This window comes from Chamaea fasciata, unplaced genomic scaffold (assembly GCF_029207755.1).
Source record: "Chamaea fasciata isolate MVZ Bird 193981 ecotype frontalis unplaced genomic scaffold, bChaFas1.0.hap1 SCAF_14, whole genome shotgun sequence".
NCBI classification, from domain to species: domain Eukaryota; kingdom Metazoa; phylum Chordata; class Aves; order Passeriformes; family Sylviidae; genus Chamaea; species Chamaea fasciata.
In genome coordinates this window covers 11696092-11840270 of record NW_027094099.1, presented here as the reverse complement: position 1 = coordinate 11840270, position 144179 = coordinate 11696092, and the positions used below count along the sequence as shown (strand labels likewise).

General features: G+C 39.2%; 4 protein-coding genes and 2 long non-coding RNA genes across 13 annotated transcripts; 2 read left to right on the top strand and 4 right to left on the bottom strand.

The window, feature by feature from the left end:
- Positions 1-25786: 25786 nt before the first annotated feature.
- CFAP161 (cilia and flagella associated protein 161) lies at positions 25787-32260 on the top strand. The gene is made up of 7 exons (XM_066196218.1): positions 25787-25849; positions 25956-26045; positions 26239-26492; positions 27128-27212; positions 28074-28232; positions 28848-28921; positions 29859-32260. Exons 1-7 carry the CDS (start codon positions 25787-25789, stop codon positions 30025-30027), a joined length of 894 nt encoding a protein of 297 aa, XP_066052315.1. The 3' UTR covers positions 30028-32260.
- A 9421-nt stretch (positions 32261-41681) lies between these two features.
- On the bottom strand, positions 41682-72930 carry LOC136296717 (uncharacterized). Of its 3 annotated transcripts, none has more exons than XR_010722993.1 (5): positions 72824-72930; positions 70175-70245; positions 53750-53846; positions 43029-43155; positions 41682-42149 (listed from the first exon to the last, which is right to left on the bottom strand). It is a non-coding gene; the product is annotated as an uncharacterized lncRNA (long non-coding RNA). The 3 variants fall into 3 exon arrangements; XR_010722992.1 differs by having other exon boundaries at positions 53755-53846; XR_010722994.1 differs by lacking the exons at positions 70175-70245; positions 72824-72930 and adding an exon at positions 60556-60681 and having other exon boundaries at positions 53755-53846.
- Positions 55960-82103, top strand: IL16 (interleukin 16). 5 transcript variants are annotated; one of them, XM_066196076.1, is made up of 20 exons: positions 55960-56326; positions 64009-64145; positions 64819-64951; positions 65941-66034; positions 66591-66733; positions 68551-68661; positions 68944-69058; positions 69260-69333; positions 69427-69640; positions 70701-70818; positions 71985-72117; positions 72857-72944; positions 73666-74141; positions 75639-75780; positions 77051-78137; positions 78637-78820; positions 79038-79139; positions 79835-80087; positions 80986-81111; positions 81360-82103. In XM_066196076.1, exons 1-20 carry the CDS (start codon positions 55964-55966, stop codon positions 81551-81553), a joined length of 4287 nt encoding a protein of 1428 aa, XP_066052173.1. In that variant the 5' UTR covers positions 55960-55963; the 3' UTR covers positions 81554-82103. The 5 variants fall into 5 exon arrangements, with proteins under 5 accessions (XP_066052173.1, XP_066052169.1, XP_066052170.1 ...); XM_066196072.1 differs by lacking the exons at positions 55960-56326; positions 64009-64145; positions 66591-66733 and having other exon boundaries at positions 64871-64951; positions 81360-82074; XM_066196073.1 differs by lacking the exons at positions 55960-56326; positions 64009-64145; positions 64819-64951; positions 66591-66733 and having other exon boundaries at positions 65817-66034; positions 81360-82074.
- A 1624-nt stretch (positions 82104-83727) lies between these two features.
- STARD5 (StAR related lipid transfer domain containing 5) lies at positions 83728-88910 on the bottom strand. The gene is made up of 6 exons (XM_066196550.1): positions 88821-88910; positions 88659-88708; positions 88416-88548; positions 86854-86971; positions 85721-85814; positions 83728-85193 (listed from the first exon to the last, which is right to left on the bottom strand). Exons 1-6 carry the CDS (start codon positions 88908-88910, stop codon positions 85046-85048), a joined length of 633 nt encoding a protein of 210 aa, XP_066052647.1. The 3' UTR covers positions 83728-85045.
- Positions 88911-89594: 684 nt separating this feature from the next.
- TMC3 (transmembrane channel like 3) lies at positions 89595-110565 on the bottom strand. The gene is made up of 22 exons (XM_066196625.1): positions 110456-110565; positions 109015-109158; positions 107722-107797; positions 105104-105185; positions 104605-104711; positions 103601-103699; positions 103366-103508; positions 101779-101926; positions 100458-100501; positions 100153-100300; positions 99286-99395; positions 99054-99132; positions 98312-98545; positions 96601-96729; positions 95901-95968; positions 95526-95654; positions 94598-94708; positions 94100-94225; positions 92683-92761; positions 92443-92485; positions 91540-91837; positions 89595-90810 (listed from the first exon to the last, which is right to left on the bottom strand). The coding sequence occupies exons 1-22, from the start codon at positions 110563-110565 to the stop codon at positions 89973-89975; spliced, it is 3345 nt and encodes a 1114-aa protein (XP_066052722.1). The 3' UTR covers positions 89595-89972.
- A 25514-nt stretch (positions 110566-136079) lies between these two features.
- On the bottom strand, positions 136080-141954 carry LOC136296887 (uncharacterized). 2 transcript variants are annotated; one of them, XR_010723027.1, is made up of 5 exons: positions 141540-141954; positions 141139-141296; positions 137675-137850; positions 137419-137565; positions 136080-137327 (listed from the first exon to the last, which is right to left on the bottom strand). It is a non-coding gene; the product is annotated as an uncharacterized lncRNA (long non-coding RNA). The 2 variants fall into 2 exon arrangements; XR_010723026.1 differs by having other exon boundaries at positions 136080-137565.
- Positions 141955-144179: the final 2225 nt, after the last annotated feature.

Here is a 144179-nt window from a genome sequence, read left to right as displayed (position 1 = left end):
TTATTTGGTAGAGTCTTCTGAAATAGCAGAGCACATTAGCTGTGATTCTATAGAGCAGTCATATTTTTTTCTTCATTTCTAACTCCTCTTGAATCAGAACTAAATGAATAAATCCCAATAAAAGGAGAATTCAAAAAATCAAGCGCTTGTTCCAGGTGACCTCATATGTTGGAGAGCAAGTTCTGGGTGACTGTGGGTTACTGGAAGTCTACTCTGGCTGGAAATATATGTGATTTTTTTTCTCTCCAGGGCTAGGATGAAGCTAGCTAAGCTTCTACTAAGCTGATTTCAGGTAAATACATACTATTTAAGACTTAAATTTTGAGTTTACAGAAAGTTCAGATTGTTGACTCTTAAATTAAAAACAAACAAAACCAAAACACAAATACACAACAAAAGCCCCAACACTCCCCTCAAACAACAACAACACACACATAAAAGAACATCCCAAAACCAAATGAATTAAAAGTCCAAGTTATTCCAGGGAGGATTATCCATGTGTAAAATGTGCAATTTTTTTTCTGTCTTTGACCTTCCCACATTCCTGTGAATTTCATTGACTATTAAACCACTGTCAAATAGGAACAACAGCATTTTCTGTAACTTGCAGCCAGTAAGTCTCAGTTTAAACCCTGAAAATATCACAGTGACCAGCTTAAGGACAGCAAATTGAGCATGAAGAAGAAACTTTTTGGATAAGCTTTACGTGCAGAGTGTCACTGTGTCCTTGGGGGCAAAACCAGTATTTTAAAGAAATATTTTTTTAAAGAGCCAAGAATTCTTGAGTTTTCATTCACAGCTTCTAAAATATAAGTACATTAACACTCATAAAACTGCTTATTCCATGGCTACAGTCCACATACTAGAAAGACTGTTTATTCACAGCAATTACTGAAAGCACCACCCATTCTCACTGTATCTCTCAGGCCACAATCACTGGTGTCAGATGTGTTTTTACTAACGAGACTGTGGAACTGGTGAGCAGGGAGCTTTCCCACCCTTCCCTTCTCCCAAGCATTCGACAAGCTGCAGTTTCAGGGTGGCCACACCCTGCTTGTTATTGTTAAATTGAAATATTAAAGGTGGGTTCTTTTATATTTTCCTTAGCCTTTCACCTCTGTTTAAAATAGAGTGCATTCAAGGGACATCTGTGTTACTGGCAACACCATCACATGAAGGACCTTTCTATAAATAGCATCACTACTAAATAAATGGCTGGAGCACAGCACTCACCAGCACCATGAAGTCAGTATTATATTATTTATTCTTAGTAGATCTGATGGCTATGGAGTAAAGTATGCATGTGTTTTCATTTTGAAATAATATGGTGAAGGTGCAAATAAAACTAAAAAGTAAGAGTCACATGATGCATTGCTAAAATTGCTAAATTTCTTAGGACACATTGGCAAAATGACTGATACCAGCATTCAAAAGGAGCTCCTGAATTTTTACACTTATGGTTTTTAGAGGCCATTTTTGAAAGCTTTGTTTCTCATCTCTCTTATCTCTGTGTTTTTCAGCTGTAAAATGGGGTTAATTACAGTTAACTAGTTCACAAAAGTCTTATGATGGTGAAAATATTCAAGTGAGTAAAATGCATTAAGTTTCTCTGACTGAATGAGTCACCACAATACAGAAATGATTTCGATTTGAGATGTTTGGCATGTGTGAGTAAGGTAAATACCAAATCATTTTCTCCTTTTCTCACAGCTGAAAAAAATCACAAACTTCATAAAACAGAGGCCAGACTTTCAAAGGGCTATGGAAAAATCTATCCAAGTATACATTTACAGCTTTGTGTAGATATACTTCACACCAGTTCTAAATTTTTCTGCTAAGGATTGTTCAAGGACTTGTCAAATCTGTGATTTGTTGGTGAAATTCAGTAAATTACTCATTCTCTAAATTACTACTTTTAAATACACTAACTAGGTAAACCTAGTTTGACTGTTTATGCTCTGAAGATATGATTGCAGTGAAGACAATTTAATTTAAGCAAACAACATGGTAAAAATTAAGTTTGTCTGAGAGAAACAGGGACAAGAAAAAATCATAAAAAGACAGAACATGGTAGCACACGTGATTTCACCAAGTGGACTCAGTAACAGCAAACCAATTACAGAAGAAAATCTATAGAATTGATTACATTAGTACATAATTTTTCTATTCCTAAAACATTCTGTGCAATGTAATGAACATGCTAAAAGAAAAAATGCATTTTTCTTTCTCCTATTACATGAAGGATTTAATAGCGCTTCATAAGCCACGAGTAAGACAATATTAAGCACACAGACTTTCCAAGCATAAAGTCTACAGTCTGTATTGCATTTCTATTTTATGCTAGAGGTTTCAATTGTATATGGCATTTCTTTAAGGAAGAAACCCATTCAGTTGAAAGGGATGAGCATTTTGTTAAAAGATTTGTATGTATCAATGCACAGTCCTTGGAAATACACATGACTTGAAGCAGAGATGCCTGTCTGAAAACTGGACCCACCATTCCAAATTATATAGTCCAAAATGAAATCTATGTGGTTTCTGAAGAATACATGAATAGTGAGGGTATCTAAGGCTTACTGTGCTCCAAGGTTTTCAAAGTAGACCCAAAATACTGACCAGTTTTCTTAACTTTTTTCTTTCCAAATCACTGAACATCTCTTAGAATAAATTCACACAGAAAAGTTTAAGAAAGAATAATCAGGAATGAATAGAGAACAAAACAAGAAATATATTTTGCCACCATGTAAATTACTTACCTATACCCTATGTGCAGCTCTGTTTGCTCTTCTTCTGAATCAATCATTGGGAATAATGCCATGTATCATTAAATGGAAGTGATATTTGTATTATTTTTCAGGACTGATCGACTAAGATCTTAGGTATTTTTTATTGAGATACATCATTAAAATATTGAATGCTAAAATCAGTAAGGTTGGAGGAATACAATTGCCAAGAAAAACAAATCAGAATTAAATGTACATTTCCACTGCAGAGCTCCCAGGAGTTGGTATATGAGCCCTAGGAGAGGAGTAGGCAGGTTAGGTCTCACAGAGACTTGTTTTCTTTGGCAGGCAAACAGCTGATCATTTTCTTACTTGGATCTTGTGTTATATATCACATTCTATATGACTGCCCTTATGTTCCCCTCTTTTAAGTACTCTGAGTTTCTTTCACATAGACATGGTCGTCTAATTCAATATCAGTTTTTTGCTTAGAATAAGAAGGCAATCTGCTGTGCAGTATATTAAAAGGAAACCAAATATTTTTGGTGACAACTCAACACCTAAGGGTTCAAGCTGACCTTACACTAATGATTGTTATCCTATCCTGTATTCCCCAAGCCACATGGATTTTTGATTACAGTGCAACCACAGACTTGCATAATAAACCAGTCACTGCAGTAAAACACCAGTAATGACACAATCAGAGGTGTAACTTGTGCTGCTCAGCCATCAGTTAGAATCTATAGGGAGCTGCAGTACCCCAGGGAAGAGGGGTGAAGCAGACACTGTTTCTTCCAGAACAGCCTCACAGGGCTGAGGACAGTGAAGCTGGCACTCTCTCTTCTAAATTAAGCTGACTGACTGTCAGCTTGTTTTCTGGCGTGACTGAAAAAACTGAGGCACTCAGCAAAATGACTGTTCAGTAGCAAAATTTCATCGGTTACCTGAGGCTGGGAGTACAAGCTCCAGCGGTGATTGACTTCTGCAAACTTCTCTGAGGTGCTGGACTGTGGTGAGGAGCTGGTTCTCCTTACCTTCTCCCAGAACTGCACATTTTCCAGCATGCTGGTCTTCTGAGGAACTTCAGTGGGGTAAATCTGCAGTGCCAGCTATGAAAAGAAGGTGCCAAAAATGTTGCAATTCGCTTTTCCAATTACAACTACCCTCTGATTCTTCTGAGCCCCGGTTTGCTGGCCCTGGGCACCTGTACCCATTCAGGCTGAGGACAGATCACTGTCCTAAGAAGAGCACTGCTCACTTGGGAGGTTATTTGTTCAGACCCATGGCAGTATTTTCTAAATTTCACTCCTAATAGCCACCCACCCAACAAAAATCTACCCCAAAAATTCCCCATTTGTTTGAGTAATACCTTTACCACTCCATCCAGGTTTCATATGGTATTTCAGTGCTGATCTGGATTTGCAGGCCATGTCTTAATAGCTTTGCACCTACCACACCTATGAAAAACAGTAAAATGGCTGTAACTAAACATGTCATGTAAGCAGACTGATTAGATAAGATAAAGCACTGTGGATGTCTAAAATGCAACCCACACACCATATTTCGATTACAGCTCTGTGTATGTTCAAAGGCAGATGCTGAAATACCTCAGATACATCCTGGCTAAATAAGCTAACTCTACTGGACTGCTGTGTAATAGGTCAAGATATTCCACAACATTTCTTGAGATTCATTATTAAGTGTAAGGCTTTAGTCAATGATATCACATGAGAACAAGGAGGAATATGGACAACACTTGGAAAAAAATCAGCATTTCAGTTTTAGGAGAAATTCACTAAGTTACACATTTCATAAATGGAGAACTGTCGTGACTTACAAGTATACAGTAGAAACCAAGATATTTAAAAGAGCAATTCAAACTTCTCAAACTATATTTAGTGTTAATAAAGATTGCTACAGTTTATGGACCTGTTTCTTCCATCAGTTAAATTCATATTACTTTCAAATAATGGCTCCCTTTTTTTAGTTTTAATAATCCTGGGTTTCTACTAACTGAACTTCCATTGAAACAGAGCAGTCTCTAAAAATTAGACTGGCACAGATACTTATTTGCATTAAAATTTTCATTTTCCCACTTTGCTTCTTTACACAGAGACTTCTCTTGATTCATTTTTTATTTCCCTCTTACCTGGCTCTGCCTGCATTTTCATTGATTTTATTTTGCTTCATTTTTTTTCTTTTAATTTCTCTGAAACTTAATAAAAACATGCTGCATTAGAAGGATACTTGGAAATATCATAACAGGATTGTTCCTCTCATACATAAACACATTCTTTTTTCTACAGTCTTTTGATACCTCCCTCTTTTCTAAAATAAAAAATCCTTAAAAAAAACAATCATACTCATAGAGTACCTAAGAGTGGCTGTGTCTGTTGGCCAGTAGCTTTATTTTAAATTGCAGCGTCTGAAAACCTGACAACAGAATTACCTGGTTGTGTATATACAGAATGGTCATTCATGAGTTTATTTATTTAATCATACACACACAAAAACACATGGGTTTTTTAGAAGCTACTTGTTAACTGAATATAACTGCTGCCACAGTGTCATGCCAACCAAAATTAATGTTAAAAAATTCAGTTGACAAGCTTAGAATCTTCACACAGCTTTCTTCAGCACAACATACAAGTGTTGCAGCAAGTTCTTCAGGCCAAGTGCATCTTGATGGTGAGAATAACATTTTCAGTGCAATGTTCTGGAGGTTGACTGCACAACTTGCATTCATAAAGAACAGCAGTAGTGCCTTTTCATAGCATTTTGGGGTTTATAAGTTAAAGTAATGAAATTCAGCTTTTGTTGTAGAGCAAGAACAGAATATTGTACTCTGCATATATTTATATTTCTTGATCAAAGATAACAAAGTCAGATCAACATTCAACTACTGTCCTTCTACAACGGTCAGAAATTTATGTCTGACTTTAAGAGAGGTTGCCTGGACTCTTACAGATCTGATTCCAAACAGGAAACACAAAAGTTGCAAGAGGAGTCAAATGATTGCTTGACAGGGCAGTCAGGTCACAAAACAAAAACGCAACAGAAGTTTGTCTCCAACAGCAGTCCCAGCTCAGCCAGGCTGCAATCACCCTTAGCAACAGAGGAAAAGTACACCGATGACAATATTATGCTCAGGGCAACTTATTTGGCCTACCTATACAAGTCTGTATTTGACACTCTGCTCTAGCAGATGGCACATTAATCATGTGTATCTGACACCATTCATGAAGATTCTCAGTTGACATCTATTACCAGTGCATTACATTTACTTTATGGCTTACTACAACTTGGAAAGGAGCGAACTGCCTTTGCTGATGTTATACAGCTATTTCTGCAGTTTAACTTTTGGATTGACCCCAAAACTTTCACAGCAGTGAATCCCAAAATACTTACAAACAAGTACTAGCTCATCTGGGAACTACTGAAAAACATTATTGCAAATAAAATCACCCAGAGCTCAGCTAACGTTTGTCTGTCCATCAAAATCAAACCAGAAAGAGCTCTCTGAAGAATGACCTAACATTAACAGTAGTTTCAATATTAAACATCACAGCAACATCTGGTTTTGTTACACCTTTTGCTTCTAATACAAGAAAAGGCAAACCCGCAGTACCATACCTGCAAAGCCTGTTTTCTCTCCCATCTAAATCCAACAGAAGGTGAACGGGGTTTTTGGATTGTTGTCTTTAATTACCTCCAAACCAGAGGTAAAAAACCCCAAATTATTTTCAATTTGAACTCAAAAGCAAAATTATACTCAAATTCACATCGATTATTAAAAATGTGGGATGGAAAATGAGGAAAATGAGAGTAGGAGGATACATCTCAAGTTCCTTTCTATTTTTAAGTAGTGTTTGCTTTATTTGCTACTGTCAGAATGGCAAGAACTTAAACAGAATATTCACATCGAGGTCACAGTTCACCACTCCAACTACTGATTTGTGTGAGGGAATGCAAAGAATTTAATACAAGCTGCAAATTGTTCCATTTCCCTTAATTATTTTCCCCATGTCGGATACAGTTCTTTGGTGGGTGTTTGTTTTTGCAACCATAGTGATGAGATATATTTGCTGGCTGCAGTCAAAATAATTCCAAACATTTATCTACTGGCATATTTTTTTATTCCAAAAATCCAGACATTTGTCTGCTTTACACCCAAAGGGTAGGAATTTGGAGGCTATACCCCCAAAAGAGCTCTTACATTATTTTTCAAAATCAGAGCAAGAGTTTTGAGGTTTTTTCATATATTCCCACAAAAAATCATGGATGCTGCTCACACCAACACAGAGCTGCATCCATTTAAATTTTTCTTATTCCTTTCTTGAGAAAAATCCCCAGATGATCTCATTTAAATCATAAATATAAATATTCTTCAGAGCAACTTCCCTCATAACATGTGTGCAATAAATCACTTTTCCCACAGTGCTGCTCTGCTACTACTCCTCTTGGTGGGAAAAACTCACAGTATATGATTTGACAAACTGCTGACAAAAACAGCGTCATTTTAGAACCATAGGGGAATCAAACACTCACCAGGAGATCGTCACTAACAGGCAGAAGTGTATTTAAAAGCATGTGTGTGCATGCATGTAAATACACATCGGCTAGTTGACTTCACTGACCTTGGACACAAGCAATGCTTTTGACTGATGAAAGCTCTGAAGAACAGGGTTTAACCCCCTGTGATTAGTTTGGAGGCTCTGATTACAATTTTTGCTGTAGACAGTGACCTTTTCAGCTGCTGAAGTCAAAATCCATAAAGGACTGTGAACTGGAACCTTCAGCAACTGCTGCTCACAAGACAGTAGAAACTGAACTTCATGGCTGCTTGTTCTGCTACCCCAGACTGGTATCTCAGGGCAGGAACACTGCCCAGCTGCCACCCCTCCCACTGGCTTGAAGCATCTAGGAGAACAGGCAGAGAGCTGGAGGCAGGAATCTCTTCAGTTATGCCAGCATGAATTGGCAGAGCTTGGGATTCCAAGCACGTAGTCGCATGAGCAGGCGTTATTCTCAGAGCTGGAATAGCCCCATTGATTCAGTGTATCCAAAGTAATTGGATTATGAAACAAAAGTAAATTCTGTCCTCCTGTTTTCTCTACATCACTTCCTCTTCGCATGTGCTGCTTTCAATTCTATTTTCAAAAAAAGACTATGGCTGCAATATAACTATGCTTAGAGTGTAACCAGCCAGTTAATAGTGCTGAGAAGCTGTGGGCTGTGGAGAGCTGAATATACTGGTAGGAAAGGAAGGAGATACTTGATTTGGGAAAACATCAGTGGTTAATACTGTTCCAAGTAATTCTGGTCAAGTACTCATCTATTTGAACTCAAAAATTGTCGCAGAGTAGTGGTGATTTTGCCAACATTTTCCAGGAGGTGCTCTAAGACATTATTGGAAGTAGCAGAGGGCTAAAGATTCAAATTTTTTGTCAAATTACAATATAAGATTGATTGTTGAAAGGAAACTAAGGCATAATCTTGCTTGCATAAACTGGAATCAGCAAAACAGCCTTTGTCTCTGGCACACAGTTTGAATCCAAACCAAGGGCAGAGATGATTTCAGGGCTTCAGCCGCTTCCCTGACTGACAGCTTTCCAACATACTCACTTTCTCTCAAGAAGAACGTGCTGTCACAATGACTCTGAAGAAGCCTTTGTGCAGGACTGAGTGTAACACTACAGCATTATGGAAGTAATTTGTTTCCTTCTCATTAATGAAGATGTATAAGACATGAAGTACTGGTCACTGACTTTTCATAGTTTCTGTTAGAGATGGCCTCTGCTGTTCCCAATTTAAGCAGGAGCTGAGAGGACAGTCAGAGCAGTTGATGTCCTCTAGGATGGGTGTTGCTAGAGAGTATTATTGTTTAAAAATAGTTTCTAAACAAAATGTTGTAGGAGGATAAAAGTTCAGTTGAAGTTGGGCAGTGGCCAGCCGGGGTTTCACGGTGTAATTGCTAATTGTGTAAGCTCTGCCCAGTGCTCTGTTTACCAAGGATGTTTTGCCCATTTTAGCAGAGGTGGGGCTCATTTCCTTAACAGACACAGAACAGAGCTGCAGTCTGCTCTGTATCCTGCTTGACAGAGCATGCTCAGATCCTTAGGCATTCATAAAATGTAAAAGTAACTTCTCCCTCTCCCTACTAAATAGTGAGCTTGCATAAAAGGATCAGGATGTCCCTCACTTTCAATATTTACTTTTTCCTACTTGTATATTTCAGAAACATTCATGGTCAAGTTCAAATCAGTGCTTGTCCCAGTTAATCCTTGCTGTCAGACTTAGTTTAAATGCAGCATTCCCAGTATTCCATTTTGGTCATCAGGGCATGAGAGCAGTATAAGAAACTGTGCCTGCCTTGAGTTTGTTCAGTAACTCCTCACAATTACCAGCAGTACAGCAACACATGTAGTTGCTGATACGAGCAAACCTCAGTTCTGACTGCAGTCAGAGGAAAGCTGAAATTTATTTAGTACCAAAACTTGCTGTGGGTTACAAAGTGAATGGTGGATATTAGTGCATTCATATAAGTGATTTACCTCAAATAACAACCACTAGCTTCAAAACCACAGAGTATAAAAGCATCAGGTTTTTGTTGAGAAGCTCTTGTCTCCATTATAAAGTTAGCCCAAGGCTGAATCAAATAAAGTTTTTTAAAATAACCTAAAACTTAAAGCATTGAAGGAATGGTTTTAGAATGCTCAAAATTCTCTGCCAAGCATTCAGAAACTACAGCCTCAACACTTCTGTAAATCAGTGCCAGGTCAGAGGATTATAATGATAATTTACTATGATTTTTTCTCTCATGCCACATTACACTGGTAATTGCTGCTACAGTTGCAGTTAGGGCACCCACTTGTACTTTCTTATCTTGTAAATGCCACATTCTTAGAAATTTTTCACGTGTTGTGAGATATTTATATTGTCTCATGCTAAATCAGACGCACTTGAACAGTTAAATTACTTGAACATTAAATCAGATACTTGAACAAGTATTGTGAGCCTGTTACATGGAACTGGGTAGGCACTGGATGGCCCACATGGAGCTGCATAGCTGCATTACACGTAATGGTGCTGGAGTTAATTACGTCTGCAACAACAGCCTGAAAGCTGGATTCCTCAGCCTTAGCCAAGTTACATCCAGAACATGGAAAACCTTGTATGCCTCTGTTTGTTTAACAGGAGTATGATCCACATACCTCACCCTTATAAACAAGGAGAAAAGAGTTGGGTGAGTGAGTCTTTCACTTTTAACAATGACACGGAGCTGGAGGAGGCAACAGATACCAAATAAAGCAATTCCTCGCACCCTGTCCCAAATCTGAGTCATAGCCCTTGGGACCTCAAGACCTCTGAATAGTATTTCCTTTGCCTGTTGTCTTTAGCTTATTAGCACACCCATCTGACTGAAGGAGACTGCTACTGATTGTGTACCACCTCCAACAGTAAGTCAGGGTGGGTCCTGGGGGGAAGGATGTTTGAAGTGCCTTGGAACAGAAATCCTGCAGCCAAAACTTTGAGCAATATTGTTCCCCAGGGTCTAAACTCACTGAACTGCATGTCAGTGCTTGAGAATGCAGCACACCTGCTGAACAGAGAGGACATCCAATGGGGCAAAATTTGTAGAAAATCAGAAAAAAAAAATCCTACCCTCCAGGAAAAGCTGCATTCTCTGAACTGATGTTCACAGCCTTCCGCATAGCCCTGGCAAATTGTATTTACAAAAGGTGGCACGTTTTGTGTTTCAGCCAGGGTCACTGCACATACTGACATTACACTTTTGTTTCCACTCTTTTCTATTCCTGCATGTTACAGTCCCACAGTTCCCTACAGCAGGGCTTGGCTGCCATACTTTGCAAGATTTCATGGACAGTGAAAACTACATGCTTATTATAAAATACTTCAGTGCCTCTGGTTCATGTTGGAATTATGGAGAATACTCATATTGGCTCCACAGGAGGCTTCTGTGCTACTGCCCAAAAAACATCTGACTTACTGCAAATGCACTCTGTGTCTGTTCTGAAAATGTAACATGAACATATCTGGAATCTGCAAATGGCACAGTGTCTCTGCCTAAGCTACTGAACATCCATAAATCCTGGACAAATGTAGAAACAGCTCCAATTCCTCCAACAAACAAATTTCCAGATGGAAAAAAGAAGACATGCACAAGGAACTCAGACCAATCAGACCTGAATTCAGAGATGCCTTGCAATGTCAGTGCTACTCTTTGTCAAGAAGGATGTGTGCACAATCTCCTCTTTTTCTATTCCTGTCTTCTGATCCTTCAGTGCAGAAGTCAGAGTTTCAAAGGTATCATGTGATGCACAAAAATGCCATTTAGATGAAGAAAAGAGCTTGCCTAATTAACTTGGCACGTATTTTAAAAGAATGTTTGCTATAAACAGGGCAAACAAGAAGCACACATACCAACACAAAGCATCTCTCCACGCTCTTCCACTACCTATTGCTTTGCCTTTAACAAGAAAGTATTTTTCAGTTACCTGAATAAACGCTTCAATTTACCTTCTCAGATAAATTAGGGCTGTATCTCATGGTATAGTTTCACAAGAATCTGAAAAAAACAAAAAAAACCAACAAAGGGTAAGATTCTGTTTTCTCTTTTATGCCATTCCTCCCTTCTAGCTGTGGTCCCACCCTTGCTACTTGCCCAAACCATGGCACTAATCACCTATTCTCATGGATCAATTCAGTTTATTTGTTCAAGAAAATCCTGCCCTTTTCCTGAAGGGTGAACGGGTTAAAGTGGACTCTCTCAAGGGCTAGATAACACACAAAGAAAGTGCAGGGTGTGTTAGCTGGGAGCAGGAGAACAGGATTATCCTTTCAGCAGTGGTAAACTACTAGATCAGCTCACCTTGCCTCATGAAACCACAGGCTCAGAGGTGAGCCATGCAGATAATCCACTTAACCCAATGTCTTTGCAGGGACGCTGGGGATCCACCCAACAGGATCGTGCTGCTCTCTGGACCCAGAGAACTCACCAGCAGCCCAGAGCTCCGTGTCCTGCCACTGAAGGAGGAGAACTCTTTCTCCATAGCACCTCTTGTCCAGAGCTCCAGACATGGCTGCATTTACATCACAAACATCAGTGGGGAATGCTCCTTTGGTAGATATATAAAGGGAAAAGAAAGAGAAAGAGAGAAAGAACTGAATAAGAAACCAAGTGCATTTACTATTCTCTGTTTGCTTTCTTTTTCGTTCACACACTTTGTCAGACCAAAGACCATTCTGTTTACATGCTAACAAGATTTTTTTTTTTTTTAACATGGACTCACATTTGCTAAGGGTAAGTCCTTTCAGATATCAGAATCTCATCTATTTTAGTTAAATGGAAAGTGAAACTGCCTCCCAAAACTTTGTTGAATTAAAATATATGGAAATAGAGGATTATTTTTCAGCAGAATTTATGGGGAAAATCTGCTTTTGGCCGTAGCCATGTAATATATTGGTACAAAGTAAGATCTAGTTTATTACAAAATGTTGAAGCAAGTTTTAATACCTCTAATGTCGGTTTAGAAGTATCAAAGTATAAACTTGTGGTTCGTGCAGAATAAGATCAGTTATAGACTAGGACACATTGCTGACTGCCTTAATTCTAAAGCTTATAATTTCTAAAATTATGTTCCATAATTAAACCAAACAATACTATAATATAAGAGCATTAGTTTAATGAAAACCAGTTATGTATCAGTCTTCAGCTTAATTTGCTCTTCACAGACTCCAGAAATAAAGGGATTAACCATTGCAAATCCTTCTGGTACCTTACATTTGATCACAAGCAGTTTATGATAATTTATTCCATATGTCTGATGCAACAGAAAAAAATTTGCAAATAAAGCTTCCTGATGCCTCCAGGAAGTGAGCTTTCATTCTGTTCTAATATTAGCAGCAGCCTGCACCAGTGTAACACGGAACACTCACTCCATACCCCCAGTGCTGTCAGCCATCATTTTATGCATGTACAAAACCAATGAGTGTTTGACAGTGATTGGGCTGAGGAACATCTGCCACTGGAGCACTGAAAGACTATTAAGAATTGAAAAAGAAACTTTAATGATGCTTCAATCCAGTGGTAGAAGAGTGTCAGAATCAATTTGCTGCTTTTCTCATAATTGAAATAAGGTCTCAAACTGAGAAAATAATTTTACCTATGGCATATGTTTTCCTGTCTTGATATTGCACATCCCCAAAGTGATGGTTTGTTTCCCCATTTTATTTAAATCTGCTAGATTCTTGAAAATCATAACTTTCTTCCTATACTAGGATGCTGCAATAGAGGAGTTGCTTTCTAGGGTACTGTCACTGAAGACTGGCCAAAAGACCCCTTGTATGGCAACCAGGGGCTCCCAGCTGCTGCTGAATTTCACAGCAGTGAGATCCCCTGGACTCACTGGTTAGCTCTATCCTGACTCTGGATGAGGCCAGGGTACCTGGCTCTCCTTCAATTTACAGTTCAGAATTAACCAGGAAACCTACTATTGGCACACACAACTTCTAATTTGGGAAAAGAAAATACTATCTGGCAAGCTTGCAAGGCCGCTGACCCTGGGCTGCTGGAACAAGGCAAACCACGCTGCTCTGTGCTGCGTCCTGAGCTAATCAGCCTTTCTTTGGCTTGCACAAATCCATTGAAACTGGTCTGTGTGAAGAGGAATCTGTGCAAAAGATCCACCACTTTTTTCATCATTTTATATCCACCTTTGGGTGTATAAATTTGGCATTTGATGTGATTTTTCTTTTTCTGAGCTTTTTAACTCCCATAGAAGCAGACTTTTTTTGGACCTTTAGGGTTCTGTCAGGTAACTAACACTCCCTAGCAAACAGTGGCCTGACTAGAAGCTGCCTCCATGGCCTCCAGCTCCTATTTGCAGAAAAAATGCAGTAAAATGAGTATTTAGACTGTAGAGAGAGGTCCAGTTGGCATTTAGATTTAGATATCGATTCAGCTGACATATTAATAACTATTTTTCATTTGTCCATGTTTTGGAATGAGTTTCAAGGCTGGCTTTTCCCCCCCTCCCCCTTTCCTTCTAGAAACATTTGTTCTCTATCTTCCTAACCATAGCTCTTCCCTAAAGGCTGTGAACCTAATTATGAGAGGACTAAAGAAATTGATTAATTTCCCAGTAGCACCATGTCATCAGTCACCCTGTGTATGTCATTAAGCAATAGTTTTGTTTCTTAGCTTGCTGTCTTTTTAAAGCCACTTCCTGGCCTGCAGAGACCAGCAGAGCCAAGTAACAATAGCCATCTTAGCACAAAAAGTACCACTGACCTTGAAATTCAGATTATTAATTCACTTAAAGCACTCGTTGCAAAGCATTATTTCTTCATATTATATAACATCTTGCTATATGAGGTTGTAGGATCCAAGGTAGAAAAAGTCATCGAAATCCTACATTATGAAAGGTCTTCAATCATTAATAAATAAATCACTTTCTTGAAGGTAATTTAGAAGCACAAAGCAGGTTTAAAAAGCTAGAAGTGCTTGTGTCACTGGGTAACAAAACATCAGTTCAGAGAAATTTAAAACATCAGGTCAATTTTCTTTTTACAAATATGGCAAGCAGAAAACCAGGGAATTAATAGTTAACAATCAGAACTTTGCTCAGAACACTAGTTTTGTAATCTGACAGATTACACACCCAGAAAATCTGGAAATAATGTTAAAATAATTATTAATTTTCATTAGAAGTAAGAAAGAATAAGACCTGGTTGGTGTGGCATCTCTATGATTAATCTGGCTTTGAAAACGAGAGGCATTGTTACATATCTGATTGGGAAATTACAGTTTAACAGCTCTGAATGCAGTGAGTAGAATGAGAAGCTTCTGTGCCTCCTGCAATCAGATTAGGTAGGATTTTATTTAGGTTTTAAAAATAAAATCCCTGCTATTTTTGTCACTAGGGAAAGTTTTCAGACATGTAAATCACTAAAACTGGCCCACATGTTTCAGCAGAGTTCATGCCATGTTTACAAGCAAATATAAAACAAGGAAATCCTTCCCAGATACAAAGGCTCTTACTGCCTATTGTTTTCCCCAGATTTAAGCCCGGCTTCCTGTTGTATGCCAGAGTTTTTAATGTTAATCCACTACTGACGTGTCAGTTTTTATGGGCATTTTTAGGAGTTCAAATGGTAGCATGTTTATCATTTTAGCAATTCTTTCTTTGCTCTCAAGCAGCTCCAGTTTTCTCTGAAATCCAAAGTATCCAACAAAAATTGCATGAGCAAACACACAATTCTGTCATATGAATGATGATCTTTGAACACATTTCAGGAAAAAGTGTGTGCTATTCTTAATAGCATGAAAAATAGCTTCTGTGCAGACATTGATTTCTGCCTAGTGGTATTTGTTCTGTCTGTGTAAATGAATCACCTTTACAGCATAAAATGTGAGGGAAAATGATGAGTAGGGGAATGAGTGATGTGTGTGGGAATCTCAAGGATGACACTGTTCCATTGTGTCTTTGCAGTGTAAATCTTTCCAGCTGTAAGATTACAAAATAATTCACTTCAGGGTTTTAAGGCAGGTTTGGTATGTCCTTCCCTGAATCTATGGTTGGACAAGGATTCAGAAATCCTTCTAGAGGAGACTTTCTGCTAAAGAATAAATCCAATTTGCAAAAACAAAAGTTGCTGTTTCTTTTCTACTACTAAAGCACAGGTTTGGACTAATTCTCAGAATAAAAGATAAAAATAGAGTTGAGTGATTGTCAGTTTGTCAGCATATGTTAGGTCTGCATTAGTAATTTGGGCACAATAGGAATGTATCAGTACAACAAAGGCCTTTATGCTGACACAATGTACTTTTCTAGGGTTTCTCTTCCGACTAGATTTAGTCCTGCCCCAGATTAAATGTCTCCCACATGCACAGTTTTACATCAGCCAAAGGATCAGCCACTGGTACAGACTGCAGTAGTATTGAAGAGAGAGGTATAGTTAATACAATTTAACCACTGTCCTCAGTTAAAAAATGAGTCTAATTAGGGTGAAATGGTATTTTATTCACTAAGAAAACTGGCCTCCATCCTAAATTCCTTTCAGACTAAGGCATGATGACACATTTGGCATTAATTACATTGTGGTGCCATAACACTTATTTGCAGGATTGACTGCCATTGAAAAACATTTTCCTGTTCCTGCCTCAGCAAATTTCTAGAAATAATCATTGTAACAAGCAGAACAAATCAATTTCCAAGGGTCAGAGTACTTTGGAATATCTATTGCTAAAAACAAAAATCACTGAGGTATTATTTGCTCTTGACCACACTGAGAAAAATCATTCTGTCTCACTGCCTCCTCTTCCTTCCTGAAGTTCCAGCCTTGTTCTCCATTGTATCCACAAGGTTGCTGGAATTATCATTTACTTTGCCTGACACTCATCATGTTTCATTCCCTCCTTGAATCTCATTTGCGGGTTTCAATTTCCCCCTCCAAACTTCTGGTCTTTACCCTTCACATCTACACATCACCACCTCCAGTGCCTGCTCTGACTCTGAATCCTTGTGCTGCCCAGACAGCCAAGGTAAAAACTGCACCTCAATACTTTTTTTTAAAAAATATATATATACAAATACATTATTCAGGATACTACTGTGGCAAAGCCTGAGAATTAGGACAACACAGAAATACATGAGAATAACTTGCTGCTGAAAAGAATGGTAAGGCCACCAGAAGATTCCATCTGCTACCAACAAGCTGCTTCTAGCAACAAGCACGGAAACACTACAGATAAGAGTCTGGACAACAAGTACTATCATAAGGATGATTTTAATTTCAGTGCTTTGAATTGCCTTTTTTCCTTTTTGCACTAATGACTGGTCATAAGCATACATGCAATCTTACTCCAGTTACACAGAAAATATCTGGACAGCTCTGGATATCACCTATCCATACTGCACTGAAATGCCTGTCTTAAATCATTCACTGATGATAAATTTTACTTGAAGAAAACTGTCCTTAAAATCTATTTTTTCCTCAGAAGTTCATTTCTCTTTCCAAGCCTCCAAGTAATCCTAGTGCTGAAAATGGTAACACAGAAGAAATTAATTTATTATACCTGGCAGAAAAATGAAAAATTTACCGGCCCATCTCAACAATCATTGTAATAATTGCCAACAAAAATCAGTAAAGTGAATCTTTTCAAATTTCTCCCAGGGATATCATGTGCTATCCAGTGTATCCATCACCCTGGTTTTGTTTACGATGTAAGGAACTCTGAAGCATGAGCTGGAAGTTTTTACAGCTCTAAGAGCTGACATTATAATGTACAGATGACAATCCAGAATTGGTTCTCTATGCTGCTCAACCTCAGTTTGAAAACACCAAAATCACAGAGTTTTTGTGGGAAAGGGGACTGTGAAAGGCTTCTCTTTTCCAGGCTGAACAATCTTAATTCTCTCAGCCTTTCCTCATAGGACAGGTGCTCCATCCTCTCCTGGATGAAAGCTATGAAAACACTCATGGGAATTTGGTAGAGATGCATCCTGCACCACAGAAATAACTATAAGGATGATATTTTCTAATTTCAGTTCTTTGAAGTAAACACAGCTATGCACTATGAGCAGATTATTGTTGCATTTATTCACCATTACAGTGAGAAGCGTATCATAGCCAAATATCTCCTTTAGTACTTCCTGAAAAAAAATCTAGTTCAATTTTTGTTACATTTGATAACCTTTGCTAGGATTAGCAGTTCACCAGCTGGACACAGGCTAACAAAGGAATAAATTAAATGAGTTCATGCCAGGATATGTAAAACAATGAGAACAGTGAACCTTAGTAGCAAATTAAGCATGCTAAATTGGCATGCAAATAAAAACCTCTTACAGGAGCAGCAGAAGTTATTAAAGCAGCAAAGCTCTCCTCCAGCTTTCCAAATTTAACTAGAATCGTGCAGGATTCATAACAGCACAAAAGATGTCATACAATAAAAATTAAGAAGCACCAGGCTTCCAGCATATTTTCTTGCTGTAGGGAACAGAATCATCCCTCATGATTTTACAGACTGAAGCTCATTTCTTTGATCATCTTAGGCTATGAGTTTGCAATAGCCAGGATATTTCTAACAATTTGTTTTGCAGGACTTGGTTTGGCATTTCCTAGGAATACACAAAAGAATCAGCCATTCTCAGTTGCAATCATTTCTTCTTTCAGTTACATGTTTATTCAGTTTGTTTGCTTTCTCCTTTTTTTTTTTTTTTAATCCCTTGTCAAGACTTCACAAATATTCCTGAAGAAGAAAAACAGATTTAAAAATCATTACAATAAGTCAATGCAGACTGTATAATAGAAAGAACTTTTACTGAAAGTAGGAAAGTGTATAATCTTCTTATGAATAAAACTAGCCAAACTTCACACAATCATGACACGTACCTGCAACTTGGGAAAGGCCACATCTAATTTCCACAAATCATTGTTGCTTTTAGTCTCTTTCATCCTCCATAATATGGAAGAGGCAACCAACAGAAGATGCTTGCTACAGAAATAGTAGCATAAAAGCACTCCCAAATAGAATAGAGTTATAAAAATTAGGTAAGAAGCCATAGGATTTTCAATATAACTTTCAGAACAGATCAAGGTGCTGCCCTTCAATTATATTGTGGTGTACATGTCACTCAGGATTTAACAAACAAGCACAGGAGAAGAAAAGAGAAAGGTGGTTACAAAAAATAATGGATAAATTAACACATAATATCTGATACTCAGAACGTACCTACAGGAATTTCATATCAGCAAAAAAACCTGTAACAGTAGAGCCTCATCAGAAATGCCTACAAATTCCCAAAGGACCAAACAGCCCTGGTAGATTCTATGAACTAGAGGACTGGGAAAAGAAAACCCCAAAATGAATGAAAAAACAACTTGAGAGGTAGCAAAAGTACATGGAATTTGAGAGGTGCAGGACCATGAAAGATAAGAGAGCAGGAGAAGGAAAGAATTATGTTCATACAAAAGCTTCCTTTAGAATGCAGCTGTCTACAGCTTCCTCACAAGGGGCAGAGGAGGGGCAGGCACTGTTCTCCTCTCTCTGGTGACAGTGACAGGACCTGAGGGAACAGCGTGAGGCTGAGTCAGGGGAGGCTCAGGGAATACAGGGGAGAAGGTGGTTGGACACGGGAACAGCCTACCCAGGGGAGTGGTCACAGCACCAAGCCTGACAGAGCTCAGGAAGCGCTTGGACAACACCCTTGGGCACACGGTGTGATTTTGGAGTGGTCCTGTGCAGGGCCAGGAGCTGGACTCAGTGATCTCAGTGGAACTCTTCCAACTCAGGATATTCTGATTTTATGATTCCTTCTCTGCCATGATGTCACTATTGCATTCCTTATCAACCAGAACCCGATGGTCACTTTGATTCTTTCTTCATGCTCCAAGTCTGAAGAATCAGAGGAATGCCGCTTATTCCTCCATCCAGCCACTAAGAGGCAAAGTTTTCTCTCTCCTTACAGCTAGTATTCAGGTCTAGCTGCTCTCCCAAGGTCAATTGACCTTTCTCCTTCCTGAATTTATTCTCTGTTTTCCTAAATCATACAATATCCAAGTGGCCAAAATTTCCACATGAAACTTCTTTGCTAATGTAACCAGTTTCCTGATGTTTCTTATTTTGCATTTTCACTAATATTTTGACATAAAAGTCTGCATTGTATCACTAATTGCACATTTGTACTCTTAAGCCTTGGAACTTGCATCCCTGCATGACCATCTCCATTCAGAATTTTTTTCATCTCAAAGTTGACTCTACTGAATTATTTACATACCCTGTTACATCATGGGAAATCAAGCAAGTCTTCCGTAAGACAGCATTGCTGCTTTAAGTTTTGCCAAAGACTCCTGCCAGGATCAACAGAAATTAAAAAGTTCTCTGTGGATTTAGTGATTGTTCTCCACAGAGAACTCTATCACCCCATGAATTTTTTAAGAGAGAGAACAGTTTTTGATGCCAAAAAGACTACATAAAATGGAGACATAAATGCAAATGTATTTCCTCTTTGATAATCATCTTATGCAAATATCAGTCCACTTACATCAGTGGTGTACCCTGCAACAAGAAGAAAATCTATCAGCTTTTCTCTTATTGAATAGAATTCATTAGTTTTTCTATCACTAATTTTTGCTTTGATTTCTTGTTTGCCATAGCTGCTGCTTCTTAAGACTGCTCAAATGTATTTGGGGTTTCTCTTTCTCTGTGAAAGGCCTAGTTAAAAAGCTAAATAGCCTTGACATTTATTTGAAATTTCTTGCTCCTCAGTAACTCCTATCAAGATGAAACAAACTTTCTTAGGGAGTAAGATATGAACAAATCTTCGTCTATCTGCTTCCTCCCTCCAAGATGGATTATCAAAAGTTTAAATAATGGCAATGCCTATGGTCTGGTGATCTTCATAATTAGTTCTGATATATTACTGAAAATACTTTCTGCTGCCAGAAGCAGGGAGAAGGGAAAGCTGCTCTTTGACGACCTCAATGAACATGAAGAACACATTTTAAACACATTTTATTCTGAACTTTAACCAAGAGTTCCCCATACCTATGAGAAGCCAGTGCAACTCCGAGCTACTTCCAGGAGCTCCCTGAGAAGAGGAGCACAGACCCCTCAGTGCTCTCTGTGATCATAGAGATACCACGGGAGCAGCACAAAAATACTGTTTCTGCAGACAGACCAGATACTCTGCCTCCTTTGTAAAGAGCTCAGCCCTTGCTTCCACACTAATCCATTTTAATTGTTTGGTTTTAGGAGGCTTCAGTTAAAACTCAGATTAAAAATGGCCTATTCTGTATCATTCCAGTCCACTGAAAAGTACATATAGGAAGACTCTTTCCAATACTTAAAAGCTATTTCAGCAAGAAAATTATTGCTCTGCAGAACAGGTGTTCATAGAATGCATGGTCTAGCTTTTCAGTTTGGACTAGAAAATACTCTTTGTATATTGTACATTGCAATGAAATTTTAGCAATTTTCTTATTTATTACATTATTTGTACTCCATCCATTCGTTGCATCCTCAGCATTACATTTCAACGTCATTGCTCTCCCACAGCTCAAAGAAAAGCCACCAACTAAGTGGTGCTAACTTACAAACCCATTGTGACATAGAAATGCCTAAATGTTCTGAGCCTCAAAATAGAACAGTTGCCAGGGTCTTCAGACATATAAAATATTTTCTGTAGGCCGTGATGTCTGACACAAATACACTGCCAGAGCAGGGTCAGCCAATTCAAAACCATAAATAGCAGAATGGTGGCAGAAAATGTTAAAAACAATTACAATACACATGTTCTTTCCTCCTTAGGACAAAAGATTCTCATCACGTTCCTTTTTGCTCTGCCAGAAATATTTAACTGATTTCTGTTTTGTGGTATAAATACATAAATCAGTTTCTGTTCCTGTTTCTAGACAGTTCATTTTATGTAATACATTCATGTGAATCAAAGTACTCTGATCTCTATAATTTCCTTATCTCTAAACCTTAACTACCACAAATAAGTTTCTAATGGAGGCTAGTGGGATACAGTTTCTAACACACGAATTTAGGAAAGGTTTGAAGATAGACTGCCCAGTATCTCCAGTGTTATTTGTATACATCATTACTTTGATTCAAGACTGGAGCACATATTTGCCCCATGGAAAATGAAGGGAACAGGATGGTTTCTATCTTAACACTATCCTCACAGGGAAGTAAAATCCAAAAGGAGGAAAGTGACATCACAGGGCAATGATTGATCCAATAGGCAGTTCACAATAAAGGAGAGGAATCATGCTGCAGGCAAGGCTAAAAAGGGAAGCAAAGACAACCCTGAGCACTATCTATAGATAGCCCTAAAGTGGGAACAAACAGAATGATCTGGGTCACAAGAGGTCATGCAGAAATGTTGCCTTCCAGTTTCAGTAGCAGTATGTTCACATTGGCAGGACTTTATGCCTGAACAACCCACGCAGTCAAAATCGGCTTAAGTCATGGAGCTAGTTTTTCTTACAGACAATCATGCTCTTGCTTTTTACATACAAAAATTGTTAACAAAAAGCAAATTTCAAAATCTCAAGGATGAATATTCATGGAAACTAAAGTTTAAAGAGATCAGAAACCATCAGTTTCCCTTCCATACCTTGGAAGTGGGTGAACATCACATTTCTCTTCATGTAGGTTCCCAGCAAGCAGTTCTTAAAAGAAGTCAACAGAGACTTTTTCCTTAGTCAATGCCATGGCCAGTCTCATTGTTCTGGTCAGACACCTTGCAGAAATACTCCACAGCTTGGAAAATAAGCATTTTTAAATTGCCTAAGGGTAGACATACATACTGCACAGTCCTGTAAAGAGATAAATGTAAGAAGCAATAGAGCTTTGTTAATGGTGCATCTGCTCACACTAAACTATTTATTGCTGATGAAAGCATTTTAGCTTATTCAGAATTAATACAGATCTCTGAAAAATACAGTGTTATTTCTTGGAGACATCATTTAAAATTTCTATATTCTTTTCATAAATTACTGCTTCTGGAATGACAATATTTTTCTGAGAGTATAGAACTCTAGTGGTTTTTCAAGTCCATCTACTGAATGAAATTCAGCCAGGCAAACGAGAAAATCTTCCAATAGCTGGCACATTCAGTCATGATGGAACAGCTCAATTTGAAGAGAAAATATTCATAATACAACTTCTCTAAAGGGAATGCTCTGTACAAATCTAAATTAGAATCCAGTAGAAAACACCATGGAGATGTGGATATCTGAATCCAAATTAACTGGCAAGTATTTGGTGGTCTTGGACACATTGCAAGTTATTCCCTTCCCTCCTTCTCCATCAGAATTTTTTGGTTACAAAACACCAAAAGAACAATAATATCTATTTGGATGTCTTTAACCAGATCCCAAACAGGTTAAATTTCCACTCATGTACCTGTATGAGCAAACTTACTGCCAATATGGCACACAAGAATCCTGCTCCTCTTTCTTGTAAAAGGTTGATTGAAAGGTCTGTTTAATGGATTGCTACATTTCAGAAAATAATATACCATGAAAAGGTTCACTGCTTGCCAGCAAAAAGCATTACAGGAGAATTCCACACTGAATTCACAGCCAAAATGGGAGGCATCCCTACAAGTGGCAAAGCAACAATCCTTAAATCGTATCACATAAACTACTTCATTTCTTTTGTTCTGTGAACAGAGGAGTGTTTGGGGCATAGGTTAGAATAAGAAACTGTAGTTATATTATTAACAAGTAGATTAATCACTTTAATTGCCAGAAACCTAATAACAGCAAAGAAAACTGATTCATAGCATATGTCAGAGTAATGCTAGTGTAAAATAATAACATGAAAGAAGACAAATTGTCCCAGAAAACATTTTACTCCCTTGCAGGATTATTTAGCCTGCATTGTTAATCAAATTTGGCATACTCACAATTTTGAAAAGGAAAAAGAAAACAGGAAAAAAACCCCACAAACATAGACACACTCCCAAGGCAGAAAAGGAAGGTATTAAAAACATTCTCATTCAATCTGTGTGTGATTTGATGTCTTAGTTTAAGTATTTTTTGCTCTGCCACTTTCTCTAAGATCAAATTTATCTTTCATGGGCTTAATATATATTCACACCCATTCAGACCTTGTCCTTTTAGCCAGACTGGACCACACAAAATAATTTGTAATATACCAATGTGTTTATAATTTGAAGTATTTGAAACATGTTCTAGCTCACATATTTATGACAAGCCTAAGGCAATTAAAATCGAACCAGCCCAGCCTCTTATGTAAACTAATGGCTTAGACAGGTCTATGTGCTCTTTGGAGTCTGCTCAACCATCTAGTTATCTTTCACTAAGAAAAAAAAAAAAACCACAACAAAAAACAAACAAACAACAACAAAAAAAACCAACTAAAAAAAAACACAAAACAACAAAAAGAGAAGATAAAAAGGGTAAAAGATCTGTAACTCCAGACAGTAGGAGAAGAATGTCTGAAAGTAGCTGGCTATAATTTTACTTAACAATGACACAAAAACAAACAAACAAACAAACAAAAAAGGTAATACTATTGTTTTCAGTAAATATCACAGACCTTTAGTTCCGATCAATTTGTATTCTGGCGTAACTTGACACACAAAACATAGATCAATTCTTTCACAAGCACAGCTTTTCTTCACATCATTTAATAAAGCAAACAACAGTTAGGAGTAAACACAGATTTTACCTGCACAAAAGGAAACTGAGCTGAGTTCAATAGGCTTGTAACCTTTCCTGCAGGGAAGATGCTCCATTTTCAAACATCTTTATAGGGAGCTTTTTTTTCTTGCTTACAGGAAATACTGTGTAATCAGGAATAAAATCCTTCCAGGTGACAAGGATACTCACAGCATAACCCTGCTAAGAGATGCTTGGAGGTATTTCTGTGCACAGTTACATTTTAGTACAAATACTTCTCTCCGCATCAGAATGAATAAGTAACTAATTATAGACACCGTATAAGGCTAGAAAACTATGGAAGTTTGCTGTGAATTCTACATATTACCTACATGCTCCAGCAAGACAGTGCACCTGCTCTTACTGACACAGCTAAGTATAACAGATGATTTTATAACAATGATTTGTTACTGAATATTGATTTAAGTGGCTTAATTCTGAAACAAGAAAGAGGTGTTTGGGTTTTGACTTTCCGTCAAGATGAAAAAATTTCTTTCTTATTACACAGTTTCAGCACTGCTGAGAACAGAGCTAGGTGTAGGGAAGTGTCATTTACCACAACTGAACACTGAGTGGTGCTATTTGAACAAAAATGGATTGTATTTGGTCCTTAAAAGTTTTGGGATGTGCTAAATAACTTTTTGAGTAATAACGTTTGGCCTAAAAAAGAAACAGAAAAGAGACAAGTTTCATGAATTACTGTCCAAATTGCCTGATGATAACATGTAGCCCAGCTGTCCATGCAGAAAAACATTTTCTTTTAATTGTAAGTTGTCCAGCATTCAAACCTTACGAGAGCAAGCCATCAAGAAAACGGTGACAGTTGTAAATGGATTAAATGTGTTGTGCAAGGATCTCCACCATCTCTGAAGATCATTAGCTTAGCCTATCTGGAAAATAAACACATGGCATAGACACTTAGCTTGCCATGTAGACTTCAAACCAAGATAATAACAAAGCAAAACATTTACAATCAAAACATTCACCTGATGCATTCACTACACTAAACATTAGGAAGTTTTTCACAGTGAGGGTGGTAAAACACTGGCACAGGTTGCTTAGGGAGGTTGGGGCTGCCCTGTCCCCAGAAATGTTCAAGGCCAGGTTGGATGGGGCTTGGAGCAACCTGGTCGGGTGAAGGTGTCCCTGTCCATGGCAGGGGAGGGCTGAAACGAGATGATTTTAAGGGGTTTTTTTAAGGATTTCAACCCAAACTACTCTGTGATTGACAGTATTCACCAATACTGCAGTGATAATGGAGTGAAGTCATTTATTGTGTTAAACTGATGCACCTCTCTGTGTAATATGGAGGGTAAAAGGTAAGTGCCCTAGGAGGAACACTCGATTGACCTGAACTGTTCTTACTGCCCTGGAGAAGAGACCGAAGTGTTAAGTGACGGAACAAGAGCAAACAGGCTCAGGTTGCTCTGGTGAAATTCAGACAGGATCCACCGAAAGGATTGTCAAGCACTGGAACAAGCAGCCCAGGGCAGTGGAGTCCCCACCCCGGAGATGTTTAAAAGATGTGTGCACATGGGAACACGGTTTCGCGTGGACGTGGCAGTGTTGGATTAAGGGCGGGCCGCGCCTTTCCTCCCACAGCCACCCCGCTACTCCCGGCCCCTCACAGCCCCGCTCCGCCCTCAGGGCCACTCAGGCCGCGCCCCCGGCCCCTCCCACCCCGCCCCCGGCTGGCCAATCGCGGCCCCGCCCTCCACAGTCTGGCCAATACCGGCCCCGCCCTCCACGGGCTGGCCAATCGTGGCCCCGCCCTCCACGGGCTGGCCAATCGCGGCGCGGCGCGGTCGCTATGGCGACGCAGGACGCGGTCCGGCCCGGCCATGGCCTCCTACAGACTGGGAGTGCGCATCGGGAACTGGCTGGAGGAGGAGTGCGCGCAGCAGGTACCGCCATCCCCGCTCCGGGCTGTGCCCGGCTCCCTAAAGCCACTGTAAACGCGAGATTGTGGGTGCTGGATAACACATTTGCTCCTCTCTCCTTTACCAACAGGAGCTCCTGAGGGATTTTATCCGGAAGAGAGAGCAAGGACAACTTTTAGTACAGAGATTAGCCAGACTTCAAGAGAATATTTTCAAGAGGGTAATTTTTAAAGAGATCTCCAAGATCCCACACAGAATGGCGTAACTCTTATTATTGTTCTTCATGCATTAATGAGAATGATACGGAACTAAAATAAATATATAGCGTATATATATATATATACTATATACTAAAATACTTCTGATGTTAGGTTCAGATAATTCTGTAAAATACCGTGTAAATTCTAACTTAGGTAGAGCTGTCAATATCTTCTGATGGATTTGTTCACTTTGGAGACACCGTGTTGCTTATGAACCCAGACAACAAATCCTCGGATTTGGAAGGGACCTCGGAGCAGAGGGACCCCGAATTGTGTGGGGATGTGACCCTGGCTGTTGACATGGAAGAAGTGTCCCTGTATTCCGACGAACCCCTGCAGATCTCACATGGACTTAGTGCAGTCAAGAACGTGGACCCCATTGGTCGGAATGCTTTCTGTATTGTAAGGTCTGCTACTTTATCCTGAGTTGGTTTTCAATTATTATTTTAGTTTTAGGTGTCTTGTTTGGAGAAATATGCAATGAAGTTTGCTAATATACATAGGAATATGAGTAAATTTAATTTATTTAAGAGTCTTCAGTCAGACATCAAGCATGGTTCTATGCTCCATATTTATTTTGATTAATTCCAAGGACCTCTAAATGAGCTTAGGTGTGAACACAGATTCAAGTTCACTGTATCATTTGGTAAATTCTGCTCTTGTTTTTATTCCAGTTGTAGACAAACATGTCCAAATATCACTGCTATTAATATTCACTCTCCTGCAAGCAGAAATATGTGTCATTGCATTTGCTTTCCATGAAGTGAACATGGTTCTGTTCTAAAAAACCCAGCATAATCTCTCTCCCAAATATATATTTAATTGTTGCTGTTTGTTGGAGAAAAACCAGAAGAACGGGGTCCTGCTCAATAATCAAAGGCTCTGCCTTAGGTTAAGATATTTTACCCATTTAAAAAGGTAAACAATACAAAATGTTGCCACAAAGCAACATCTAACTGTAGACCAAAACAGACAAAAAACCTAAGCAATACTAAAACTGATGATTTGAATGTACCTTTTTTCCTTTTTGCAATTTTAACAGTGTTGATGGAAGTGCAGTGGGTGAACCACTTCGATACGGGCAAAACTTTGTTCTTGGGACGAAAGGAGGGGTTTCTGATGAGCTGGTAAGGCAATAAAATTGCAAATGGCAGTGGTAGCATATACTGGTAATGTGCATTGAATCCCTCTTCAAGAATAAATATATGAAGCTGTACACTGGTGCAACATCTTAGTTTTGCAGAACAGGCTCCGAATCATGCAAAGATCAAGATAAATAATGCGTAATTAGAAAGTTTATGCTACTGGCCTGAGGTCAGGTGTGCAGACCAAGGGGGCTGTTAGCCAGAATGACTGAATAAAGGAAATCTAAAAAAGGAAAGAAAAATAAATCACAATTAGATTGTGAATCATGAAAGAATTCTTCAAGGAGATTTTAGGGTGTTTTCACTTTGAACAACTCAAGAGTTGGACTTCATGATTCTCTTGGGTCCCTTCCAACTCAGAATATTCTGTGAAACTCCAAAATGAGAAGATTTCCTTTCTTATGAAGATAATCTATAGTAGGAATATAAATTCAAGCACTATTCTATCATTCTGAGGAAGCAGATTTCTATTAAATAGTAACATTATTTCCCTCTGCAAATTAAAAGCAAATAAGGCATTTACACATACGTATGCACTCAAAATAAATCACCACGACTTTGAAAAAGTTTTCCTTCTGAACATTCACTTTGGTGAGATAAAAATATTTGGAATGTAAATCCAGTTTTAAATCAGTATTCACAAATACTGACTAATAACTACTTAATGAGTTTATCAACAGTATAGAATCTATCCTATGGGTTTTGCCTGCATAGTTTTAGCTGGGAAGACTGGTCTGTCAGGAGCCAAGAGCAAAGGTTTTTTTGTTCAAAAACATGTTTTAAAATTACGTATCTTGTTTCTTTTACATTAATACTGTCCCTAATATATATTTTCATTTACAGTTTTATCTGGCAAGTGACCACAAAACATTTAAAGATTTTGCTAAAAAATCTCGCCTTCAGAAAGTATTTTTGACAGCTGAGCTTTCCTATTTGACCTTCTGGCAAGCTAAGTCCTTGGATCCACAACTGCGTCTTGAACATGAAGGATTTCCAGTTCCTGTAAGAAATTAAAACTGTAGGAAATGTTATGAAAAATTAATTGAAACAGGTGGACTACTGAGAAAAAAATGTTATGTCGATTTTATTCACATATTTCCCTTATGCCAGTTCTGACCTCTACTTTTAGGAAGAGGAGGAGGGAAGGAGCAATCTCCTTAATTAGGGAATCTGCTTATACAAGTATTTGTTCAGTTTTTTTATCAGAAATTTTCAAAGGTTGACATTATCATGTTGTGAGGGTGCATTACTTGCCTGTTTTTCAGGCCTTTGGAGACAGTAAATTGCATTTCCAATATTTGGAGATGTTATTAAATAATAGGTCCTGTACATTAAATGTCTAGTAAAATTCTCAAGGCATCTGAATAAGTGGATGATTTTCCAAATGTTTTCAACGTTTTGTAAATACAGTATTTTCCTGTACCAGATAACTCTAGACTTCCTGAAGTGCTGGTGTACAACAGAGTATCCCAAATACAACTGTTCCTTTGAAGCCTTGAACTAAGACCCATTTACATGAATAACACAGTCAAAATTAAATTGTTAAAGACAGTCTTTATTCACAGTATTGGTTTTAAAATGTTTGTCAAATGTCTTCCCTTGTTCTTTTTTTTCCAGTCAGGAACTAAAATTATTATTACTCATTGCTACACCAATCGCAACTTAGCCGTTCCAAGGACCTTCTGTGTGTGGTAAGAAAAACTTACAACTGGCAGGGGTGTGCAAAGTGATGTGCCAACATCAAGAGTTACTGTGAGGAGCAAGAGAGGTGCTTTAGGAACACACTGAGGAAATGGAAAATAATGCAGAATGGGATTATTTCTCTTTTCCCTTATTTTACTTCTTGGTTGTAATGTGTGCTACTGTAGACAGTTGGATCAGTCTTAATTGTTTGGATTTTTTTTTTTAATTTTTCATTATCATATCATTCTTTTACTTTTCTCTAATTTCTTGGTGGTTCTCCCTTTGATTATCTTCAGCAATGTCAGTTGTTTGGGTTACTTTTGAAGGAAAAAAATTATATACTAAGAAGTGTAAGGAAAAAGAAAATAAAAACACACTGTATAAAACTCTATGCTTATGTCCACCTGAATCAATGTCTCAATAAATTGAAGTTAATCCTCAATTCGGTTAATATACAAGCATGAAATTAATATTGATTAGGCCCTGCTAAGGAGTATACCAATGTTTGCCATTAGCTTCTTAGCAAGACCCGTCTGAGTGTTTGTGTAAGGTTTTTGAGGATGAAAGATCTGAAAGTTTGAGGCTGAAGAAGTCCTTGAGTAGCCAGAGTCCTCCTCAGTCAGAGAGGAGTGGGAGTGAGGGCCTAACCAGCATTTGCAAGTCAGGTTGGTGTATCAGGGCCTTATTCTGCCGGAGCTGCTTTTAGCTCTGAGGCTAGAAAGATGGCATTTATTTTGGATTTCAAATTCCTAAATTATTCATAGGAAACAATGTGAATCATTGTGTTTCTTGTAAAGGTCTGGTATTTGAAAGTGCATGGTGATATTTCTGAGTAAACCAAGAGAAAAATGAGGAAATCTCGTACAATTCACAAGAAATGAAGATGTGCTGAATTTGTATTTATGTTAATTCTCCCTTCCTATCCCATCTCTTTTGACTTTGCAGGACTCATTTTGGAAGAGAATTTGAAGTCATCTGTCACAATTATCTGAACTCCCACAGAGTTGAAGAAGATAAGAATTACTGGGAGATAATTACAAGGAATCCTGGTCCTGAAGATGGTACAATGCTTGAAAGACACGAAGGTTTCCCAGAAGGGTATAAGAATGAATGAGTTTCATGAAAAGACAGGGAATATAAAAGCCCAAGACTCCAACCAGAAGAGGTTGACGAGACACTGATTCTTCTTTCTTTCTGTTTAGATTTTAGAGATGTTTATTTTAAAAATGGAAATGAAAGTCTGCCAATAGTAATATTGCATAATCTCATTAACTCGTCAAGGTTATAATGGGCAAAAAACTCTTAAAATTTGATGAACAACACACCAAAAATTGTAAATCAGGAAAGGCTCCTTTTTCCATTTTCACCTTCACTGGTGACAAAAGTTGTCACAACCCAGGAAACATAATAGATTTTCATTAAATTACTGGCTCTTGGAGCATATTTAACCAATTCTTCCAAAGCCAAACCAGTGTCACAATTTTTAAAAGGGTGAGTGGACAGTTTCCAAAACACTGAAAACCAAACACACGCGAAGTTATCATGGGACGCTTTGACATTTAAAGTTCATCTGAAAGAAAGTTGGTTGTTGAGCTTGTTCCACCCTCCATCTAGCACAACATTGCCAATTATTAAATCACAAGTGAGTTTTTTATCTTGAAATTATTTTCTAATTCATGGATATAAATTGAGGTTTTTATGTTTGTACATGTATTCTAAACACTTTAATATCAAGTAATCAAGAACTTGAGCTCAATGCTACAGACTAGAGACTTACAACAGCCTTTTCCATGCATCACCATGTTCCATTTATCTCTCACCCACAGCATTTTCCTATCCTTAGTAGTTTCTAAAAAGTTTGAGGTAGAGCTTAAATTGTCAAAGAAAATTGGGCACCTACAAGTTTCATGAAAGTAAATGCCAAAGCATAAAACAATTATGACATGCTTTAAGTTTATCCAGTAAGAAAAAGATTGTAGTCTATGTTCCTACCTAATTAGACAACTGAGTATCCACATGAAAAAAATAAGGCCTTTGAGGGTAGAAATTTCAGCTGAAACTCACATTTTCTTTAAAAAAATTCAATGACGTATAAAATGCAAAGACTTGGAAAACAGGTATCATTACTGCATACATTTATCTGTTTTATATAGAAGCTGAAAAAGCATCACAGAGAATCTTCTACTGTATGGCATTCCATTATATCCATTTTGTTAAATATATATTTATTTCATCTCCTACTGTACCACCACAAGAACAGGTTCTTTCTGCAGAAAGTAAGTGACTACTGAGTAAAATACCACACTGACCTTGATTCATAAGATCTTCAGTGATTATAAAGGTCAATTAAAACTTTCTAAGTTCTCCAGAACAAACCCACTGAACTTTCACAAAAGAAGGGATTGGTCCTAACATATCTTTAAGCTCTATTCTCAAATAATCTATTTGAAGCCCACAGGCAAGGCTTGCAAAGTTTTGCCTTTATTCAATATAAATTAAGTCAGCAGACTGCAGCTCCAGCTAACTGGCATTTGGCATACAGGATCTCAGAGCAGCAGGCAGATCATGCTGCTGTGACATGCAGGTTTGCTTGGAGGGACTGTACTGCAGAGGACGGCTTTAGAATCACACTCCTTATATGCAAACCTTTACAGACCTATTATAGATGGGCTATTATAGAGGAAATTATTTTTAGGGACTTCTTTCATGTTTTCCTTTCATTTTCCATGTAATGATAATTAACATGATGTTTGATGTTTTTCTAGAGGGTCTGTTAATAGTCCAACATTCAGAGGTTAAAATTTGCACATTTTCACAATGGATTGGCATAAATCTCCTCATATTTTGTAGATATTAAAATTTAGTAGACAAAGTTTTGTAGATATTTTAGTATGACAAACTGCATGAATGCACTGTAGTGTTTCTAACTTGGCCACTGTAGACTTTTGCTGGTATTAGATGCAGCTATTTCAACTCTTAAGTCTCCTAACTCTGGGTCAAATGTAGGAAACAAGAAAAGGCTTTAAATCAAAACCATTTCTGAAACAAAGCTTCGTGTGAACTCCTGCAGGAATGAGGACTGTGTGGGCAGGGTGCCTGGGCTGGCCGAGGTTTTGGGTAGGAGTGTTTGTGTGTGCATTTGAGGGGAAGGAAAACAATGCAAGCTGTACAAAAACAAGCTTTGCAAAGACTTAGAAAAAAACAAAGAGAGAAACAGATACAGAAATGAGTACAAAACCAGGTAATATTGGTGCTGATTAAAAGTAGCTTGCAGACTTGTGTGTTTTGATCACTCTGTGCTCATTGGAAAGGATTTCTTGAGCTGAAAATAAACAGGATTGAATCAATATTCCTGATTCCATTAGCAGTGTTAAACCCACAGATTTGTGCAGAGCTCCTATATCATCATATCATATCATATCATATCATATCATATCATATCATATCATATCATATCATACATATTTATAATTAATTCATGATAACAAATACGGATACTTAACTGTATTTGCGAATTTTTAAGCTGTTTTTTTGCACTTCTCAATATTGTCCACACGATGGAAGCACATGTTTCTAAACGGCACAATTCCTGCCATGTCTGTAAAACAGCCTGAGATCTTTCACTCCTGATGAGTCCTTGACACAATGCCACAGAAGGAAACCAAGTTAAAACAGACTTGAATTCTAGGCTAGGATACGTCATTAATGTTATGTCATGGTTTTGGAAAATAAAGTTAAGCACAAAGGTAGACAGAGCAACACAGGACGTTGTGCATTGCATACAATGAACTTCTTTATATTAATTAGAACATTAAGTAACTGGTAACCAAAGCATCATTAGAGGAATTAGGAACTTTTTCTTTCACTTTCTATGCAAATATGTGAAACGTGATGTGTGACAAGCAACGCTTATTTTTATAGGGGTACTGTTCTTGCTTTCGACAATTTACGGAAATTAAAATTATGCCCATTTTCACAACAGATTGACATAATTCTGCTTTGATTCTGTAGGTATCAAACTAGAAAAAAATCAGGCTATGTAGAGTGCACTGTAGGGTTTGTAATTTATCCTTTTGTTGATAAACACAGGATTTAATATAAAGAATTATGGGATTGAATATTAGTGGAGAATATTAACAATTCTGCTATTTCCAGTTAGAGTCACAACATTTCTGGTGGATAAGGCAATGGAGACCTGAACCATACCCCAGACCTGACCATTGTGTTGCTTTTTCTTGTCCTAATCATGAAATATGGACAGTGATGCTTCCCTCCATTGCAATGCACTTTGCTTTTTGTTAGTGTGTGGCACAGTCATGTATTAAAAAAGCTTTCAATGCTTCTTCCAAATTACACCCAATATGGATAGCTCCACAAAGTACATTGTGGGAAGATAAAACTCACTTTGCCTCCATTCCAGACAGCTCAAAAGCTGTTAGCATGAAGCGGATCCTGAGCTATTAGTCCTTGCAGAGGGGCAGGGTGCATTAGTCCAAATTTAGTGCTGTGTTACAATACCTTTTCACAGGCCTGAGGTACAGAGAGTGCTCATATCAGCACGTTTTGCTGTGCAGTTGTGTATTAGCAGCACGATATTGAAGTAAGGAAGAGAATTCAGAGTCAGCAAAGAAAAGCTGACTGTTTAACACACACTTTGGTAACACTGAAAAATGAAAATACAGTTTAAATATGCCTTTTCACTTCCCTCTCTTTTACATTCTTCCCCAACTCATATTTCACATCACATGACTTCTCCTCTGCCATGTTGTCTAGCCCGAACTTACTGATTTACTGTGGTTATAAAGTGCTCTTCTAGCACTCAGCACAAGTTCTTGGCCTCACACCTAATCACATCAGTGTCTTCAGAGCTGCTTTTCTGTTCAGTGATTGTCATGAAGTATTGTTTAAGCTCAGAGAGCTGATGGAGGAAGCCGTATGGAGGTTTAGTTACTGAATAAAACATCTGAGGGGGAAAAAAGGCAAAGAGAACACTACAACAAAATTCCACACATCACTGGAAGAAAATATCCAAGCACTGGAAAATTCGGTGGAGTTGGCAGGTAAGAGGGTGATTTTGATAACATCTGTGCCCACTCACCCTAAATAAACATTGCGCATCTGTTGTAATTTGAGTGGGGTAGGTATGGAATGATCTTCTAAAACCATAGCTGTTGTTTCAGAAGCACTTAGGTCTTCAATGTATGAAAACTAAACTAAGAAGGCAACAAAATAAAAAAAAATTTAAAAAAATACAGATGTGATATGCAAAATACATTAAATACAGGTGGAAATTATGGAATCTCTGTTCCATTTTGTCAGCTGTGCTTCCCTTCTAATTCCATTCTGTTTTAGGCTTTGTCCCAGGTCTTATTTCCATTCTCTGCCTGACCTGCCTCGTTTCCTTGCCCATACACAGCCGAGAGGGGCAAGCCTTGCTTTGTCATCTCTCTGCTTCATGCTGGTTTGACTTAGCCCTCAAAGATGTGGAAGGGATTCTAATCCTCAACAGTCAATTCTCCTGGCAAAGAGGAGGAGTGGGAAAATCTGTCACCTTGCTGGATGTGTGCTGTTTCAGCAGGGACGTGAGCAGCCATAAGAATATCAGCTACAGGATTTGAATAATAAATTAGCAGTACTTATAATAAGAGGGATATCTTGGCATAAAGACACAGGGAGATCCCTCCACTCTGGGTTTTTTTGGGATTTTTTTGGTCAAAACTGTGTGTAGAGGGTCTGTAATGAAACAATTGACACTTTTCTTCCCTTTTTTTTCCCCGCTGCTGGGCTTTTACAAGGCAACATCTTTCACTCAACAGAAGAGAATCATCAGTATTGTGCTAGAAAGTATTGCTACAGCTGAGGTACTTTCTCTTGAGAAGTTTCGATGTTTTCTGCCAAGGAGGACTCAAAGTACAGCAGAATAGGCACAAACATTTAAAAATGCCTGATGACACTAATACCCACATTCAGTGATGAAATTAGTTCATACACATGAATTTCTGCTCTAAGTTTATATGAGAAGCACAAAGAGCTAATTTCCCAACATCTGTTAAACGCTGCTTCATAAAATACGTCAAAACAAAACTAAACAGACCATCCAGTTAGAGGCCGTCTAGAATATATGTTTCTATAAGTGTGGTCTTGTTTTAATTATAGCCTCCTTGGGGCAGGGACCATATCTTCATCTTCATAGTTTTTTTTCCCAAATACAAAGAACTACAGCAGAGAAGCTCAGTAAGTAATACCATAAAGCTGCTATTAAAAGGGTTGGTAAGATGACAAGAAACTGAATGAAATCTGGTGAAAATAACCAGAGATATGGACATATGAAATCTGCACATAAAGCAATGTCAAGTAGCAAACTCTTAGTGTGGGGTATGAAGATTCAACAAGTAATTCTGATGTTAGCAGGAGTTGCTAGGAGAAGATTCCACAAACCACAGTGCTGTCCCTGTCGGTCTGACAAACCCACAGAGGGGAATAAGAATTATCCATGGTAGTTTTTATTTTTATGCATATATTTAGATTTTAATTATATGGCATACTAGTTAAAAATACCTAACCAACTCTTAGCACAAGTCCCATTCGGAAAAGAGACACCAGTCCTGAGAAACTGTAGAGCTGTTTCTTCAGTTTGTTCATGTTAAAATTGTCAGTAATTATATCGTACATATCTTTGGAGATCTTAGTCTAAGAAAATAATTTCCAAAAATCGTGTTTAGATGTTCCTGAAAATATTACAGGTACAATTTATAAAGATTAAATTCCTCAGCAAAATGAAAGCAAGAAACTAGTGAATAAGCAGGGCACTCAACTGAAGTTTGAACTACCTTTCCTTTATGTTCAAATCTCTTACAACTCCTAAAATGCTAATAACTGTGGATAATTGTTTTAGGGTCTCTAAAAGATCAAACACAGAGGTTTGTGAAATCCATATAAGACAGAAATTTCTATCTTTCCTCCCTGGTTTCCTCCCGCTTCTCTTGCTTGGATTTTCTGCCTCTTCCATATTCTGAAGAAACAAGTGAGCAGTTGTTTGGGGAAAAGTTTGAGGTTCATCAGCTTTTCCGGTCTTTTTGCTGACAATTTTGGCAGCATCAGTTTAGCCAGAACACCCAAGATGTATTATAGTCTCAAAAATAACCAGTGAATGTAACTGTGCCATGAAAATAAACACATATAGAGAAATATAAATGAATTGCTGCTATATACACATACACACTCTGGGAGCAGCAGTTAACTTAGTCTTTTGTTTTTACGGCAACTCAGTTTTTTTACTGGAACTCAGTTATGGCAGAGGTAAAAAACAGAGACCAACCAAGCCAAAAATGCCCTCTGCTTTAGCTTTGGATCTCCACTCACTGTTTCAAAGGAAGACAAACCTCTTTCCATTTCCCTTTCTATCACAGGTAATGGTGTTCTGCTCTGCATTTCCTCATGTGTGTATCATGTGCCCTCTCTTCCCTCATTAACTATATCTGTGCATCACTACCCCTACTAGGCATAGCTCTTTCATGAAGGCTGTAAGAAGTAGATTGTAGATGTTTATTAGGTGCTAATAAGAAAAACAAAGAAATATTACAAAGAAAAATTTTTAATTGTATGTTGGCGTTCCAAGGTTTTCCATAAAATACGTCTGCATATACTTGCTCTCAAATGGCACCAAATTCCACAGGTTGAATTAATCAAATTGATAATTTTGATTAAGTTATCAATTTATCCAGACACAGGTTCCCTGGATCTTGTACATTTTCTCCACATTCCTTCTCCAGAAATAAATTACAATTTGTTAAAAGGAATGCATGTAGCTATCTCAATAATTACATGAGCCCTGTATAGCATCACATGCATGACCTTTGATACAGCATAGCTCATTGTTCTCATTGCTTGTTGAAAATTTTGGTGCTTCCAGAAGTACTTGAAATTCAACATTTTTATCTGTCCCTTGCTAATTAATATCTAACCATATATTGACTGATGGTGCCATGTTGGGCAGTTATGGAATTTTGTCTGTAAGTGCTAACTGATTTTAAACAGTGCCACACTTTGGGACTACTGAATGGTTCCTTCTGAACACTGGGCTTTATACAACATTCAGAAACACCAACACAAATTCCTGCTTCCTGTGAAATTAGCTTAACAAGGATTTAGGGAGTAACCATTTACACTCAACGGTTGATGTGTGCGACCTTTTCATCCAAGCAATTATTTCTGAGAACAGAATGTTCATTCATCACGGAAAGAATTGAGGCAAAGTCGATTTGTACCACACATTTGGCCTGTTACATGACACAACCATTTACTGTTTGGTTTTAGAAGTTAAGCACTATGTATAATCCAACATGTGGTGAAGGTTTTTTGGTCAGGCCATGTAACCTATATCAATCTTCGGTTTTCTGCAATAATATCAGGTTATTTTTATAACAAAATATGTCACAATTGGTATAAATGTCCAATTATAATTTTTCAAATATATTTGAAGGTATTCTACAAAGGAGAACTTTTTATCATGCCAGGGTAGGTCAGCAGTTTTTGCAAATGAGCAGCGTAATTGAGAAGGATCCTCCTGTGTAACTGTCGTGAAGAGAGTATTCATCACCTGGAATTCTGTGTGCTTCAACATAACAGCATGCTTGGCTATGATCAGTTTCCTGAGGCTGGGACAATGAAGTTGAAACTGAAATGATAAACAATAAAGAAGTTCTTAAAGTGTTCAGAAAACACATCCATGAAAACAAATTTACAGAGAAAGAGAAGAACACCAACTAAAGCTCTTCAAAATACATTTAAAATTACAGAACTGCCTCTCCCTGTGGAGAATCAAATATGATATTAAGCTTCTGCAGGTGAACTTAGGTTACTTTCCCAACAGAAATAAAAAAATGATCATTGCAATTTAGCAGACAAATGTAGCCACAGTTATGTTCTTCAATAACAGTCTGCAAAGTTTTGTGCTGATTCTTTTCTGCCTTGTTCATTGAAGCTAAAAGTTTGCTTGAAAGAGCATTTTAGAGATCAAAGAGTTTTCACTTTTGCCACAGTTAAAAACAGTTTGTCTCATACAGTTTGTGTTACTGCAAAAAATATACTAGTATGATAAAGCCACTGGTTATGGAATAAAAGTGTATTGGGTTTAAGTCTCACATTTCATTAAGCTACATAATATTTGCATGTTGAGTACAATCAGGACAACACATAGTAAATTACAATTATTAGATTTACTTAACTAAAGAAAACAAACCATTAGTAGGTGAATTAATTTCACCTGATCTTTCCAATTACTACATTGCATTCTTCCAGTCCAGAACATTAATGCAAAAAATATGAATGACCAAGCACGCTTTTGAAAAAAGATCTAAACAGAAATATAGCTCCCAAAATTGATTACGAAGGTATGAAATGTTGAGATGAGATCAGCCACTTTGCCAAAACCAGTATATCACTGCTGTGATAAATTGCATATAGCAGAATAAACATTCCAGGAAGTTTTAATTACCTTAATGATGAACTTTTAGGTAACCATATTCCTGATTCAAATGATCTGCCTTCACATTCCAGTGCTGTGAATTTTACCTCATGACAGTATGTACACAGAGTGCAAAGAAATCACATTGCAACAATCTGCTGGAAGAAAATGAAACAAATTCATTAGTCTCTTACTGCAAAACACACTCCTCGGACCTCTTCCCACCTCGTTGCCATCTGTGCTGAAATGAGTGGATGCCAGAATTGGACACGGAGTGCTCATTTAATGCTTTATTCAGTAGTAAGGATCCTGTTCTTCCTTGATGCTTTTTGGCACATGTATCCATTTTCAGGGCTGCATCCAAGACCTCAGTGCGGGTGGGTGGGTGGCCTGGGGATAGCTGGAGAAATGAGTTACATCCTCAAACCCCACTCCTGTTCTATTTCTCTTTGCTTGAGCCGAACAAGCTGTTCCATGAGGCCAAGGAGGCAGGGAGGGGAAGATGGAGAAGTGACATTTGGTGCACAGAAGGACAGGCTTGGGCTCAGTACTTAGACTAAGAACGCCTGGGAGCTGCTTTTCTGAATTCAGCTGTGAGACCATTATTCCACACTGCTCTGGAGAGATTGAAAGAGCTTCTTCTTGCAAACTGAGATTTTGATTTCCTCTGTCCTGACATTCTGCTCCTCTATGTAAACTCCAGCTTTGACTTTAGCTACTCTGGCCGTACTTGGCCCTATAGAGTTTTAACAGCCAATTGCCATTAAATTCTTTAATAAAGACATTAGAATAATGGATAAAAGTATAATTTTAGGGGTATAATCTAGGTGTTTATTTTAAATGTCATAAAATGTCAAAGGGTAAAGAATTAGCAGAGGACTAAAAATATATATTTTGAGTCAGAAAGTTGTGAAAACTAAATAAAAAAACACAAACCAATGGTTATTTTGAGCTGGGAAGGATATTAACAAGAGGAGATCATAAGGCTTACACCAAAACTGGGGTTAATTTAATCTATTTGCTACTCATCTGGAAAGCAAGCATGCACTAGCAGAGACAACATAATTGGGAATTATGTGATCTTTTAGAAAACCCACTACTTTAAAAAAAACCCAACAGGAAACAAAACAAAGGCCTAAAAGAAGGGACCAAAAAAGATGGTAGCTGAAATTTAACGTAGGCAAGCATGAGGTAATGTGTAATAAAAGGAACAATTTGAACTACTCATATACACTTCATGGTTTGCAAACTCACTCAAGAAAAAGATCTAGGCGTTACTGCAGACAGCTTAATGGAAACTTCTACTCAGGGTACAGTAATGGTCAGAAAAAGCAAACAAAATGTCAGGCTATATTAAAGATGGATTGAAGAATAATACTGGAAAGAACAACGCCACCAAATACATCAACAAAGTATCCTTCATCTTAAGATCAAGGTATTTTGCTTCCTTTATATGAAAATAAATGGGAATCACCTGAAAAAAGAAATTAAATAACATTTAGGGCCATTGATACACTATAAAGTGAAAGGTATTTAAAGGGTATCAGAATGATGACATCCTTCAAACTAAGGTTTTTTTCCCTGAAACAACTTCTCTGTTTCTCAGTTCTTGAGCTTGCACACAAGGTTAGCAGGAGAGTATCCATCCCTTGGTCATATCTACTGAGATAAGTGACATACAGACTGTAGATGAGCTTCTTTTGAGCATGAGGCCTGATTGTAATTTCCGTGCTGCTCTAGAGAAAAATGGAAAGGGTCAGTTCCTCACAGAACCTCTCTGCTCTTCTGTGCCCAGTCTGCAGAGTCCAGTCCAGTGCTGGGTTTTATCCATCTTCAGCTCAGCTGATGCCTATACCCAGCACCTTGTGTTCAGTCTACCCACTTACTCAAATCCAGCCTAGCACCCTAATCTGAATTCTTTTCTCCTTTAATCCCTTCCTTCCCCTCGGTCCCTGCATTTACATCCCCAAATTACCCTCTGCTGCTTCCACAGTCTCACACGAGTTACCCCCTGCTCCCCTTGTGACTTTTCAGCCCGCTTTCCACTTCTGCAGGCACATTCCTTAGTTCCCTCAGTGTGTGCTGTCAGGATTATCAGCACTGTCCGACCCCCAGGAATTCTCTCTCCTGCAGGACCAACAGGAACTTCCCAAGCTTTGCAGATGCCCAACAGAAGCCCGTGGTGCTGTTAACGTTATCAAATTGCTATTCACAGTGAACATGAAAAACTAAAATCAGAGGTTAATTCACAGCAGATCAAGACCCCCTTCCACCCCCATGTACACCACCCACCTTGGGACTTTATCATGCCTCAGTGCATAAATTGCTCAGATATTAATTAAGACAGGAAATTTCTCTCCTAATTGTGTGACATACCAGGTTGAAAGCTGGCCTGTGGATTAAGGACAATGATATATGCCAGCCTCTCTGGTTCTTAGGTTAGAGTGCCTGCTATAAATAGATGTCAGAACTGTAAATTTAACATTGTTTAGTCTGAGGATAAGTGAGGAAAATGGGAAAGTCATTTGCTCAGCAGTAGCAGGGTGTGGAGTGTTGTTTTCTGCCGAGGATTATTTTTATTTTTATTACTAAACTCTAGAGAGCCTAGAGATGTCACAAGGTCCTTTTGCTCTTCTGGGCTGTGAAACCAGGAGAGGAAAATATGAACTTATGCAGTTTTATATAACTTACAAATGTGTTTAGCATTTTCTGTGACAGTCAAGGCAGTCAGAAAATTTAACTGTTTCCTTTGTGAACTTTATTCTGTTTGTCTGGAAGGCTGATCTATTTCAGGACAGAGCAGGGGCAGGACATTTTTCTACGTAAGCAAAATAATGTCTAATTACAATAAAAAGGGGAGGAAGAAAGAAAAACTGAAGTTATGCTGTGAATTGGCATTATTGTCTCTCTAACAGGAAGCATATGGAATAGTAGCATGCACACAGGTCCGAGAGCCAGGAATAAATCACTGCTAGTCTAGTCATGCTGATTCCAGCTGTGGTCCTGAAACAGGCTGTTAGGGCTAGAACCTGATTAAGTCTAATGTCCATCTGGAGAAGTTGATCAATGAAGGCAGAATAACTGTTCCATCAGAGTTGTTGGGAGAGCAAGGGTTACCCAGTGTAATCCCTTCTGAGATAGTGACTGGATCCACAGGCAGCACCAGAAATCAGGGTGGTACATCCTATGGAGTGGGATAAGGGTGCCTTATCACATAGCCCCATTCTCTGCACTATAGAAAAAGAAGCAGAGAAAATGTCTTCATTTAATCCTGTTTTCCACTTCTTAGTATGGCCCTCATTTATTGTTCTGTGTGTGTTTTCCCCATTGTAGTTATTAATGTGATTAACTAATATTTATAGGCACCCAGAAGATGGAAAGCCTATGTATTGTCTATTTAGGATAATTACCTCACTAAATAAATATTGATACAATTCCAGAGAGCACGGCACTACCCTCACAAAAAATATCTCCTCTCTCTTCCTGCCTCCACTCAAGTGACCCTGTCTCAATTGATCACATATGAATAAATAACATTTGCACCTCCTTTACTGTTATCTTATTTTTTCACAGCAAAAGGATCCTGGTTTGTCTGTTTGCTGTAGCCTGAATTCTGCCATCCTCACACAAAACTCTTCCCTCCACTACACAGACTTTATTCACCAAAGAAAAACCTCCCAAAGCCCTTACAGACCTTATGAAAGACGTTTTCACTCACTTGGGTTAAATGAGCACTGTGTGTTTTCTTTCTTCTTTCTTTTTTTTTTTTCCTGGGGGTGGTGTAAAAAGTAATAAATGAATCATTTGAACTTTGGGCAAGAAGTTTAGGTGTTGTATTTGTACCATGCAACTACATAAACACAGAAGGAGCCAGTTAACCAATGAATTGCAGGAATGAGAAGCAATGAGATGATCTAAAACGTTTTAACGCATTTTCCATATATTAGCGCTCGGAGTAGTCGTGTTTTGCTTTCTTACAACAGACACAAGTCAGTAAAAGTCCAAAAGGAAAGTCTGAGGTTTTATATTTCTGTTTGTGGTACAGGAAAAGGGTTACGATCTCAGTGGTTGATTCAGTGAAATAACATCTCTTTTATACACATCTGCCTAGCAAGTAGGGCGGTAGTTGGAAATACCCAATCTAAAGCATTAAAGATTTGCTGGCAAATAGCAAGGCATTTTCTGCAGAGGAAAAGTTGTTACACTGAGTAGTCACTTTGAATGCTTAGGAGTTACAGTCAAATATCCAAACACTGTGGACTTACACTGCATTTATTATTTTCTCAAGTATTTACACACTGGGAATGGACTCTGCTGCATATTTCATATCCGAGAAGGCATGATAATAGCAGATTTAAATAAGAAGATGCTTGGCAATGTCAATGGTAAGTGATATTTTTATAGCAAATTATTTAGGCATCATGCAGTCAGCTCTTTTTACATGTCAGTATGTATTATTTAAAACTGTTTCGATTTCAGAATTTGAAAGAGAAGAGAAAGCAGATAAGAGCTATGTCACAAATTACATTTTTTCTCTGTCTATTCACTATCATCACTGCTTTGCCTTTAAATTGAGAAATTTGAAGTAAATTATTATTGTTCAATGATCAGGATTATGAATTAAACAGAGATCCTATTCATGGAAATACCTTAATTTAGGACACTGTTTTGCTGTAAAATATTTCTCCTCTTTGTCTTGATGTGTATAAAATCCTGCAGAGTGGACCAGAGACTTCTGTGAGTTCACAGCTTCCTTCAGTTCTGTCCTTTATATACCTGCAATATTATAAGATGCAGAAAAAAACCAAAATGACAGATCAAATGATTCATTACCCAGAAATATTTTAAAACTATAAAATGGGCAATTAAATTTCATAAATAAGATCAATTAATTTCAATACCAGACAGAAAAGAGAGGATATGGGGTTTTAATTTTTTTTTAGTTTCTGCTAAGTCCATTTTTTCCCAGCATTTTCTCTAACCTTTCTACTCATTTCCACCGTGCTGTGTAACTGAAGGCTATATTCTTGGAATATTTTATTTTTCTTTAAAGAAGCAATACAGAAAAAATGTATTCCTCCATGAGAACTAGATAGGGCCAGAATCAAATAATCTGAAAACAAATTTTCAAACTATTTCAAAATTAAACACTAATGTGATTGTCTACTACAGTTCCAGAGCATAGATCCAAGCAAGACATTCAAATGCAGTATTTACTCAAATCTCTGTATGAACTAGCCTATACAGGAAATCAGTAAATTGCTCCTGAGTCTGAGTCTCAAAGGGGATACGTATTTGTTTAGTCATGTGTTATAAATAACATCTGTAGACTTGAAACCTTGCCAGCATTATTAATGCAGGGTTCACTTAATAGTATCCTTTATTTTGTGCCTCATTAGTAACGGATTCAAACAGTGTGAGCCCACAGAAGGAGGTGCAGGCTGCTGTAGCACACAGGTATTGGTGCTGTGCTGTCCATGCTGCCAGTGCAGCCCAGCTTGCTGGAGCTGGCGTGTCCTGGTTTGGGCACTCAGCTCCTGGCCAGCAGAGCCTTGGGACATGCAGCGACTGCCCCTGCTGCTGCTCTGCAGGCGGATTGCTCCCGGGGTGGAGGTGGGGACAAAACACTCTCCTCTCCCCCCACTGCCCCTGGGAACAGATGACATAAAACTGTGGGGCTGTCAAATTGCCTTGAGTTATGCTGAAGGACTGATTTGACAGGAGGCGGTCTCTTCGTCCTTTTTACAGCTCTTCGCCCTTAGAGAGCACCAGAGATGTGATCTGCTGCTTTATTTGCCTCCTGCTGTTACAATATTTCTGCTCTCTGTGTTACAGTGTGGCACATACTGCACCCTGTGAGACAGCTTGCCTGGCTTATCGTATGGAACAAGCTTTGTATGCAATAGATTCTGCTTAATGGGAGATGGGTTGCAAGGATATCATTACTCGACAATAGCAAATTCTTGTTGTTTTCTAAGAGTGGTTATTAATTATTTTGTCCGTTGTCCCATTAAAAAAAAACAAAACCAAAACCAACCAAACAAACAACAAACATTTCATTGTCTTCCAGTACTTTTCATCAGAGAAATTCTCACCCCACACACCCAGGAGAGAAGGTGACCACAAGGCCATAACCCTCTTTCTTTGATGAGGACAAGGATTCAGAAGTGAGGGAAAGCAAACCTTGGGTCAAACCAGCAGGTCACCATCAGAGCTGGAAGGAGATCTCCAGACTCACTTAGAGTGTTCAGTCAAAAATGAGCTGGGGCAGATTTTTATAGTGCTTTTAGTGCATTAGATGTGGTTGGTAAGATTCAGTTATGGGTAGTTTACTTCTTTGCCCAAGATTAATGCTGAGCCTAAACTGGTATTGTCAAAGTCTTAACATTTTTCTGATACCAATTTTATGTATTTAGGGTCCTTTCTTTAAGCCAGAAATAAGTAAAAAACCCTTCAACTTATGCAACCCTGAAAGGTCTGAGTATTCTTGAGTGTTCGAGTCGAGTCTTTAAAAATTCAGTTGATGAATAAAAAGACAAAATTTATGATCAGTTTAAAAGATGTTGAAATGAGAAAGAAAGAACAAGAGAAAGAAAATCCTGGGTAATATTGCTGATCATATTTTTGTCTTGGAACACGATTTTGGACAATTACTTGGGAGCTAAATCCCAGAAGAGGCTGCTTCTTTTGGGAAAACCCACTGAGACAAAGAATATAGCATCAGTTCTTATAGAAATCATTATTAGGTATTCTCTGGATCAAAAATGAGCATACATAAGAAAAGGACACTGGAAAATTTGACTTCCCTAAGCACATCTCTGCTGCAGGGTAAGGGCATTCAGTGGCCAGGTACACCAAGCCTGCTCTAGTAGATGGATGGCACTGTGAGGCAGAAAGTCTGTCCCACAGTCCAGTTTATAGCTGCTCCCCCATGACACCTCTCACTCCATGGTCCTCCTACTGATGTTCATAAAAAATTCTGGGGAAGTGATCATAGGTATTTACTGTGCCATAACTGCAGTAGTCAAGCTCTTTTAGGCCAGCGCAAAGTAAAGGCAAATGAGGACACACTGGTGTTTAAAAGAAATGGTAACTAAGCACCATAACAATCTGTCTGAGTGTATAGCAAGTTCTCAAGACTGGTGTAATAATGTCTTTACATTCAGATTTGCTGCTTATTTTAAAAGATAAGCTTTAGCTGGAGTAGGAATTCTTTTCATAAGTACAGGAATTACAGGTTAACATTTTCTCTTCAACAGGTTAATCATTCTAGCTAAGCAGAACAACTTCTGGGCTTGAAAACTGATTCTGTAGAAAAATCAAAACCCAAGATCAGGAATCCTCAACTGAGACCTCTCAGCCAGTAGCTCTAAACTACTTAACATCAGATACTGCTCTGGAGGTGTAGACTGATTTCAAAATGTGGAAGAAAAGTAATCTCCCACAAACACTAAATCCTAGACTGGTTGGGATGCTGCAGCTGATCCCAGCACCATTTATCACACCTAAGACCAAAGGTATCATCAGATCTCATGAAGGACCAGAAGCATTATGTTTTGTGCCTTACTAGGGACCTATTTCTATGTCAGATTATACTGTTTCCCTCATGGGAAACCTGTAAAATAACCTCATTTTTCTGTCAACAGTAATGCTGGTGAGTGACATATGTGGTGTGCACTGTGACTAAAGCCAGTGTTAAAATCTACAGTATTGCCAAAAAACGAGAGAGCCGCTGTTGAAACTTTATGCTTTTATCTTCAACACCACAAACAAAACCTGTCTGCTCAGCTTCATTCTGATTGTCACAGCCTTAGAGATAAGGTGCAGCAGCAGCAATGTGAAGGTTCCTCAAGACTTTTCTAATGCAGACTTAAGAAGCAGCCTGTGTTAAGTAGCTTTGCCTCTTCCAAGCTCCAGGGATGACAAATACTCAGAAATAGCTACTGCTTAAACCTTGTGCTTGAAATGACAACTCTACAAATGTGGTAAAGTCATTTTATTCAGACACAAATATCCAAGAGAAGAGGTTGAGTAATTCATCACCAATCCCTGACAAAGTTAACAGAAAAACAAAGAAACAAACAAACTAAAAAGCCCAAACCATAACAACACCCTCAAACACTCTGCAATACCTTCTCCCCCTCAAAACCCCCCCACAAGCAACCCAACCCAACAAACCCAGCCACCCAGAGAGGACCATGCATGTTATCTGTGAAATATCATAGGATAGCAATCCCCTGACTCTGGTGAGCCTGAGATCAGGGTACTGGAGCAAGTGGGGCCTGGACCAGAGTGTGGAATATGGAGCAAATTCTGCCACTGGTTCTCAGGTGAACTAAACATATTCACCTTTTCATTACTTTCATTCATCCACATCTGGCTGTCCAAGGAGTAAAGAAGGCAGCAGCAACAAATATGACAACATCCAATATGGATTCACAATAACAGGTTAAAATAAAAGGGCATGTCTAAATACACCTTTTAGCTGAATTCATGAAAAATATAGAGAAAATTTTAGTATCATTTTTGTAGTTCGAGTCAACTCAGTTTTCTTTTGACATTTGTGGTTTTTTCCTTATAAATCATAGTTTGGCTATTGATAATTCTCTTTTCATTCAGCCTAAAGGGCCCTTTATGTCTGCCTACAGTTTAGGGAACTATAAATTAAAGGAAATACTAAGTCAGATGAAAAAGGAGCATTACGTGGAAAGAAGAGGTAAAGTCATAACCTCTAAAAATATTTGTTTAAATTTGAATGACACCATACAAGAGAGCTCACATAATGCTTTTACTACTCTGGTGCTGCATTAAGTTATAAGCTCTGTATTCGTCAATGGTTTAAAAAAAAAAAAGACGGACTTTTCCTTCAGTACCAGATATTTAGCAACTTCATAGCTGACATAAATATTTAGTGTTTCTCAAAGCCCAACATAATGTCACACATAGTCTATTACACACTATAAAAATATTAAAATAACAGTACAGCCCACAACACTTAGCTTGCCTCATGCACCCCTCCATGGCTACAGCCAACAAATTTACACTCATAGTGCTGTACTTTTTCAATCACATGCTCTTAACACAATCGTTTATGTAAATCACATGGGCTACTTTGTCTGTAAACAAAGCATTGTATGCATAAAGTAACATATTCTTCATGGAATTCAAGGATATGTTCTCAAGATGAGGAAAAAGTACTTTTTATGAGTGTACACTTAGTATTAGACCCTCTTGAATGGAACTACAGAAGCAGTATTTTACTGCTCATCTCTGGGGCACTGCAACAAGAGAGGTTAGTAATCACAGAGTGGGAGTGCAAGTCATGAAACACAAATGTTTCTCGCAAGACAAGGTCTAGGAACTTTTATTAATTCACAGGAAAGCAATTCACGTCTAGGAAGTTGCAGAGCTGGATACCATCATAAAATAGTCAGGTAATAAAGTTCACAAAAGGAAATTAGTTTTTTCAAAAAGGATCTGAAGCAGAAGGAGGAGTTTCAAACATATGAAAGCAGTGTGAAGCTGGAAGGAGGGGCAGAAGAAAAAAGATAAAAGTATGCAGAAGATAGAGAATGACATCAGTACAGAGATCAATGAGAAAAGGATTCCATGGAGATGTGAAGATCAGAATATTTTTCCTAGTGCAAGAACTGAACAAATCTTATAGGCAACAAATTTCAAACAATTACAAGGAAGAACATTTATTTGTAACACATGAAACTCATTGCCTGTGGATACTCTTGAAATTAAAAGCTTAATGGGACCCAGAAAAGGATAAATTACAGTTCTACCACACAGGATTAATTTCATGTGTAGAAGGGAAAAATTAACTTTGTGCTTCCTGGAAAAAGTTAGGTACTAAGTAATGAAAGGAATTAAAAAGAGATTTAATTAATTTGACATTATGCAATACTTATCCAAGACGGGGCAGCTGTAATTTCTGCTAAAATAAGACTATCATACCACATCATATCATATCATATCATATCATATCATATCATATCATATCGATATGTTCCATTTTGGAATAATATACAAAACCTCATAGTGCCAGTCTATTCTACCAACAAGGTACTCAGAAACTCTTCCTGCAAGCAAGCTCTATCTGGATTTTTTTTTTTTGAAGTTAATCCCTTTAGAACAATTGCTATCAGTTATTGCTGGAGAAGGATACTGGATTAGCTGGGCTAATGTGGTGACTCAACATGCCCTGTATCTTTGTTTTCATGGATGGAAGGGCAGTGTGACAGTCATGAAACCAAAGACAGAGATGACTAATCCAGCCTGGCATAGCAGCAGTGAGGGGATGGATTGTCCTGTGCAACAGAACTGTAGTCTGGAATATGGCAAATGTGAAAATTATGGCTGTGTTTAAGGCAAAAGTAAATTATCAGTTTGCTGAACAATGTAAGTATGGGACAAAAACTTGAACACTCCAAACTATTGGCTTTCTTTCACAGCAACACAAGCAGTATTTGGGGTTGGGTGGAGATCAGCACTGAGGCTGTTCCATCATTACTTAGATCTGCTTTGCCCAGTACTAATGTCCTGTGTTTAAATTTATACATTCCTTTTTGGAAAAGGTTATCACCAGTAGCAACAGGCAAAATATTTAGTACTGAATAGTCTGGATATTTGTCCTCTAGAATCCAAACCTGTGTATATGGAAAAGAATTTGGAGAAAAGAGGGATCAGCTCCTGTATCTGCTATAGTTCCAGACGCATCTTGATTTTAGTCATGCAAAAGAGAAGAATTGCCCTAACTATTAAGTTCAGTGGCTCTTCTCTCTCCTTAACCTGCCACCAATAGACACTAACTCCAGACATCAGAAGAGTTACTCCATTTTATGGTAACTATCCCATGGCAGGAGTATCACTCCATCTGTAAACTGCATTGTTTGACTTTCATTCTGGAGCAGGAGTCTCTGCCCCTTCTGCATGCTGTTCCCTTTATCTACAGATATATATTTTCATCAATAAACCTCTTGGGGTGAAATCTCTGTCTGACTGAAATCAAAGACAAAACAGCAAACTTCAAAGTGCTTGTGAATTCTGCTGCCTTCTTGTTCCACACATTCATTACGGTTTAGATTTTAAGTATTCCCTTTTATTTGTCTGAACACTCTTTATTTTACCACATTCTTTTCCTGTCCCTCACATGAGAAGGAAGTAAAGAAACCACACTGATTTGCCTTATATTTCCTATTATCTCATAAACTTTTATCAATGCAATTCTTTTCTGCATAGGAGAGTCCACATAATTTCAATCTTTTAATACAAAATTCCAGCTTCTGATCAGTGTTCATTGCCCTTTTCCTGCTACAATACCTTTGAGCTAAATAATGAAGATTGACCACGATATCCAATATCAAAGCCTACATTAATGAATGCAACAAGGCAGGCACAGTAAAAGTTCTTTCTCTCTCTCTTTTTCCTCATGGCTTCTAAAAACCTGCTTTTCTGTTCACCACTGGGCACTGAACAATTACTGTACAGAGAAGATGGAAAAAATTGCAAAAGTTTAGAGTAAAGGAACATGAAAAAAACAGCCCCTCCTTGTGATATTTATGTTTCTGCTGCTGGCCCTGGAAGAAATCCAGACTTGGAATGAACAAAACTCCCAGTGGCTTAGGGACTACATTATTCAGCCCATAGTCAGGAAATGCAAAAGCATGTGACAATGGGAAGAAATAAGGCAAGCTTTCCAATGCTTTTGAGCTTCCAGCTCAATCAGCTTGGACCAGACTGTTGAGATTTTGTGTGAATGAGTTTTCTATTGCTAAACAAAAACATGTGTGTGTTGTAGTGAAAGACAGTAAAGTGGTAAACAGTCTGTGGTTTTGCTTCCTTGTTGATATTTCTTTTTTACAGTACTAGCACTACATATAAAACCCCATTTTATCTACAAGGCCACTGTCCTCTCTCTTCAAATACAGTGACAAACTCTTTCCCAAAATGCAAAGTCAGCTCTCTATTTCTCCTTTACAGGAAAGCTACCTCACAATTGTTGATCACTACTCAGTGCCAAGCCTTGGTTCTTCTGAAAGAGTTGGATAATGTGCCATGTCACTTGTTAACCAGTGAGTCGGGTAGAAACTGTGTCCTTTAGAGGTTTCCTTTGGTGAACTAATATCACAAAAACTTAAATGTTAGGAAAAAATTCAAATTCTCTTGATAAGCATTTAAAATACAGAATGCCCACAACTGCATTATCAAGGACAGAGTTTTCCAGGACTCGTGTAAACACGGTACAGAACAGAGATTTCATCTTCCCTTTTTCTCCCAGTATGGGAATCATTCTCATGGGAAAGATGTTTGTCTTTACAGTCCATGTTTTACCTAGAAGCCATAGGATCACTAAAAGTGAGCCCCTATCCATGCAATATTTTAAACCTCTTCCATAATTCCTCTTCCTCTTTTGCAAGGTTAGTGACAGAGCAGTAAAACCAGAACCTTCAAGACACAGAACACAGGGGGCAGCAGGTGTCTAAGCACTCTCATGTTGACCATTTCCATGAACAGACAAGGCCAGGTTTATGCGTACATTTTCCTGAAAAGCATGAGATTTATGGTTTGTGAGAACACTTTAAAGAGCCCTCACTATTTCAATAAACTAACATTAACTGTTTCAGATACAATGTTTTCTTTTATGGATTTTTTTTCAAATTAACAAACACTCTATGAATCTTATCACACAAATTCATTGAGAGCAAGCAGGTTTCTCCAGCAAGATTTTAATCTCTGTCTGAGCACAACTGAGGATCAACAGGTGGGGATTGACATGATCTGTCCGATAAACAACAATTTTCTGAGTCCTTGATGAGGTGGGATCAAGAAGTTGCAGACTAGCCCATAAAGGGGAAGCATTTAAGAACTGGTAGGTTAAAGAGACTGTGTTCATGGTGAACAATACAGGGGTCTGGCATTCAAAAATGGCACCTATTATGTTTTGCTCCTGGAGTAGCATTTGTCTATGAAACTTTTACTAGCTTAATGTCAAAATATCAGCTGAAAAATACAAGAAACATGATTGCCATCTCAGCCTCGAACAGAAGACTTTCATTGGGTTAGCACAGACTCTGCTGTTGCCCCAACTCCCCTCAGGTGGCTTTAACATGCCCGAACGCCATCAATCCTTGGACCAGAGAGTGATGGGTGAAAACAAATGACACAAACTCCTTAAATAGTCCTGCCATCTCTGGGTTGTTGGGAGCCTGCTGGAAACGGTTTCCCCAGTACTGCATCCCATTGCTTTTGTTTATCTAGCCTTGCTGACATTTTCTGCAATTAGGAAACAATAGCTCCGTTCCAATGTACTGAGCAGAATTACTGAAACTGAGTCACGTGGCACCAGGAGAGTGTGTTTTCAATTATTCACTCTGTCTTTTTTTGCCAGGCCTATGAAGAGGAACAGCCTTCTGCAGGAGTCAGGTTTGTCTGCCTCGTTGTTGTAAGTTCCTCCTTTTGAATTTTTATTTTACCATTAAGGATTTTTTAATTATTATTTTTTAATTCAACTCTCTGAGAGTTTCTTACTCTTTACTAGAAAACTTCCAGATCTTTAGCTCTTTCTACTGTGGGGAAACCCTAGACATCTGCAGTAGTTCAGTGCTAATAGTACTGCTCAGTAATGAATCTGAGTAAGATCACAAGATCTAGATTAAATTAGGATGCAAGATCTAGATTAAAAGAGGATGCTGCTAGCACTTGGTAATGTAAAACTCATCTTGTTCTTGCTAGTAAAGCCCTGTCTTTCCTACCGCTTATTGAACAACAGAGCATTCGCATTCAATCTGGGAGCTACACCAAATTATTTGTATCTTGTAAATGTTCGGTTTAATATCCAACCAAAAATTTGAACCAAATGGCCACAGCTCAGATCATGTATTTTGTTTGCAGAAGACAGACTGAGTTTGGGCTTTTAGGATTTAAAGCTGGAAAAATAAATCTTGGGGGGAAAAAAATGAAACAGAGAAGGAACATTTGGTTTGCATTACAAACCACAGACAGCTTCCATCAGGCAAGCTGGAGGTATAAGAATGGCAAAAGAAAATGTCAAGCAGTGAGTGCACTGGAGAAAAAGATGAATGGTTTGGAGAATTGACTTTGAAGTAATTGTCCATGCCATCAATATCTTGAATTAAATATGGTGGAAGATGGCAATGAATCATAAAGCTTCTCTGGTACTTGTGATATTGTATGCTGTGTAAAATACCATTTCTGGATATTTTTATTGGAAAACTTATAGACTGTATTTTTGGTACCTCCTATATTTCTGTCACTTATGCAACCCTGAATCAGCAGCTCTGGAAAGAATGTTGCCTTAGTTAGGACCTGTGATCTAATACTTGTAGCAAGAACAAGTATGTTACTGGAAGTCTTCAGGTCTAGTGGGTATAATTTCACGTTAGCCCCTTAGGTAAGTCATTCAGGGTTAAACTTGGTCTTTGAGTGTATGGAGCTGTCATGGGGGCAGGAAAGGAGGAAACAGCTGATGAAGCAGGGCTGAGCTCTCTCTGCATAAGATAAAATTCCTCAGGAGCATTATAGGGGGATGGGAAAGCAGAATGCACTTAGACCCGTGTTTCCTTCACTGTTTTAACAGGTGCTTCTATGCATCCCTGGATCCCAGATGTTTAGTAGAGCCAGAGAGGCTCCTCTTAGACATTTAGCATTGATGGCAGTTCTCCCTTCTTAAGCTCAGCAGCTTCAAGCAGAGCAAGAAAGGACTTCATTCTAGCATGCCAGTCTCCAGAGAGCTGCATTCTGACCATTAAGCTATCAAGTCCTCTGCTTATCCAAATATTTAATAGCTTTTTAAAATTCTTCCTCTTTGAGAAAAGTAAGAGTGTATTTAGTGTTTGTACAGAATTGAAATACTTGAATCAAAAGTGTTCTTTCTTTTAATTTCCCCACATAGGCAGGATTGTTTAGGTCTGAATATGCAGCTTGGGTACATTAGTGATGGCGTTACCAGTGTCTAATAGCCATTGCCAGTATCACAGAAGGAGCACTGATCCCTATGGCAGATTTTCAAGTGATGTACGTTCCACTCACCTCCAGCTCTGTTGCTTCCTACCCAGGTGCTGAGAGTAGAGACTTGCAGAAATTCCCTTCACCCCAGCCATCTTTTCTTTTTCAACTCCACATTCTGGTCTAATGGGCCAGATAGCACTTTTGCCTTCATTTAGACATATAGGAAACACATAATAGGCTTTAACAAGATTAATTTCCTAATACAGTGGAGATGCTAACAGGGATTTCCGACTTCAGAAATTTAGTTCATGCATATGATGGTAGACTTAAGTTTTAGGCTAGTCAAAACATTAAAAAGTGCCTTTTTTAAAAGTCACAAACAAGATCTCCAAACCTTACGTTTGTGTGCTCTGTGTCACAGGAAGAGAGAGTGGCTGTGCTGCTGGGCAGTTCTGATCACACCAAACTTGTCATTCCTAAGAGAGGCCACTCTGAAAAAGAAAAAGTAGAATGTTCTGTGAATTGAAGGGAATGGACAACATACAAATCCAGTTTGGCCCTGAAAGCTCCCCTCATGCCAGGGAGGCTGGTAGCCCAATGACTTCCATTCCCCTGTTCCAATCCAGTGGGATCAGATTCCCACAGGAGCAGAGAGGATCCCAAAGACACACAGAGAAAGGCAGAAAACACACCAGCCCTGAGGATCTTGACATATTCTGGCTACTTCCAAACTTTGTCCTGAAATAGTGTCTTGCTAGGAAATCTCAGGAGTTCCAATAACAAGGGCACAAGTTTCTGAAGCATTAGGGATTTTTTTACAGAAAAAGAGACATAAGGGAGCAGAGCAATAATAGGACTGGTGTGTTAGAAAATAAGTAATGATGGAAAGCTTAATGATGGAAAGTAGAAGAATTACCTATCAAAAACACCAGAAAAGACTGCACAAATAAACATTCTTCTCCCTGGGACATCTCTGCTGCACCTGAAAATTGTTTTATTTTTACAAATTCAAGCAAATTCAGATTCATGCTGAACTGTGGATTTCTCCAGCAATGCCATATAGCTCCTTTAGGCGGGTGCTCAGTGCCATAGTGTTTATCATCTGCTTTTGTTTTTCCTCTTTAGTTGTGTAAGGAAAAAAACCCAAACAAACAAACAAAAAAAAACCCCCAAAATAATGCTGCAGCTTTATTACAATGCTGACTTGGATTCATTATCCAAATCTGGCTTGGTCTGAGTTTGTAGGCCTGTGTTTACTGTTGTGGCTGTAAGGAGCCTGCAGAAAATCTGCCTCGTTCCTTTCTGTATCCCCAGTGGAACTTACGGTACAAAGTGTATTTATATCTACCTAGTTCTGCATAGAAACAGGGGAAAAATAAAACACCCAAACCAAACACAACAACCCAGTTTAGAGCACAATGGACAAACTTTTTCTCTCAATAGGATTCCTGAGAAGTGACTTTCAAATTACATTGATTTTCAGTTTTGTGTATGACACCTACAACAACTTTCATTTATGCAAATACTTAAATTTCAATTGGTATTTTCTCTAGAATGGCAACACTGGTACCAGTTAGGTTCTTTGAGGAGAATAGAAAAGTCTGTGTAGTAAATACGATAAAACTTAGGTGAGAGAGTCAAAGTAATTAATTTGTCTAAGATGTCTTCTTGTTGAATTTTCAGCACTGACACAACCTACCAAAGCATTTCTAGAAAGCTTTTCTGAGGGAGTTGTAACAGCTCCCCTTTGTTATCTTAAAATGCTCATTACATTACTCATTTTACAAAAGCTCCAAATTTTGCTATATTTTGATTGTATACTTTTTTTTCCAATTTATCTTTATTTTATATGCTGAATCATGTGCTGAAACAAACTATTTCTGTAATAGGACACTTTTTGATTGATGTACTGGAGCTGTATTCCTTTATAGAATTCAATCCCTAATCAGATATTCACATCTTAAGTGCTTCACTGGATCTCTCCGTTACTCTTAAATGCAGAGTCTTAAGTGAGTTCTGGTTTGCAAAGGTGGAAGTTTTATGGCAGCCTGACATTCCTTAGTCTCTCAAGGCTAAGATCTACTTTTGCTAAACCACTTACAACTTGGATGTGCCAGGCAGAGAACTCACAGTTGACAATTTGATTAATCTTCTTTGAATTATAGTGGTTTCGTGAATCAAACTTTAGAAGGAGCCTCTTCTTTCCAAATAATATTAGGAGGATAGAATAATGCTTTTAAAGTATCTTCCTTTTCAATTTGGGATTTCAACATGCAAATTCAGCAGATGTCCAAAGCAAGCAGACAATGGCAGCATCGCAAACATTCATTAAAAGCACTCCACTCTGCTTGGATAACATGGCAAGAGAATGAAAAGGTGAAGGAGGATCTAGGAGAGCTCTGAACAGAAGCAGAATTAGCAAGTCATGAGCTATCACGTGGCTGTTCTCAGACTGAAAGGCTCTGTTGATTCGATTTATTCATTAGGGCTTTCCAGTAGCGTAGGTTATTAAGTGGGAGAAAGTGGGGTATATTACAACTTACTTTTATATTTCCTTTCCTGGAGGATATTTAGCACCACAGAAGCAGAGAGAATTATTGAAAGTATCATGCCACATAAATGGGAGAATGATAGGAAAAAGAGCAGCAGCTCTCTGAAGATGGATCAAAAGAACAATGCTGGGAACAGGAAGTCAAGAAAGTTTCGCTCCATTTCGAGATCACTGATACTCTGCAATGCCAAAACCAGTGATGATGGGTCAAGTCCCGACGAGAAATGCCCCGATCCCTTTGAAATCTCTACCAGCTGGGGTCAAGAGCATTTTGACTGCTGTCCCAGAACACAGCTGCCATACACATCAGAGGCAGAGGATAGCCCACCTGATCCTCCACATGTGGTCACCAGCATTCTCCAGTCCAAAGCTGCAGCAAATGAGAACTGCAACAACACGAGAAGAAAGTTCCTCACCAAGGTAAGCAACTCGTGTTGTGTATGGTAATGTTTCCCACTGCAGTAGTTCCTAAACGGATTAATTAATACTTCTTAGGAACTTAGGGTTCCACTTGGCTTTTTCAGAGCCTATGAGCCTGCAGTGATCCTGCTCTGCATAAAAGGCATGAAAATATACTGGTTTCCGTGCTGTGCTGTTGCACTCTGCCAATGCACAATCTGCTGAAATCAGTGCCTCTAGGCCACTGTCAGTGTTCAGACAAGTACAGCTGGCGTGTTCTATCTGCAAGAGACTCTTCAGCTCAAAATATAAACCTGTCACAGTAGCAAAGTGTACTTGTAGTGTGATACCATATCTCACAAGCCATGCAAGCATGAATTATATTAATACTGTGTCAGACACAGGAGATTCAGTAGGCAGATACTCTTTCCCTCTGATTCAGGAAGAAGGTAGTGATGTCTCTAAAACCACCAGAGATGTCACATTTCCTAGAGATGTGAAAAGTCTAAGAACCTCATATTACAATGTTATTCTTTATGCAGCTATGTGAATCCTAACAATCTGAACAATTTTTCAGTCTGAGCAATATATTTTAGATTGCTTTAGAAAGTTCTTTCAGCAGGATAGCCTAATTTTTCACCTTTCTCTCTACCTGTTGCTGTGATGTGTAAAAGGGACCTCACTGAAAGTGTCATCCTGGCACCTCCTTTATTACATGCTTTTTATCTGTGCAAATATGTGCTTATGTGAAAGAACTGATCATTCTGCCTAAATAGTTTTCTTGTACATTCCATTTTATTTGATATAAAATGAAACAGATATTGGCTAAAATTAGACATCTATGTCTAAACACACACTGGCACAAATACTACCGAAAATCAGAATCTCCCCTTACCCTTGATAATGACCACAGCATGCCCAGCATTGCAAACACTGCAGCAGGATGGATACAAGGTGTTTCCAGCCTTGGCAAAGTCCCAGCAGGAAGACAAAAACAAACCAAATTGCTATTGCATTCGACAGAAAAGAAGACCCAGCTCCTCAAACTCACTCAGTCCCCTGCAAAACCATACCAACTCCTCCTTTTTGGAAACAGTCCATATGCACCCTGCTGATGTCTGTGTGAGGGAAGAAGGAGCTGGCCTCTGTGCACTCCCCCATCTTCTCTTTTCCAAAGTTGAAGCACTTAGGTGTGTGTCAGCTGCCACAGTCTATTTCCTTGAACATCTCCTAAGTGTGCAGGGCTCCAATAACTGCTGTGATCCATTTCCATATGCAACTACTCAGTATCTTATTGCAGAGTGTAAGTTTAGATCGTTTGCTTTTATAGTTGGCAAGCAGCTAAAATAGGGATCTGGGGAACAGAGTAAGTTCCACAATGCCTTTGCACATGTAAAATAGAACTGCTAAAGATATAAATCCACTCTGAGGCTGAAGCATCAGTGTCACTGAAGAACATGTGTCGGCTGCTGACATAAATTAGTCAGCAGCTCAGTCCCTCACAGCAGCATTTGGGTTGCTTACTGCTGCTGTAGACCATGAGTACTATTAAATTCCCACTCCAGAGCTCTCATGGCAATCTACACCTCTTCAAATGCTACTTGCTAGTCTTTCATACCTTTCAGAGTCATGGATCAATGAGTGATTATAAAGTGGTATCTTGGCTAGATAAGTAGGATGAACACTGGTAACACCCACACCAACTCTGTCCTGAGCTGCTGCTGCTGAGGATTTCCCTCGAGAGTATGAAAGCAGTGATCTCTACCTTCCATAGAGCACAAGCCTGTCAGAACAATCTTGTACCACATCTTACAAAGCTTAAGCCTTCTCTCATGAAGAAGTCAAACAAGCTTTTTTTCATGTCCCAGTGTAATTCTCTCTCCATCTAAATGTGACACTTCAGAAATTCATGACTTGTGACTCAGAGTTGAAGAATCCTTGTCTCTGTTCAAGAAAATTGATTCCATTCTTTCTGTGGTGTTCTTGAGGATATTCCATTATTCTTCTGCTTTCCAGCACCTCCAGCCCTAAGCGTGACTCTGAAGGTGTTAATAACTCCCACAGAACTGAACAACTTAATATTTCTGACACAAGGAAAGAGCGAAGAATGCTTAAAAGTGCTGCATGATTTAAAGTTCCCTGTGCATCTCTTCTCCAGAGTAAGGGGGGACTTGTAACATCAGTATTCAAAATGCAAACTCCTTTTTTTCTGTTGCAAACCTTTAAGTACCTCTCTGAGCCATACTCTACTTGACTGCATAGGATTCACTATAAGCAATAAACCATTAGCAAATCAGCGTTTCAGGACTAAATAACAGAGGGTTTTTTTTTTCCTTCTCTAATATTCTGTCAGCAATGAGAGCAGACGAACAGTCTTTTAATTAATTTGGCTTCTGTGACCCAGTATTCACTTGTACTGACTATTGCTTGCTGTGTCTAGAGGCCCAGGGTTACCCTGGTGCCATTTGTTCAGGCACTTTCTGAGATGAGGTGTGCTTGGTCTGCTATGGTGGACTGCCAGCTGGTCTATGTATAAACAAGCTGATCTCCTTTACAGGAGATCCTTTTTTTCCTCATAAAACCAGCAATTTTCATATGGCCTGAAAAAAAAGAAACCAATGAAATAGTTAGCAGTATCTGATACCATGAGCATGGACACGGCAAACTCTGTGGAAGATGTCTTTGCCTGCTCAGACTGAAATCACTCCAGTTGTTGGAGAACTGGGCAGGAATAGATCATATCAACTCCTTCAGAGAACAGCAGGCTCTGTGAGAGCTGCTGCAAGAAGCAATTCTACTATTCCAAGAAATATTCCATTATGTCTTTCCAAGACCCCCAAAACCCTGGGAAGCACTGAGAGCTACCAATGGGGCTGGTAGCAGGGTTGAAATAGCATATAAAATAAACTAGAATAGAAAAGGGCTGGCTTTTGATGAAATAAACACAGGAGCTAAGCTGAACCAACTGCATGGCTCTACTTGGCTCTAGAAACTTCTGCACCCTTTCTTCCTTTTGGCCCCTGACCCTCTGCTTGAAGGAGGGAAAAGGCAAAAGGTAATTTTTCTCCTTTGGTCATCAGAAGAATACAATTTTATTAACTTGCCTTGATGCAAACACCAGTTAGCTGGCCCTTTGGTACCAGGACAAGTGCTATGGCAACAGACTGTAATGTCTCAAACACAAGGCCACGGGCGGGAAGGAAAACCAAAGCCAAGAGAGGAGACTGCGTTTATTTGGATATTTATGTGTTCTCCTCAGTTTTTATACTTCTTCTCCCTTACTGTCTTCCCAGCCTTCTTGTTTTTGCTGCACATCGCCCAGGTAATCCTCAGCACAAGCTGGGAAAGGGGTTGTTCCATTAACACAGCATGTGCTGCAAAATGCAGGCCAGCAAAGGCTCCCAGGAAAACACACCAAAGGGCAGTTGATGGGTGGAAATGTCCTTCTGTAACATCTGAAGTGCTGAATTGTCAATCTAGGGCAAAACTTGGTCTCATGCCCTGCTCCTTGCATCATCCTTGCTTTTCAGCTTCTGCCATTTTACTGGTTTCAAAGGGAATATGCTGCTGAATTATATCTACTGTAAATATTTTTGAAAGACCAAGACATTGGGCTAGGATACATCAGAGCCAGTGGAGTGAGTTTATGCCAGAGAGACTCTGGCCCTTTCTCTGTTAGAACTGATGCAGAAAAACAAATTGCTCCTTGAAGAAAATCCCAAAGACCATATTGTCTCATAAATCCCAGCCATTTCACAGCCATAAGACCAGAAAAGCTAAATATTTTAATACATTATTGTACTGCTGTTAGATCTATTTCTTTTCCTTTTTTTTTTCTTTTCCTTTTTTTTTTTTTAAACCAGCAGTCAATTAGCTCATTGTCATGCACTTGGTTAACTGAGTCCAAGACCTTACATGAACTAGCCTTGTATAACATTTCAATTCAGACAATCTAACTACTGTGTCTTACTTTAAGAGTGCACAAAAGTTTTTCAGTTTTCTACAGATGCCATGGTTACCCTTATTTCTAAGCAACATCTGGAATTAGATGTTTTGAGATGGGACTCTGGGCTAGAAATGTCTAATGAAAGCACAAACGAAAAAGGAATCTTTTAAATGGCAGATAAAAAAACATCCTCAGAAGCTTTGTGTTTTGGATGACAAAAAATGGGAACAGGAAGAGAGAGTTGGCCTGGATGTAAGAATTACTTTTCCAGAACTAAACACAAGAAAAGTTAATCTATTCTCACCTGTGGAAAATTCAAGAAGGCTCTTAAACTCCTTTAATTTTTATCTTTCAGCCAAGCAGACTCAGTTTAAATACAAATTTTGCTTTGAGTGGAACGCACAATGCAGATAAGAGTCTAATCAGAGTCTTGAAGTGCTGGGAGACAAAGCAGAGAGTTTATTCACTGGCAGCAAATATATGTTTTAATAAGTGTTCTAATAATGAAGAGACAAGGTTGACCTAGGATCCACCTGCCCCCAGATCAAACCTGACAACTTTCTTTTGGCAAATTTCTTTAGCAAATTTCTTTTAGCAGATTTATAGGTCTGAATATAGTATTCACTGTATTTATACCTATACATCACCTTTCAAAACAAACAGGACACTTTTAAAAGGAGAAGGATGCAAAAATAAATACTGTCTTCACTCTTAGAACCATCAGCAGTATTTCTCTGCATAAAATAATCAGAGAGACAGGAAAAAAATATTAAAGAACTAAACCCAAAGCAAATAGACTTCAGGCACAAAAGTTGGTCAAACATTTATTTTTCTGAAGAACAGCTTTTGCTAATTTTCTGTCATGTTGCAATAACTTGGATATGAATATAATGATCTATATCCAGGACCCAAAAAATACAGATGTTGACAACATACAGATACTTGCCACATGTCAATAGACCAATAAAAACTTTTTCTTTAAAAGAAGTAATTCACCTAAATGAATTGCAGCAATGATTGAGACACAGAGCTAATTTGAATTTTAGCCCAACTGGGTAACACGACTACATATCTAAACAAAAATTGTTCCCAAGATTTTTCTGCAGTGTACAAGGGATTTAACCTCTACTTTCCTAGTGACTAAGTGCATGCAAGTTCTTGGAAAAAACTTCCTATCAGTTTTGATTTGGTGACATTTCACATGGATGTCCCAATACAACACAGAGTTTCCAGCCTGGCATGTGTCCCATTGTACAAAATACAATCCCTTCCCCAAAGGACTTACATGGTGCTGCAATGAAAAACCTCAGAGCCAAACCCACCGCTCTCTGTGATGTCTTGTCAAACTGGGCAGAGATACATCACTTTTGGACAATTATTCATGAAAATATTTATAAACACAGCTATATACTGTGAACAAGCTATAGCAAAGGCATGACTCAGTTTTTAACAGAGATGAGTTGGGGACAGTCTGAAAAGGCCTATGAAAATCAATAAGAAAATGAAGTGTGCAGAACAGCTGTGCAAAGCTGTGTGCCTGTGTCTGACAGGTGTCTGTGAGAAGATTTGTAAATCTTTCAATGGAGCATTTCACAAGAGTAGGGACTCCTAAGAAGAGAAGTTGGCAAGCTCAAACTTCAATTCGGACATCAGGAAAAAGAAAGAAAATGGCTTTTTTTAACACCGAGTTTTTAATACCATTATTCTTTCATGACAGCCCAAATCCACAAACAGCTGACATCTCAGAAATACTCAGCCAAATGGCAGAATAATTTCCTACCTTTAATATCTATCTTCATTTCTCGTGTTTTACAACAAGCACACCACCTTACTGAAAACCCTGTGAGTTTTAATGGAAGCTCCATGTATGCAGAATCTGACCTGAAATGTCATAATCACAGCTGAAATAAAGGACCATGCAAACAAACAGAAAAGGGAACTCACTTTTTTTGCTACATAAGATCTCAGATTTTAAGGCATGAGAATGTTAATTTTTATTTTGTTACCATGCCGAAGTCTTCAAAGAGCAGCCAGAAGATAAAAAAAAAAAAAGAACATAATGTAATCCTGATTTCAAGTAAGTATTTCCCAAGATATTTATCTTGGGTGAAAAGTAAATATAAAGGCTCCAAAACTAATATTAGAGTTCAAGCCAACTGGTTTAAGATACAATTCTGTCCATGCTTATATCCTTACCAACATATTACTCACTAGACAAATTCTTCATGAACAAAAAAGGCTTCGTAAAATTCAGACACTCCTCATTAAAGGCAGACAATCTGGAATGTAAGCAAACCCACAGAGTTAACGAGTTAGTCAATACAAGTATAGCCCTTATCCATTACCTACTGAATTCAGCCTGCAGTGAACCCAGGGCTCCAAGTTAAATATTTCATTCATTCACAGCCTTAGATTTACTCTGGCAGGTTTCAGAATGGGAGCCAGGCTTCAGCAGTCAGCCTGGAAGATAATGACCTTTATTGACAGTGCTGTAAATTTGCATTTTGTCTTTGCTCTCAGTCAGGTATGATGTGATCCCTATTGATTTGTGGTGAAGGAGCACAATGATTCTCATCCTCAGGGCTGGATGAACTCTTCCTAGGGCACAAATGAAGCCCTACTGATGGTGAAAGTGGCTACAGAGCTTTCCTTGTGCTCTCAGAGGACTACAGATTACTGGAAGTAGTTTAGGCCACTTGGACCAGGGGCCCTGGGAGCAACACAGACAGTTGACCACTGTTATGTTTTGTGGCCTGTCCTAACATATGAAATTTGCCTCCCCTTCAGAAATCTATACCTCAATCATACAAATCTCTTGGGAACAAGCCTGGATCCAGGATACACTGAGAGCCCTCTTCACTTTGTGGAGTATGGAGAGGCTGGCGAGGGCAGAGGAGGTGGGTTCAGTTGGGGGCAGAGTGAGTGAATACTTGAATCAGGAGAAACACTGAGCAAATGGAAAAGAAATTGTGTGCTAACTTTCCAGCTTTCCTTGTCTCTTTAGAATTTTTAGGTGTTCACAGTTGTGCCACAAGAATGTATTTCCTAGTCAAATGTGTTGTTCTTCATGTGCTTAGTTGCTCCATTTGCTTTCCATGTATGTCTCAAGACACTACTACTCCTGAATGGCCCTGTGTTAATGATTCATAACTGCATTAAAGATGTGCTTACAATTAGTCCTCCAGATGCAATGCAGACTACAGAAATTTCAAGCAGTCTGGAGTCGCAAAGAATTTTCCACTGCTGCAGACCTCTCTGGTCCCCTGCCCCCAATTAACAAGTCAGCAGCAGGGGTGGAGCTTCTAGTGTTTTGTATACATTTATTTTACTTATTTTCCATACAGACCTCTTCTGTTTTCCAAAGCACTTAATTTTCTGGCATGTGTTTATTTTCCTCCCTGTCTTTTCTTACAGCATTTAGCATAGGCAAAGTTTACCCAGTTACTATGAAAAGTCTGTTATCTGTTCTCTTCCCCTCATGCGAAGGGACACTATATTGTAATTCTTCCGTCTTGGTACCCACGACATACCCTCTTCTAGACAGAAGCCACTGAAGTTCCAAGGAAAATAACTTTTGTAAAACACTGACTCTATAATACCATTGTTTTTTCTCAAATAGACAGTGTTAAAGGCTCCAGTTCTCCTGGGTGAAAACCTGGTTCTAAGCCTTTCCTAAAAAGGCTCAGAATCAGTGTAAGTAACTTTTAACAACTTTTAGTACATTTTTGCTCATGCAATCTTTCATCTTCTGGATTAGGACAGCTGCATCTGCAGGCTGTGTTCAAAATCAGGGAACAGCAGCTCAGGAATGAAGCTCTCTAGGAGTCCGAGGTGTGCATCTTTCTGGAAAGGGTTAACAGGCAGCCACGTTCCTGCTGAAGGCCCAGCAAACAGGTACAGTACACGTGGAGTTAGCAAGTCATTACAGAGACATTTGTTTGCATGGATTTTGCACAACCAGCTTTTTGTGACAAGCTATGCCTTGAAGCTCAGTTCCAGAGAAAAGAAGTGATGTCTGGGAATCATTCCTTACCTTGCTTCCAGTTGGAGACACAGGTCAAGATTCTAGAAAAATAAAACTGCAACCACTCAGGGATCTAATGCTGTTCAATCACATCAAGAAATAAAACCTGGAAGACCAAGGGAGTGTACATAACATCAGGTTTTCCAATGGTAATGCCTTGTTAAGGGGCAGTGTGGGGTGGCATCAGTCCCACAAGGCCACTGGAAAGCAGTGTGAGCCAAGGTTTCTGACAGGGAGTGAATGTAGTCTTTGATCAATTTTCAAGTGCAAGACAGTGAGAAGGAAGGAATATCTTGCCTGAATGCTAACTGTGTGATCACCAGGCAGCCAATGATCACCAGGACGAAGCAGAAGAGAGCAGCAACAGGAAAAAATCCTAGCAGGGGATGGGGTGTATCACATCTGGGCACCTCATGGCAGCCCAGGTCAAGGCAAAGGGAGAATTGCAGCTGACTCCTCAGATAGGGAGGCAGGTAGCACATGGAACAGGGCCATATTATTCTGTGTGAAATAATATACAAATGTTTCTTTTTTTCCTTTAAGGGATAGCTGCCTGAGCCCAAGGGATGAACTGTTTTCACTAAATGTGCAATCACTGAAAGACCTGTCTGGAAAGGAGGCTGAGTCTCTCATTCCCCCAGCGACACAGCTGGTGAACATCATGATGGCTCACAAAGTAAGCATGAGCAACTGTGGGGTGATAGGACATTGACTTTAGAGAGGAGGGGAATTTGTTCATCAGACATTTGAACAACATGGTTCTGCCTTTCCTGACAAAACCCAAAACCTCTTGTGGTCGGACTGTGGTGATTTTCAGCATGGCTTTTTCCCAGATAAACAGAGGCTATGCGGAGGCCAAGGCCCTGGGAAACTCTAGTAAGGGCTATCCAAATCCTTCTTTTAGGAAGACACAGCTTGCCAATGCTAATTTTCCATTTAGAAGTTGAAGAAAGGCAGAAATAGATTTAAGGGAAGAACCATGAATCCTAGAGAAGCTGGAGAGCAGGCCCTGTAACAAACTAGTTCTGTGGATCTAGGATCTATGGTTAATAGCAAAGACTTTTCAAGCTAGCTAGCTTGGTAAGAGAAACCCTGCAAAATAATTATCAAAATTCATCTTTAAGGATCTTCTCTGTATTTCTTGTTCTGAAGAGTTTCCTGAGGGAATGGGACTGGAAAGCCCTAGTAGGATTTTGCTACTTGGCAATACCTCCATCTGCTGTCCAAGAGGAAAATCAGCATTCCTTAGGTCTTGTATTTCCCAACAGAACTCCTGAAATCAGGATTCTGAAACAAAGTGTTTTTCTTGGTTGGGTCCAGTAAGAATAGAACATACAGATCTCTGTATACAGAGCTCTGACTCTGCTCTTGTGGCTGTCTCAGCTCCTGCAGAGTATCATTGAGCAAAAATTCGGCATTTTGTTTTATTTATATCAGTTTCCATATGGTGTCTGTATTTAGTAATGTTTTTCCTTTAACTGGGATTCCCTCCGGATCAAAATAATTGTGTCACAGAAACAAGATCAGAATCAGGACTTGCAGGAACCATCCAGAAATTATTCCTAACACCAACTGTTATTCAGATATGAGCATGTATTTATTTTCCAACAGTGCATAGCAATGGGTTTTGTTTGTTGGGTTTTTGTTCGTTTTGCTTTATTTTAGGAAACACCAACACATAAGGAAAGGCCTTTGGAAATACAGAATGGTTTTCTGCACGGTAAGGCTGCATGTCAGCGGACTCGCAGTAACTCCACCAGTAAGTTGAAGAGCAATAATCTGTTTTCTTGTAATACTCAGGCAGTGCAGATCACAGGCCCCCACTGTGTGATGGTACTGGGGTGCTAAAAGCAATGTTGTCCAAATGTCTTCTGGGGTCCTTAGCTAAGAATTGCTGATGCATAAAATCATCAGCGTCTGTATTCACAATATCCTGCAGTCAGGTTTGGTGCATAAGGTTTGCATTTTATGGTTTGGGTGGGGGGTTTTTTTGGTTGATTTTGTTTTGTTTGTTTGTTTGGGGTTTTTGTTGCTGTTTGGGTGTTTTGTTTGTTTTTGTTTTGTTTTGTTTTGTTTTGTTTTGGTGGTTTTTAAATGGTGTATTCTAAATAGGCCAACACGTTTTTGGTAGGGAATGCTTGCTTTTTTACTATATTTAACATTAATGGCTATCCCCAAAGTGACAGCTGAAAACGTCCATCCCTTCACAGAGAGATTTACAAAAGGAAAACCATTTCTCAGTAACATTTGCGTAAAGCGCCTGCACAAAGGTGTCCAGCCTTGCGAAGTAACACGCGTCTCTCCCGCCCCGGCAGGTGTGAGCCCGCCCTGGGCCGGGGACGCGGAGGGCCCGGCGCCCCGCAGAGCCGCGCCCCTCAGGGACCGACAGCCGCCCGCCCTCCGCGCCAGCCGGAAATCGCTCTCGCAGCAGCTGGACTGCCCTGCGGGGAGAGCCCCGGTGGGTGCCGGGGTCACTGAGGAGCACACGCACAGCGCTGGCCCCAGCAGGGCTCTCTGCATCGCCGTGGCAGTCCCTTTAGTCGCTTTCCCGCCAGGACCCATCTGCCCCGCAGGCCCTGCCAGGGGCCGTGGTCACTCTGCCTGCTCTGCTTTCTGCCCACATCTCCCAAAATGTGAGGGGTGGGAGGGTGGGAAAGGCTCCGTGCCAGCAAACCCCCATTTCTCCAGGCTCTCCCTCCCATTGCCCAGCAGGTTCTGTGGTGTGTCTGAATTCCCAAGGGTGCTTTACACCGTCCCGCTCTGAGCCCCAGTGCCAGCAGTCTCCCCCGGCACCTGCCTGGCCCAGCCATGGCCACAAGTGGGTATGGGCTCACCACGACCCCCACTGAACGAGACAGATTTAAACACACTGTTAAAGGAGGCTGGAGACTGGCTCCTGTTCTCTCCAGATGGATGCCAAGTGACCCACCAGAGGCTGGGAGAAGTTTGGGGTATTTATGGCCAAAGGTCACCAGGCTCAGACCTGGAGGAGGGGATGGAGGCAAAGCTCCTCACGCTCAGCTCCCACCTCCATCCCTGCTGCTCCCTGCCTTTTCCTGACCCATCACGCACCCTGAAGGACTCAAGGCTTTAACAGGAATAAGGAGGCTGCAAACCAGAGCACAAACCCCAACCAAACCACACCCAAGCACACAGATCCTCAGCGGTTCGCTGGGTTTCCTTCTCATCAAAGCTGCTGTGTGGCACGTGCTGCGCCATTTGAAGAGGCTCCTTGGCAGCATCCTGGCTTTGGGTATTGCCACCCACCACAAACAGAAATAAAAAATACACCTCATCACACAGAAGCAGAAGAAATTTGAAACTTCCCCATTTCAGATTCAGAAGACCCATACCAGAATAAACAGTCACTCTGGTCTGACAGAGGAATGCATTTTGGAGAGTGTGTTTTTGGTGTTGCACACCTGTTTACCTCAATCCCATTCCCAATCCCATGTTGAATAGATAATCTTGTTTTCATGTCAAAATTGAGACTCTCATATGTGCAGAAGCCAAAATTTTGGCTGATTTTCCACTCTTCAACACCTGTTAGTTTCAGTTTGCTGCATAAAAAAAAAAAAAAAAAGTGATGAACTCTCTCAGATGTGTAATGAGTGCAATTAACTCTGACCCTGCTGAACTTCATGCATAGTTAGCTTTGGGAAATTACTTCTGTCAGTGCTTAAATTATCTTGCAATACCCAATTCCATGTTGAAATAGGGAGCTTTCATTAAACATTTCACTAAATATTTCATTAAAAATTCATTAAAATGAGGCAAACTTCAGAGGCTGAATTTAGGAAATCCAGCACAAATTCTTATTTTGGGGGAAATGCTGAAAAGTGGTTTGGTATGTGCCAGGATAAAGATTTTAGTCACAAGATGAAGGAAAGATTTTGAATGTCTTGATTCTAGTTCAGTTTTTGAAGGCAAAAATGATAATACTTGTTTATGTCCCCTAATGACCACACATGTAGTTTTGGCATGGGGACTCAAGCCACAGCACAAATATATGTTTCTTCATCATTGCACCACTTCAAGGACCAACATCCTAATTCTTCTCCAATTTAGTCCCTACAGGACAAATTCAGTGAGCAGCGAATTCTGAATAACAAATGGCTTATGAAAACTTGAAAGATTATTTTAAAAAATAATTTTTAGTACCATCAGTTATAAGGAAGAAAATTTCAAATAAACAAGTTGCTGGAATGTATGTTGAAGAATTTCTGCTTATGCATAAAAGAAAAGAGGTTTTGTTGTTTTTTTTAATGTTCACAGGCAATTTCAAGGCCATCTAGATCCCTAAGTACAGCACAACTAATGCACACATCCTGTGGCTCACAGGCTTCAGTAATTTCAAACATTGTATTGATGAAAGGACAAGGGAAGGTAAGACTGGCTCTCTTGATTTACCATGAGTTTTACTTCATCTCACAAATGTGATCTGCAAAGTGCAGAGAAGTGACTGCAGGGATTAACATTGCTGCTTTTGGGCTGCCAATTCATATCCAAGCAAAAATTATATTATGCATGTATTGTATTGTCGGTATGTAACGTATTATATTACTCCACTGACAATACTGCCCATGTAGGTAATGCAGAGGAAACTGCAAATGAACTATTATGAGAACTGAACATGGGTCCTCACACACTTTTTCTTCCATAAATCAGGGTTTGGGCTTCAGTATCGTTGGTGGTAAAGACAGCATTTATGGACCAATAGGCATCTATGTCAAAACCATCTTTCCTGGTGGAGCTGCTGCTGCTGATGGAAGGCTACAAGAAGGTGGGAAATACTTCTTCTCTCCCTTTTCCCACTTCCCAAAAAAATGACTCTGAAAGACAGATTGAAGCTGAAGTGAGCCATAAGTGTCTTTTACACCTGCATTTTTGCATTTGCAAGAGTCCTTTTGAGTGCATGTATGTTATAATGTAACTTATTGCACAATACAGTAATAGCAATATAGTTTTTTCTCTTTCAAAACAGGTGATGAAATCCTGGAACTGAATGGAGAATCCATGCATGGATTAACTCATTATGATGCTTTACAGAAATTCAAGGTTATGTATTCTCCTTCCAGAACAACCTCTGTTTTCAGACACAATGTGCATGTGAGTTCAACCCATTCACTCATTGTCTGTTCTTTCTAGCAGGCCAAAAAGGGTCTTCTGACACTTACAGTCAGGACAAGCTTCACCACCCCTCATTCTGCTTCCAGCTGTCAGTCACCCCTCTTGTGTCAGTCACTGAGCTCCAGTACATGCATAACCAAGGAAAACAGCTCTTTCAGTTCAGAAAGTACAGCATTCTCATCAAACCCCACAAAGCCCAATGACAGGGTCATAATGGAAGTTACCCTAAACAAAGGTGAGTGTTGACATTAACTGAGCATTGCCAACAAAGCACTGACTGACAAACCACTGTTCATTTGCTCTCTGAATGTCTTTCCTCACTAACCTGATTCTTTTCCTGAACTAAGTTTTTTTAATACACTAAATTATATCTTGGTGCCTGTCAGCGCTAACAAGTATCTATCAACAGCAGGATTTTGAGCACCATCTGTCCTCAAGAGCCAGTCACTGAGGTTTTTTTTCTCCCAAGCATAGAGTCACATTCATATCCTTCACATGAAAAAGTAAAGCTCTTGTCAACAAATGCCTCTTATTAAGCAGACTGTGCAGCTCTTACCCGTAATTATGCAAGTAGTTAATTTCACTCTTGAAAAGGCTTAAAACCAAATAAAATAACTATCTAGATCTTCTTGTAGTTCTTTCACCTCCTCTCCAACTGTCATCACCTTCTATTTATACACAACCACTGGCACAATCAAATAATCTTTTAAATATGGGAACATCAGAGCAACAAACGAAGCAAAGCCTCTGTGAGGTACCAGTGACTTACCAAACAGACAGTATGGGATCTGAATCAGTGACTGTCCAGAGCAAAGAGGGTAAACTCACAGAAGTCTTAAGCTGCGTTATATAAAACAGAGGAAAGACTGAAATTATTTAGCTAATAGTAGCCATATATCCTTAATTTGAGCTTGTTTTTCCACTTAATTTTAGCTCTTTGATTTTTTTTCTATTCTGTCTCCTTGTAAAGTCATTTGAATTCTTGAATTCTTCCTTGACAGGTTTTTTTTTTTTTTTTTCAAAATAAACCTGCATTCCATTGAGTCTCTTAAACTTTAATCATGAGGGAGACAAAAGCCCCCATAAGAACCCCACAATAAAACAATAGAGATGTATAGAAAAATGCAGTGTAAGCAGCAACAAATACTGAATGTGTAACATGCATGAACATGAGAGTTTGGTTCTGGTTTGTGCAGAAAAAAAGAATTAAATTTAATTAACTTTTTAAAAGGTTCTTCAATGGTTTCTTTTGACTGTTTCTTATGTCTTTTTTTAATTATGACTGATTCTTTCAGAGCCAGGTGTTGGCCTTGGAATTGGGTTATGTAGCATCCCTTACTTCCAGTGTATTTCAGGGATCTTTATTCACACTCTCTCGCCAGGCTCAGTGGCACATATGGATGGGAGACTCAGGTAGGATGAGAAAGGCTGGCTGTCTTATGCTATAAGTTTCTCACTGATCTTTTTTATGGGTTTATTTTTGACCTATTTGGGCAGGAAGAAATATTGATTTCTGGGAATTTGGGGTTTAAAGCACATAGGCTGTTCTCAAGGTTGGAGCATGTGTCTTCAGGATATGTGGGATTTCCAGAAATATAGCAACCCAGAGAAACCACTGCCCAAGCTGGGCTAACTATGAAGGTCTTAGACAAGCTTGTAGCATTGCTACTGGAGGAGATTTCCAAATGAGAAAGTATTTGGAAAAACCTAAACATATGGTATAACTTGGCTTGTTTGAGCACTAGATTTTTTTCTCATAAAAGCTCCTCAAATTCTTCACTTCTTGCCCAACAGAAAAACAGATTTGCTGAAATGGGCTTTAGTGAGAGTGTAGAAATTCACTTTCAGAGATTTTTGACCAACTAGTTGTTTTGAACATATTGAGAATTGAACAGAACACAGCAGTTTCAGTGGAATCTTTTTGATTTAAGTTTCAGTGTTTTGTAACCCTCCTCTCTAATATTTTAGCTGAAAGAACTGTAGTCTTAAATTATTTGAATATTTGCATGATAAAAACCAGTGCATTCAGTCAGACTCTTAATGTGTGTGAGAACTAGAGCAGAGTAAGGCAATCTCAGTTTCCATGTGAGCCAAATTTGGATTTCATCTAGAAAGATCCAGTTTAGCAGATTTTGATAGTTTGTTATTAGAATTTTTCTTTTAATGAGTAATTCACATATGTAGTAGAAACATAACATCCTTTCTGACCGTAAATAGTGCTAACATAATACAAAGACATGAAAAGTGAAGTGTTAAATGGAAAGGAAGGAAGGAAGGTGTAGGTGGATGCAGCAACTGCGCTGCAGACAGCAGAAAGAGCACCAAGTGTGCGCAGCTGAACATGAAGAAAGCTCAGAGTTTGCATGCAACATGGCATATCAAAACCCCGTGACATCCAACTCATTCCCATTCCATTTTCTCTAGCAGGACAGAAAGACAGATTTAATCTGTAAGCAACTTAGAGGTCAACCTTATGAATTTGCTTTTGGTATATTTTCACATGGGTGAGACAAAGTCAGGAGAAAATCTCGTTTACATCCTCTCTCTTTTTTTTTTTTTTTTTTTAATAATCTGTCTAGGTGTGGAGATGAAATTCTTGAAATTAATGAAACTTCAGTACAAAATACAACCCTTAATGAAGTTTATGCTGTGCTAAGCCATTGTGATCCTGGTGCAGTACAAATCATTATTAGCAGACACCCTGAACCACAGGTACCACGATCTGTTTTCTTTCTGACTTTCAATATAGCACATATTGAGAACTAAGGGAGAGCAAGTGCTGATCTAATACAGGTGGGAAAATGTTGCCTACAAAGATTCTGATCTCTTTATGATCACCACTGCACACAAAAAAATCTGAGATATGCAAACTCTTAAGTAGAGTCATTTAAGATTTGAAGATCACTGATGACAGTCTTACATGAGGTTCTACACAGTGAATAAGGAAACTACAGAAATAACATTTAAGGAATAACTGAAAACACAGTTCTAATGTAAGAAAGAATTGACAATAATAACTAAGTAAATTGAAAGAGGGAACATACCTCCCCAAAAAGAAATAAATATTTAAATACTTGTGTTTCAGTATTTAAAATTTAGGTCTTGTCCTGCCAATGTTTATAATTAAATTAATATTGAAGTACAATGTTTTATTTTTGCAATATTTTTCTACAAAAGGCTTCCTAACACCAAATACTGTATAAATTATTATCAAGTTTAGATTGTTACATAAACTATGCTGTGTTGGTTTACCTTATACTGGTAAATTCAGGACTCCACTTCTAGTGAAATCTGCAAAAGAATGTTTATCTTTGAAAGGTCCCATTGTACCTAAACAGCTACTAAAACCAGCACATCCATAGATGTGCTTCTTATATACTGAGATATATACAAATATAATGGTGTGCAATTAACTCACCTCATCAGAGTAAAACGGCATGATATTTCCTAGGTGTCTGAGCAACAGCTAAAAGAAGCTGTTGCACAAGCTGTGGAAAGCAACAGATTTGGAAAGGAGCGACACCAATGGAGCACTGAAGGTAAGGGAATAAATGCATTCACTGAGACGTGGTAATTTTGACTTAAAAGATGTCAAGGATGAGTATATGCTGTATTAGAATCCTTGAAAACAGTCAAGTAACCCAGAGCAGAAAGAAAGAAAGAGGAGGAAACCTTACAGGAAAACCCTCCTAACATGACTCCGGTGATATGTTACCAGAGTGATGAGAACAGACCAAGTCTGTCTGATTAACAACAATTTTTTTTGGTGCAAACTTCCTCTCACAGTTGCTCATCCTCTCCAATTCACAAGCTCTGCTTAGAGCTTTTCAAAAAACTGTCTGTAGGTGATGGGACTATGACAACAGGGAACTGCACTATGAAGGTGATGTCCTAGGGGTAAACCTTGGTAATCCCTTATTTGTGAAGAAAGGATATGCAGTCATGGCTGGAGCTATTTGCCCAGCTCAGGTATGACATCCTCTCCCAGTAATGTGTGGAATGATACTCCTTTGAGTGTCTTCTAAAGGACAAATAGGTAACAATCATCATCAGTAAAACTAAAGTGCTGATATAGGGAAAATGTTATTTGGGTGTTCAGGACCTTGGCTGTTGACTCTTGACCCCACAAGCCTTCATTGCATAAATCATACCTTTGCATCCACCGAGGGTGATATTTAGCTGCAGATTTAATCAGCTGAATCTTAGAAGCCAGCACTTTGCATGTACTGAGCAGCCATTTTGAACCTGTTCCTGACACAGGTGTTAAGAAGCTGGAGGTGAGCTGGCACGGGAGGCAGCCCTGTGAGAAGCACATGGACAGGAGTGTGGGTTACTGCAGCGGCAGGGCACAGCGCCTCATGACCCGCTCCAGCAGCGACAGCAGCTACAACCCCCGGGCCTCCTGTGCCACTGCTGCTGTGCACCAGCTCACAGACTTGAAAGCAAGGGTACACAGTGTGGATGTCCCAATCACCCGGCAGCCTGGGCTGCTGTATTCATTCTCTGCCAGTAATTCAGGGAGAAATTCCCCTCCGACCTGTAGTGAAGGCAGTCGAGCCTTGCAAAACACTAAGAAGTCATCAGAGATCCTCGTTAGAAAACCTAAATCATCAAAGCCCAAACCTCCACCAAGGAAATACTTCAAGCAGGACTGCACCTGTGATGACCAGGGTAATGCAGACAGAAAAGAAATGCTTGTATCAGAAGTGGCTGCATCACCTTCTGCGAGTGTTCAGGTAAAGCAACATTTACAACATTTTTCCTCTGTCTGCATATTTGTGAAGCAGGGGAAGGAGGAATGCTAAGTGGCTTTGCATGGCAGCAGGAAGAAGGGTAGGAAAGAAAGAGAAAATGTACATACACGTGAGAATTGGGGGAAGAAGATGAGGCTCTTCTGTTTTGAAAATAAGGTGTGTATCTTAGTGAAGCCAGTTTAGTACAAAATGTTTTGTTCAAAGTAAGGTCAGAAGGCAGAGAATTGTCTGAAGGAAATCTTCCATACTAAGGTATCTGAGTTAAAATCCCAATGAGAGCAGCTGCAAAAATGCAACTGAGTCCCTCCCCCTCCTCATCAGCATGTGCCACTGGTGGTATCGAGCATGCTCTCGTTCCAGGGTTATGCCCTAGGCTGGGACTGGAGAGGTTTACACAGCCTCTGATGCCAGCTTGGTGTGGCTGACCCCATCTACCTGTGCCACAGAGTCATATCACTTATGAAGCAGTCACAAAACAATAATTTCTTGTTTCAGTAGTGGATTTTTAATGGAAGAAAGCACTAACATTATGTACAGCAGGGAATCTTGGACTCAGATACATTTCTGGAGACCAGGAGGAATTAAATAAACCCATTTAAATTATGGTGCACATACATATTTGTTGATGAGCTACAGTATTTGTAAACAGTGTACATTTGTACAATACTAAATTTCAGTTCCCTCTTTTATCTAAGACAACAGAGAGTGTTTCATTTTTGCATGAGCGTGAAGGATTGTGAGATCTACATGTTGAAACAAAATTGTGGTTTGTTTAAAACTGAAACCTATTTTCCCCAGGTTTAGTAATATGCCAGTAGAAATGAACTGTTCTCAATGCAATGCAAAGGAAAAACCCCAAAAACCCACAAACTCACAACCCCCTCCCCCCAAACAGTTCCCAAGCTGCAAAGATCAATACAAAATTATATAGAGCAAACTGAAGCCCACATAGAATGTTAATATCCAAGAAAATTTCAGTTAAGCATCTTTTACCATCCCCTAAGTAGAAACTGCTGCTAGAAAATCACTTTCAGAAGTAAAATTAGGGGAAATAAGTACTTGTTGAACTTTTCAGTCCCAGCAACTTCTTATTCTTCCTACTTGGTCATTCTAAACAACAGTGAGAAAAAAATTAAATCTTCAGAGCAATAAAATCCATGAAAAATCAAGGTCTGTTCAGGAAGACAACTTCCTCCATTAAGACAGTCTGTATATCTGTATATACCCAAGAGAGAAAGTTTCTTGTCAGAATGTATTTCAGATCATTAAGAGAAGGTTTTATTAGTGCATTTAAATTTTTTTAACCTTTATTCCCCACAAATTTTGTATTAGTCAGTCTGAGGCCTGCATACGGCAATTTTATATGGGGTTTCTGGTTTTTTCCAGATTCATGTATTTTTTCAGACTTTTTTTCAGCTTCATATATAGTGTGGTTTGCATAATTGCATTCTGACACACTTCTGTTTCCTGTTTGCTCAGCAGGAAGTTGGAGAACCAGTGCTAGAGGGACATCAAACTGGTGCAACCCACAGTGTCTTCACCACTTCTCCTACAGCATATGACAAGGAACACACAACTGCTGCTCCAGAGAGCAGAAATCAAGAAAGAAAAGAAAAATTTGGTATGTTTGATTCCATGAACATTTTTTTCTCTCAGCTAAATGTATAGGATTTAGTTTGGATTTCAGAATGGGTATTAAGCCGACTTCACTTTCTCTTTAAATGTAGTTTTCAAACCATATCTGTAAATGTTGGGGTGAACAGATGAAATTTCAAATTATTGATTAATCTCTGTCAAGAAAGGGAAAGTAGATCGAAATCAGCATAAGAGATGATTTATTGTAACTTTTTAAAAATTGTTGATTAATCTTTGTAGAAACTAGATAAAAAGCAGCATAAGAGATGATTTACTGTAAAAATTGTTAATGGACAGGTGCAATAATGATGTATTGCTTCAGATGAAGCTGCTTAGTTATACCGAATATCTGTTATTAAAGCTTAGTTTTAGCATTTCTAAAGACTATTTTTATGCACAATTTCAAGACTACAGTGTTGCAATGGTACAAACCACTGATAAGTTACTTTTCTGCTGTGCTAGTTGGAATGAAGGAAACTTAGTGCTGAGGGAACAAGACAACCTCAAGAGGTCTCTTACAACATACAGGTTTATGTAATTCTGTAAGTTATGGCTCAGATCATTAAAAAAAAGTAAAAATGTTACCCTAAAAAAAAAATATACACTGAAGCAGAAAAGAGTGCCTGTGCAGCTGCACAAACAGAAGTTTGCTGCCATTCAGCTCCACCATGTCCAATATTAAAATGCTTAATTGTTCTGTGAAGTAAAAAATATTCCCATATTAGAATCAAGTTTTTACTTATCAGAAAAAATCAACTGGAAATGCCTGAGAAAATCTGAGGAAACATAAATATTGAAGATATTCCCATGACAGTCTTTTTAGAGTAAGATATACTTGTAAATGTAGAAAATAAAAAATGTTTTTGAAAAGAATTTACTGTAATACCAGCTTTCTCTCTAGGCTGAAAACAACATTGCAGTTTTAACTTTCTCTTTTAGCTGTTACAGCCTGTATCGAGATTTCAGCAGCCCAGAATTTCAGTATTTGTAAACCCTTGAAAAAAGCAATCTCGTATTTAAGTGTGCAAGAGCCTTTAAAAAACAAGTAATGTTTTTAATTTAATTTCAGTGTCTGGATTCAGAACTTATATGTCAAGAATTATGAATTTTTAAAAAGTTTAAACTTTTTAGAAACTTCAAAAAAATCTATCAGAGGCTTGAATGAAATTCAAGCTTAATGAATTAATAATAATGCAGCGAGAAGGGACGGAGAAGTAGATGGATGGTTGTTTATAATCGATGTCTCTTTATTACAGGGACTCCACTTGCATCAATACAAAGGCCTGTACTTAAAAGACAAGCACGTGTAGATTATAGTCTTGATACAACAGAAGACCCCTGGGTTAAAATTTCTGACTGCATAAAAAGCTTATTTAATCCTACCATGAGTGAAAACAATGTCCACTTAGATTTGGAACCTGGCATAGACAAAAAGAAAGAGAATCAAACTCGAGGCAACTCAGAGACAGTTCTGAAGAAATCAGAATCAGAATTAGTCGGTTCCAAAGTGCTAAAATCAGATGAAAATGACAGTGTGAAAAAGGGTCCTCCTGTTGCACCTAAGCCCACCTGGTTCCGCCAAAGTCTAAAAGGATTAAGGAAAGGAAATTCAGATCTAAAACCACAGGCAGATCAAAATCCTCCCAACCATGACAGTATTTCCAGCAAAAAACTGCAATCCAGCTTATCACGTGTGTCTCCTGGAGGATCGTCAATAAAACAAAGAATAAGCTCGTTTGAATCTTTGAGTGCTCCACAGTCACCTGAAAAAACCCCCCGAAGGCTGAGCCTAAAACCATCAGCGCAGAAAGAACCTTCTCTCACTGCAGCAGGGGCAGAGGCAGCCCCAGTCTGTTCAAACCAACCCTTCCTCCAGCACCGTGAAAACAGCCACCAAGAGCCCCCAGTGCCCATGGCCACAAAGAGCCTGGACAGATCTTCCTCTCGCAGGGAAGGCATTGCAGCCAGCTCAGAGACATGCAGCAATGCCAGCACTGAAAAGCCATCAAGTCTCTTAACTCCAGGAGCTGTTGCAAACTCCCATCTTGTGTCAGTAGCAAAGGCACACAGCCTAAGGTCACGGAGCTTCCCTCTCACTGCTGCCCAGGCTTGTGAGATAATGAAGCCGTATGATGAGAAGTGTAGCAAAATCTATTCCATCAGCAGCCAGGTGTCATCTGCTTTAATGAAATCATTGCTTTGCCTGCCTCAGTCCCCAGCCTCTTCTGGAAACTGTGCATGGGAAACGCTGGACACAGTGTCTCAGTCCTCAATGGAGGAGGATGGGGCTTCCAACCCACCTGCAAATGAGAATCATCACCTGGACACTGGGTTTTCCCTAAAGTAAGATACCATATTTAATACTCAGATTTATAGATCAGCAATGGGTGAGCAGCTGCACTTTTTCACTGACAGATTAAAATTCTAAGGTAGCAGCACACAGAAGTAAAGCACAAAGTTAAGAACTTTATAAAGCACAAAGGTTAAATGATTCATGACTGTTAATTTTGTTTTTAATTTGTACTATATACGTACATGCTTATTTCAATCATCCTCCTATTTAAGGAGCATTATTTCTAGTATCTCTGTGATAAAGTAGATTTAAGTGTCTTTGCCTGAGGCCATGAGATTATTCTTATTCTTTTATGCAAGGGATTCTACTTCCTTTAAATTAACACAATTAATTTCCATTTGCCCGTGTTTATAATAGTTGTAGGAGTTACCACCTGAATTGCATGCTAATAAGATGAAAAAATGACTGCTCCAAAATTGCCTTTTGCTTTAGTGGGTATGTTCTCTCATAGCTCTATGTTTCTTTTTTGTTCTTGTCACAATGGGACAGCCTCTCAGAGCTGAGAGAATACACGGTGAGCCTGGCAGACAAAGGGAAGGAGGAAGACAAGGAGGAACAGGGCTCACCTCAAGCATCCGGTGTGTTGGGGCAGTCAGTCATCTCTCTGCTTTCCCCTGAGGAGCTGGCAAAGCTTATAGAGGAAGTCAAAGCTCTAGATGAAGAAACTTTAAAGGTAAACCTGCCTTTTTTTTTTTTTTTTTTTTTTTTTTTTTTTTTTTTTTTTGGTGCATGATTTTTAGAAAGCTGTAGAGTGAGTGTGTTTGGTTAATCTTTGCAACTTCATATTATGCTTATGCCACTAAGTCTCATTATAAAATACATAACAGACTTTCCAATCATTGTCACATATATTTTGGGAAGTTCTTGACTTTATTCCTTTCTCTGCCTAGGAATTTGATGATATTCATGTTACAGTTTTGCATAAAGAAGAAGATACTGGGCTTGGATTCAGCCTGGCAGGGGGCACTGATCTAGAAAACAAAGTGGTAACAGTAAGTAGCATCTTAAAAAATACTCCCAAATCAATGCTCTATCTAAAAATACATACCTTACTGGTTTTCTACTAGTTTTTGGCTTTTAGATAATCAAAGCAGGCAGCTGTATTGATAGGGTTGGAAGGACCATAGTGGGTGAAAAGAGGTTCCTTCTGCACAGAGCTGCCTCGCCAGGTGTGTGGCAGCAGTATTCTGTTTCCTTGGGCACCTCCTCTCCAACAGCTCTGAAAGCTGAGGCAGAACACACAGCTCTTGCAGGAAATAACCAGCATCTTACTCATGTTCTTATAGAAGACCATGCAGGATGGTCCACAGGAATGGGGTGGGTGAAAACACGACAGGGGTCTGGAAGTTAGAGATAAGCCTCACACCTCCTTCCTCTCATGAGCAGAGCAGCAAGAGGGTCAGGAAGCAGAATATGCAAGGTACATAGCAGGCAGCGTGGCTTTAGTCGTCTGGTTGGTACCAGGGCCAAACTGCTCCCTCCCCTGGCTGCTTGAGGAGGGATATGCACAGGAAAACTTCCCATGCAAATTCATTCAGTCCTCCATCCTGAAATGTGATAGTAGCAACTTGTTCCTGGCAAAGAATGAAAAATGTGCATAGTGTAAAGTGTTAACTAAGGGATTTAGTGACTTGTCCTTTTTTCCTCTTCCCTTGTGTCTGTGTGTGGTGACTGGGCTTTTCAACAGGTTCACAAAGTATTTCCCAATGGACTGGCCTGTCAGGAAGGAACTATTCAGAAAGGAGATGAAGTACTCTCCATTAATGGCAAGTCTCTGAAAGGTGTGACCCATAGTGAGGCCTCAGCAATCATGCGACAGGCACGGCAACCCAGACAAGCCGTTGTTGTCACTAGAAAATCCAAAGATGGAGAAAAAAATCCCAATGTTTCAGTCAGCTCCAGTACATCATCAGTAGCAAGTGATGCTTCCCAAGAGTCTGGTAAGTTTAGTGGCATTATCTTGCAGCCTGCACCTGCTGAGTGTTTACTCATCACCTGAAATCCACGTGTTCATAAAACCAACAGTGGCTGCATAAATCTGTGAACCCTGATTAAAGACATCACAGTTAATAAAACACTCCTGAAATACACATTAAAATATTTGAAATAACTATTGAAAAGGGAAAGAATGAATGGATTTCTAAAGTAAAAGAACTCCTTAAAAAACCCAAGCAGATGTGATTCTCTGTGTGAATTTCTGTAGATGTACAAAGATGGTTATTGTAGCAACACATCTAATTGAAGGTATAATGACAACTCAGTGAACAGTGATTCTTTGTTCTGATATTGTTACAAGATTTGTTCTCCATGAAAGAGAATTTCAGTTTGAACAAACAATGTGCTATTGTTCGATATACCAGGTGGCTACATCTGAAACATCGATGTCAGAGTTTTGCAGAATATTTCACTTTCAGAATAGTTTTGTGGTTTGTTTTGGTTTTGTTTTTTTGGTTTGTTTGTTTTTTTTTTTTCTAAAGTATGATGTGGAGATCTGTAGCTTTATTTCCATACTGCATTAGGAGCCTTGTAGGTAATAACTAATAACTAATACGAAGTCAAATATTTCCCTTAGGTTTTTTCATTTAACAGATTTTTATAATTCCAGTAAATGCCTTACATTTCCATTTTCCCATTAATTCAAACATAACTTTCTTTCCCCAGCTTCCCAGAGGGCCATAAAATGACAAAATGAGAAATTAAAAGCTTTCGTTTTCTCTTTCATTTGGCAGTTTAGAGGACCTTTGCAAAAAATCCAAAAATTAATTTTTTGTTTTTAACAGATGTTTGAACTTTTTAGACTGTGTGCTGTCCATGAAGTAACTTTCCATTTGTTTCCAGCCACTGGAGATACAATCTGCACTGTAACTCTACAAAAAACACCTGCTGGTTTGGGATTCAGTCTGGAAGGAGGGAAAGGCTCTATTCAGGGAGATAAACCCATCATTATCAACAGGATATTTAAAGGTAAAAACACTTAACATATTGCCAACTCAGGCAGACGTGTGGGGTTCATAACTGACTGCTGATTTATAACTATGGAAATGTTATTTTTTCAAATGCAGCATTATATTGTTCAGTGCCAGCAGTTTGTTGCCTGCTGGGATCAGGTGGTTTATAGCAAGCAGGCTGGTGATCCATTCACTAGTAACTGAAAGATCCATCAAAGTTTCCTCCACAGAAAGAATTAAAGGAAATTCATTTTGTGTCCCCAGGGACTGCACTGGAACAGAGCAGCCCTGTTGAGCCTGGTGATGAGCTCCTACAAGTGCACACAACTGCCATGCAAGGACTCACTCGTTTTGAGGCGTGGAATGTCATCAAGGCATTACCTGATGGGCCCATCACAGCCATCATCAAGAGGAAGAATCGCAGCTCTGATACCAGCAAGTCATCCAAAACTTTGTAAGAGGAGGGATTAGACTACTGCCAATACTCAGACAAAGGATTTTATTACTTGCAGGCACTTGGCTGGCACAGCAAGATACTCAGAAAGCACCCATGAGGAGTACACTGGATCTTACTGCCAGTTACAGAGAAAGCTGCCTGGGATTAACTAAAATGATTCTTATTTCAACCTTCAGAAACAGATGTTACGAAGCCTGTAATTATAAAATAATGACTTTGTTAATAATATACTGGTTGTAATAAAATACATGACAGCTATAGTGCTCTCCTATTTTAAGTTATTAACTTAACCAGTATCAGAAGCAGATCCTGTGCTAAATTTTCAGTGCTACTCTCCAAGTCCTGTTCCCTACCTTACCTTCCCAGCAACACGAAATGTGTCTATGAGCCTACAACTAAACACTGCCTTAGAGAACGGGTAGGGCAGAGAAAGGGGTGGCAGTTTTGTGTGTCAAAACAACATTCTCTAGAAAATTCCAGCTTTCCTATAAAAACACAGAACATTCATGATAGCCAAAACCTGTAAAAGTGACTTTCTACTAGCAGCTGACAGAGCCATCTCAACTGCAGCAGGCAAACACAGGGTGGAAAGGAGCTCTCATGGGGGAGGCAGGAAGCTGAGGGTAATGTAGTGGAAGTTTTCCTAACCTTCCTCTGGCCAGAGGTCTCAAGAGGACTAGAGCAGGATGATACCAAGGCTGTTCAGAACAAAATCTTACCTTCTAACAACACCATTTTCTTTTAAATGTCTGTGTTAAAGTACCAGCAGGAGTAACTGTGAATCTAAGTACTTCTGAACTGAAATGTTTATTCTGGAAAGGCTAAATAACTTGGAGACAAATCTATACTTCAGTACTTCCTATTTGCACTGTATGAAATTCAAAAATTCATGTTTGTTTCATGACATTGTGAAACCACTGGTTTTAGTACCAGAGAGGGGAAATGGAGTGTGTCTATTTGCCAGTCCAGCAGCAAAAGTACCTATGGCAAGATGGGCTCATGCACCCACTTGGTCTTCTCTGACCTGCTTCATTAGAGGGGGAGAGAGATGCAAGGGCAGGATGGAAGTATGACACCCCAGCTGAGAGCCAAATGGCTGACCTGGTTATTGCCCTTGGCTGTTCACCTTCCCAGAGGTGGGAATTTTCTCTACCCTTCTTCGGTTACCTAATTTCACCAGGAAGAAGTTAAGGAGCTCAGGAGCTCTTTTCCATAGACTTAACACAATGCCCCAAAAACAGCAATTGAGAGAAAGGGAAGGAGGATAGGCAGGAGAAGGTATTAATTAAATCCAGGCATTGAACTTGCTGTGGCCTTTTCTCACCAGACAACTGTAAATTAATCCTTGAAAGAACATTCTTGACAAGCCATCTGTCCTCACACTTCCAAACACTTCCTCAGCTGAGCTCTCTCAAAAAATAACCTCTATCTCAATCTCAAAACAAAAATGTTATTAGTTGGGTAGCAACCAAAATAAGAGAAAAATGTGAGAGCAAATCTTCTTATACTTTTTTGAACTGGTACCTATGTAAAAGTCTTTCCCGAAACATTTCCAACTTGGCAGGGCTGAGGGCTGAATGTGAAGGGCTCTTAATTCCTGGATAGAAGGTGCTGAGCACTCAGAAAAGGCGATCTCAAGTTATTCCAGTGAAGTGTCTCACCAGCTTTATTACTCAAAGCATTAAAAAAATACTTACAAATAGCTAATAAGAAGCCACATTATCTGCAAAAATAATTTGCATTACTTGCAGAATAATGAGTGGTGACCTCAGCTGTGCTTCTTGAACTTTCTGCTAATTAAATTCATGATAATCCAGGCAAGATTTGCCAAGGCACTGTACTTCATGCCTAACAACTTCAGAACACTTACAAAAATATGTATAAGTCTCTGTAGTATCAAGGCCCATATCTCTTCTCAGTGAACTTGTTATTCCTCCTAAGTATAGAAATCAGCAATTGGAAATAAAGACCAAGGGCAAAGAACCTTGAGGGTGAGTGTCCTCACCAAAACACCTCTTCTCTAGGTAGTGGACATCATCAGGGAAGGCTTTTCCCCCTCTCTTTGCTTAAAATTCAGAGAAATGCTGGAGCTCTTAGAAGCTCTCCAACTTGCCTGATGGTAAAACAGGTGTATGAGGAACCATTTCAAAGGATGATTCAGGAAAAACAGTAAGGTGTAGCACAAAAATATTTATTTCACCACACTCACACAAGTTTTTACATCTTTGCATACAAAGGCGACTGGACTAAAAACTGTTTCCTTAAAAAACTAGTCCATAGGGTGAGGTTTGAAGTGGGAAATTCATTGTGCTAGTCCATGCCCTATAACAAAGATAAAAAAATACAGGGACAGAAAGCAGAGCATATTAACCTTGCTAAATAATCGAGTCAGCACAGTAAAATCACAACCTGCATTTAACTTACTCACTCAGCAATTATTTTTTATTTTAGTAATTATATGCAAATCTGACATTCCTGCAACAACCAGCACCATAGATATCTCTTAAAATGGACACACCTTGGCACACAAAATCAGGTGCTGATTTCCCAATGTAATGTTGGGAGGCAAACCAGTCTTAGAAAAAAGCAACATCCTTATGGCCTGTCAAGGCAAAGCTAATGAAAAGATTATTTACCCGTTAAAACCTCTCACCACAGGAAGCCAAAAAACATTCAATTACAGTTCAAAATGGTCATTCCATGTGCCTTTTAAAAACTGGCAAGTAAAGTGCTTAATCCTCTTTATTTATTGCCTCTATGTCGGTTCAGTTTGTTTCACGGCACTCTGAAACCACTGGGTTTGGTACCAGAGAGGGGGAAGGGAGAGCGTCTATTTGCCAGCCCACACACCTGTGCATTGATTAGCACTGCTGGACCTTGACTTAAAAAAAGCACTTAAGGCATATTTACCATCAATATTGATGTCTGCTAGAACAAACAAGTGAAATCATCTACATAATCTCATTTGTTCTGGCTTTCACAATTTTCTGGCTGGACCCATTGAGCCATTTTAGCAGCTCTAGGAGTGCTGGCAGCAGGAGGGATACATCTTCTTTTGGGGGAGAAACATTTTTCCACAGGAATCTACACGGAGCTTCAGAGACCACACAAGCTGACCTGGCCCTGGCTGTGGTGCTCAGTGGATTTTAGCAATGCTTCACCTCACAGACACTGACAAAGAGTGGGCAAGAACATATCCAGTCCGTCTTCTCCCTGCAGACAGTCACCACTGCTGCCTCCAGGATTCTTCCAACCTCTGGTGTGGTTTTTCCAATCAATAAAGTGAAGAATTTCAAATTACATAAGAATGCATTGTTCTGCATGGAGTCAGGTAGAAAATGCTGTTTTAAAAATGTATTGTACTCAGTTCATTGTTTCATGTCATCTTTTTTTCTATCTTAGCAGATAGAAAAGCCCTGAGGCCAACTTTGTATTTTTTACCCACAAGCTGACAGGTTGTTTCCTACCCTCAGCATGTCAGCAACTCATCTTGTCATGCTTTTAATGCCTTAACAGCTTTGGTCAGGTTGCTGTAAAATCCAGATATGCTGGATGGAAAAAAGGAATCCACCACTGTCTGGGGAAGAAAGCCACCAAGATCCGTCTGAAAGAAAGTGAGGAGCTCAGTCCTGTCTGGCTCCCTGCAAAGACAATGAAAGTGATTTTATGGCCTGCGATTTAAGAGCATTAAGAACTTCTCAGTGACTCTAACTTATACTAGATTAGATACTTCCAAGAACTTTTCTTTTTTTAAACAAACAGACAAATTTCAGTCAACGTAGCTACAAAATTTAAGTTTATCCAGGCTCTAGTTAGCTACATGACTCTCCCTATAAATTATGGCAAATCAACCAGATACTCATTTACCAAAAATTAAGACCATACTTGTATGTTTTGCTGAATTTCTGAATTTCAAGAAGTCAGGAAGAATTGCACCATGATAACAGTTTCTGTAACACTGAAGACTTCCCTCTAGGAAATGAAGATAAACTAATTCATGGCACAAAAATGAGAACAAGGGCACTCAGTCATAATGATTACCGGAAAGGCAGAAACATACCATTGCCAAGACGTTACAGGTCACATGAGGCCACATACACATAAGCAGACCTCACAGTGGATAAGGAGGGCTTTAGAATTTGTAACACTCAAAGAGATTGTTTCTTACCCTGGAACAGGTATGCAGAAACAGCCACAGGGATAATTAAAACCTCTCACGAAGTTTGGTTGAGGAGGACACAGCGGATGTTCCACATTGGTGGCTGAAAGAAAAAGCATGGAAGTAAAGTGTCATTCTTCCAGAAGACAGGAAAGAGTTCTTGGTATGGAAAAGCTCCAGATGGGAAGCAAACTCACTATTCAAAATGTACTTAATGCAGCACAACCTTTTCAGTGTGGGGCTAACAAGTGGTCAGAAAAGACCATTAAAAGGAACCACTCTGGCCTTAGAATGGGGAAATCAAAGAAGTGTTGAATTTAGATGCAATTGTTACTGAGCTCTGAAGGAGGAAGCATCGACACTTTGACACAGTTTTATCGAGCCCATGTTGTGTGAGGGCACTGCTTTTCTTAAGAGGTCATTTGGGTCACTTCCAACAAATCCACATCCCAGATAGATCACTTGGCTGCTGAAAAGCTGCACCCTAGCATGCATATGGATTCCTGATAAGGCTTTTCTGAACTGGATGGGAAAATGGGACACCTGAACAGTGAGGCAATAAAAGCTCAGACTTGTAATAGTTAAAGAACAGAATGAAAGTGAAAAAACAAATAAACATCCTTCTACACAGTGGCAGCCCCTTATAAATCAGCACTATTTGTTTTCACAAAACCAATTATTTTCACATACAGGAGTGTTACATTTATTCAATGGCTTCATTGAAACCTATGCAGAAATTGTTAAAACAGGATTTAGCCTAAATAGGACTCCTTTTAGAAAGTTCTGTAAACTCTTAAAAGAATAAAAAAAAAAAAAAAAACCCACCCACACTCATAATACCCTAGAATTTAACAGTACATTAAATACTTTTTTAATCTCAAAAGCATAGCAAGGGAAAAAAACCATAGGCCAGTCTTATCATTATCTGAGTATTAAGATGATTTATATACTCTGGGAACAACAATGTAGAGAGATTACTATTTTCTCTTCTGATCAAGATCAGGTCAACAACTACTGAACAGCCTGTTACTTAGTTTTAATTTTATGTTTATTTCTGGTAACTTTTATTTTATAGTTGTTTCCAGTAGCTGTTGGTTATCTCCAAATGAAACATGAACCTGTTCAGAACACAAGTGCCTTACCAGCAGACTGCATTGTCCCATCTTCATATTGCTTCATTACTACTACATCCACAAACTCCCTTGGTGAAATAATCCTCATGCAAGCTGAAGGCGTTGTGGTTCTGCATACAGAGACAGTCTGGAAATCACAGAACAGAGTAATGTCAGTTGATGCTGTCAAAAGTACAGCAGAAAAATCCTTGTACTTTCTGGCACGCTTTTAGGTCTATACTTTCTAAACTCCTTCGAGGAGTTGTTCTGCATTCTTTGTTGAACAAAATGGAAATCAGCACAGTCAAAAGGCACGATGATCAATCAAGGACAGGAAAAAACCCCAGAGTGAGAAGACATTGCTTACATGTTCAGAGGGAACAGATAACACAAGAGATGCTGAAAAGCAAATCTGGCACACCTGTGCTCCCAGGACAGTTAAAACCCTTGTCCTCCCCAGGACACTAGCAAATATAACTTCTTTGAGTAGTTTACACAGGATACAACTTGATAACCCAGTTTGTTACACTACACAAACATTAATGCTACCATCTGCTTCCAATCAGTTGGCTCTCAAAACAGATGTTTCTTCCACACTGGTAGGTGCAGACACATCTGTGAATTTCAAGTGGCAGGCTGCAGCATTCCTGAAGTTGTCTATAAAGAATACTAAATGCCTATAGGGCTCCCCCAAGAAAAATAAACTTCCTGGAACTTCCACAAACATTTCTGGGACTGGTTGTGTTTGCACCTGGGTGCCTTTGAGCACATACCACCACTTCAGACTGGGGATCTAAATCCAATGCCCTTTTAATTTTCTGACATTCTTTAAAAAAAGGAATAACACTGTACAAGGATGGCAGTAGAAGCTGCTGTTCACACACAGCCCTGCTCATCTGTCTGCCCAAAGTGTAGCATCTCCATTTTAATGACAGATGCAAACCACTGGGTGCTGAGGCCAGCTAAAGGCAGGGTGTGACGTGAAGGGCAGAGTGTCACTGCTGCCATGGTGAAAGATGGGAACTGAATTGATGGCTGATGATGGGAATGCTTCGCTGCTTAGCTAAGTCTGTGTACTCTCTAAACCTCCTCTTCCCTCACACTGAGCTTGCTAAAAACAATCGTGCTTAGCTTGATTTGCAGCATTAACAACAATGTTGCGCAGGAATCTTTAATGTTACATATTTAATGTTATACATATGTATGTTTTATATATATATATATATATATATATATATACACATACATAACATGTATATGTTATATGCATATATCTATATTATACATTTGCATATTTTAAGTACACAGTATTTAGCCAAGAATAATTTTGCTTTCCTTTTAGAAAGATAGACTATTATCTATATAGATACAGATGTGAAATAAAATGTATAAAATTTATGGAAAAGGAAAAAGAAAAAAAAACCAAACCTGAACCAAAGGAAAAAAGGTTTCTTTTCCAAGCATGGTTCAGCTGATCCAGCCAGAAACACAGTACACCTTAAGAGTCGCTACCTCCCTGCACGTAACATCGGCTGTCTCATCAGGCCCAACGCTGCATAACTCTCGCCGGAACAGTTTTTTAAGGAACTTACATCACTGATGGCTTCGATGACCTCGAAGTCCTTCACGTTTTGGTCCCACTTGGTCCTGAGCCCGCCGGCCACCGGCTTTATGCACTCCCAGACATTCTGCGGGCTGGCGGGCAGGATGCCCTCTCCCTTGTACCTGCGGGGCACGAAACGAAACCGAACCGCGCTGCTCAACCCTGCCTGGCCCCGGCAGCCGCGGCAGCACCGCGGGCACGACCCCGAGCCCCGGGAACGAGCCGTACTCACAGGTTGCCAGCGAACTCCGACGAGGGTCTCCAGGACACCGCGACCTCACCCTGCGGGACGGGAAGCGTTCAGCCCCCGGGCCGGGCCGGGCCGGCTCCCGCCCGTCCCCGCCGCAGCCCCTGACCCAGCGTGCTGGGGCAGCCCCGCCATCCCCTGACCCACCGTGCTGCGGCAGCCCCGCCAGCCCTGGGGGTCCCGCCGGTAGAGCCGCAGCTGCTCGGCCGCCGCCTCGGCGCGCCCCACGCAGTCCATGGCGGGCAGGCGGAGCCGCTGCGGAGCCGCTTTGAGCGCCCGCGCCGCGCCGCCCCTGGGCCGATGGCGGCGCCGCCCCTCACCTGAGGGTGACGCCGGCCCGGCCCGGCCGCGCCTCACGGGACAGCGAGCGCGGGGCTGGGGACGGGCGGAGCCCGGGCAGCGGGAATGGCACGGCGGGGATGTGGTAACGTGTGTGGGATGGGAGGCGGAGCGGGGCTTCCTCACAGATCCCCATCTGACCGCCCCGCGCTCGTCGCTGGTGTCATCCCAATCCCAGTGACACGGAGAGAAACGAGCGAAAAACCAACCAACCAATCTTCAGAATCTAAAGGAAGTGCGAAATTGCAGTGGTGTGTGAAAAACGGGATGGAATTTAGAAAGTACGAGTAATGAAGTGAGTCTTTTAAAGGCCACGGATTGAAAGTTTACCACGGAGAATTTTACCAGGCTGGTCTGAGGCTCACCAGAAAATTCATAGAGGATCTAGGATTTAATCCAAAAGTCTGACTCACGTTGTCAAATAACTCCCCTGCCCATGCGATGCACTCTAAAGAAACTCAAAGTTCTCTCCAGTTAACCGTTTTTCCTAATTTGTTCGGGCTACAGCATATTCAAACAAGGCACATCAAGATCTACTCTTAAGTAGCAACTCCGTTTGCAGGAAGCCGATTCCCTGCTGAATTTATTCAGGAAGAATCTTCAGCTCTGGCTGTAGCAGATTAAAAAAGCCTCATCTAATGTATTTTTGTACTGGTTTAATTGAAGTGTCCCAAGTACATGGCTTTTGATTTTCCAGTAGGCAGAGATTTTGGGTTTTGACAGCATAACAGTAAGGAATAAATTGGAATAACCTCCTTTTCTAAAATTTGCGACACATCAGTTGTGATATCAAAGCAAGGTACAATAAAGAGTAAAACACAAGGCTTTTCCCACCTCGCACGGCTGCATACATGATTCGTACAAAAACTACGTCCCAGTTACTCTGATAGACCTCAAATAGCAAGTAAAGTACAACTGCACATACACCAGCTCAAAACACAGTGAGGTTGGGGCACTTTCTCAGACATTTGAGCAGACCAGTTCACTAGGCTCAGACATACTTAGATCAACACTGTTTTTAGATTTCTTTTTGGGGAGTTTTGCCCCTGCTTTTGGATACTTGTCCTTGGTGTGAATGACCTGGATGTACTGGTCATTGCTGCTGTTCTGTGGATCACTGCTAGATTCAATGGAAATGGAATCAGACTCTGTTAGAGATTGCTCCAGCTTTTGCTTTGATTTTGGTTTAACACGTGGCTCAGGATAGTTCAGGTGTACTTTCTTGTAAGCATATGGAGGCCTGTCCAGGTCCAGCTCAAAACCATCATCCCAGGATTTGTAATGCACTCTGGCTATGTCTTTGCCCATTAGAATGTGGCCATCAGCATGATCCCCAATGTAAAACCGTGGTGCTGGGCGAAGGTCAGACAGTGAGCGAGGGCGATGGGATCTGTTCATGAATTCTCTCTCAAGTTCTTCATCCTCCTCATCTTCACTGGGATGAGGGGAATACATCTGGTGTGGTGCTCGAACCACATATCTTCTGACATGGCGTGGATACAGCTCAATAATGTCTCCTGAATCCTCCTTTCTGAAATGCCTTTGGAGTCGGGAGGTAGAACGGAGCGATTTTTTGCGTGACTCGTTTTCATTAACCAGAAAATACCTGGTAGCATATGGTCTACATCCCAAAAATACAGGAGCCCCTGCCCCAAGGGCATCCGAATTTACCTGCCGAATGGCTTTTCTGAAGAGAGGGTCAGAATGAACATCTTCAGTGTGCTTTTTGAAAGTCACTGGTGTGCAGGGCTTTGCTTTGCACAGCTCACTCGCACTCCTATGAACAACACTTGGGTATCTTTAGGACGGAAGAAAGAAAAAGGAAATACTGATATACGCACTTATCAATTAATGGAATTGAAACATATAAAAGAATTCACTGCTCTAGCAGTCAAAGACTAGGTTGGAAAAGTGGAGATTATCGTGTCTCCACTGTTCCAAATTTTTAGAACCATTTTTAAAAATACCCTAGAAATTAGGAGATATATTAACAAATATATTCTCTAGGAAAAGGTGACACAATTGTCTTCTCAAGTTATACTCCCTTTCTGTTTTCTTATTGTTCTGAGAATTGTTCTTTATCCACTTGGAAAAAAACCCCAAAAGATAGTGTAAAGCATCCATCTACTGATATGCCAGACTGGTTGTTTTACAACTAAAGCTGCATAGACATTCTGCAGAGTTCCTTCACTCCATATTTATTTTGTTCATGGAGATGGTATCCTGCACAAACTCATTTAGTTATGTGCCTGAGGGCAAGTCTAGTATTTCTCTTTGCTTGAGTTGTGTGTAAACTCCATCAACTACATCATTTCAAAGAGTTTATAATCCCATCTCTGTTAAGAGAGGGTTAAGGATGTGGTGTCACCAGCAACATCAATAGTACCCATGAATGAATCTCCTCTTTAAAAATTCCTTTGTTGTCTTACAGCTCCAGACAGTCTGAAAGCACTGCCCTTTTGTAAATAAACATGTATGGCATGGAGCTGCTGGAATAAATACCATTTCAAAATCAAAGCAGTCCTACCTGTTTGTGATATGATCATTTCTTGGTTTCTGTACACTTGACACAGAGGGAGCTGGTGTTAAAGAGGTTGAAGTTGTGGGGGTTGCATTGGCAGGTCTCACAACATCAGCTGCTGGCACAGTTTGGGGCACAGACTGGGAAATCGTTTGTATTCTGGTGCCTTTGCTCACGGGAGATTCGAAGTTCAAGACACTGCCATTCTTCCGGGGTGTTGAGGACCGAACAGAAGACTCCTGGCTGATAATATCAGTTTCTTGCTCTGGTCTTTTGTCACTAGCATCCAGATTTTGGATTCTGGCTAGAAAACAGAAATTATTATGGGAACTTTCCAGGTCTCTACATTTAGAACTTGCTGAGTAAATTCAGTGACTCAAATTCCCTCTTCAGTCAGGGGTCCAAGGCCAACAGAACTCCCCGTGTTCAGAAGAGAGAAACAAGTGTCACACTGGGATACTTGGTGGTAAAGGGGTAGATCTTTACACTGCAGTACATAGCAGATGGAGTATTGGGGACACATAAAAAACACTGAATGTTGCACTGTAGGATTCCAAAATGGGCAACAAACCAATTTTTCTTCTGCCTACCAGCCTCTGTATTGCATGCAAAGTCTGAGATGATTTGAATCATCCAAGATGCATCCCAGGTTCTTCCTTGTTGCTGATAAAAGCAGGAGAATACCCACTCCAAAGATTCCAAGTGAACTCAGGTTTAAACTATGAACAATGTCTTTCAGTGTTGCCAAGATTAAGTCAAACTTAGCTCAGAAACCATCTAAAAGGAGGATTCTACGGGAAATACAGTTTTAAAAATGTAGTTGTACTTCCCTATATGTATGAAAAATCAAAATGGGTTTAGGTCCAAATGCTTTATTAGTAGTGGCATTTCTAAAGGTCACCAACTTACCTACTGCCATCTGAACCACCTTTTTCTTATCTTCAGTTCTTTCCTAAAATACATTCAGAAGAATGAGAATCCGTAAATTATTATAGATTAGAGAGTAAATCCCCTGCTTAGTAAGGATGAAAAATAGAGGACTTGTTTTACGTTATGAAACACTAGAAGTGACTTTAGAGATTTAATTAGGCTCATACTTTACTGAAAACCCCCCAAATTACATGTAAAAGTGCTTTTCACCATACTTACTGTTTGTATCTTCATTCTCAGTTGATTGTTTGTGAATTTTAATGATCTTGCAATACTTTGTAGGTAGTAGATTAGCATGCTAGAAGTGAAAGGGGTGATATGAGTCACTTCAGACACTCGACAGTTTGTTTTTGAGGGTTTATAGGTCAAAATGATGTACAAGTTCAGCTGCTGCTCTGTAGTGTTTCCTTATATTGTAATAATGGATTACAGCCTTCTTTCAAGCAAACAGATTAAAGAAAGAAATTACACTGAAAACAGATTTAACAGCAGTTCTAATTTCACCTGTGTTTTTTGCAGGTCTTTTCATTGTGTGCATAACCTGGGAGGCATTTCTAGTTGGTTTTATTTGTTTTGTTTGTTTGTTTGTTTGTTTTTTTTAATTCTAGACAAATCATTTTGACAGATATTGTTTTGTCTTTTTTTCCCAGTCCAAGGTTACAGAACAGAGACACCAGAGTTACATCTGAGTTTGCACAACCATTACCAATGTAATTTTGTTGGCTGGTTGAAATAACACCTTGTTTACCCTGGCACAGATGAGATCAGATCCTGGCAGACTGTGGCCTGACATAATGGACTGCACTGGCTTTCAGACGATGTCTTACAACTAGACTTCATACCACAATTACACATGTGCTTAGCCGTCAGTTTGAAGCAGTCAATAGGAATACTCAAATTTGTAAATATTACATGACTGGGACCTTAGAGGAAAAAAGTTACAAATAGGAAAAGTTCCATCTGATTTGAAAACCTACCAGTGGGACAAACTCTGCCTTTGCAGTTTACACAGGAAAAAAAATGGTACAAAGGTACAAGCAAAACAAAATTGAGCTTTTGAGAGAAGCAAAGTGAATTTCAAGCATCTCAAAATCAATATTATTTCCCAACTGTGAACAATTATTTATAACCCAAGTAAGAAAAGACTTCCACTAGAGAGTCTGCAGCAAGTTATATTACATTAACACTTAAGAGCAGACCATCATAATTGATTTATCTTGTCATATATCAGGATGACTGAATAACTTCTTTAAATGACAGACTGAGCCCTGTTCACTGTCATAAACTGAACTAATGACCATGAAGAAATGGAAAATTTATTTCTGAGGAACTCTTATGAGGGAAGAAGGTTCTTAAACTTCCTGGAACCATCAGCACTGCAAGCCTTGACACAATACAGCTCCAACAAAGTATCCCAGAACGTGAAATTCCTTTTGACAGTCTTTTTAACATACTTTCATTCCTATCTGGTCCATATACCACACATTCAGTGAGGTGTTGGAATTGTTTTTTCAGTTATGCTTAATGAAACTATGACAATGCAGTTTGTTCCTCCCTATCTACACTTGACCCTCCAAAGATAAGGCCAGTATTAATACAATCAATTTAACCTGCCTACAAAAACCGAAGTACTTACAATAACAGTAGTAGTGCAGGGAGGACAACGACAGGACTGCTGATGTAAGTAATCACTGTGTTGAACCATGTGGGAAAATCATTTTTAATCGTTTCAGAAACAATATCATATATTTTTTCTTGACCACTATAGGAGGTGTGGGAGGGAAAAAGGTAAAATTAAGATGTAAAGAATTCTGAGTATATTTGTTAAGCAGTGTTGCACTGAATAAAAAACAAGCTTGGTGGGGTCTTGAATGAAGACACAAGACAGTGATGTTTGGGAGATTGCTCAGTGGCACATTTCATCATGTAGATATAAACTAACTAAATTATGTATATAAAACAAATCAACTCAGAACTCTGACCTATTTACTTTATTAAACCTTAAACTGTGAAATACTGGTAGCAGAAAAGCATTGTCCTATCAACTTGTTTTGAATTTATATCTGTAGTTTGTGTATTATGAAACATGAAAAGTTTATTGTAAGAGGGGGAAATAAAATCCATTATACCTCACCTGAAGGGGCCGCAGCTTAAGGATGGTTTATATCGGGCAATAGCAAATATTGTCGGTAACATGCACAAGAACAACATAAACAGCAACATGGCCAAGTAGAAATTATTGGACCTGCAAGAAGGTGTAACATCTTTCAGATTATACTAATCAGAGAGAAAACCAGAAGCAACATAAATGTGCAAGTCTGAATCTACCTATCCAGTTCAAGATCAACATGTCTGAAAGATTAAAATCATTCTGCTATAATTAGAAAGTCTGAACAGAGCTGGTTTTAACAGACTCTTAATGATCAAAATTCTATTTGCACTGCTTTCCAGATACCAGTGCTGCAGCCAGAGAGCTGGTTCCTGCACCCTTTGACAAAGGCTGCCCTTCCTGCCCAGTTGTGTTAGGGGAGAAAAAGTACAGCAGCAGAAGTCAACTCATCCTAAAAAAAAAGTTAGAAATAACTGATTATTAAAAATTAAAGATGCCCAAAATTATTTCTGTTTTGAATAAACAATTAAGATATTCATCATAATAGATGAAAAATTAGGAAATCTGTTGTACAATGCAGTCGACAGAAGCAGATACTGCACAGCTTTTAAAGAGAGAAACATCAAGAAATAGGACTTGTAACAGTTAACACATATAGGTTATTGTGCTCTGTCAGATTCGTATGGAAATAAAATATTTATTTTGGTATCTAGGAATATTCCCTGACATGTTTTTTACTTCTTGCACATCTTCAACTACCCCGCTTCCAAACCCTCCAGTTTCTCAGTAACTATGTCTTTTTTCCTCAGACTTTTGCTATCAGTGTTAGTGTGAAATTTGATTGTCAACCTTTAGAGCTAAAATCTCCTGTAATTTTCTTCATATTGATGAGAGATATTTCCATTGCCTGCATTTGATTTTTTCTTTATCTCTGGTTCTCATTTTGACTCACCGAGATGCTCTGAAAACCTGCTGATGTGGTACATTGCATGTCAGCACAGCCCAGCTCCTCAGGTACATGAGGCCAATCAACTTGAGCACATTGAATGCTGGTAAGCAAGGTGAAAAGAAGGCTCCCATCCTAGAAAAATCATATCATGTCAGTGCTCAGTGTTGCCAGAAGCCATTTTGATAGCAATAGAATAGACTAAAAAAACCCCAAACCCCATACCAGGTAAACAGATTAATAGCTCACTATTAAGAAATGATCTCTGAATATAAAAGACTACACTGTCAATATCCTACTTAAATAGGTTTCATTTAAATCATCAGATTGACCAAGCAATAGCCAACAAAGGACAAGAAAAAACACATAAGGACTGCATACCAGATCATTCCCTGGTTGTAGACCAAATGCAATACATTCTCTGCAATTTTGAATTCTCCATATTCTGGCTACAAGAAACAAAGTGTTTGATGAATACCTTTGTCTTAATCTTGTTTTCAGACCATTTATTTGACGCATTTGACTGAATCAGTTTGCAGACAGTACATAGCCTGAAACATCCAGATTAAATACCAACTGCTGGCAGGCAGTGGGGACATAGCAAAACCTACTCTGCAGCCAGGGATTAAATGAATAAATGAATTTATTCCTCTCTATTTTACTTCACATCTTTAAGGACAAAGAACAGTCTGCAGCTTTTCATGCCACCAGCTTCTTGCTAACCAAGCAATACCCACTGTAATTCTCTTAAAGGGCTGTGTTCTGTTGGTTACTGTTTCAGGAAAGAGGATGTGAGGAACAACTGCGTGCCCTCGGTGTCACCTTAGACTGGGGGAACTGCTCTGATCTTATTTTGTGTAAACCAAAAATTTTTGCACCAGAGCCATGTGAGTAGGCTTGAGAAAAACATTAATCTCAATATTTACCCTGTACCCTCCAATTTAAACTCAGTGTGCCTTTATACATGTGTGCTACCAAGAAATTATTCATCTGTGGAAAGACCTTAAGGACATTTAGTACTGAGGGAAGGAGCCTACCCATCTTCAACATCTTAGCTTGATAAAATAAGGATTGTACTTACAAACTTGCTTTCTAGATCCCAGCACCAGCAATCACTCAAATATCGGACACACAGTCCACGGAAAAAGTCAATTAGCAGAATGCTTGCCACTGTGAAAATCATGTCAATAATTGAAAGCTTGAGCATCTCCTGAAATACACATTGTTTACACATACTGAGTAATTCTGAAAGCAAATGGACTGAATATGGCTCTTTTGTGTTTCTACTTGCATTTTTGGCTCAAGCTCAGTATTCTGAAAAAATATGAATTGAATATATAAATTTCCTTTTAAAATTTTCCTGTTTGACTTTTCCCTTACTTGTCTTTGTTCTGTTAAAGAGAATAAATATAATCAAGCTTCCAGGGTGCCTTTTATTCCTTTCAGCAGTAAAATTCTGGTCATGATGGTATCAAACTTTCTTTTTAATGACTTTCTTTTTAGTGTTCTAAAAATGTGTTGAGCTAAACTGAAATGGGTTGTTTTTTTCTATTGCACCCATTCTTTTATTAAGATGATTCTTGTAATATGTATTTGCAATGTGTTTCACAATAGAAAACCTTGTTATTCAGACAGACCCACAACCCAATGGCATAGGATCATCAAGCCATAAAAAACAGTTGTTTAGTTCGTACCAAAGAATGAAGTTATCCTATATTTAATTGAGCTTTAAAAATATATATTTAAAATAGGAAGAATTCAGTTCTATACATCTCTAGGCCATTCTGGGGGAAAAAAGCAAACATTCAAACCCTCTATTTTCTATGAGATTGCAAAAGGGACGTACAAGAATAGAAGTCAGGCTAATAAACCTCAAAGGGGTCTTTTCCTCCTAATGGTCAAACAAGACCTTTAATATTCCTCTTTCTGGAACAAGAAGCTCAGAAAATCAGAAGCTTACAAACATGGTTCTTAGTCCAGAGGCCTGGACATGAGTGTGACACTGTCAGAGACCACAGTCTCAAATGGATCAGTGATATCTTCTCCATTTTGTGGTTAAAATTTCTCTCTGAATGTATTAGTGTCCCTGGAAGTCACAAGTAATGTACCCTTCACATGTGGGGAAGCAAAAGGTGTTATATTAAATCTGCAGATTTTCTGCACCCCAAATGTGGGAACATGGCACTGCCATCCAGCTGTCGCCGTTTCTACAAACTGATGGGATTTTGAAACCTTTTGTTGTTTTTCTCACTCCCTCTGAAAAAGTGAAGAGCACTTGATTGTCCAGAGATTTATTGAGGAAGAATGAATAGAGTCTTCTGATATTGTACAAATGACCAAGAGCACAATCTCGTGTTTCGGGTCTGCATTTCCATCTCTTGAGGCAGCAACCTGAGTCTGCACAGAGTACATGGTGCTGCTTGTACGTCTTTATAGTCTTATTTCTCTGTAGGGGTTAGAAGGATGTGCCCTGTTAAAGTAGGATCTGTGTCACAGATCTGTGCAGATCTGCCTGTGCAGAGCTCAAGACGGAGCTCAAAGCCTGGCAAAAGAGCATTTGAACAGCACTAAATATACTGTAGATAGTGAACAGAACCCAAAGCTTGTATCTGTGGCCATAGCACTTTGCAGTCTTAACTCTTCCTGCATCATCCTTAGCTAAATTCTTTTATACAAAGAAAGAATTTATACAAAGAAAAGTTCTAAAAATAAACACAGCACAACATGATTTTAAATTTTTGTTAAATGTGGATTAAGTGGAGTAAGTTGATGACAAGAAAACAATTACGTACTTGACCAACATATGTCTCCCAGCACTGATCCTGTGGGTTCTGGATGTTAAAGGAAATTGTTTGGTTAACCAGTGAGTCTGAGACTGTCAGGCCTTGGGTGTGATGCTCTTCCAATGTGAGAAAGCCATTTCTCTTAATTTGTACATTAGGAATGGTTAAATTGTCGTCCTTAGAGAGAGTGTTGGTTGCTAAGGAGGTGGTAGAATTACTTGCATTGTTGTTCACATCAGAATCCTGAAATAATAAATTTCCCAAAAGCTAGTTTTTAACTGTACATGGGTGCAGATGTCTGCACCTTCTACAGCATTCACACACATACAGACATTTCTTCATATATTTCCAAGCAGCAGTTCGGCAACTGTTAAACTGCTGTCAATGGACAGAGTCAGATGGAACACCAAAGGGCAGGACTTCAAGCTAATTTAGGTAGGCAGAAATATTTGACCTACAGTGATGAGGTTTTTCTTTTTTTTTAATAGTTCAACAATGCACATAAATCTATTTATCTCATTACATAAGCAATCAAATGGATCTAGTTATCCTTAGACTAATTAAAAAGACCCTGTAAGAATTTGTAAATAAACATTACTGTCTAAACTTAACTCTACAATCCTATCAAGCCATAGTATTTTAATCAATTTCAAACAAAGTTTCATCTGACTTCATATACTTCACAATAAACAGAATTCTGTCTATGAAGTCTACTAGCTTTACGCATCAGAAAACATCAAGTTAAACTTACAGTGACACTCATACTGTCCACTTTATCCAGGAGAGCAATGATTAAACTGTAGAGGTTTCCAAGGTATAGGACAAGAACCCTGAAAAGAAATAAAATATGGGTTACCAGCATTGGCAACCATTGACTTCTCATACGTTCTCTGGTTTGGCTGTATTAAAACATGAACCAGAACACACCTCTCCTTTCCTCCTTTTCTCTCTTTATTATTTTTTACACTAAATAATGCCCATACCTGGCAAGCTGGAAGCGAAGAGTGGTCCTTGGATGATACATCTCCAGAGCTGCCACAAGTTCAAAAGCAGAGGGTGCAATCATTGTGATCAGTGACACAACTACGCTGACCTATGGAACACAAACATGTGGCATTTTTGTAGTGTTTGATGAAGGACTTCTGTGGAATCTTGAAGGCTGATTGAAATACTTCTGAGGCACATGCTTTGGTGATTGCTTTCCTTGGAGGAGATGCTTTAAAATGTTATTAATTGACATTAGTAATAACAGTAGTTATGATCAAAAATTATAGATGTGGAATACCACTTGGGAGTCTTTACTCCAGTTATTGTAGCTTCAAAGTTCAACTTTATTCATTGAAATTAAAAGTTAACATGAAGGAAATATGATGCCAGCATCTTCCTCTGAAATGGGTAGTTCATCTCTGTTCACCTCCTACTCTCGCTCATTGCTCTGATTGGAAACAGGCACAGAACATTCAGTATCCCCTGATTCTGGATCAGTCGCTGTTATCAATTCTTTTCTAGTCCATCAGCCCAGTGTTTGCTCAGCTCAGTCCTGGGTGTCAAAACAGATTTATAAGTGACAGGAGAGATTAAGCTTTGTGCTCACAAAATAGGGACCTGCCAGAACTGCAGTGTTTGTGAAATGAGTAGCTGCACCCCCCTCTGTCCAGTTCAGCTGCACTAACACCTGGCTGCAGAGCTGAGAGAGCAAGTGCACCAAGGCAGATCCAGGTCTGCCCATTAATTCCTCCTTTCTCCTGGCTCAGCTCTTGCTGTTTACACCTCTGTGCACAATATTGGTGCAGAAACCCCCCAGACAGCAATCCTGCTTCTAACACAGAGTTAGCATAAAGACAGTGTACCTCATTTTTTTCCCAAAGAGTCAATTCCTTTTTGGTGCGCTCTAACCTTTGGGATCGATCCACGACAAAGTAGATGATGTAAATACTTCCCGCAAGGGAGAGAAGCACCAGGATGTTTGCAATAATTCTTAAGCTTATGGTTACTGCCCTAGGAAAAAAAAAGAAGATACAACTAATACAGCAGGTTGTCTTATGACATCAGGGGTCATTTTGAACAGGGTTAAGAAGTACAAGACAAGTAGATTAGCACTGATATCTGCATTGAAACAGTGCTTTCAAAAGTATCCTTTATCTTATATACATACAAGTTTTTGCTTTTCTTCTTTTCCTGCTCTTCCAGTATAGCTTCCTTGAAAGAAACACAGCATTACCATTTTAATAACATTCAGCAAAAATAATGCACATATCTTTCACAGAAATTAAAGTATACTAATAAAAAAAATCACATCCTGGAGGTGCAAGCAGATAAATACCACTGTCCTCATTGATTTGTAGCATTGATATGTGATATTAAAAAGTGATGGAGATTTCTGAGAAATAAATACACAGTAATCAGATACTCGGACATTTTCAGACATGCATGTTTAAGGAGATACAACAAGAGAGTTACACTTTCAGATTTTTTGGCAGGATGTGCCTTTAAAATCTGAGTGTCACTAATATAATACAGTACTGGCAAAAGTTACCCTTAGTCACTGAAATAAGTAAATATCATAGCTTACTAATTTACCCCGGCACAATTTGAAATATTTTTTTTTGTTTTAATAATGAGAATACACCAAATTTGGGAAATAAATTAGTTTTGATAAAACCACATATACTCTTAAATTCTAGGTGCAAAACATCTGTATTTTTAACAGTTTTCTAATATTGAGAGACCTGTAAGTTGTCCCTCCATCTGTTATGGAGAGACGAAATAAACCATAGAATCATAGAATATCTCAAGTTGGAAAGGACCCATAAAGACCATTGAGTCCAACTTCCTGATACTCAGAGGAATACTTAAAACTAAAACATTTGACTTAAAAGCATCATCCAGATGCTCCTTGGACTCCAACAGGCTTGATGCCATGACCATTTCCTTGGGGAGCCTGATTAATAGCTGATAAAATAAAGAAGAAAGAACAATAAATTGTGTGCGGGAACTTATAAATGAAAGAGAGAGATGTAAAACTTATTATGTAAAAAAGCATCTTGTAAAATATGAGCTGTTGTATATTGATTCCCTGAGGCATAAAATAATTCCTTTGTATATAAACAAATATACCTTCTATAAATTTGTTTATTTTCCTGCCAAATCAGTTGTTAGCATGAATTTGATTCCAACACTCAATGAAATTTCATCACTAGCAGATTTGTTTCTAGTTATCTAACTTCTTGTCACACATATAGGCGCATTAAATAAAATTCTGAGGAAGGACACAACGTCCCCTTGCCAGGACGTCAGCCAATATGATATGCCTGTAATACCACACAGATGTGATACTGGCCCTCCCCTAGGCAAATAGATCTGTAAATAAATACAAGAAACCAATAGGAAGTGCAAGGGGATGAGAGGAAAAATTTACATGGCTTACAGATTAACAAGTAAATCGACTTGAAATAATTCGAAGGTCAGTTGCTCACCCTGATGCTGTTGACTATGGCAGCAGCTTTGCTCTCTGCAGCCTCAGGGTTTCCTATTAAATAGTCCCAAGCACAGAACAGTCTCCAGCAGAAAGTGTAATTTTCATCAGAGGCACTTGCTAAACTCATTCTTGAGTTCTTTGCCATTCTGTAAAAAAGTAACAGGTATTTAACTGCTTCTGGTGTGTGAAGATGGCAATGAAGGAAGTCACTGGTTTGGTTCATGGTTTTCAGATTTATACGTTTAGAGCTACCAAAGGTTTGCAGAAATTTTTATCACTGTTGGCAGCTTTCTGAAGAACATAAAACAGAGTGAGGTGCAGCTCATGAACATGACTTTACATCTACAGAGAAATGACTCACTGTGGAAGGGCATTTCGATATTTACAGTTTTATAACTGACAAATAATGCAAATAAATCTCACTAGAACTTTATTTCTACACCTATTCCAGTTTTACAACCTCTAGGTAGGATCCAGTTGGAACAGACCATCACTAAGATCACTGTTACAGGAATTAAATCTAATTTAGCATAACTAGTGATTGTGCACAAGATCTGTTTGTTTGCTGTATGGTTTTAATACTCAAAATATATATTATTGTCAAATAGAAACCCAGTGCCATTTTACAAACCTTGGGAAAAAGAAAGAAAACCTCTCCTACTCATGTCAGGTGAGCAAGGTGGCAGAAATATGATATGAAATGAAGATTAATAGCTTATGAAAGAAAGGCCATCTGAAAGGACAACATTAAAGGGGAGCTGTACACAGCAAAGAATCACTGAGCTAAGTCAGAAGGAGAAGAGCTGATCATATCTAGAAATTGCAGATGTGTAGATTGGTGTGAAATGTACCAGTGACCCTTGGCACAAACCAGCAGGTAGATTAAAAATAAATGAAAAGGGAAGGCTTGGCCTCAAAACTAAGAGCTATTACAGACAGCACTGAAAACATCCCTGGACTGCACTGTGCCAGATAAATAGGTATCCAGAAGGGAAGAGAAAGCAAATCAGGAGAGGACAGAGTGACCTTGCATCTTCTCCAAGCATTGCACATCCCTGGATTTATGGTCAGCACAGGCAGTCTTGCTCTCTCTGCTAAGTAACTCCTACTGCTGGCTCTTCCACAGCAAAGAAATTAAGCTTACATTCCAATGGAATGCAGTGTACTCACTAAAGCAATGCAAAAGATAATACACCTAGGATGGTAGTTTTATATTTGAATTTCAATAGAGGGGAATAATAATAATGCTGAAAGCATTACTCTTCAAATATAATTTTCTGTCATGGCAGTACTTATAACAGAAAAGAAGGGAAAGGACTTCCATGGGTGTGGTGCCTTACACTGCACAAAGACAAAGCACACAGATGATCTGTGCTGCCCTCCTTTTATAGGCTGGAATAGAGAGTGGAGATTATAACAAGATAAGGGGTAATCTAGAGTTGAACTCAGGCTGTCTCCATGATACTAGCAGAGGTGAGCATGTTAACAGAACTACACAGAATAAATGCAGAGGAAGTAGAGTAAATACCGTTGCTGATTGCCTGAACACACAAGTTTATGAACAGCAGCAAATGGGCACTATTACTTTTTTAGAAGAATGATGAAGCTGTAAGCAAACACAGCCATTCCAACAAGGAAGTAGGCAAGAGGCAGCCGGTATCCAGCTTTCCCAATCTTCCGGTCACGGCCATAATAGCCATAAAACAGAACAGAGTACTGGAGGTAGCCCTGCAAAGACCAGAGCCCGTCAGTAAGAGCAGTAACCAACAATTACAACAGAACAGACATAGCAAAATAATAATGAGTGGTTTGAGTCTTGCCCCCAGTGACCAGATGGTGTCCAGGTCTTGAGCAGATGCAATGTGCTCCTTGGGAATGGTCTTGCTGACTGTGCTGCCGAATGGGGCTCCGGCCAGGAGCTGCGGGAGAAAGAGGAGGTCTCAGGAGATGGGGAAAAGAGAGAAGGTCTCAGGAGATGGGAAAGGAAGTCTCCAGAGCTGCACAAGCCCATCTGAGCCAGGGCTGCACGGTGGAACCCAGTAAGAGCTGCGCATAGGGGTGGTACTCCCAGGGTAGCAAGTTCTGTGTCAGCACTGCACCATGCTTTCAATGTGAACATTTTTAAATTAAATGGGGCAGTGTTTGATCTCAAAATGATAGTTCAGGCTTAAATTTACTTTTTTCTTAAAAATTAAAAAACAAACATGAATACCTTTTTATTTCCAGTTTACTTTTTATTTGTTAAAGGGGTATTTACTTTTTTTTTATTTTGTGCAGTGAGATTAAAATCAGGTATTCCCATGTTTTTCCAATAACATTATTAAAGCACAGGGTAGGTGATGTAAAATAATGTTTATGAATAATTTAACAAAGTTAACAAATTGCCTCACTCATATGCAAGAACTAAACAAAGTTGTGGCTGTTCAGAATTTGTAGGAAATAATTTTTAATGGACAATAATTCAAAGTCTGGAGCGGGATGCTCTGTTTTTCTCCCCAGAAATGACACTAATAGGACTTGAATGTACTCAACACCCACTACGTCTTTTAAGAATGGGGTTTTTATTTTAGTAATCAGATAAAAACATATTCTCTAAAAGCATTAGTACCATGTTGACAAAATACCATCCCTAACACTAATAGAAAAAAAGTCTGTTATCCTTTGACAGAGAAAAACCTCTCAATAGGGGAATTTATTTTAAATAATTCATTTTACAGTGTACATTTCAAACTGATGCATGACTTTAAGTGTGGTGTTTGCTCCATTGAGAAAAGAAAGTGCAACAGTAAGCGTTTCTCTGTAAATATTAACAGTGTGTTCTTACCTCTGGTAGGACTACAAAGGCTCCTGTCATTATGGTAAGGACAATATTGATTCCAAACAACCATCTCAGGAAGATGAAGTAAGAGGCAACTCCAGACCCAAAATGACCTTAAACCACAAAAAAACAGTTACCTGACCTGCACAGTCTATAAAAGCTTGTATCATTTATCCATGAAGTATTAGAATAACAGGGTAAAAAGAAAAAACCTCTCTTATGGATGGCATTCAGCAAACTAGAGAATTTTTTCATTTTCAGAATCCCAAAGGGACAAAATTGAATCTTCAAAAGTTACCCCACAACTAAGACCATCAATGAGAACTGTGCAGTTTCTGATGGACAAGGAAAAGATGAAAAAGCAAAGCTTTAAATAAAGAATTTGCTGCTGAAAATATGCATTTAACTCCTTCCCAAATATTATTTAATTCAGTACATTAAAAAAATACACCATATTTCTCAGCATTTTAGCGCTTTATGAATACCTTGAAATCTTTATACTTACTCTCAATTTTCTTTATTCTCATTTCCCAAGGAATAAAGATTACCACAAAATTATATGCAAGGCGAATAAACTTCCTCCAAAGCTGGGGAAAAAGCAGAGAAATATGAGACTTCTCCACATGAAAAAAAAAATTAAAAAATGAAGTGCTGAGTATTTTGCTCATGTCTTATCTTTTATCGCAACAATTGTTACAAACATTGATGAGTAAGGTCTTATTAGGAGGACAAGGCCTCAGAGAAAATTCTCTTTGAGGAAAAATAAGCTTTTTTATTCAACAGCAGTAAATTTAACTGCTATATTCTCAGCTCTATGTATTGCAGCCAACACCTGCAGAAATCCTGTGGTTATATTTTGTAGTTTCTTCAACCTCCATTTTTGCACGATCAGAGGACCTTCCTGTACACACTGTACACATGTGGGAGAAAAAGTAAAATCCACCTGTGCAAAAGTGAGAGCAGTTTTTGAGCTGTTGAGTTAGAGCTATAACTTTACAGTATCAACAGGGAAAAAAAAAATTATTCCAGGCATTATAAAGTATTTTTAGTACAGCTATATATTAAAATCCCACATATATTTTTGGCATTTTTAATAGCAGTATCAATATTCTATCATGTAATTTCATCTCCTAAAATTAAAGAGGAGTAAATAAGATTTTAATTACTGAAAATATTATCAGTCTCTCTGGCCAAAGTTAATTAATATTTATGGTAATATGGGCATTTAATTACATGAATGGGAAGTATTTTAATTAAAGAAATTGTCGATGCTGAGAACTGCATGGGAATTTCTGGGATTGCAACTTTCAGTTGAAAATAGGGTTCACAGGGCTGAGAAAGGACTCAAGCACCTTGTGCCAGCTCCACCACAGATTTATAAAGAATACCAATGTGTCCACAGTGAAGTAAAATTTTCAAAAATTATCATTTGATAGCTATAATCTCTTTTCCTCCCTTCTACGTATCTGAATGGATAATTTACACTCTTAGAACCCACAGTATGGGCACCGTGCTTTAATTGGGGAAAAAAACCCCAAAAAACAACTACAAAGAAAGTGTAAAATAATTGAATTGAAAAAGAAAATTACTTTCAGTGTCAAAATTGTAAAAACGTATTTTAACTTCAGTTTTCATAAGTAATACCTTGAGTGGATTATCCAATCATGAACATATATATTTTGCAAATTTAAAAAACTTATGTAAATACTTATACAACTAGTAGCTGCATTTTCTTCTTAGTACATGTTCAGCCACTAAGTTCTTAATTTTGATGATGTAGTGCTTGTTTTGCTGTGCTACAATTTTTGTCTCCTTGGTCATCATGCTATTTTCCAAGAAAGTATGTGGAAAAGTATGTCTTCCACTTCAAACAAACAAAGAAACAAAACCTACACCAAAAAAAGGCAGCTCATTCTGCTGCTGTTGCTGAATTTAGCCCTAATGTAAAGGCTATAGCCCCTAATTGATGCCAGGATAAAAGAATACAGATCCCCTACACATAATGACTGGTACTAATTAACTGCTGAATTACATCCCTGTGCTGAATGTCTTCAAGCAAATACAATAGAGGCAATTAGATTAGACACAAACTTTTACTCACTGTGAATTCTAAGATAAAAGCTTTTGGTTTTGTATAGGAAGAATTATATGAACAGGCACGGAGCCCAATCCCTGATTTACTGACATTCTGATTTAGCACTTCTCTTTCCAGCTAAAGTCCTAGTTACACTCATATCAAAGGCAAAGAATAGTGTTTATTTTAGCAGCATTTTTACTTCCACTGCATTTGCCACACATGCAAAGGCAGAACAAGGAAAACTTTATACATTGGAAAGTGCACATTGCTTCTGGTGCCAGCATCTCAGAGCACCAGATACATGTGCAGCTCTTCACTTGTTCCCATGAATAAACTGCATGGTCTCTTGGCCTAACCCTGCCTTTTTGAATGAAGATAAATTAGTAATTAAAACTCTTCTTGTTATGATGACAGAAATATTCTTGACTACTTAGATGACTAAAGTAATCTTTTCTTCATTGCTTATTAAATACAATTTCCTGCAAATTATAAATTTCCAGAAACTCAGGCCAGTGTCTATTTTCTGTGATGTAAATAGATTTGCTAAGATTCGACTCAAATTCTCTGAGTATTTGCAAGCAAAACCCCTTCTTTAATAATGTATTTAACATAAACTATTATAAGACTGTCTTCTAAACTAAAAGCTAGACACGTTTTTCATACTAAGCTATTGAGCCGTGGCCCCAGTTTGTTGAAATTGCTCTTCAGAGGATACTGCATCATGTTTGTTGTTATGCCATTCCCATCAACCCCTCTAGCAGGCATCAATACTTGCAGGCTGTCTGGAAAGAAAGCTTATACTGCATTAACAAAAGGATATTCATCACTCAACACATGAGATTAGTCTGCAAAAATGTAACTAATAAAATTACAATGGAAAAAAAGAAAAAAAAATAAAGAAGGTTTTAACTGCTTTCTTCTCCCTCTACAGTCCTGAGCTGAAGTATGAGGAGTGCATAGCAAACACACACTTCTCTGAAGCAGAACTGCAAATGGCTATTGGTGGGAACAAGAAATCTGAGAGATTTAAGACAAAGCAGCTGTACCTCTGCCCCAGCAGCCTGGTAACCTCTCGTTCTCGTGAGCCTCCCTTCATACTTCAGCACGATCTCCTTTGCCTGCCTGCACAAGAGGGGGGAGGTTCAGTCTCTACACTGATCCCATTGCTCACATCTCTTATTCTGCACAAGCAGCAGCTATCAAAGGGGTCAAACGCTCTGAAATACAGCCATGAGCTAACAGACTTTTTTCTGAAAGAGTTCAGCATTCAAGAGTTTGACTTCAGGGAGAGTTTTCTGTCCCTCTTATTTATTTCTCTGTCCTTTTGTTTCAAAGTTTTTCTTTTAAAATGGTAGAACCCAAATGAGTAAAATAGCAAGATCCCCTTTACAGTCTGATAGTCTCCTGTGGTTACTGACACCTCTTCTGCAGGTATGGCATAGCTTTCTTGTGAGATGCAAAGGGGTGCATTTTCAACTGGTCATACACAGTCTTTGACCTCTGCAGAAGGTGCATTGGGACCCCCAAGGTCTGGTCAAAAGGAACGGGAAAGCAAGAGGTCACAGACTCTGCCTAAGAGAGAAAAACCTCTCTTTGCTTCCCAGATTACACAAGGGCTCTGGTAGGATAGGGATTCCTCATGGCTGCATTGCCATCTGAGCACCAGACAGGGTTTTGAGAGAAAAGGCCAGATGAAAAGGGCAAAAAAACTCCAAGCATCACACGGATCATGAGGTGAAAGAGCTGACACAGTTTAGACAGGTGGCCCAAAGAGTTAGCCACATGCTCTTCCATTGGAAATCTGGAATTATAATAATTGAAATTCTAAAGTGTGAAACATGTTTTTACTACACTGACCATACTTTTTAAACTTACAAGTGCCCAGTATTTACTGCATTTACAATATACTGCCTGAAGATGTGACCAGCTTCTGTTCTCATATCATGTAATTACCTTCAAAAGGCAGGCTGGTTCTCCGTTTTGGGACACAGTGAAACAATTTGATTTAAAAACATCTTCCAGAGCATTACCAACAGCCTTCCTTTAGACCACTGAATAGTTGACAGTCTCTTTTCATAGTTAATAGCCAAAGGATGATTTCTTGCTGTCTTTTGTGCTGTGACTCTCTAAAGGGAGCCGCAGACGTGCACCAGAGACAACTTCACTTACAGACTGTCCACTCAGAGCTGCTGCCTTTAAAGCATCCTCATGGAACACCTTCCTAGCAGCTCTAAATCATTCCTGTGCTCAAACCCTTCCATCTTACACTGAAAAACTCCTGAGGCTGGAAGAACTGTCATGGTCAGTGAGCCTGAAAACCTCTGTGCAGGCACCTTTACCTGAGCGCCCGCAGCTTCTGCCTCATCGGCCACGGCCGGCAGCGGATGTTGGACATGATCTCCTTCTGGTACTGGATGTTCTGAAAGATCTGCTCTGGGTCATGGCTCTCAGTCTTCTCCTCACCAGCGTCGTCATCTGAGTTGCTGGCAGCCCAGCACAAGATTAGAAAAGAGGCAAGTTATTTCCGTTTGGATTCCCAGCAAAGCGTTGATTTGCATGGGATCCAACCTGTTAGAGCACTGTAGGAACAGGGAGCTAGGGAACTCACATGACCTAATTGTTTTAAAGTTGATTAATAATTTGGATGGTTTCTCCATCTCCAGGACATAACTCCTTCCCTCCTCACCACCTGCTCGTCAGTCATGAATTATCCGGACCCCTGACCATGAATCCCAGTCTTTCTTCTCCAAGCATTTCCAGCCATGCAGCTTGCACATCATGCTAGCAAGACTCTGTATATTTTTCTGGGACAAAGTGAGGTCTAAACGTTTCCAGAAAGAATGGGCAACCTTCATTTATTACTCATATCTATTACTTTTATTTCAATAATGATAAAATATTTTATTGTTAGGATGAGGGGAGCAGATGATTCAGTCGTGGTCACTGTTTAATCCTATTCCCCGCTCAGGGGCACAAGGGTGTAAGACCCCACACACCAAGAATTACTTGTCCCTGTGAAAAGATTCATGTGCTTTGATGCAGATTTCTTGTGGATGATTATTAAATCATCTCTTCTGATGCTGTCACCACATTTGCTAGGCTACAGAAAATTCCCTGTTGGTCTATGAAACAGCAGCAATATATATTCTTACAGAGGCTTAGGTCTAAAAACCTGTGGTGACTGTTTCTCCCTGAATGACGAAGGGATCTGAAGTGCTGCAGCAACCACCAGCCAGGAAGTTTCCCAGTTGTACTGCTATAAACTTGTTGGGAAGGTTCCTTGCAGTTTTGCTGAAAAGACAGCCTTTTAATCACTTAGAAATAAATAATAACCTGAACCATGCCATGGAATAATATCTGGGGGACATACTTCGTCACGCCACTAATCCACTGGTCTGCAGTCCTGTCCCTTCAGTCTCAGGGGACATTCAAGGGAAATTTATAATTACACAGGAAAAGAATAAGAGACTTCTTACCCTGCATCATGCTATACCCTGAACTCTTTGGAGTTACTTTGCTTTATGTACAGTGTTTATATTTCAGTATGAAAAGTGACTTTGACAAAATAAAAAAAAATTTAAAAAGAGGCTTGAATTACATCTTAAAACGCAGAGAAGGCTTTTTCTTACGCTCATTTCCGTGCTACCACACTGTTACTCAAAACAGACTACCTTCTCCAGTCTGACACACACTCTGTCTGCATGAAAGTGAAAAGACAAGGTCCCACTGCTGTGCTAGATGAAACCGACTTCTCCCTCCAGCAGAGGGGAGATCCCTTACCTGTGGGGTGGCTCCTGGTAGGTGTAGATGCCGGTTTGCCGCTTCACCGTGCGCTGCTTCTTGCAGGACCTGGCAGCCCTGAGCGCGGGGGAGCCGGGCGCTGCTGCCATGGTGCCAGGCGGGACTCTGCCCTGCTGGGAGTCAGCCTGGAGCTGCCTGGGCAGGCGTCTCAGCAGCAGCCAAATGTCAATGAGCAGAGAGCAGCGAGTGCTGCGAGCCCTGTGGAGCAGAGGATCACTGCCCGGTGCTCCAGCCTGGAGAAGCCTCCGCTGCCTGGCAGTGCCTTAAAGCCGCAGCGCACGGCAGCCGCGCCGCCGCCCCGCCAAGCCCGGATCAGGGTGGGAAGCAGAGTTCAAAGGTGGCCCAGCTGCAGCCCTCAATTCACAGCTGAGTTTCCCTTGTTGTGGCTGTGGGACATCCCCCTGAGTGCCATCCCAGGACACCGCACTGGCCCGCTCTGGGTGGTGTGTCCAACAAACACTCTGGAGGTGCGGTTGGTGTTTCTGCTTTCTGTGCTTGAGACAAGGGTCTTGCTTAGGAAAAGCAAGATGGTTTGTGTTTTGGCCTTTAGTAACAGAAAAACATGCAATGACATTCTCTTCCAATTTTAATGGTGGAGAGTCTCCCCTGACACCCTTTCTGTGGTCAGCATCAACACAACCTCTCTGTCAGCATCTCTCTGAAACTGGGCTTGGTTGCCAGGATAGAATAAACTCCTCCAGGTACTGCTGGGGCCAGGGAAGTGAATTTTCAATGCTTTTCTCCATCACAGATATTCTAGTTACATTCTTAAAACACGGCAAAATAGACCAAAAATACTAGATACTAATAGTTCCTGCAGCCATAATTTGATGCTCAGAAGGTGGGAGTGGAAGGAAGAGTTTGCAGAGGGTTTTTACTTGTTCCTAACTTGGTATTTTCTCTCCTTAATAGCTCTGCACACAGTGCAGCAACAATTTTGATTGCATAAATCAATGCTCTGTTGTAGTTTACTTTTGTTTGCAGCATCTGACAAAAAGAACATTTAGTTCTCTCTTCTAAATTTCCTGTAGAGAATAGCACAGGCTGCTTTTTCTCTCTGTCCTGAATTAATCTAAAATCTTGCCACTTGGTGAGAAGTTTTACCTTTTTACTGTCTATTGTCCTAGACTTATTTAGTTAAATACCCAAAGGGCTAAGTAGTCACAAGCCTTATCTTTTGTTACAGTATTGAAAGAATAAGTCCATTTGGTGTAACTCACTTAATTTCTGAGATGACAGGTAAGGACCAGATAAATATGATTCTGCATTTCCAAAGTGTATCTCACAATAAAGCCCAGAGTTTACCTGCTGGACTGGTTTGAAGCTTCCCCAGAAATCTGGGAGTTTCATTAGCACAAAGCACAGTGGTAAAGAAATGCCCCAATTCAGAGTTCAGCTGTGTTCTGCACCACAGAATGTGCCACATACATGACTATTAAAGCCTGCCAAAACCCACTTACTATGTGGGCTTTTCTGTGAACTGAACTCTCTAGTCCCAACTTCATTCTGAGCATCTCTTGCACCCACCTCCTTTAGTCGCAATAGAGACTAAAGACTCTAGACTCCAGTTTTCAGCTTACCATGGATGAATCACAGAAAAATTTACTTTTTTTCTGTAGTGTGTTTTATTATTTTTCATTTGAAGTCTGTAAAACAAAGGCTGTCAGAGTTTTGACATCTCAGTCTTTCTGTACCATTCCTAAATCCTCAAACCTCTGAATGGCTTTCCTATTTGGCTTCCAGTTCACTCAACAAAGGAAACATCTCACTACCCTCTGTCAGACCATTCGTCAAGTGAAAGCAAACAGCGAAAAGGAATAGATATCAGCCCAGAAGCACATCTCCATTAAAAGTCTTATCACCTCTTCCCAGCTGGAAAAACAAAAGAACTATTCTGGATGCCAGGAACGCCCTTTAGAGCTTTGATGTTCAGAGAACTGCAAATACACCCACATCACCACTTTTTTTGACATGCCACAAGATAGATTTTTAATAATATCATTTAAAAGCAGGAATATGTTAGTTCAAGTGCCCTTTTCTGGCTGTAGTGATTTTCCTTTGTATCTCAGCCAGTGGCACGGCACTGGGGGCCAGGTTCTGCTGCTTTAGCTCATGAGGATAAGTTCCCCTCTAGTCAGGACACTCTACCACAGTCCATTAGCTCCCTGCTTATTCCAACTATGTGCACAAACATAAATCTCATGTTACAGATAAACACTCACTAAGGAAATGCCCCAAAAGGCAGGTTTTGACACAATAACAGCTTGAATTCCCCAAAAGATAAGAGCTACATCTCCAAAATCTGCAGGAGAGAAACACAGAAATCTCTCCTTCTGTACTACCACTCCTGCCTCATGGTTTTCCTTGAGATTTTAGAAGTCCTACTTTTCATCTGAAGGAACCACAGTGGAGAGATTAAAATCTAACATCATCAATAGTTCCTAGAGATGACTCTATTTCACAAATAAAGCAGCATCCTGTAATGTCATGGTGTTACAGCACTACCAAACCCATTAAAACACTGATATTACTGATTTACATGGATTTAATTGGCTAGTGTGTCTTAACATGTCAGCAAGGCAGACAAACTTTGTTCCCCTTTGTTAGAAGATAGCTGAGAGTCTAAAAAAACAAAGGGACAATTTAAGCCTGACATTTATACAGCTCTAATAGTGCCAGTGCTTGAGGCATATACATCATGTGAAGTTACTACCAAACACTAAAAGCACAATGAGCAGCAAGAGACTTATGAATTCTGAGCCCATCTGACAGAAGGATGCAGGGAAAACAGAAAGCAGGCTTCAAGAGCTTAGCCCTGAAGCTGGCAACATCCTCTGTTGTCCAGGATCCCTGCAATAACCTCTTTAAAGAATTCAAGTGTTAACTCAGATCACAAAGAGAGTTTTAGTTTTGCTTTTCAATTCAGCCAGCAGTTCAGCAACCAGAACACCCAGCTGCCCATTTCAATATGCTCTATTGAATCCAGAAACCTACTTGGGTTTGTTTTAGTCTGAGTGAATACTACAGGGGTTATAGATTTGATTTCAATTGCTATTAACAGGATGTAAAGCAGGACATTAGCCTTTTACTGCAAAACTTTCAGCTCTCTGTGTGTAATAGGAAGACTCACATTTGATCCACAGGATCATTTTGCGTTTTCAAACACTCACCCAGGAAAGAGCTGGGCTGGTGAATTCTGCTTACTGAAAATTCAAGGAAACAGTAGGCTTTATTCTTTCCCATATACTCTATTCCCACAGAGACAGAGTTTAAATTTTACCCATCATTCCAGCACTGCAATTCAACTTGGGACCTTATCAAAATCTCCCTGCTTGGGAGATTCAGAAGATCGCTGGTCTCAATTTCAAGGTAAAAAAATCAAGAAAGGGACAGGTTTTCCAGAAAAGAAAAAGAGAATATTATCCCTCTGATCATAAGGTACACAGAAGAAAGTGAGGGGAAAAGCATTTGGAAACAGTGACCGAGACAGCTTGTGTATCTTTAAGTGAACCTAAAGTAGTTAAGTAGTGCTGCAAACATTCACAGACCCAGTGATAGGTGATGATGCTGTAGAGCATCCAAGTTTGTGTGAAAACATTGAAGCTCCTCATAGCTAGAGGACCTTTACTTGTAGAGCTGGAAGCACTGAGATCAAAAGACTCCTAACTCAGACTTCAAAGACAGACATTTCATTCTCAAATTGCAATCTCAGTTCACCTGTTTAGTTCCCAGAGGTAACACAGATGTGCCGCTGGACACAAGAGCAGTTATGGGATTTCTAGGGTAGCAGTGCCAAAGCCATCGTTTTCACTTACGGAGAATGAAATTGATCTACTGAGCTCTGGTAAATCATTCTCTCCCCCTAAGATTGTTTGGACAGTCTAATTTCATACAGTAGGTTCTGCTCTTCAATTTCAGCATGTTCATAACTCTTGCTGACATTTATCACACTTGGATCAAGAGGAATGCTCCCACTGTGGTTCAAGTTTCTTTGTGAATTCACATCCCACATTAAAAAAAAAAAATCCATCTTAAAAACTCCTCCTGTGCAGTTAACTGATCTTACAGCATCATGAGATGACTATTTTTATTCTTGGATGAGTATCATGACTATTAAAATATACATTTCTTTGACAGAACAACTCACAAGAGAATATATTGAAATCAGGAAATTTTCAGGAGTGTTTTGAAGACCAGGGCTAAGACACAGGCTAAGGAAAAAAACCAAGGGAAGCAAAGGTGCTGGAGACAAACAGAAACAGCCCCATGCCAAGACAAGAGCCCATGGAGGGGCAGAGCAGGCATTAACTGCTTTTACAGCCAGTTCAGCTGATGCCCTGGCTTGCAGCCCTACCCTGGCCTGCCTGGCTCACTGTCCCTGGGACACTTTCAGGTAGCAAAAAAGCAATTAGGGCACCATCAGAAAACTGATTTTTCAAGAATAATACATAAGCTGCAGCTTCTTCTGCTATAAAGAAATCCATATTTTGTGCAGCTTTGCCTACCCAGCAGTCTGACGTGCATCCCACAGACGTGTGCATTTCACCAGAGACCTTTTTGAAAGCTCTGTAACCAAATTATTTTCCAGACATACGTGAGTCGCTACAAGCCAGACCTGGGAGTCAGTGAAAATGAGGAAGATAATTTTAGACTATTTAATAAATAAATTTAAAAAAATAAATCTCATTTTAAAAGAGAAGAAGAGTTCCAGGAACCGACAATGGCAGAAAGTAACTGAATAGTCAGGACTTTCCAGAGTGATGATATTTGGGACAACCTAGCCCAGTCAAAAGTCTGCAAGAGTTGAGATGTATCTAGGGCAGACATCCATAAAAATCTATTTCTAGTTTCCTTGGGTTTTGTAACATTCACTCAACTTCCCAGGCTAAAATCACACCCTAATTTTAGAGGGTTTGGGATTGGAATAATAAGATTAGTTCACCTACATTTATCTTCACAGAGGAGATATTCATAAAAAATGGGCGAGGAAATTCAGATGAACTTAATTCACTGCATAAGGAATGTTAGTAATTGTATTATAACCTGGGAGGTTGTTTAGGTACACAATACTCCACTCATTAGCAAAAAGTTATCATTTGTCCAAGGAAAAACCACAAATACAGCTACTCAAATTATTGTCTGCAAAGAGATGAGCTTATTCCTCTTGCTCTCCAAGATATTGCATCAACACTGTACTTGGGAAATCGGGGGTACCAGGCTGTGGTTACATGATCACCTGAATTCAGCACCTAACACATTAGTTAAAAAAATAGATCTGGAAATAGACCAAAAAACTAGGAAGGAGAAACCCTGAAAGTGTAACAGAACAAAAAAGAAAAGCTTTGGAGACTAAAATATTACATAGTTCCAGAAAACTATTTTTAATATTCTTCACACAAAGACAATGTGCTAGTGGCTAAACGCTGAATAACTAAATGCAATAAAATTGGTCACTTCTTCTTACCCTACTCCAAAGACACACCTCTACAGGTAAAAATAATGATGTTCAGACTGATGTTTATTAAAAGTAGGCAAAATGTTATTAATTTTATACAGTCTCAGAAGCACTGTGCTGCCTGAGCTTACAAAAAATCAGATGACCTTGAAAGTGCCAGAGTCACGGGCAGTTCAAGCTGCATCCTCAACAACCATCCTAAATCTTATACACTGTCACGTAGTCATTATCTGGACTTTGTACTTTCCTACCACTGAGGGATTTTCACATAAATTATACAGGAAATGAAGCAAAATGCAATTACAGTCTCCAACAGCTCCAAGGCAGATAGATAGCAAAGGCATACAGCACAGTTCAAGAGTCAGCTTTCAACAAATGTCACCTATTAGGAAGAATCTAAATGAAACATATATCACTAAGCCTCCCACTTCTAAATTATATCATTATCTCATCACTAGGATAAGCAGTTATAAGGTTACAGCGATTTCAAATAATCAGCTTTCAAACAGATTTCTCAAAGGGACTTTTCATCTTTGCTTTTGCACATCACCATTTGGACTTTCACATATACTAGAAAATTCTATTATACTATATTAAATTGAGTTATCCCAATGAAAACATCTCTAGTAAGGTTAACCCAGACACTTAATAATCCATTAGCACCCTCGCTTTTTCAACATAACAAGTTTTCTCATAATAGCTTTTCAGTCTCAAAAGGAAAAGACACAGCTATAGAACTTCTGAGTGTTCTGAATTGATGGGATTCAGGTGAACAGTGGGAACACTAAAATGATGAATAAAATCATATTTTTTCCCCCTGCCTTCAGTGGATGGTAAGTCAGCCCCACAGCCTCTGCATTAACTGCTCGTAGCCCAGGTCCTAAGAGACCACATGGAACACTCACATCTTCAAGGGAGGATCCTTTCTTAACCCATTTTTTAAAGGATCTCGGACTTTTTTGTGGCTTGCATTTGAGGGGCTTTTATGTGTGCTACCCTCAGTGCAAAAGGATTATAAAAACACTTAAAAATGCAGTTTACAAACATTGGATGAACACTAACAAAATTTTGGTACATATTTTTCAAATACTCCTTTCTTCCCAGGATCTCCCCATGCAAATACTTTTATCTGCTGCTGAATTAATTCTCACTGATGTTATGGACATCAAGTGTTTGAGGCCAAAAGCTACAAGAAAAGCCTCAAATCATAAAGCAGTGAAGAGACTTTCTTAGTTACTGTGGTAATGATCTCCTTCCTGCCAGCACACATTAAACACACGCTGGTTTTTGTAAGTTCATCTATTGTGCTCACTGGTCTCATGGTACGTTTTATTTCCTCTGTAGGTGGAATGTTTTGAGAAAGCTCTTTAATAGCCAGCATGGGCTTTGCTAAATTAACCCATCTAAGATTTGAGATGTGCTATGAAGATGCATATGGGCAGCCTCTAAGGCTCAGCTCAAGCAAAACAGTTTAAATCTTAATAAGAAAATTATTACTCAAAGCCTATCATTAATATTTAGCTTTTCATTATTACTACACAACAAACTAAGTCTGATTTCTTTTTTTTTCACTCCCCTTTCTTGTATCCTGCTTATGGTATAATCATTAAGTTCTCATCACATTATTTAATTTTCACACTTTTAAACGACATCATATATTCTTCTCAAGGTTTTAAGATGTGCAGTACTTTTCACAATTTAAAAATATTTCTAAGGTGACACCTAAATGCAGAAAATATATCAACAGAATTAAATATTTTTTTTAGGTTTAATTGAGTGCAATCTCTTTGCAACTTGCAAATCATCTTAGCTGTAACTGACACTGATTTCTTTAATTGGGTAACTGGTTTTAATGCTTAAAGAATTAAACTAAACCAACTCCAAGGTGGGAAGCTATTTAATTTAACCTGTACAGACCTTTAGATTTGTATTGTATTTCAAAGCACATAAGGGTGAACAAGAAAACAGAACTACTGAAAATATTGGTTTATGGTTTTATTAGTCCTTTCAGGATGTGTACTTGTTTTTAAATAGATAACATATCTATCAATAGGAAAGAAAAAGTTATGAAAGTGATGACATCTGGGGAAAAAAAAAAAACACACAAAAAGAACATGAGTTAAAGTTCTCATAAAAAGTCTTACTTTTTATGAGTGAAAGGATTTTCCTTTGAGGCTGTATTTCTATTATCACACAATGAATCTTCTGCCATCACAAACACAGATGTTCCCTTAAGTCTGCACAAATGCCAAAAGCTCTTTGTCTTAATATCCACTCTGGAAGGGCTTCTATGTTAATGAGGATGTATTAGCAATTTATTTAGTAATGTTCCTGCATCTGCTGCTGGTCCTTAGCTTTTTCCTGCCGTGTGATCCAAGTCAAGCATTGCACAAGATGAGCCTGGAGGAGGGCAAAGCACATAATGAGCTTTGTAGGTGAGGACAGCACCCTGCTCCTATCTGTAACATCAATGTGTGTGTGTGTGTGTGAAGAATTTGATACATCCAGGGGTGATCAGTAGGATGAAAACCCCTTCACCTGAGTGTGACAGGAGGCTAAGAGTGCAGTCCTAATGCTGAAGGTAAACTGGATTTGCTGGCTTGAATTAAACGCCCTGGTAATTATTTTCACCATTAGATGCTGTTTCCAGACCTGGGCGGGGGCAAAAGCCGTTCCCAGCTCTTATTGCACGCATAATCATAAATCACAGCGAAGATCGGTGCTCCCAGGAGAGCTCACAGGACTTGCAACATCCCTCTCTGCTGGAGGATCCTGGCAGCCAGGCAGCTTTTGGGTTTTTCCCTGCAGAGAGAGACGAACGCTCCACCGCGTGGCCAAGATGCTCCCTCCTACACGGCTGCTCTCAGAGTTAACGCGTCCCTCCGGGAAAGGTGTTTCACCTCCAAGAAAATTTACAGTAACTCCTGGGAGAGAAGCAAAACATTAAAAAAAAAAAAAAGGTGTTTTCAGCTAGAAAAACCCCGACGAACCTCTCGAATAAATGCTTCAGATAGAGTCACAGGTATCTGGTTTAATTGCAGAACATAGGATGGCCGTGGGAAGCAGAGATAAACCCAAGAGCACCAAAGTCACAGGAAAATGATGTAAAAGTCTAGAAACAGTTAAATTCCCACTCAGTCCGAGTTTATCAGAGTTTAATAATCAAAGACCATTCCTTTCCTTTGTTAATAAGCTGTGAGGAATGAACAAGGGAAAAATCTCCAACCCTATATATTATTCAAAATGCTTTTATTATCTTTCTTCCCCTCTGGTATATAAACTGCACCACTTTTTCACTTAGGGTTGGGGGTTTTTTTCTTTACTTTTTTTAATATCAGAAGCATTAAGAATGGATTTGTTTTTTTTACTTTTTGCTTAATTCTTCAGTGAATTTTTTAAGCACTACTTCTTCAGTATAGCATAAATATTAAGTGCCACATTAAGTGCCTAAATCCACAGGTGACTAGAAAAATAAATATTATTGTTATTAACATTTATCAAAAAAAAGATCAAAAAGAAGGGATATTTGGGCTCCCATTTAGAGAAATAACATCTTCTGCTGAAAGGTGAAATTCTCATAAGTAATTAGATGTTTTTGAAACTAAAGAGGTATCTGATTCTAATGAGTAATGTTTCCTAGAAATGTGACTCCATTGCCTAATTTTCATAAAACTGATTCCTTTCTTCTCGTAATGATGAATAATAAAATCAATATATTGGAAGTGTCAGAACAAAAAACAAGCTTGGAGTGCAGAAGGTGATTTGTCACATTCATAGTCCTTTTTGAACAAGATAAATGAAACAGTTGAAACAGCACTGATATTTCAACTGCCAGAGCATACTTCTGAAAATTACTTTCTCAGATTATTAGTATAATCCACTGTTTACTTATTGTGAAAAGTATCCTTGAAATAAAATTAAGGGGCGGTGCATTCAATACTGAGTGCTCTGCTCCTCCTGCACACCCAAAGAAGACAAATTCTGTAAAACGTAAGTTTTTAAGTACCAAGTCCAGACATTTAAGTGTTCTGTTTAAGCACAAGAAACTAACCTGATTTTCTTGTAACCTGATTTGAAATTTGTAACATGACCTAAAATGAATAAATCAGATTAATAAGATTAGGAACCTGTATTTCTCTGAGGAAAAAAAAAAAAAAAGCCAACAGAATAAATCCACAGACATGCACAGAGACAAAACAACTGGAATCTGAGATGAATGTAGCTAAACAAGATTCTATCATTTGAGATTACATACACTGATTTCCTGGAACATTTAACATCAATGTGATTTGCTGTAGATTAATTAGAAACTAAGAATACCTGAAAGGTTCAAGTCACTGGATCATAAATCTCCATTTTAGAAGGTAAAAATTCTCCAACACCCATTGCTGATGGTCTTATTCTCCCTGTGACCACTGCAGCACCTTGCAGGAAATGGAAAGAAAAGTCAAGGCATGAAAGCACTGCCTAAAGCATTTGTCCCCTGATTTGGGAAAGTGTCTGCAAAGTACAACTTGATAGAAGTGGGAAATGTAGCAATGCAGCAACCAGACAGCAACAGGAAGGACTGGAGTGGAACAGGTTTCATCAGACCTAATGCTGGAACCCAGAGTGCTCTGATTCACACCCTGTCCAAACCAGTCTGAAAAGAATTCTTCTGACACACTGCTGTGATAAACAGATGTTGTCTAAATGTCCAGATCTCAGAATATGTAAAAGATTATTTAGCAAAGAGTTTCACTGGTTGTTCAATGGGCCATGTGTTTCAGCAAATAACATGAGTGACACATAAAGAGAAATGATCAGGTTAGGAAAATTCTTGAGAGATTCCTAGGAACAGAAGTTAGAGGGAAAACATTGAGATGTCTAAAGATTTTCTTTTAGTAAAAAACATTTTCGAAAATCTGTAGTAAAACATCAATAATTATTACACCTCTGGTAATTACACTTCGATTTAGCTTTCATATCTCATCCCACACCTCAGATCTGGTTAACACTGCTTAATCAATTTATGGTGCTTTTTACACAAACATAATGGTTTGGCCATTTAAGCCTTTTCGTTCCAAGTTCATCTGATGGGAATAATAGTCTCTGAGCATCTAAATGAGTGCTACAATAAACTGCAATTCCCTGGTCAAACAGCAAGAAAAGTTTTTTGGTTTTATTTAAATCCTTTTCTGTGTATACATTTCTGAAGCACATTTGAGAGAAAAAACTTCACTTGGAGGCCAAAGCCAGAGAACTTTAGAAGGCAACAAAGACTACAGCTTCTGCAGCTACTCACCTCTTCACAAAGTCATACATTTAGGCACTTGGCCTCACCAAGAACCTTTCCATTCTGCCCACCAGGCCAAGGAAACAAGGTCATTAAGAACCAAACCTGAGGGCTGGAATCCTCCCATTGGTAAGTGGATGGTTAAACATGGCCCAGCTCACCTGGGAATGGTGGTGGTGGGCCAGCTCACTAGGGATCCTGCAGGAACTTCCCCTGAGGAATTCAGAGAAATTGTATTCAGTGTGATGAACTGATTTCTACCTGCCTGGGTGAACAGCCTGTGATACCTTTGTGTCCCAAACAAGTGGTGAATCACTGGAAGCAGAAAGGGAAGCTTTGCCTGGAATGTTTAACAGCACCTGCTGGAGCAAAAGGCTGACTGCTGGCTGTGGGATAAGCATAGTCAAAAGGCATTAATGGTCCTTAGAGAAGAATCCATAACGTGAATAGCCTGTACCTCCATCACTTGATCCTGTCAGGACAAATCAGCTTGCTTGGTCTCTGCCTTTCTGTAAGCTGAATAAGCAAAACCCTCAGGAAAACGATTGCTATTTCCAGTGAAATGAGCAGCCTTTCTTTCACTGATTTGCAGAGCAAAAAACTGCCAAGAGGACATAGAGAGGAAGACAGTCAAACAGTTATGAAAAAGGAAATACCGTCCCCAAGTTGAATTTGGCTGGTTGAGTTGGCAGGATGGGATCAGTAAGGGTATAATCAGAGAGAACAGAATAACAGAAGGCATCTGAGTCGACGGGAAGAGGAAACAGAAATAGATTGTTCAGCCTTGCAGCCTATTGCTGCTGCTGTCAAACAAAGCCAACCCTTCCAAGGCTCCTTTGGGAAGTCGTGTGCTCTGCCAGGACACGAGAGATGGAGCTTCAGCGTGAAAGGGACCTTCAGCTGCTTTGCAGCCAGTGCCCCAGGCTCTGCATGCTTACTCCTGTAGTAAGTCTGTGATGATTAGGGAGGGGGAAAACGCCCAGGATTTGAATGTAAATGAGAAATCGCCTACCAGTATTTGCAGTCCCCACTCGCTGGCATGTGCTGTAGGACTCTGCCTACTGTGCCCCAGAAAAAAAATCACTGTGACAAGGAAGCAAAGCCTAGAGATGAGCCTTTCCCAGCCAGGCTGTGCTGCTGCCCAGTTCAGTGTCCCAGCGTGGCTCTGCTGGGTGACCAGGCACAGTGTCCCCACGAGATGGCTGCAGAGGCTGTGGCATCGCAGTGAGCACATACAACCCTCAGCTAGAGGGCTCAAAGTACCTCAAAGGCACGTGGCCACTGCAAGTTCCTTCTTTCAAAAATGCAAATCCTTGTGACATTTGTCAAAACATCATTAAAAATGATTTTTTTTTTAAAAAAAAGAATTTAATAATTTGCCTGGTTTTTAGACTTTTTCCCTTCCTGTTCGGCATTTTGTTCTGCTCATTTTTGGTTATATGCTCCACATAATTTAAATCATCAGCATCAGATTAATTTTTTTTCTGCTTTTTTAAAATCAGACTTTTTTTGAGAAGTTCTTTTGAAGCCTCTGCATCTCTGTTTTCTGCAATTAGGTTTTAGTGTTAACTACACTGATGGTGAAACCTTCCATCTTGCCCATTCTTGGCTGCCATTCCCTGCTCACAGTGCCTGTTCACTACACGACCCATTCCTTTTCATTTTGGATTTTTGGTAGCTGGCCATGCCATTTCCTAGCTTGACACCAGCTGTGGGTCTCAAGCTCCAATTCAGCCAAGGAACATATGCATAACTCTAAACACAAGCTTGAGCAGGAAAGGCTTGGCTGGTCACCCAGCTCTGGAAACGTTGCCCTGACAAGGAAGATCAACAGCACCTAAACAGCAATGTCAGCCAGGGACTTCCACTCCCTCCGAGTGTGAGCAGCTGAAATCCAAGTTCTGTCTCATCTGTCTGAAACAGTTTTAGCATGGGTAACACAAACACTTTAGGCCAGGGAGATCTACATGCCCTTATGGTAATTGTAATTTTCTGAGGTCTGAAAGACATAGTGCTGATTTTAGCCTGGAAACCTCTTGTGTAACAGATATTAAATGTCAAACAACCCAGAATCCCTTTTTTAGCCTATATCTAATAACAGCCTTAGTTTGGAAAGTCCCGCAGAGAAAACCAACAAATGATTTCTCCAAAATCCATCTCTATCCACTCTTGGTTGAACCCTGGCTCATTGACAGATTACTCTGCCTTTCAGAATAGCTACATTTGTTCAAATCCATTAATTATGCCATATTGGAGCAAACTTTGGCTAAACAGTAAATCAAAGCCTACCTATTTCTACCCAGCCCAGTTTTTAGGCATGATTACTTACAGATTTACATTCCCTTCTTACCATGAACCCATTTTTCAGACTGATTCTTCTGAAGTTTAAACAATTGATGCCAGCCTCAGCCACAACCTCAGCATAGAAGCCACCAACTTTTGCTGTTGTCAATTTTAATTTTCATCTTGGTCTAACAAAAAATCCTATTTTATCCTTTAAATGTGCCTGAATATTAACTAATTAAAAAAAAAAAAAAAGAAAATCTACCATTGATGCCTCAAGAGGCCACCTAGAACAGAGGCTAGACAGGATTAAAGCAATAAAGTAGGTATTTATTAAAAGGCCTTCAAAGGATGGACCTTGGGCAGTGCAAGAGCCCAGCCAGGGCTACACCAAGATAGACAATGGGTCACTCGTTTTCACACTTTTATAAGTTTTGGTGATTCACATATTGGGGTTAATTGTCCAATTACAGCTTCAGGTTATGAAGTCCCATCCTCCCAGACTGCCCTCCTCAACTTGCTGTTTGTACTTTTTGGGCCTGAAGCTGCAACAGTGTCCTTGGTTCTGAGGCTGGAAAAGGATTGTTTTGTGTGACTAAACTGTGAGGAGAGCTTGCTAACACTTTATATGAAGTTCAGAGTTATATACTAATGCAGTACAGAATCTGGAAAATATGAAAGCTAAAACTTAAGGCATCACCATCACACATATATTTAGTACATTTGGGTTTTTTACATCCTTTTTTTTCTGCCCCAAGAGGGAACAAAATTATTGAGGGTCAGACTACCATGGGCCTTGTTCATCAGGAAAAAAAAGAGCTCTGGTCTAAATTTCAACCATGAATAAACCTTCATGGCCTCATCTAAACCCAGTCCCTTAATTTTCATTATTACAGTGTCTGCAGTGTAAGTCACACAGATATCCCCTTTGGATAAGGCCACAAAGATTTTGTTCTAAGCCCTGAATGTGCACTTCTGAAATCAATTCACATGGCCATTACTAGCTGTTGTTTCATGCTTGTGGATTTGAGGCTTGGCTCTTATTGTAGAGTTGATTGATTATTTCAACATTGCAAAAGCCTCATTTTGCCAGGGGGTCATTTCTGGAGTTCAATTTTCTAACTGAAAACCAACCATAAGAGTACATTAAAATTATCTAATTTTGAACCTCTAAATCTTTTCATGAGAACTTGCATATGGACATCTTTCCCATTTAGTTTTTAAAAATACTTTGTTATTGTGTCACTGAAATTAGACATGTATATGATTCCCCCCCCCCTTTTCTTATTATAGAATCTAAAAGGGATTCTCTCGTAGTTTGTTTGCAATTTAAAACCTCTAAAATATGTGACAATTAAGACACAGACTTAAGAGACCCTAAAACAAGGTCCAGAACATACCATGTATAGGTTAAGGTTCTAGAACTGGGCATAAATATATGAGACAAATGCTAAAGCAGGCAAAACTGTTTATTTTAGAAAGATCTCATTACTGAAGCAGAAAGGACAGTTAATCACTTTGCTTCTGTTTCCCTGGGAAACTGTTCCATTAATGGCATTTCCCACCAAGAAAAGTTAGCACTTTATTAATATTTTATTTGAAATTAAATCAAATTATGATCATTGGAAGAAATTATATAATTGCAATTTAATTTCTTTTCCATTTTCCCTTCTAATTTAATTCAATATGTGATAAAGAGTGTGAAATCAGAGGGGGTGGATTTTTTTAGTTGCGAGAAAAGAGTGGGTAGTTGTAAATATTCGTGGAAACTTAAAATCTTAAAAAACTAACAGGAAAACATGGAACATTTTCATGTGCAATTCAAAAATCAGCCTTTGAGGTGAAACAAAGTGTGCTGCAACATTCTAAGAATTTTAAAAGTAGTTAGGATTTTTATCTAGGCTTTGGAACAAAGGAAGCTGCAAAAGAGAGATTTCTCAGTGACCACACAGATATGAAGAAATCGTAACAGCAGATGATGTATGACAAAAGAGTTACTTACCCTGCTCCAAAAATTACTATTTTCTCCCTTCTACTGAACTTCTGTAATGGTTAACTGTAGAGTTTATAAAAACCTGCTAAGAAACAATTTTATTATATATACATACATACATATATAGATATTAAAAAAAAATAACAAGCATTTTCAAATCAGTGAGGAACCCTAAAATTTTTGGAATATTTTATATTCTGAAGTAGAATTTCTTTTCCAAATGATGGCGCATGGATTTTAAATATTAGTAGCAAATTATTATTAAAATATATTATGAATATAAACATTACCTTTTTATCTGTTTTAAACCATAAAATGTCCTGCATGCATTTCATTTTTTTAAGTGTGACATTAATATTTATATCTGAATGTCATATAAAATTATGGAAATAACTGGAATATTAAGATTACTATGAAATTGTATGCATTCGTACCACTTACATCTGCTGTCTGAAAGGGCTGTCTGCTCAGATATTCTGAGCAGACTAATCAGGTGCTGAAAACTTTTCTAGTTATCTCTTTTTCCAGATATTACTGTAGTCATTACAAGTGATGCAACAAACTAAGCATTGAACAAAAGACAACTCTGAGACTGAAAATAAAGCTTGTCTAGTTGCAAAAAAATCATCCATTGAGGGTAATTCCTTCTCAGGGCAGAAATGTAAACTGACTTCCAGGCTCCAGCAGTCTCAGGAATCTCAGTCTTGGGGGAATCCTGGGAGGGCAGCAGTGTTATGGGTGAGGAGTATGGGATGTCCTCTGCAGCACTTATCTCCTCTTAATGTTGTCTAAGCAAGCAACATCTCTCTCTTCCTCTGACATGGACAGCAGTGCCCTAGAGGTGGTTAACTTACAGGATCCAAAAGTTATCTGTACATGAAAAAGGAATGCACTCCATCCCTTATTAGGCTAATTAAGGAGAAAACCAGCTTAGCAGTTTTGAGAAAATCCAAGACAAATTTAAGCATCTGGTATTTTCCACTCATCTCTTCGTTTGGGCTTTCTTGGCATATGAGCTGTATTTTTGGCTGATGTCCACTACAAGCAGAGAAAAGAAGAAGTCAAGAAGTGTCCTCACTTTCCCACCATTCATCCTCACTCTTTAAAAAAAAAAAAAAACAGTGATAAGACCCTAGTAATCTCTATGGGCATCCCAGGGATAGTGGGACATCTGACTTTCTTCTAAAAAATTTATACTATATACAGTTGCAATAATTTCGACATATTTTCTCCACACATCAAATTGCTTGGAGAGTCTTGACAGCTCTTTTGGCAACTCCTTTTCTTGCTGCCTCCTCATCTACAAAAGGCTGTTTTTCTTGTCAACCCTAGTTGCATTTGCAAAAAAAAGAAAAAAATAGCCAGAAAGAGATTGCCAACAAATCAGCAAAAGAATAAAAATCTTCCCCCTTCCTCTACAAATATTTTCATGTATCTACATTCTGTACAAGTAACTGTATGTTCCCACATTTAACCAGGAGCTGCATTCACTACTGAAAAAGAAAAATTTTGTGCTATTCATCTTCAAAATGGTGGTGTGTGAGAAGCATTCAGCCTGTTAACAGAGCTTATTTGACTTCACTTTATCAGGAACATAAGTTTACAACAGCTGATGACCAAAATAAATGAAACCTGTTTCTTACACATGGGGAGTACAGGTCTTGCACACATTCCCATTAAACAGTTCAGCTTCAGTCAAGCAAGACTACAGTGAAATGTGGTTTGGGGTCTCATGTTTAACACCAGAAGAAGAAATCACAGAAATATAAATTACAGTTTGATCTCCAACACAGACAGTTTAATAGGCCATGATTTAGCAAAGCATTTAAGCAAATGTTTAAATCCCATTGATTTAAGTGGGATTTAAGTACATATTAAGTACTTAGCTGAATTGAGGCCATACTGTGAAGGGACTTCTAGAACAAGAAAAGCACAGTAGGCTTTAGGGATCTTTATTTACAGCTCAGATGTTTAACTTTGCAAATTTGGCTTAGGAACCTGAATAATGCAAAAAGGAGCCAAGGACAGACTGCAAGAACATTTGGCTGCCCAGGGTCACTTCAGGATAATGCAACATACCAATATGGGATTTAGTTTCCAAAATGCTTTTATCCTGAATTTTACACATATAATTTATAATTAAGCTGACTTGCTTTAATGTGTCATTCAGCACTTCATTGTACATACAGATTTCTGATGCTGCCAAATTTCTTGTGCTCTCATTTATTCTTTTCCCATTTTCCCCTCTCACTTTTAACCCCAACCTTCTGGTTGCAGGGTGAGGAGGAGGCATATGGCATTTGCTGTTTGTCAATCAACTCTCACTGCAGAACCAGAAACATAAAAAGCTAAAAGCAACAAGTGTTCCATCCTGGAACAAGAAAATGTGTTTCCCTAAGAGAGGATCAAAACAGATATTTCACTTAAAGGAGCTCTGTTAAAATTATATCATTTCTCTCATAGGTGGATCAAAACTCTGTTGTGTCTATATGGGCTTTGCTAAATATTGTAGCTGTAACACAATATTATATTGACTATAGGGTAACTTTTAGCTATCTATCTTTTCTTCTTGACCCCAGATCTTATCTGACTCTTCTCTAACTTATCTAACTCTACTGACACTACTGCAGAAGACTGAACTATTTCTATTTATCTTGCAGAGTAGGAGTTGGCTTTTGGGGACATTAATAACTCTTGTCAGTTTTTCTTTTTGGGAATCAGCTTATTTCCGGAGGAGTCTGGGAAGCTTGGCTTTCTTGGTCTGATTACAACCAACAGGAAACAGAACATTATATCATGTCCAAACACTACATTTTGTAGGGAAATAAATAGTCAAGGTTTTATGGAGTCACCTAATCATATATTTTAAAAGATTACTTTTGAAAGAAGTTCTTATGTAGCAGTGTACATAAGAGACTTATTAGAAATCTTCTTGGTACTGTTTTTATGGCAGGTCCAAATAACAACATGATCAAATTTTAGACATCTAAAAAAATCTCTTTAATTTCACTGCTTGGGCTTGGCTTATTTCTGATAAACATCTAGTTATATAGATAACACTGTAGAAATCAATAATATTCATAATTCCATAAATAAATAATAATGAAGAGTATTTTCTGTCAGTTAAGAGGGATGAACAATGTTTTCAAGGCATTTAATTTGCTGTGGAGAAAGTATCCTAGCAAAACTAATCCCTGATTTATAAATTCAATTTTCAGATTTGTGCTGAACAAGTTTGTGATAACGTTACAAGTAAATCTCACCCTTTCCTGACTCCTACCAGGTGTGAAATTTTCAGAAAAACAAATTTTATTCCAGAGAAGACACAGAGATCTGCTTACAGTACAGCCACTACAATCAAAGTACTTACAAGTACTCACCCAGTTTGAAAACATGCAAGTGCAAGGCCAGTTTAACTACGTGATAAACTGACTTTTCTGTCACTGGATGCACTTTTCCCTGTAATTAAACCCTGCTAAGGAAGTTGTATCAGCCAGGGATAATCCTGACCTTTGTGGGTGCCTGTGGAGATGAGCACACAGCCCTCAGCCCACAAACCATCAGCCCCCCTTGCTCTCACCTGGGTGTGTGCAAAATGCTCTAATTCCATTACACAGACCTGCTCTGGATTTCTTAGAACTGTGCTAATCCCAGTTTGAAACCCAGGACACAGCAGTCTCTGAGCTGAGGCCAAATGCATTTCTAATGATTAGCAGATAAATTAGGGAAATACTGAGCCTGTTAAAATGAACATACCCAGGAATGTAATTGGATCGTGAATTAAATCATTCCTTTCACACTGATTAAACCAATAAAACAGGATGATGGTTCGTGCTCTGAAAGTGTATTACCTGACATTTCATCATGCAGTCTGTCAGAAAACAAAGCAGAAAGAGTAACTAAGCTTTAGCAACAATATTCAGAACATTATGGCTGTTTAAAAAACAGTCGATGTTTCCACTGTAAATACCTCAAAGTAAATTTTTACACTACCCAACGTGTAAATATTTACAATGGAAAGAAGCTGAATTTTTTTTCATTCTCAATCATGACAAAACACATTGGTCTCATTTACCTCCTCAGCTGAATCAAATCTTTTTAATAGTAGTATAATGTGGCTACAAAAATCTACTTTGGGAAAAGATTTAAGAAAACAACTAAAGAGGATTACTTTCTCAGGAAACACACTAGAGGTTTCCAATACTTTTTGTTTTCACTTGCAATCTCTCCAAACAGTCTGAACTCCCAAGCAGTAGGAGGAATATAGCTTGTGTAGCAGAGTAAAACAGTAGTTCTGTGCTGGAGGGGGAGAAAATGAAAAAAATTTCAGTAAACTTTCTGTTCAGTATATTAGTATTTTGAGCCAGTGTCAGTTTTATTCCAAATTTGTGTAGGAAGTTGTGTATCTTAACAAAATAAATGCCAGAGGGACTGTTCTCATTCAGAAAATACAAATTAATATCCAGATTCAATTAACTGTGAAGTAGGAATCTCAGGAATTCCAGTAGGTGTGAGAATCTCATGCCTGCAGAGTTAAAATGCTCTCAGCAGTCACACCCCAAATGTCTTTGGGTTTTGTTTGTTTGTTTGTTTAAATTACCGTGTAAGAGCTTAATGATTTAGCACAACTGTCAGTGTCTCCGTTATAGAGGGTGAAATGTGGGACTGATGAGCTCTAACCAGAGCAGCTGCACTTGGTTTGAGTCCTATGAAGAGGCTCAGTCAAAAAAATATCTCAGGCACTGAGGTCTGCCATGCATCCTGTGCTCTGCTCTGTGCAGAGCTGCCAGCGCTGTGAGTGGAGAACCCAAGCAGCATTTCTAGGATGTGCCTTTTTTGAGACCACAGCAGCCCTGAAGTGCTCGAGCTAATGCTCCACAGGCCTGCCCCAGCCTTGGAAGGCATCCAGCAGTCCCAATGGAGAGATCAGGAGAGATTAATTTCATCTGCTGCTTGAGTCAAGGATTCTGCTGCAGGGTAAAGCAGCTCTTTGTGACCTCACCCTGGTAAGATTAGTCTGTTCCTGGTACCGGAGTTATTTTACCAGAGAAAGGCTTCACTGCGGGTCTCAGAGCAGGCTGAGAGCTCTTTGGCTTTCCTTGTGTTTGGGACTGTTAGGGGGTCACCTCGTTTGCAGCACCCAGGGCTCCTGGCGGGTCCCAAGGGACAGAGCTCTCAGTGCAGGGTCACCACCCCGCACTGTCCTGCACCGAGACACGGGCCGGGACTCACCAGTGAGGAGACACTTAAAGGAATGTGCTGAAAACCCAACTTGGCCTTGGAAATTGATCGAGGAATCACCCTGGATGAGAAGGGAATTTACTGGAGGAATTGCCCAAATGAGACTGGAAGGCTCTAAGCAATGTAATATATTGTTTATTTCCAGCATCTAGGGGATATATTATCCCTCAGATAAAAACTAAACCCATAAGAGGGGAAGGTTATTTGGTAAAATCACCACAATAAACCAGAAAGAGTCACTGTATCTTCAAAAGCAAAGCTATTTTCAGGCCAACAAAGAGAAGGATTTTGAATTCTCAGCTATAAATATTCAAAATATTCCATGAAGCACTTTGAGAACCCCTTAGACATGGCCAAAAGCCCAGGCCTTACAGCTATTCCTGTTTCTGTGACATTGGCATCAGGTGTTTTTCTACAATTTTCCTAGAAACCTTTGCCTTGTCCTCCCCATCTTATGAGCTGTGTAAAGTTACTGAGAAACAATGCCACAGACAACAGTTTTCCCTGTAGCTTTCCTCCATTTTTATAGATTATGCTTTATGCTTTGAATGTACTGAGGTAGATTTAAAAGGCAATTATTTCTTTCAGTGTCCTACAAGTTTTAGACCAGAGCCATGATTCTATTACAGACAGTTTTGCTCATCTCAGTGCCAGTTGTAGCTTACTCGCAGATGACAGAGTGTGTCCATCTGAATTCCTGATAGTTACTTAAGAATGTAAAACAACTAAATTAAACAAGTATCCTTGTAATCAAACCCACAATAATCTCTATAATTAGCTGGTTTTATCTTTTTTTTGTTTTTCTATAATAGAAAAGAAAAAGACCAGGACTTCTCAGATAGTAAGAAGAATCAAGAACAGAAAACAAGATCAAATATCTTTGTTTTACCAACAACTTTTAGGCTCAGAGACTAGAAAGTCTGTGGAAAAGTCAATACACAGACTTGTGGGCACCATTATATAATTTCCTGTTGCTTTTCCAAGAATCCCATGGTCATTTAATGTGGCACTTGCAGGAAATATATAAAAAGGAGTATTGAAGACAGAACTGCAGCAGTGTGATGACATCAATACAAATGCAAATATACACCATCCAGAGATTGTTCCAAGAATGTTATTAAAAATAATCAGCTCTGTGAATTCTGGGAGCCCATGACGGGTGTGCCAAAGTACCTCTTTGGAAGGCCATTGCCAGCCGAGTATAGAAGGCACAATCCAATAAATGAGGCCATTCCTTTGAAGAAATGCTAAGGCTGATACATTACCTGTACCTGAAGAACCACCCAGATCCTAGGAGGGCAAAGCAAGTACTGAAATGAATACAAAACCACATGACCTGAGGTTGTCAGAGGCCTGGGGAGACACCCATTTGTTCAGATGCAGCCAGCACAAAATATTCACAAAACACACAATTTTCCTTTGTAATTTGGATGATTCTATGTAGTGACAGCCTAGAGGCCTGACACAGTTTTTCTAGCATTTGGGCATTGAGGAATGGCACCTCTGTCTCACCCCAGCCCCAGGCAGGGGGGTCTGGGAGCCCTTTGTGCCAGCCTGGCACTGCAGAAACACCCAGGCCAACAAACCAAGAGGGAGGACCAATATTTCCTGCAGCAGCAGAAAGCAGGGTGGAAAATCCAGCTCAGGCTGTTGTCATCAGGGTTTAATCTAACCCTGCGCTAGCACAGTTCAAACTGTTTTAGTGTCAGCTACTACTCTGGAATTTATTAAAAAGGAGTCTTAATGGCACCTTAAAACAGTCTCTTTTGTTTGGAAGAGGAAAGTACTTGGGATTGCTAATACTATGCCCAAATACACTTAGGACTCTAAAGTAGGCTATGGACAGTAGATTTTAATAGAGTCAAGTTTTAGCAACTTATTTTTAGTCTATGTCAAGCATTCAGTAGAGGGGAAGGGATCCCCCACCAAGCATTCAGTTAGTAACAATGGTCTTACAATGTATTCCTGCTGCCTGGGACACTCATTACTCATAAAATACTGAGCTCTGAATAGTGGCTGAAAACACTGCTACCAAGTGTGAAACAAGGGAATAATAATAATGACTTCTGAAAGTTATAAACCAATAAAAAGGAGTCTGAACATTGCAAGGTAGAGAGCAGGAGGTGTTAGAGAAATGCCCACATAGGAAATGCCTCAGGCTTCTTTTCATGCCACCTATCCCAAGGAACTTGGAAATCCATAGGTTTTCTTTAGGATGTAGTAACCACATACTAAAATATCATAGGATGGACAAGGTACTGCAGTTCCCACCTTAGAGATTTTCAGAGGAAGGTGAGAGATTTGTGAAGGACAATTATAGGACAAGGAGGATGATATCAAAACCTCTGCATAGGAGGAAGAATAGTCCTTTCAGAATTTTACAATCCACCAGCAAATACACTCTAAACTCTTATCCAGAGGTGTCTTCAGGATGCACATGTCCAAGAATCCCCCAGGGGCCCTAAGATCAGCTGCTTTCCAAGAACCCCATTCTGCAACCCCTTAGAACAAATTTGCGCTAACATCACTCTGCCCTGGCATTTCCCTTCAGCTCTCCCTGTAGGGTGTCACAGGGTGTATAATCTCAATTAATGTAAATAATGTTTCTCTTATACTTGACTTTCACCTGATAACTGTAGAGGGCTCTGTTCATCAGGACTGGAAATGTATTTTCCCTTTGTCTCTGTCGATGTTACGCCCCAATTTGTTATTTCTGCTGAAGGCAGTCAGGGACTCAAGATGGCAATAGAGAGCTGGAAAACGCATACTTCAGCAAAGTGCTATAAATATCCCTTTTGTTGCTTAATGTGTTGTTAAACCGCTTGCTAGAAAGGCCTTCAGTGTTAATCTGCCCATCAGTCTCAAAAATTCCCATCTAAAATTATCAACAAGTAGTTTGGTCAGTAGAGAATGTTTATTTGCAGTTGCACAGCTCTCAGTTTGCAGAATATTATCTGCTTAAACATAAGCAAACAGCCACAGTCTAGGAAAGCCAGGACTGTGAAAATTAATTCGTAACCTTATTTTGCAGTACTTTGAGTGTTAGAAGATTTAGCAACATTTAGCATACTTTGGGTATATCCTGTGCCTTATGGGCAAATACTGTATTCGTTTTTTCAACTGCTATCAGTAAAAAATAGGATTTTAGGAAGCAAACGTGTGTTTTGGTAAAGAAGAGGTTTCTAGTTCCCCACGTGTGGAACCACCCTTCAATACAAACTGGATGCAGGGTTTCTGGCTTGGCTTTGAGGCTGCTGTGCAGAGCTGCTGTGTGCTCCCTGCCAGCTGCTGCCTTCCATCCCAGAGGTGGCAGCCTGGAAATGATGAATGAACTAATTCATACAGTCTGCAGCTGAGTGTCAGAGATATACCTAATATACATTACATATGTCTACATATAAGGACACAAACTAAATTTGGGTAACTAGCACTGAGAAGCCAAAGAATTGTACAATTATCACTTACCACTATTTCCCACGCTAAATATATCCGAAAAAAAGGTAACATTTTCTACAAGATTATCCTTAATTAGTCTTTGTTCCTTGAAGATCTTGTAATAGTTTACCTCTTTCAGCCTAAGTGACTCTACTGGCCAGAGAACGTGCTGTGTGAAGGGCTGGGCCGGAGCTGATAAGGGTTTGTCCCTTCACTTCTGTGGGCTTCACATCAAGCCTGCAGCTCCTGCCGGGAGACCAAAAAAAAAAAAAAAAAAAAAGAAAAAAAAATTAAAAATGGAAAAGGCTAATTTATGCCTAAGCTCCTGTTTCTGATCAGAGTAAATGTTGAAAGCTTTAAAGCTTTAAAGCTGATTACAAATTAAAATATCTGTGTCCCCAAATGCTTTGCCTAACTTCAAACAATCGGCTGCTGAGCGGGAGCTGCAGGGACAGGTGTGCTGAGAACTGACACCTATTTCAAGATCAGAAGAGGGCACTAGGGTTTAAGTTATATTCAGCATAATCCCAGACAAAGAGAGAGGGGGGGAAAAAAAACCAGTGAAAAGTGTCAGAAATTTTCTTTTGTTATTCTACTGCTTCTCTCTCATAAAGTGTGAAAACAGGCGGGGCTGGAGGCCCGTGGGACCAGGATCTGTGGCAGCTCCAGCACAGCTCAAGGGGCAAGTTCTGTCACAAACATTTACAGCAGAGCCACCAAACTGTGCGACCTGGCTCCTCCACCCCACCCTGATCCTCTGCTGAGCTCTGTGCTGGCAGCAAAGGCGAAGGCACCAGGATGGCAGCTGCTCACAGGGACAATGAGCTGCCCATCCACCCTGCTGAGCACCAGGAAGGGGCAGGAGATGCCCCTCGTAGGCTTCAGAGATACAGAGAATTTTACACTGCAGTTTGATGGTGATAAAAAAGCCACACAGCCCCCAACAAAAAGCCCCTTTGTGTCTTGTTCTCCTCGTAGCCATGAAAGAGTAATTGCACTATGATTGTTACTGGCTGTTAAAGCTGATGTGGTATTTTGAAACAGCACAAAATGAATTTTCATTAGACAGGACTTTACACAGATTGTGCATGTGCTGTGTTAAGGGGGTACATTTAGTGGTGGTGTGGAAACCACACAACACCATGCAGTTTATAGCAGCCAGTTCAGCTGTTTTATCTCCCTCTGCTATCACTGCAGAGAGAATTACCTAGACAAAGAGAACCCAAGGTTTCTGTGAAACACCTTCTGTGTGAGTATTTTTCCCCCCTTTGGCTCTAAAGAGGATTTAGGAAGAACTCCACCACATAGTAGCTAAAATGGACATGTGAATATCCACTATGTATCGATAATTCCATATAAATCTGAATTACAAGACATACAGACAGCTGTACTAGTTGAAGCCAAATTATCTTATGTGATAGAAGATAGACACAAAAGACTGTAATAAGAGAATAATCAACATTTTCCCAGGTGTCCTCCCCAAGTCCCAGCAATTTCTGGCTGAGGGATTTCAAGTCAGATGTTGTCTTTTTTTAAATATTGCTTGGAGATTTTTCATGTGTGGATTTCCTCCATCTTCCTTCAGAGATGAAAGAAAGAAGGAAATACAGTGAATTAATTTTCCTGACATTGGTTCCTGTTGTCACCAAAAAGACCAGCCCCCGGATTCATCCTTACCCCACAGAAGTCAGCCTATGCAAGGAAGAGTCTGTTGGCCAAGACTGGCTTAGAGACATGAGTATTGTGTCCATTCCTTACTGCTGAACATGAAACACATGTGAATGTCCCTCCTGAAAGTCCATATCCACCTACACCACGTAATGGGAACATTTGGCTTTAAGCTTCCAGGACTTGGAGAAATCAGAGGCCAGAAGGCCCTTTCAGAGGAGAGAAAAAAACTTTTAAAAAGGAGAACCTTGAACACAATCGCTGTTTAAAAATGTATTTACATCTTATTAAAATGGGAAAGTCAAGTACAGCACCAACGTTGGGATTGTACAATTTGTGAATGCAGGAGGACAGATATGGATGTGCAGCAGCCTTCAGAGCACAAACAACAGCTGTCCTAAAACCAGTGTAAGGACACTGCATTTTATCCTTCCTACTGTCCTTAACAGTAGCATGTATTGAAATATTGAAGGATTAATTTTATAGGAAATTTGTGTCTTTAAAACTTTTTCGTCAATTCTGTAAAAGAATTATTGGCTTCTATACACTAAAATACCTGAATAATGTACATGACTTTCCAATATAGCTTGCATTATGGTTAGCTTGCAATCTATGTACACGTAAACAATGTGTATATTCAAGAGGCATCTCACAGTGAACAAAAAATTATGCATCATGTATTTAATATCTAGTGTAGGTTCCTCTGTAAGCTGGAGGGAAAAAAATTGGCTTATGCCTAGAAAAAAAATATTCTGAACCCACCAAGAATAATTCGAAATGCATTTTATAAGAAGAAATTATGGGTACAAGAGACCATCTGTCTTTGGTTTTTTAAATGGTGCTTTTCAAAATGCAAGATGCCTAGCCTGAGTCTATTTTCTATTTTAAAATAATTATTGTGTTTTACTAAAAATTGGGTGAGGAAAATCTGAATTCCTCATCCTTCTTCTAAGATAGACAGGGACAGAAGGGGACTGGCACATTTGTGTGTAAATCAGGAGCAACTTCATCAAAGGAATTATTAATTTGGATAGAATGCAAAAAAAAAAAATTAAAAATCAGAGAACAAAACAATTGGATTTCTGAAGCAGCCTATGTTACAGCACCTCCCCACAGACTGACCATAACAAGTCTTATCAGTGTGCTTTCCCAATGTATTTGAGGGTAGCAGGTCTCTGCAACTGAAGTCAAATCTTCTAATATGACTTGATATTGCTCTGGCCTCTCCCTTCGACCAAGACTTTCAAATCTTATTCTGCAGCTTTGAGATCACTTTGCCAGCTCAGACAAGCATCTCTCCTGTTCCAGTGAGAAGGTGCTACCACTTGTCTTCTCAAACTTTAGAAAAGGATACACATCTGTAGCACAAACATCAGCAGGTGAAGAATCCACACAGATTAGAGAGGAAAGGGATGGGAAGACTGAATTAGAGGGAGGTGAAGCTGCTGTGCATGCTGTGCAAGGGCTTTCCCAGGAGACTTAGGCAGCCTCTGCTCTTCACCTGGTATAAATGTGGATGCTCAATATCAATTACAAAACAACAACACAACATGCAGAATTTCTGAAATATAAATTTGGTTCACATGGAAGACCTTGTCAGAACTTTTTTTAACTCCTGGTAATTGAATCTTGACACCACTGAGGTTTTCTTGACCGCTATCCCAGACTGGCCAACACTTCTCTCCAAAACAATCTCCTTTTGCTTGTCTTTGCTTTTCAAACTCAGTTGAGTGAAGAACCTAAAAATGCAGATTGTCAGAGAAACACAAACAATGTTGTCTTTCATATAGTCCATAGCTTACAGTACATTTGCCATATTTATCCAAGGACCAAAATTAGAGCCCATACCTAGCCAGATTCTCCTTGTTGTCAGTGCTCTCACCTCAGAATTCTTCAGGTCACATGAACACATCACTGAAATAAGTTTTCTTACTGGACAATTGGTTTTTCACATGCACAGCACAGTCACAACATCAGAGGAGAGTCTGATTGCATGGATTGAAGGCAGGAACTCCCACCGAGATCTAAAAAGGCAGTAACACCCACCAGAAATTTACTACAGTTATGATTCAGGATCCTGCCACCAATGTATTGGAATGTCTGGATATTTTAGCAGAGACATTCCAAGGGGGATACACTGTCAGAAATATCCAAAGGATTTCCACTAGCCAAGAAAAAGGAAGAAAATGCTTAAGGAGAGTATATTCCTGACTGCAGTCAAAATTACACGGTCATAGTTCTTAAAATTTTGAAATTGATCTCCCTTCTCCACCAGTGTAAGACTGGCCAGGAGAGAAGGATTCTTGAAGGTACATTAGAAGAAATGGAACTTGAAATGAAGTAGCTAATTTATGGCTAATGGCTGCTAATGATAGCAGCAAAATTGTGTGTTTATTGCAAACATTTAAAACTTTGAGGGCAGACATTTACAAAGGTGAGAGTCAATAGTGCCTTCATAAAGCTGGAAAGTAAATAGACATAAATGAGTATTAATGTTATGTTTAAAAGGGGAAAAACCCCAAAGTTATACTAATGCAGATGTAGAATAAGAAACAGCAATTGAAAAAATAATTAGGATAAAAGTGTGGCAGTTTAGTGGGATTGATTTGCTCTTTGAAAGTCAATAATAAAAAAAATCACTGCTTTGAAAAGGAAGGACAGGTTCACTAAAAGGCAAATGCTCATTACTTTTATTTTAAAAAGCATGCAAAATAATGAGGAAAAGTTGAAAGCTAGAGGTGTATTTTGGGGGAATATGTCATACCCTAGACATTAAATGGGAACAAAGACCACATGATTTCAAATTAGGACTTTTAGAGACATGAGATACATATTATATATCTCTTGGAAAAGGGATTTTATAGATCTTCCTTTAAATTTAGACCTTTGATATTTTCAAGTATTGAATATACCATCAGGAAAGGTTAGGAGCAATGTGCCAGCTTCACTGATATCATCCATTTCTATCTGATCAAGCCAGTAACAGATTGGACACAGATTGATCAGGATAAATTTGTATGGAGATCAGCTCTCCCTGGAAGAAAGCACTACGTGAAGTTAAACGTGGTTTCATGGTATTAGGAAAAAAATGCAAAAACAGAACAGGAAAGCAGAGAAATGCTTTGAGACAGTCAGAATTTGTAAATGAAGGAAGTGGTAAAAATGGTGCAGGAATTGCCCTAACACCAAGCACTGAACCTTTTGGGCACACTCTGCTCCCAGGGAGGAGCACTTTTCTATTGATTGCTGCAGGATAGCTGGACATGAACCTATCATTATTCCCCAGGAAATCATCCCAGCCCTTAATAATGTCAGCAAAGGAGACATGAGGACATGACATGCTCCTTGTGGCATGATTCTCCTCTCGGAGCACAGTGGGGATTTGGACTGAGGGTTTAATTTAGTGCCAGCTTGCACACAGCTCTCCCTAATAACTATCCAAGCGACCAGAGCATCCCAGGGCGGTGCCTCTTTAATTATAAAAGATGCTTTTCCAAAGACAAAAGAACTACGACCATCCACCCATTCCAAAATCCAAACCAGACTAGAACCTTGGAGAATTTACAATAAAATAAAACCATAATTCATTTTTAACAGATCAGTGCTCTGTCTTTTCAAGCTTTGTGTAGCTGCACATCATCCACTTCACCTTAATTTCACGATTATGTTACAGTTTACACCACTGTAATTGTCTCTCTGAAAAGAGACCCCAAAAAGAATCAGAAAGGCATCTCTTTACCCAGTGTACTGACTGTGCTTATTGATGTGAGGTGTAGAATCATTTGCATGACAGCTATCAAGATATTCTATAGCCAATTTATAATCTTCTGTTTTCATGGTGGAGATAAGCATTTTCATGAAAGAAGGCCAATTTATTTGACTGTGTGGATTTTTCACTTGGGGATGACAACTTTCCTTTTTGAAATGAAGACAAATGCAGACCCCCAAAAAAGAAAGGGAGAGAAAAACCCTCACAACTTGTGCTTCTCTGTGGAAGATGTTGAGAACTAGCACATTACGCAGCAGTCACAAGTGTGCAGACCTGTTCCTCATGCACAGTGTACACAAAGCAGCATTTGAGGTGATTGAATGGAGGAGAGCACAGGCGCACTCAGTACGTTCCTTCCTTTAACCACAGAATTTACTGCTTGTAGCAACAGCTAAGAGAAAAATTTAAATTGTGGTTTTTGCTGAAGTGCACCATTAACCAACAATTCTGCCATAAGAAAAACTGATTACATAAAGCATTGCAGCATAACAATATACATAATTAAGAAATTAAAAGGTAGTTAGGAAATCTCACTAAAACCTTGGTGGAATTAAGATAAACTTTTACAAATTGAGGAGCCAGCATTGAGACTGGAACAGTTTTCAGAGGGAGGGCAGTGTGTAGGATTGGGTATTGTAAGGCAATGCTCATCCATAACTCAGGAAATGTTTTTGGTGAGCCTCATGGGGCAGAGAGAGTGCCTTCCACCCTCAGGCCACAAGTCTCAAGTTTCACACACTACTCACAATAACTATAAAGAACACTGTTCAAAAGTATATTAAAAAAAAAGGAAAAAAGAAGCTCTATTTTTGCACCTCATATATTCCTGCAGTAACTCCCACAGTTCTGAAGGCATGGAATAACTGGTAGTTTCCTACAGGAGAAACCTTATGGGCTAAAAAAATATAGCGCAGATAATGACAACTTACTCCTTAACTAAATACTAACGTTTCCCTGCAGCCCTGTGAGAGGCTGGCAACAGTTGGGCAAGTTGAACACCAAAACTTGGATAAAATCACCGTGTGTTTGGTCCCTAGAAGGAAAAGTCACCTTTTGAGAAAGGCAACTGCTCTTGCTTTACTGTGGTGGGTCTTTTTGATGCTGGTAAACAGAATGAAAAATACTGAAGCAACACAAATCTCCTGAAGGTGCAAACCACTGCCAGATGAAACTCTGTGTTGTCTGCGTGGCACTTGGGTTGATGTTTGTAAAGAGATACTGTGAAAACACAAGTGAACTTGACCTTGCCCTTATCTTTGGACTTGCAAAATGATCTCTGCTGGAAACTTCCTCACATTTCCTTTCATGTGCCAGATCAAGACTGAGACCAATCAGATAAAGCAGCGTGCCTTGAAGGCTTGACTCACAGCTGTCCAGACAGTTAACCTTAGCCATGGAAGAAAAAAAACAATCAAACAATCTGTTTTCTTCACAGCCCTACAACTGCTGCATCACATGATGTGACACTAATTTCCCTACAGTGTACACTTTGAAGCTGACAAGTGTTAAGCTGTGATTAAAAATTCCAAATGAATGCAAGTACCTGTCACTCAGATGGATCCCTCTGTTGCACTGGTGACCACAGGAAAACAACCAGGGATCCACCTGCCCATTCATGTAGGAGGAAGGTGCTGCAGAGACTTAATTAGAGGGTGCAGCAGGTACCTTCCTCAGTAGATACAGGCTTGACTCACAATCAGCCTAAAAGAAAAACAGTTAGTTACTATATTATCTTTAGGATCAAGGATTAGACAGTAGACAAAAAAAAAAAAAACCCAAAAAAAACCAAAACAAAACAAAACCAAAAAAACCAAACCAAAACAACAAAAAACCCCCCCAAAAAACCCACAAAAAACCAACCCACCCAAACCCCTAAAATCACCATAGGAAATTTTGCACACCTGCTCCCAAAACTCACAGGTCTATCGTGATCAGTTTTATTACCTGGTTCAGGAAAATTGTTGTTTTATCAGTTAGTTTTCATTTCTCCATGAAAAACCTCTACCAAAACACTCTAATTGTAATAAATAAACAAGAAGTGTAATTGGACAACTTCAGTACCTGCAGGGGAATTGTGACTTTTGAAGTAACCTCATGTCAGACAAAAATGACAGCTCCTTCTAGACAGTATTTCTTTCAAAACTACACTTCAGCTAATTGCAAATGCTTTGAATATGCACTTACAATTAAACAAATATCTTGTGTCTTGTTAGCAGGACACAAGATTGAGCTATTTTAGCTTCTTTGATGAATCACTCATTCCAAAACCTTTTTAGAGTAATGAAAGTTTTTTAAGTAAAATGCAGCTGAACTGCAGAGCTTATTAAAGTGTATTAAACGGACAATCTAAACATTAAATACCAAGTGAACACACCAAGTAGAAACACTACAGATGATTTAAATCAAAAACCAAAAGCTAGAAAGCAAATAGAAAAATTCAAAACATTTTCAATAGCAGTTACAGCAAATATTCAAAACAGTTGTTTAGTCTAGATTAAATCCTTATTTGGGACATATTAGACCAAAAATGCCTTCTGATGTGCTGGCTTTCTTTCATGGAGGAACAGGAGGAACGTGGGAGAAGAACAATGGCATTTTCCTCTCAAACATTTACTTGTATGAGTAATTTTACCACATGAAGACTCCTGTTGAGTTTACCAGGACTATTTGTGTAAGGGCATGATTGTTCACAGGTTCTAAGCCATTAGAGGCTATTAACTCTCCTACATGGTAATAACATTATTTACATATTTATTCTCAATGAGCAGTCCCAGTCATTAAGAGGAAGTAAGGAAAGTATTTCACTGGACTATATATTTCTCAAAAGTACAGTTATTTAAATTATAGGTTGTCAAAGCCGCTATCAAGCAAGAAGTTGACGAAAAGCAAATCAGAAATTTGAAAGTCACTTCCATTTTTTTTTTCAGACTGTTTTTTTTTTTCTTTAAAATGGACCCAAAAGAAAGAGGGGAAAAAGTCCCTGATACAGGAAACATCTATAAATTGTGAACAGCCCTCTGATTATACTGCAGAAGCTTCAAGTGTAAAACAGTTCCTTTTCCCCTTCCCATACTGAAAATGTTACAACACAGACTCCTTTCCCTTGTTTTGACTTATAAAATTCCACATGGATTTTGATGAAAACAGGAGCTAAATAGTATAACATTTTACTCATAAATATGTAGAAAAAAACCCAGTGCTTTTCAGTGTCGCAACAATTTTCTTAAGTCATTATAAATACCCACATTAACATGGGCACAGGTTTCTCTACAGAGGGTATTTGTGCAGTGTGTGTGCAGGGTCCTGGTGAATTCCAGGATGCATTTACAGCAGTGGAGGGACAAACACCCCACCTCTTTTTTCCCCACCCCTCTTTTCATTAAACTGGGAGAAGTCAGTGTTGGCATTAGATGCCTCCTTGGATTCCAGTATCCCTGGGCAATCACCACAACTGTTTCAAAGCAGGAGTAGGGATGATCTGGCACTCCAGTGGAGAGGATGGATTCAGAGTTATCCTATTTGCACATCCACCTACTGTAACTCTTCTTGCCTTTGCCCATCTTGGTTTTTTGCCACTGTAAGTGATAGTTGTCCCACCCAAGAGAAATGGGCTTTAAGACACAGGGTTATACCCATTAAAGACCACGCACGACAAGAAATTAATATCTTGTTAGAAACATGACACTGAAACAAGGGCATTATAATCACTGAAAGATTTAAGGGGACATGATTATAGTAATTTATCTCTTGATGTGATTACAGTAATTTGTATCTATTAAAATTAACACACATTTTAAATCTCTTGCCATGTTAACTTTTTTAAGGAAATGATATGCTTCAATTTAATGATACGAAACTCACCCCAAGCATGCTACTTATTTCTTTTCAGTTTTGTTGCGCAGCTATAACACAATCTCAAAAAAAACCCAAAAAAACAAACAAACAAACAAACAAAAAAAACCAAAAAACCCAAACAGATACAGAAGGATTAAGCTACCTCAATGTGATCAGAAGGAAATTGTGGGTATTTCTGGCAGTTTTAGTGAAGACTTTTTTTCTGTTGAGGGTTCTTCTGCATAAGTTACATAACTGTTCTCTTCCCTTGACTTCACCTGTCATAAACATTGCACTAAAGGGACAAATCAATATACCTTCAGTCCATACCAGCATTTCCCCAGTCAGATTTTGCTTGTCTGTCATTCACATACATCCACATTTCCAAACTAGTGAGGAGAGAGGATTTCTGCTGAATAAATAAATTGAGCAATTAAAATTAATGCCCATGGTGGAATCTTGCTAGGATAATAATAGATAAGTAATAACTGATAAGCAACCCTCACACTTAGTGTGTTCAGAGGAATTTCAGACCAAGATTCACCTCAGCATCCCATAACAGATGTGCTATTGCTGTTTTAGAGGCAGAGGAAGGCAAATGGCAGCAACAGAGGCATTTGGAAGGAGTTATGGGGACAAAATAAGAGTAAGCGCAGCTTTTCAGACACTGAAGTGAAGTTCTCAAGAGGCTTCTTTTCCTCCTCTCTCCTGTCTCCCTGTGACACAAGGGGTCTCCAAGTTGCCACATAA

Coding starts and splice junctions, on each gene's coding strand:
- CFAP161 (XM_066196218.1), top strand. CDS start 25,787: ATGGCCTCCTACAGACTGGGAGTGCGCATCGGGAACTGGCTGGAGGAG. Junction 26,493..27,127: donor AATGCTTTCTGTATTGTAAG/GTCTGCTACTTT, acceptor CAATTTTAACAG/TGTTGATGGAAGTGCAGTGG. Junction 28,233..28,847: donor ATGAAGGATTTCCAGTTCCT/GTAAGAAATTAA, acceptor TTTTTTTTCCAG/TCAGGAACTAAAATTATTAT.
- IL16 (XM_066196076.1), top strand. CDS start 55,964: ATGCCACATAAATGGGAGAATGATAGGAAAAAGAGCAGCAGCTCTCTG. Junction 70,819..71,984: donor CATATGGATGGGAGACTCAG/GTAGGATGAGAA, acceptor TAATCTGTCTAG/GTGTGGAGATGAAATTCTTG. Junction 80,088..80,985: donor TGATGCTTCCCAAGAGTCTG/GTAAGTTTAGTG, acceptor ATTTGTTTCCAG/CCACTGGAGATACAATCTGC.
- TMC3 (XM_066196625.1), bottom strand. CDS start 110,565: ATGGCAGCAGCGCCCGGCTCCCCCGCGCTCAGGGCTGCCAGGTCCTGC. Junction 103,700..104,604: donor CCTTTGTAGTCCTACCAGAG/GTAAGAACACAC, acceptor TTTCTCCCGCAG/CTCCTGGCCGGAGCCCCATT. Junction 92,486..92,682: donor TGAGAATGAAGATACAAACA/GTAAGTATGGTG, acceptor AATGTATTTTAG/GAAAGAACTGAAGATAAGAA.
- STARD5 (XM_066196550.1), bottom strand. CDS start 88,910: ATGGACTGCGTGGGGCGCGCCGAGGCGGCGGCCGAGCAGCTGCGGCTC. Junction 88,709..88,820: donor GGCGGGGCTGCCGCAGCACG/GTGGGTCAGGGG, acceptor CCCGTCCCGCAG/GGTGAGGTCGCGGTGTCCTG. Junction 86,972..88,415: donor TCATCGAAGCCATCAGTGAT/GTAAGTTCCTTA, acceptor TGTGATTTCCAG/ACTGTCTCTGTATGCAGAAC.